The sequence below is a fragment of the Erinaceus europaeus genome, chromosome 14 (assembly GCF_950295315.1).
Source record: "Erinaceus europaeus chromosome 14, mEriEur2.1, whole genome shotgun sequence".
NCBI classification, from domain to species: Eukaryota; Metazoa; Chordata; class Mammalia; order Eulipotyphla; family Erinaceidae; genus Erinaceus; species Erinaceus europaeus.
The window spans coordinates 10003561-10147739 of NC_080175.1; the positions used below are offsets into that span (position 1 = coordinate 10003561).

Genomic DNA, 144179 nt, shown 5'->3' on the forward strand with positions numbered 1-144179 from the left:
ACAAGCATTGAAGCAGGTTTGCAAGCGTCTTTCTCTCCTATATACTTCTCTCCTCTTTCAATTCATCTCTGTTCCATCAAATAAAAGATAAAGGAAAATGGGGCGGGGGGGGGTGTCTCCAGAATTGATGGATTGGATTTGTAGTGCTGGCACAGAACGTTAGTGATAGCCCTGGTGGGAAAAAAGGAAAAAAAGGAAGGGAGGAAGAAGGGAAAGAAGAGAGGGAGGAAGGGAGGGAGGGAGGAAGGAAGGAAGGAAGGAAGGAAGGACAGAATGAAGGGAGGGAGGGGGGGAAATCCACAAATTTGTCAGAGAACATTTATCATATGGCACTTAGAAATTAGCCCTTACCCTCACTGTATAGCAGCAATGGTTGGGACTGTCCCACTCTCTGAAGGGCAACTGGGTCAACTTACTCTACCACTCAAAGAAGACTGGTCCTGAAATGAGTGCAGCCTAGAATATTCCCAGTTGTGGCCATAAACTGCGAGCTCAGACTGACAAAGACTCAGAGGTCACACAGGCTCCTGTGCTAAATATGAATATATATATGGGTTCTGGATCATATTGAAGGGGTAAAAAGTCAACGGAATTTATATACTTTCCTCCCCTTTAGAAGCCACAGTCTGCCCTAATCCCACTTTCTAGCCTTATTCTAAACTCATGACACCATCTTCTCAGACAGTATTTTTTGTCCACCTCGACGTTAGCTGTCAAGCTCAGGCAAAAATTACTTAAGTGTTGGACCCCTTGCAACTCAAGTAGAATAGACTTCCTGGCTTCTTTTCACATGAAGACTCCTAATGTTATCACTCTATTCCTACCTTTGGGTTCCTGCTTATTAAACGATTTGTCCTGGTTTCTATCTTTATTTTTTTTAAGGTGTGCGAATTATAAACTTTTATTTCAAAGAAGTGAGGTAGAAGGCGTGCAGAAACAGAATTAAGGTGCAGTGATGGCTCGTGTGACCATGTACAAGGGTGTGAAGAGAGCTGGCTGTCCGTGTGCTCTCTTCTCTTACATTCCCAACTCTAGTCTCACCTGGAGCCAACTTCCCACTGGTCTGTTGAGATTATCTGTCTTTTCTATTGGACTTTTTAAAAAAAATTTCTTTATTGGGGGATTAATGCTTTACAGTCGACAGTAAATAGTTTGTACATGCATAGTATTTCCCAGTTTTCAACATAACAATACAATCCCCACTAGGTCCTGCTCTGCCATCAAGTTCCAGGACCTGAACACTCCCCACCGCCCACCCACCCATCTTTTACTTTGGTGCAATACACCAACTCCAGTGCATGTTCTGCTGAGTGTTTTCTCTTCTTGTTTTTCAACTTCTGCCTATGAGTGAGATCATCCCATATTCATCCTTCTATTTCTGACATCTCACTTAACATGATTCCTTCAAGCTCCATCCAAGATGGGCTGAAAAAGATGAAATTACCAGTTTTAATAGCTGAGTAGTACTCCACTGTGTGTATAGATCACAATTTGTTCAGTCACTCACTCATCTGTTGTTTGTCCTTACCACCTTTCAGTCACTAAGTTGCAGACACTACTAGGATTCCATCCTTACTTCCCTGGGCAGATGACCTCACCAATGTTATCACCTCTCCAGAGTCCTACCCAACTAGAGAAAGACAGAAACAGGTTGGGGGTATGGATCGAACTGCCAGTGTCCATGTCCAGTGGAGAAGCAATTAAAGAAGCCAGACCTTCCACTTTATGCACCCAATACAGAATTTTGGTCCATACTCCCAGAGGGGTAAAGAATAGGGAAGCTTCCAAGATATGGAACTCTACTGGTGGGAATTGAACGGAATTGTACTGCTGTTATCTTACAGTCTTGTTAATCACTATTAAATCACTAATAAAAAAGTAGTCCTTAAGTGACTTTTCAGTCATTTTGATTTGCAAAATCAACACACTCTGACACTAACATTAACAGGGTACTGGAATTTACATCTGGTAACATCACACTATAATAATTATATATTAGTATTTTACATAAACCATATGTAGTATATATATTCATTGATACTAATATATACTTATATACATATAATATATATATACTGGCAAGAAAATTTGATTTCATGCTTCCCAGTATAACATTTGGTGACTTCCACAGTGAAGTGAGTTTTTAAGTCTTAGCTGCTGTATGTCAAATGAAAGGAATTCAAAGTATTTATTCAAAGACAAGTAAGACTCAAGTACAAATGCTCGTGTCACACTGTTTCCTTTGCAATAAGAAATTATGACAACCGAGTTAAGATTAAACACTTTAATCAACTGTAATAAATCAAGTCATCGAATATAGAAAAATTCTGACATGCATCAGATTACATAAACTATACAACTGTCACATTAGGCAATGCTTACACAGAGTTCTGAGTTTGTACCTGCAGAATGTATAGAAGTCACTAGAGCATTTTACTTAAGACACGTAATACTCTGCAGTTATAAAGAAAGCCTGTGCCATCCAAATACCTGCTGAATATACACACTTCTAGATCTGCAACATTTTTGTACCTCAAAATACAAGTCCCCAGGAGTTGAGATTAACAGGACCAATGTATCATTTGTTACAGACTGAAATTCCTCTGTAAGAATGAATGCTTTGACATAGAAAATAAGTGAAATAAGACGTCAACTTGAGTTTAACGCTTGAAGAGCTTCTACGCTTACTAAATACATCAGAAAACCCTTCATATGCAGATTAGTTAAGGTGTTACCTATTGCATATTAACTACTTGCAATGATTGCATCTGATTATTAAAGGTATACATCTGTGAGAATGGGGGCTCTCAGTGTCTGCTGACAGACCCTCCCACCTAGCGCCTCAACCCCACAGCATGGTGGTCTACACCTTCTTCTTCAATGAGGTCAAGTGAATGAGCATGCAGGAGACCCCACTTCACACACACACACACACACACACACACACACACACACACACACACACACACACACACACCTAGCATATCTGTGAGACATATGAATTCGCAGACATGAAAAAGTTTCCGATTCATCTTACAAATCCAAGGTAAACTTGTTTTTCCTAAAAACCTACAGAGGAAGAGAAAAGCTCTAGGATAAGGATCACTAGGTAGGCATATGCAGTTCTTTTTCTAAGATTCTCCTTGTTAAAGAATAAGCACTCTTATGGGGATAGGAGGTGGGGTCGGGGCTGGGGGTGAAGGTGGAGTGGTGAAGGAAGGATGTGAGGAAAGCAAGTCTGTCACTACTGAGCTGAGCTTCACTTCGGCTTTCAGTCACGAGCCCTTCCAACAGAAGGCAACATTATCACTGGAAAATGACAAGGGATCTTCACTTACTGCCAAAGCAAGGGGGTACAGTTATGCTTAATTTCTAAATGATTCCACTTTCGTGGGGGGATGACACAACTAGGCTCAATGGAGAAGAGAAAAACAGAAAGCAACGCTTTGTTAGGAATGATGGGTGACACATATTGTTTTATATACAATTCAAAGGTCTGACTGCAGCAGTCAAGGAACAAAACTTGAAATTTAAATGGCGGGGCGGTATGCTGAATACTTTCAAAGCTGAATTTTATTAGTGATTTGCTGTTGTTCACAAGAGACACCAAAACAGAGAGAAAGAGACCAGAGCACTGCACAGCCCAGGCTTATGCCAGGGCCCTCCACGCTGCAGTCTCAGGCAACTGCTACTGTGCTCTCTCCCTGGCGCCCTCAAAGCTCAGTTTTAGAACTGAGAATGGAACCTCGTCACAAAACAATACTGTTTCAAAACTAATAGAAATATTTCAGCCATGTGACAGAGATATGTTAGCTCAAGATAGGTATGATAAAAATACCGATTTAGTGACCGAAAAATAAAATCCATCTTGCTTTGGCAATGACGAAGTTCTGATGCAGGAGTCTCTCATTCTTTCTCTATCTGAATGAAAAACCAGCCTGCAGCATTGAAATTACACATGCGTGAGACACCAAGTCTACAAGTAAATAAATAAATAAGTACGATCTGTTTTCAAATTCTTACTTGTGGGAATATTATTGAGTATATTTTTTAAACATGAAAGAGAGTAAAATGTTTCTAAGCCTACGATACTGTGCACTGTTTAGTGAGGGTGTTTATTTCACTTCCATCTCTAAACTAACAGAATGCATCCCTACAATATGTAAAAGTTACATTCTGGAAAGTAAATAAAGGTGATCTTTCTGGGCTTTTTTTTTTTTTTTTTGACAAGGCTAGAAGATAAAACTACTCTGCGCATCTGCCACAAACACTGATATGCTTACTTGCAAATTAATCTTTACTTTTTATTTTTAGTTTATTAGACGTTTCTGAAAATAGGCGGTAAGTTTTTAGGCCATGAGTAAAAATTCATAAAGAGAACCTTTTGAGGCAGTGATAAGTGCAGATTCAATTCTCAATATAACTCTTATCTGAGATGCAAAGATAAAGACTATAATCTTTATGATGCAGATGAGTCTAATGCTTAAGTTTTTATCAAAGCAAACACTCTCCTAAAAAATGAATTTTGTCATGAAAAGAATAGCAGTATTTGGTCAGCAAAATAGCTCACTTGGTTAGTGTCCTGCTTTGCTATGCTTGCCACCCAGGTTTGAGTTTGTTCTCCCCTCCCTTGAAGCAAGTTTTACTAAAAGACTAGTAGTCTTTTACTTTATCTCTCTCTCTCTGCCTATCAAGAAGAGAACAGCCACACCTAAATCACATTTCTAAGTAATTTCTGTTCATAAAACACATCCCCATTATAAAACTGACACACTGGTTCATTCTATAAAGAGCCAAATTGGCTAAAGCATATTAAAATACCTGTAGATATCTGCTGTAATACTGAAAACAAATGTATTTTTGGTACGTTTTTAATATAAGAGTATAAATTATATTAACAACAGAAAAATTAGTATTTTATAACACTTAATAAGTGGCAATTTAAATGGCACCACATTAAAAAAATAGTATTTGCTGAGATCTCAAATGGGAAAATAAAATTCTACACTGGATTTTTTTGTAGGTTACTATAAAAATGCCTAAGAGGAGAGAAAACTTGGTAAAAGCTTTTTTTTTTTTTTTTTTCTCTCCAGATTAAAAATCTTTTCCATTGTTTTATTTGGGAAATTTCTTTTTCAAAATTTCAAAATGTGTATTTTCAGGCAAACTAAAGAGGATCTGAAAATACACGTAATGTAAGATTTTTGCATATAAGTTTACCCAAGTATTTTGGGATTCAAAATGTGACAGTGAGTAAAGCTTGCTTGCTTTATTTTAATGAAGTCTTAGTAGCACAGGTACTACACAAAAGAATGCAGTTCATTAAAAGATCTGAGGAGCCTATGGCTCCACATAGAGGCAAGTCTTACACTTAAATTCCGAAGATACACATTCAGTGTTTCACAGTATTTTTAAGGTTAAAAACAAGCAGCTAAGTTATTATTAACATTTTTATACCGCTGGTTTCCACTGTAAATTTCATATTCATTTTATACAAACACACAAAGATACTTCATGGAAATAATAAACACGCTGAGGGGAGAGGAGATTATTTCTTAAAGTAATTATCATCTTGTGATAAATGGATCCTCGATGAGTAGTGTATAATGTCATGCCAGGAGAGGTCTGTTCTGAAAACCGACTCCTTTAGTAAGTCGAATTTTGGTTCAAGATCAAAATGCAACCATCTGTTCTATTATTTATGTAACTTGAAACCAAGCCTAATTCTTCAGTCCTAGAATTTGTCCATTGCTTTGGGCTATCAGGCATCAGACAATCACCGACTCCTGTCCTGCCACCCCTCCTGCAAATTATCTTCAGATATCAACTCCTAATATTTCCCCTGCTAGTGAGTTAGAGGCATGCAGTGTCGCAACAAAACAAATTGCATTAGTTTATCTTCTGTGTGTAGCTTAAACAAAACTCCAGTGCTAAGAGCAAACAACAACAAAAAAAACAATTCAACAAATCATGCGGCTGAGAAGTTAGTGAAGTTTCCTAAAATGTGTGATTCTTTAAGAAGGGATTTTTGGAACATTATGTCCGGAGATATGTTCTGATGCTGGGATACATGTAGCAGCTCATTTTAAAACCAAGGTTCACACAGTCAAGAGCGATTTGAAGTGGCTTTTTTGTAATACATCGGTAGCAACAGCAGTGGTGATTTGCTTTGCATCTATAAAGCACGTACACCTTTCTTTTCAAATGAAGAAACCAGTACCCTCACTTTAAGAGGTAACCAGTAGTTCTTCAGTGTTCTAAAAACGCATGGATAGATGAGGGATATGCATGTCTTTCACATACAAAGAGACACGGGCATTTCTCCATGTACACATGGATATATGTAAAAGACGAACTGTTTAGTAGTGGTGTTGATGAGCATTATTCCTGCAGCGAAATATGTTTACAGACTGACTTCCAGAAACCAGCCACAGCAGGCAGCATTTCTGCTTCACGAGACATCTGTTCCTGAGAAGTAAGCCGTGAACTCCACAAGGTATTTCTAGGCTGGATGGCAGAGTAGCTAGCCAGCGCCAGCACCCACGTGAATCCAAAGGAACTGCTCATTTGCTAAGAACCTGGTCTATTTCCACTTGAAAAGTCCAAGTTACTTACTTGGTTCACTCCAAAGCTCACTCTTGAGAGTCCCTGCTAATGTTACCAGGTATCACACCTTCCACACTGAATGGGAATAGTAACGGAACCTGACGGTGTGGTCTCTTTCAGGAACACGTTTTTACTTCTCTCTCTCTCTCTCTTTCTCCTTTCTACCCCCCACCCCAAATGTAAGTGTGGAGCAAGCTGTTTATTAGCTGTTGGAGAATTTGCCGGCTTTCCTGGACGGTTCATATGGCACTCTGAGAATGCTGGGCGTCTCTTCCATGACCCTCACGAGAAGGTTGTCGATGTAGTCCTCGAGTTCCCGGATGTGGGTGTCTTTCCTCCTGAGAAGCTCTTTGTGCTTCACCAGCTCCTGCAGTACCTCCTCGTAGGTCAGGCTCCGGTACCCTGCAGTGGCATCAAAAGGGTTGCTGTCCTAGAATGGGAGAAAGACCACCATCACTCTTGTGGGCTGATTCAGGGACAAATGAAGAATTATTTTAAACTTTAACTCTTTGGTTTTGAAACCCTGTTGAAGTTTTTTGCTGACAAGAGGCTAGAGTCACGTGACAGTTGACAGAAGGAGGAAGGTTACAACTCTTAACAGATGCACTGTAGTAACAGAGTTCTAAGGCCTTCTTTTACATTGTGGACAGCATTGTAATACAAGAAATTAGGAAAACTAGGGCACCATACAATTTAAGATTTAATTAAGAGATAAAATGCTTTGTGACAAATATGAAAAAAAAAAAAAGATCTCTAAAAATTAGCTTGGAGGAACCTGAGGAAACTACCGGAAACGACACATTCGGACGCAAGCTTGTCCTCAGAGACCTGCCTCCATGGAACTGAGATTCAACATAAAATGCCTTTGGCTGGTTGCTGAAGATGGTTACAAGAAGCTGTAAAATCACATCCCTATGAAATACCGATGTGTCTAAAGAATTCGATGAATGATCGTCTTTGAAGAGAATCCATGGAGTAACTACTGTCTTCATTTGGAGACAAACAGATTTTTTTTCTCTCATGAGGAACTTGCCCACCTCCTCCTCCTCCTCCTCCTCCTCCTCCTCCTCTTCCTATATAATAACTACAGAATTTCTTTTCTCCCTTTGTGTCTTGGTTATCAAGAAGTTCAGTGTTCAATTACAATCACAATGACATCTATGTTAGTATACTGAACTTTCTCACATTTCACTTTTCTTATTTGAGTTATTTATCGCATTAGTAAAAATTCTTTTACACACAAAATAGAGCAGTAAACAAACAAACAAAGGCATTGATTTATTATATTACAAAGCAAAGCACCATGAAAGAAAAATACTTCCCCAGAATTTGATTTAGGGACTCCAACATCATATCCTATTTGTAGTGTCTAGTATTAAGTTTTTCACTATGTAGACTAGACTAATATAAAGTAACATACCTTTTGGTCCCTAGTTCTAACACCTAGCTCAAATATGAAGCAGCTTTCAATACTTTCTTTCAAAATATTGCCATTTGGCTTTCAGAAAAATAAACTTAAATGCTGAGGAAACTGGGTTTTCTCTTATGGACTCATGGTACCTCATCTATTCAGTGGAGGGTAAGACTGAAAACTAGAGAATGTAGAAAGAAAGGCCTTTATAAAAAGAACTTAAGAAACTAAATTTGTCTCTACTCATTTTCAGTGCCTACTATGACTTGCTAAGTGTCCGGGAAATCTCACGAGCAAAAGAAAAATTTAACTTTGCACCCTCCCCCTGCCTTGGCCACCTTGACTTTGCCAGCACAGGAGAAACATGCTAGAGTACAAGGCTGTTACTACACACGCCCTTCTCCAGAATAAAGGAGGAAATTCAGGACCCGGGCGCTTCTAGCCCCAACACCTCTCAGGTTTAGTGGAGGAGTCACAGCCTGCACCAGGACTCAAAAGGATTTTGCCAGGCTTCAGAAATGCGCAGTGGACATCTCCAGCACTGGGCTTAGCTTTTTACAGGAAAAACCAATTTCAAAGGAGCATGGCCAATAACAGGCAGCCAGAGGACGGTGGTTGCAAAATAAAGTTCAGCACAGGGAGCAGAGAGGGGCAGAGACATAAGGTTCCAAACAGATCATCAGGGGTGCTGAAAGCTAGTAAAGTATCTTGACTTATTGCTGTGGAAGGTTTCCAACCAAAGGAGAGATATGAGTAAAGTTAAGGTCTGGGAAAAATAAAATGGCAGCAATAGGTCAGCTCAGTTCGAGAAGCTGCTACCAGTCAGCAACTATTTAATAGTGCAGTAGTAGAGACAGGCCTGAGAGAACTTCCTCTCCAGTTAGTTAACGTCTGACTGGAAAGGACATTAACGACAGGCAGGGTGTTGGAAGTTGGGAAGATATAGTAAAGACTATTTTATTTTTAGTGCAGAAACTAGCAACAGTTACAGTTCTCAAGCTGTAAAATCTTGTTTCTAAATACATTTGAAAATACTGCTCAGGCAGGGGTAGAGAGCATAATAGCTATGCAAAGAGACTCTTGCCTGGGGCTCAAAGGTATCAGGTTCAACCACCACAAACCAGAGCTGAGCAGGGCTCTAGTAAAAAAAAAAAAAGAGAGAGAGAGAGAGAGAGGGAGAGAGGGAGGGAGGAAGGAAGGAAGGAAGGAGGAAGGAAGGAAGAAAGAAAGAAAGAAAGAAAGAAAGAAAGAAAGAAAGAAAGAAAGAAAGAAAGAATCGCTCTGTAACAATTAAAGGACAATTCTGTCCTCAGATTAACCCTTTATAAAAGTAAGTTCCCATATACTCACTAGTCTATTTAATTTGTAATGAGTTTAGAGATATAAAACTTATCATATCATAACTTCTTAACCACGTTCTTATTAAACTTTTATTATACTAAGCAGATTCCTATAGGAAAGATTAAGAAGACCATAAAAATATATTTAAAGAGTATTTAAAATAGGCTTAAGTTTCTTTGTCTACCCTAAGAAATTCTGCAGAAATCAACCTAGCCCTCACTTCCCCTTTCTAATAAATGACATGTTCTCCAAGGTCCCTTCAAATGCTAAAATTTCCTGATCTGCAAAGTGATTTTAAGAGAGTAATAACATCGAAGTAATGTGATTTAATTTTCCAGTGAAACATTTACTGCAAAATGAGTTCTTAAGAGAACTGCAGGGATTACTGAAATTAAACTAAAAGGGATTCATAACTGATTAGTTGACTTTTACATTTTTTCTTAATTTACCATAATAATAGCATCCGTTTTGAGTCTCTCTTACCTTAATCAAATTACACATATATGAACTGATTTCTTTAGGTTAGCTGAGGCTATAATTTATACTACTACAATTAACATTACATATACAGATCCACTATGTGGCCTGACTACGTCACAATCATGGATACATACACACATACACACACACACACACACACACACACACATACACACATATATATCTATAGAGAGAGAGAGAGACAGATGTCATGGGAGTATATTTCTGACCTTTTCAGTACATTTTCCATTTATCCTTTTATGTGAAAATTTTATCCCAAACTGTTTCATCAAGTTTCTAGGCAGGAAAACATCTTAGAAACATATGTATTATAAACTATATTCTAGAAAAGAATATAATTTAAAACAGTGTTTATGCTCAGCTCCAGATTTTATCTCGTATATGGAAATCCTGTAAACTCTGCAATTTCTTAATGAGACCCTTAAATTAATGATGTAAGCAACAAACAGATTTACCTTCTGCATCCTGCTATACTCTCAATAGAACAATGAGGGTTAATATTAACAAATTTTCTCTGGTTACAAAATTCACTCTGTTTACAGAGGACAACCCTTTTAATATATAAAAGTAATTGATTTTTTCAAAAAGAGACTTTTAATCTTATTCTTGAACAAATTCTAAAATTGAGAACTTTCCAAACTGGTGAAGATTCAAGTAACCTACAGAGGGAATAATCAGTGTTCAATATTCTTCCTTCCAGTGCTCCATATAGGGGGCACATATGTTTGTAAGATGTCTCCTTATATTGAAATTTAATGTAAATTTATTTTCTCTTCCCCTTTTACAACCAACTCATTTTCATTCCTACCCAACCACTTTTGAAAATTCCCATGTACAGACAGAAGGAAATAGGGAGTGGGTGAGAAAATAACAGACTTACTACATGGAACTCTTTAATCAGAATTTTAAATAACATAGCTATGAAAAAGATTTTGAGAACTACTAGTGACCTATTTTTACTTTACACAGAGCCCAGCCTTTTAAACTTGGAAATGTACACACACACACACACACACACACACACACGTTCTTACAATACTTAAATTTAAACAAAAGCAAATTATCAGTACTCAAAATAACTGAAGATTTAAAGAAAGGTTGTCCTGGTAACCAAATATTGGTAGGGTACTAGCTGACATCCAAGGCAGCCAGAGGAGAGAGGGAGAGAGATAAGATGAAGGCTTGGCATTCTCTGATCATCTCATTATTGTTCTAATGAGGAACTTTGCTCTGGGAATATCATCTCAGCTACTTTCACATCTTTTGTCCTACTCCCTTCATCTCCCTTTCAGTTCTTAATTAGGCCTTAAAGAGCTCACACTGCCCTTTCAACTGGCTACTGCTCCTGTTTAAACACTGTGCTTTCAGACAGGTGTTGGCACTAGCATATAAGATATATAAACTTAATTACAAAATACTGTGTCCAGAAAGAGAAAAAAAAAATAACTTGGGTGGATGGCTATTACTGAAGAACTTAATGTAAATTACTTCAAACATCTTATCATCTTCAACATAAAAATCGTTCAAATACTTTTCCTCAATAATGATCAGGATAAGGACAAGCCTTCTCTTAATTGTATCTTGCGGTAAATTAACAACACCTAGTAATCCTTTAACTGTCATTTAGAATAGTTAGTATTCTAAAGAAAAAAATAATTACACATCAAGGACTCCTTTATCACCTTTAAATCCTTTAACTAAAACAATTTTCACATTTTATTTCTGTAAAGAATTCTAAAGATGCTTTTACGACAATAAATTACAAGATTTGGAAAAGTCCATTTACAAGCACATCGGAATTGTAATTAAGGTGACTTAATAAACAATAGCTGTACATTAAATTGATTTTTTGATGTTGCATTTTGTTTGAGATTAAGTAACTGCTTGATAGAATTCATTTTACTATCTGATCAAAGGCTGACTTCATATATTCTGACATTTCTTGCCAGACTGCCGTATTATAAAGACTTGAGTATTTATGAAACATCAAAACTTACAAGTCATTTACATAAAGCAGCAAAAACCCAGTACAAAGTGCCCTATTCTACAATGCTTTCTCTGATTTTAAAGGCAAAGAGCCCCAGTTAGAGTGGGCAACATACCACCGTCCATGAGGCAGACATATCACATTATAGAAAACGTCGGTATGTGATTGCTTACATATTTTTATTATTATACATCTGGATCACACACACTAAGGACAGATGGTTCAGACAACAACCATCAGCCCCTTGGAATAAAGGCTCTATTTCTGCTGCCCAGTGAGAATTTACTTTTCTACCAAGAACATGGGCCCACGTTTTTAGAAAACAACTCATTCACTAGGTTTAATATATTTAGAATTGATTGAAGAGGCAATGAAACTCTGAACATCAGAAATCCCCAAATTGGACTTCAAGTAACCATTAAACAGCAGTAAGACTCCTGAGTAATTCCTGCAAAATATGTGAGGCATTTAGCTGCTTTCAGCCAATCCTGTCAACACAGTTTGTTTCATCCTGACTAGGAAATAAGTGTTCCGAAGGCTCTCTCAAATACTTGACTGGGAACTCGGGATGCTTTTCCTACTGAATGTTAACAAAAGTTTTCCTCTAACTTCAGTCTTTGTCATAAGACATGGTAGTTTTCCACATGCTCTAATTTCATAACTATAACGGTGACGTGAACTTTTAAACAGTTTGTGTAATCTATGAGCGCTTCAGTCACAAATACGACTACCTGGAGTTCAGCTGTCTGTATAGAAGTCCCACTGCAGGGCACAGAAAACACAAATTTGAGTTCCATTTTTCTCCTTTCCTCTCAAGTTATCACAATGAGCTGTAACTCATGGGTAACTGAGGAATTCAAGGAGCCGGAAGCCTTCTTAGATACACGTGCCAGGCCGAAGACAGGTCACTATCTTGCTCTAACCCACATAGGCAACTTACCGGAATTTTCCTGAGGTCTTCGTTGCTTGTCAGACTCATATGAAAACTAAAGAAAACACAAACAGCAACGTTAAAAGTGTACCATGGTCTACAAAGGAGAAAACACAAGGAAAAATATTTTCAACCAACACTGCAATAACAATGTCTAGAGTCCTAAATTAGTTCAATGGGTGAAATTTAATCCAGGATGTAGACGGAACAAATACACTCACTCAACATTCTAAAGCATCTACACACTTAAACTTCAAAGAAAATCCCCTGGTTATTACCTGAATGGATTAAGTATACATTTAAGTATGTAGTTTCTGAGCATATTTATATCAAACTCATTTTATATAAACCCACTCACTCACCTAGGTTGATATGAAACTGGATAGTTAACTCAAGGTTGAAAGATTGTAGGCTAAAAGAATCGAAGCAATCTTTTCAGGTTTTCTCATAGCTATCAGAAAAAAGAAGTAACTTCCAAACAGTATCCTATCAGTGAGAAGGAATTCAGAATTATATGAACCATGTTTTGTCATTAAAGTGATTTCTAAGTAGATAGTCCTCAAAATTTAAATACTCAAGTGAACCAAAACAAACCAGATTTCCTGGTGAGGGGTAAGAAAACACCACAGCTGAATGCTATAATCATTTTCCTCTTTGAAACATGTCCATTAGGAGGGGTTGCAACCAAAAAGGAGCTAAACTTCAAAGGCGTCTGATGAGTAAATATTTCATCGTGCTATTCAAGTTTAATTTTTGACCAGCACTTAAAAGTTTTACCCATTAGGATTTCTACAAAGCATTACTCCTTGGCAACCCTTTTTATAAAAAAACAAAATCCAATAAAATACATTTTTTAAAGATGATCTGTGCATTATCAGCTAAATAACTGACATCCTTTGAAGAAATTCACTTTTAAAGCTTCTGACGGTGTGCATCAAAAGTCTGGGCACTGGATACAGTGAGTGTGATTACTGTGAGTACATATCCTAGGCTGTAAATCTCCAGGACACATCGAAGTATCGCCACCATGGCAGCCTCCTACATACTCAAGGTTCTGCTTATTGTGACCGAACATTAATCGTACTTGCTTGGAAAACTAGTTGTCGCTCTCTTCTAGCGAGGACTCTTGTGAATAAATGTCGTGTTTCTGTGGAATTGGGTGACACTCTCCAATGTGCCATTTTCTCATTTCCTGTATCTCATCATCTCGGGGTGCTCTGCATGATCCCAGACTAAAGCCTCAAGAGCCCAACGAAGGAGTGACTTAAATGAAAACACAAAAAGAAAAATCCCAAAGATATTTTCAAATAGCACACCTCGGCGTAGAGGGCCATGGCAGTAGCTGCTAACACACATGGTTCCCATCCAGATTTTCAATCCAGGAGGTCAACTTGAGGGCCCAAAGGGACTAATCTCTCCATATCCCATCATCTCACAGCACGCTGTTCCCTGATAGGCCGAGAAAGGCTTTCTATTGCCTCTCTCGCTCCATCGGACTGCAATACTCTCTAGGCTAAAATGATGTGTTCAGGCTTGACAGTCTACCATCTACCTACCATAGGGGCTGCAAACAGAAAAGGGCGTTAAGAGTCAAGTTGTATGGGGAGTTGGGCGGTAGCGCAGCTGGTTAAGCGCACATGGCATGTAAGGATCCCGGTTTGAGCCCCCGGCTCCCAACTGCAGGGGAGTCGCTTCACAGGCGGTGAAGCAGGCCTCCAGGTGTCTTTCTCTCCCAGTCTTCCCCTCCTCTCTCCATTTCTCTCTGTCCTATCCAACAACGATGACATCAATAACAATAACAATAATAAAAAAAAAACAAACAAGAGTCAAGTGGTATAAATTCAGATCCAGGTTCTGCCTTATACTTGACCAAGTTACTCAACTTTGTGTTTCTACCCCCCTTCCTCTGTAAAATAGAGGTGGCAACAGCATCTGCTAAATCCAGGTACTCAGATGACATCCCCAGAGCAAAGGCCCTGCACCATTCTCTGCTGGTAGGTCTCAGTGAACACCAGGGGCACTGTGGAGCCCTGAAGGCAAAGGCCGGGTGAACTGATCACCGCAGTCTCCTGGAGGATTTCAGGCCACAGAGAAAAGAGATGCTTTGTCAGAGCAATGAGTCAAACAGATCTAATCCCAGGGACAGGTAGGATTTAAAATGGCATGAAGGATAGCTTTCCAAGGCCAGAGAGGGAGGACACTGAGGGGGGTATGGCACGGCCTGGGGCTGCCAGACAGCAGCGCTACTGCAGAACACGCATGACTTCCGGCCACCAGGCAGCAGGTGGAGGGCGACTTGGGAGGGTCTCGATGCCAACAATGAGGATCTCAGATCTGACCCACAGAGTAGTAGCCAGGGTCTGGTGTTTTTGTTCTGTGCTGTTTCTGCAATCTTAACCTTTTCTCATCAACATCACATCGTTATATATAAGGGTTTTTAACGACCCGACACTTAGGACACAGATTTTTAGTTACAATTGCAAAGCCAACAACAAATACATCCTGTCCAGTGGCCTTAGCCTAATGGAACTGCAGTGAAGCTCTGTCAGTGACAAGCTGAAAAGTGTCTCAGACTATTTAAGGATGATTAAATGGGAAAGGTCAGGTCTGCCAAGGGAAAAGAGTGGCAGACGGAGAGGAGAGGTGCTGCCACTTCCCATGATACCTGGGCGTGACGGGAGCTCTGACTCTCCAGCAGTCTGCAGGGCAGACCTGAGGGGTGGGCCTCTTGTGCAGGGCACTGTATGAAATCTAAAGGTAGAACCCTTCCCTTGTGGCTGCCTTGATATTCACACACAGATGTGTCAAACACACCACAAACTCGTTCATTCATAGCTGCTTTTTCCTGATCTGTCTTGGGTGTGTGTGTGTGGGGGGGGGGGGGGATGGAGGAAGAATTAACTGAACTGGATTGAATTAGCTTGGTGAAATATAAAATGTCTCTATTTACAGGAGTGTGGCACCAATTTGTGTTATCTTTCTCTTTAGATTGATGCCCTCATGTCGGACAAGATACCGAATAATACAATCTGTTGACAGGCTAAAGCAATGGTGTCTTTAATCATGTACAGAGTAAACTTAGACATGCTCACACTGAAAATGCCTCACACTGAGACTTCAGGATTAAACAGTTTTAATTTTAGAAAGCACAACTGAAGAAGTTCCAGGGCAGCATAGAATGTTCAAGTAACTTTTAAACATATGAAAAGTATTTCAAATTCTTATCTAAAAATTTGCTAGACTAATAAAATGCTTTACCCTAATAACATACTGTATAGCTTTTAGGCAAATGCCAAAGTGTTTTTATTTTGTTTCATTTCCAAATTAAGATGCAAGTAAATTCTAATTTAGAAATTGTTTCAAATTGATAATACTCAAAAAGTATATTTCTATGAAGCATTAGTATCATTTCTCTAGTACTATTCAGTCACTTTAGAATATTATAGAAGTTAGAATATAGAGAACTCAGTTCCTGAAAACTTGAAATTTGTTGTGCAATAGACTAGTCTTGCACAGACAGGCTAGAGAAGGACCGTTCTTCCTACTGTGGTAAAACTGACCACACCAGAAATCACTAAGGTATTTGGCAGTGATCATGGATTTTTTTTTTTTCTCTGTGCTTTCTTTTTAAACATACATGCTTTTGGAGCAAGAATGCCAAAGGAGAATATACTAGTGAGAGGGAAAAAGTATACAGTGTTAAGGCCAAAAATACCTACAAAGGAACAAAAATTTAGTGTAAGTGATTAACAGTCTTGGCAGCATAAGACAAAGCAAACTGTTTACATTTCTGGCTGTGGGATTTCATTCTTTTCTTTTCTTTTCTTTTTTTGAGCAGACCTGACATAACAATGCCAGAAGCTCTTTTAGAAGGTGATTTAAAAACAAGCATTATTACAATACCCATAATGTTTCTTCCTGCTAAAATTTTAAAGCTAACTCTGTTCTGGCTTACAACATAAGCCATTTTGCATTTGATATGTGAATTCAAGTTATTTGTAAAATCCAGTAAGTGTACCAATTACGGGGGGGAGAGAGTAACAATAGAGGAACTTTCTCAAACACCACTAAATTCCTTATTGTAAACAGAATAAACAAACTTCAAACTCTCACTGAAGAACTTCTGACACTAATTATTTTCAAAAAAGAGTATCCTATTGATCTTGTTTAACTAAGGGAGTGGGCTCTAGAGACTCCAGACCTCACTCTGGTAACAAATGTATTTCAGGAGGGGATAAAGGGAGAAGTGTAACCTAACATAGAATCTTTTAATGAGTCTGGGAAAAAGGAAAAGAAAGGTACAGAATAATGACACCATGCCTACCACCTAGTGACATTTACTGGACTTCAAACCATGGTCCCAAGTATCTGACCACCTTGCACAGTAACTCAGCCATGTAACAATTCTACCAGGTGAGTTCCCCTTTTATTTCCACTTACAGAAAAGGAAACAAGGACAGAGGAGTTTAAAAAGCTTACTCAAAATTGTCAGTCAGGATTCAAAGGGCTCCAACTTTTTATCCATGAATTGCACAGATCAAAACTTCTGCAGTCCTACTGGGAGCTCGGAGCTGGCTGGTTTCAAGGATTCCAAAAATCAATTTCTTTGGGGGGGGGGTGAGTGAGAGAGAGAGAGAGAGTGTGTGTGTGTGTTGGGGTGGTATGGGGGTAGGAACAAAGGTAAACACAGTGAGTTTTGAAGTGATTTCCTGTTTGCCACTCCTGCTGCCTCTGTCCTCCCCACACCCCAGGAGGCTGGCCTCTGGAGGGGGTATTATCTGGCCCCCTTGGTCACTGTTTTCAGTTATGATGAGTCTTTGGGAGACACTCCAAGGCAGAAAACTGAAGTGTACAGAAAGGACACAGAATTATTTCCCAGCCTGACTCAGCCCCATTCCACTGTACTGGCTTTAGCTTCTCTTCAAAAGCCACAGCTGCCACTTGAGCTGGTCCTTCACACCTGAGGGTGGCAGTCCCCTGGAGACACTGAAGTGCCCTGCTGTTTCTCTCTCTCTTGTTGGGGGTGGGGGCAGTTAATGGTTTACAATATAGTCTTTAGCACACAGGCACAACCTCTCGTCTCCCTTAATAGGTATCTGGGAGCCACTTGCTCCCCCAACCGAGGGTCCCCTCCCTTATCATATACCAGGACCCCAATGTCCCTTTACCCTGCCCCTCTCCCTTCTTCCCCAGAGCCCTTTGTAGAAGAGAAGTCAAACTATCACTATCTGCAGATGATATGATAGTATATATAGAAAAATCCAAAAGCATCCAGCAGGAATGTCCTGGAAACTATCTGGCAATACGGTAAGGTGGCAGACTACGAAAATCAACGTACAAAAAATCAGTGCCATTCCTCTATGCTTACAACTAGAAGAAGAATCTAGAAATTGATCCCATTCACCATAGCTGCAAAAACAAGCAAATATCTAGGGATAAACCTTACAAGGGAAGTGAAAAACCACTGTACTGAAAACTACTGTAACACTTTTCAAGGAAACAGAAAAAGATACAAAGAAATGGAAAGACATCCCATGCTCATGGATTGGAAGAATTAGCATCTTCAAAAGAACTATTCTACCCAGAGCCATATATAGATTTAACACAAGCCTTCCATGTTGTTAACTCAAACCAACTCCTGGGTGTAGGATCTCTTCACTAAACTTCAATTACCCACTCTATGTCATGGTTCCTGCTGGAAGTCTTAGATAAAAATACACAGTAAGGCTTGCTGGAAAATCGCAGAATGGTTATGCAAATGGCTTTCATGCCTGTGGCTCTGAACACTCAGGTTCCATCCCCAGCAACACCAACAGCCAGACCTGGGCAGTGCTCTGGTTTAAAAACAAACTATAACGATAGCAATAAAACAGTAACATTGAAATAAGTGATAAGGGCTGGAGAATCAGTTCCTTTGGATAGTGTGCTGCTTTGGCAGGTTGGAGCCCAGGACCCACCACCTTGAAGGAAGCTTTGGTGCTGTGTTCTCTTTCCATCTCTCTCTCTCTCTCTAAAACAACAACCAAAACATAATAAGGCCAGTGATGTGGCTCAGTGATATGCTGTATGTATAAGACTCTAAATTATGCCCCTGTCAACAATAAACAAACAAATAATAAATGTCATAAGCCATCCACTTAACTATTGGAAATGGTGAAGGGAAAAGCTTGTCCCATTTCTCTATTAGGAAGAAAGAATAAAGAGCCAGAGAAAAACAATATAGCATGAAGTTACCTACTCTGTTGTTTTTTTTTTTTAACATAGACATATGCTTTTTTAATTATTTTTTTTCAATTTTTTTTTAATTTTTGTACCTTAATTTATTTGTTGGATAGAGACAGAGAGAAACTGAGAGAGAAGAGGGTTACAGAGAGGGAGGGAGAGAGAGAGAGAGAGACAGAGAGACACCTGCAGTGCTGCTTCATCACTTGTGAAGTTTTCCTCTGCAGGTGGGGACTGGGGGCTCGAACCTGGGTCCTTGCTCACTGTAACATGCGCTCAACCAAGTGCGTCACCACCTGCCCCCTAAAATTTTATTTTAATTGTATTTATTTATTATTGGAAAGAGACAGAGAAATTGAGAGAGGAAAGGGAGACAGAAAGAGAGACCCCTGCAGCTCTACTTCATCACTTATGAAGCTTTCCCCCTGCAGGTGGGGACTAGGGGCTTGAACCCGAGTCTTTCACACTGTAGTACTGTGCCACCATCTACCTCCACATAAACATTTCTTATCAAAGACAGTCTCCTACTTTGCAAATGACAATTCAGTGCTACTCGTGTAGGCACGCACGCCAGCACTAACCTTTCTTTGGCAGCACTTTGCCCATTCAGAGCATGTTGGAAACTATGTTCAGTTTAGGATTACGTTATTAGAGACTGACTGCCCCCCTCAGTTCTGAAATGCTGTAATTGCTCAGAGTGACTTGGATTTGAATTACGCCACCTCACAGGGATAAACTGTTTCCCAGTGTGCGAGATACAGTCACAGCTTTTCTCTCAATGTGGTTGTGAAGGAGAAGCAGCCCAGAAGGCCGGGACCGTTAGACAATCTCAGGCAGTCAGTCCCAACTGCTCCACCTCACCTTCTGACTCTCTGAGCTGTCCTCCTCCTGCTTCTGCTCCTCCTCCACGTCAGGATCAGCTTTGTGGACCCCCCCAGTCACCCCAACCCCAACACGTCTCCCGAGTCATTTGTATGTTCTCACCTCTTCCTCCAGAGCCTATGTACAGAACCCAGATACCCCATCAATATTCTCTGAATGTCGCCAATCTCTTAACACTCCCAAATCACTTTTATTTTTGTTTGCTTATTTTGGAGGTTTGATTGGCTTGTTTCTGGTGCACTGGGGCCTCCCACATTCATAATTTCACTGTTCTTGGCGTGCCTTCTCAGACCGACAGACAGACATCACAGCAAAGAAGTTTCCCCCAGTGCTACCATTCTGGCCCTAACCCTTGGCAATTATTCTTCCTTTACTCCTTCCTCTTTAACAGGATCACATTCCCACCAACAGGAGTCATTCCTGCTTCTATGAAGGCCACCAGCAAACAATATTTACCTAGAAGCGAGAGTCTCCTTGTCTCTAACCTCTCAGCTCCAATGGCTGTTCTGGGAGATTCTCTTCCATAATAATCAGGCAACCCGGAATTTCTCCCCTGTTTTCAATCAATCCTTTTCCTTATCATCTTCTTATTTTCACTCCTAGGTAGGGTCACTGGATATTTCTTACAGTTCTTCTTTCATCTTTTCTACTCCACCTTGGTGATTTCATATTCCCAAACTACAGTATGAACTGCTAAATCCTAAATCTTTCTTCTTTAACCTTAATCCTTAACAAATGTCCACTGCAAGTCCAAGTCTCAGGCAGGAAATTCTAGCTGTGCTGCAAAGTTAACATGTCCTCAACCAGCCCTCGCTGTGCCCTTAATATCACCCTGCTCTAGAATCCTCCTCCTGGGTCATCCTATCTCCTAGCCGCAAAGGGGAATGAGGTCTCAGAGATGCCTTTGACTCCAACCTTCAGCCTGCAGGCTGCACAACTACCGGATTCCCCCTACCAGCTTCTGGTCGTGGGTCTGTCTCACTGCTCATTTTCATTGAGAAGTCTCTCCACGTTTATCCAAGGCTGCCCAAAAGTGAAGCAACCAAGAGGTCTTCAGCAGGTGAGTGGATAAACAAGCTGCAGTGAGTTAGTACAGACAATGCGATGGATGTCAGTGCTGAAAATGAAACGCCTTTACATACAGCCTAGTTGAGGCCCGACGTGGGAGCACTGGGGAAAGTTCCAGTGCTGTGACGTCTCACCTCATCTATCCGGCTGGAACAAAAGGATGAAAAAGTTGTCCTAGGAGTGGTGGATTCACACATGCATAAGACCCCTATGGCTACACACACGCGCGCGCACACACACACACACACACGCAAACGCACACACATGGACGAACACACACACACACGAACGAACACACACACGAACGAACACACACACACACACACACACACACACACACACACGCACGCGCGCACGCGCGCGCGCCTGAGGCTGGGGGAAGGGCCAGGGATATTACTCACATGTGAGGCTCCAGGCATTCTCTCTAGCAGCTCACACTAGCATATATCCATACACACACACACACAAGCATATGCACATACAATCTGCATGAAACCATAATAAATAAAAGGTATAGTTTGCCCTCTCTGTATCTATTTTAATCCCTGAAGTTCCCACCCCTTACTGCACTAAACCACTTGAAGAAAGGAAGTGTATCTCATTAATCTTTTCAGAGGACATTAGCAGATATCTAATAAAATGAATGTTGAAAAATTTAATAGCCAGTGTTTAGCACAAATCTGTAAAGAACTTACACTAATAGCTGACTGAATAAATCATTGGGAGGTCAATACAAGGTTCAATACAAGTAAGAAGATAGCAAGTCCCCAAAGAGCAGAAGAAATCATTTATTTTTTCCTAAATAACAGATTACTTATATCAAGAACTGACAGCAAGCAAGCAGAAAGGTTTTTTTGTTGTTGCTGCTGTTGTTTATTTGTTGTTGTTGTTTTTTTTTTTAGTTCTTCAGGTAGAGTTATTTTAAAAAGCTTAAAAGTGCCTATACGAACTAAAATAAGCATTAAACAAGTGACTTAACAATAAAAAGAAGGGAGTTGGGCGGTAGTGCAGTGGGTTAAGCATAGGTGGCGCAAAGCACAAGGACTGGTGTAAGAATTCCGGTTCGAGCCCCCAGTTCCCCACCAGCAGGGGAGTCGCTTCACAAGCGGTGAAGCAGGTCTGCAAGTGTCTGTCTTTTTCTCCCCCTCTCTGTCGTCCCCTCCTCTCTCTATTTCACTCTGTCCTATCTAATGACGACATCAACAACAACAATAACTACAACAACAATAAAAAACAAGGGCAACAAAAAGGGGAAAATAAATATAAATAAATATAAAAAATTTTTAAAAACAATCAAAGAAAACTAGTCAGTTAATCCAGTATGCCAAGTGGCTCTACCAGTACAGGTTTCTGATGACAATTCAAAGTGGTTTGAGACCTTCTGGTAAATCCTAATAAGTACTATGTATTTTTATAAAGGTTTGATATTAAATGAGTTTGTCTTGATAGTGGAGAGAAAACCTGAATACTTAAAGAGAGGAGTTCCGTTAGTAAACACAACCTTCAGTTCACTTCAGTCATGTTTACTGTACATTCAAATAAGAGGCAACAGACAACTCAACGGTTCTTTTTTCTCTCTCTCTCTTTTCTTTCCTGCTAGGAAAAGGAAATAACTCGGCAACAAGCCAAATTAATGCAAGTCAGATTAATGATACTGCAAATTAAAATTGCTGCATTCTCTCTCTCTCTCTCTCTCCCTCTCTCTCTCTCTCGGGGCTGGGCATACACAATAAATACCTGCATGGCAAAACGAACCTCATACATAAGTGTCTGGGGACTAACAGTAATGTACTTATTAATATCCTCACAGGAGTTCTTTTATGAGATCTCATAGGCAAGACAATTAAAAGCTGGTCAGTGACACCCAAAGTCACGGACAGCAGATTCAGACCCAGCTATTGTCCCAGCGTGCTGAGGAAAAGTCCTACAACTTGAAGGCTTAAAGTCTTCTCTGAGGAAATGAGTAATTGAATGTACTATTTTCTCCCAGTGAAGGTCATCATTATTTGAAAGAAGAGTCAAACGGTTCAGAAACTTCCAAGCACAGGCGTGATGGGTTACAAAACTTCTCCAACTCGGATGGCTATGGGACTTGAGCAGGTAGAAAACTTTAGTGGCAGATGTTGTATGGAACTCTACCCTCCTCTAATCTTACAGTCAGTCCATCATCCAATCACTTCAGGTTTAAAACAGAAACTGTATCTGAAAAACATCTACATTCTCTGCTTTTCTTCTCCTACCCTTTTAGGACCTGTTACTACATGCAAATAAATCTAGCAGCACAAATGGCTTTGACAACTTGAAACTAACAATTTTAGGGAAAGTTCTGCATTTTACTTCCTACCAGCAGCATGCTTCTCTTGATATACAAAGAACCTTCTCCCTCAATCTTTAGGACAAGTGTCATCAGGGAATGTGTTACGGTCATCCTTTTGTTCTGAGTAGACCAGGGCCCATGGCCTGCCATTTGGGTGACGTGGGTCTAGGGCAAGGAAGGAATCAGGCGCTGTTTATTCTGGAAGCAAAGCTAGAAAGAAGTGATGAAAGCAAGGCACTGGGCCCCTTAACAGCACACTCTTGTCTGTCTCTCTGTGCAAGGCCAAACCAGCCCTCTTCATCAGTCCGTGTGTGTGTGTGTGTGTGTGTGTGTGTGTGTGTGTCAGCGTGTGTGCATGTGTGTGTGTAAATAAGCCGAACAGAGGTGACTCTTCCATGAAGATAGGGGTGAGGCAGGCTGTCCTTATTTCCCACTAGGCCACAGGACCTACATTACCTGGAACAACAAAGTCTCGTTTCCCCAACTCCAGCCATCTCCACCGTGTCTTTGAAGAGGTTCTCTCAAGGCAGGCAGACCTCCCTGATCACTCTGTGGGGTGACACCCCCCCACCCAGACACATGAGTATTTTCCTAGGAAACAGAGCTGCCGGCTTACTGGGGGACTTGTAGACACTGCAGATCAAGCTAAGAAACTCAAGCTTGCAATATTCTTGGCAATCAAAAGCTTGTTTCACAAGCTATGAAATAATAAATTATTGTTGAAAAAGAATATATATCCCTTTACAGGACAAAAACACTCTAGCAAAAACGGATGAGCATAATGATTTTATTGGACACGATACAATATACTGTGTATCTTTTAGCCAACTGATGGGTCATTTTATAAGAAAAGAAAAACTATTAAAGAAGACTCATAACACAGCACTGGTTGACTGAATGTGTGCACCTTGGGCCCGCGAAATAGCTCACTTAGGTAGTGTGCTGCTTTGCCATGTGGACAATTCAGTTCGAGTCCAGTCTATCTCAAACTGAAGGGAAGCTCTGGTGCTGTAGTCTTCTCTCTCTCTCTCTCTCTCTCTCTCTCTCTCTGCTTCTCTGGCTCTAGAAATAAATAAGTAAATAAGCATGTACATACAGCATGTACCTTGTAATTTTTACAAAGTTATGAGGCCACAACAATTTCCCCATTGCTCTGTTCCTACAAGTTACATAGCTAAAGTTACTTTTTCACAGCAAAAAAAGCTTTTGTTTGGAATCTAGAACCATTCTTAGGTGCGTTCCCTCACTGGCAACTGTCTGTGACTTTGCATGTTTCTGTGCCTGGCCGGGTCCGTATCAGCTATGCCATAAAGATGCCACTACTTGCAATTTTCCTCAACTGTATTTCAATCACGTGGTTCATGGTGCTGGAAAAACCTTTACGCTTCCTAGAGAATTAGGTGCAAATCCCCCGCTTGGGCATGCCCAGCTCCTAGAGATAAGGTTTCCTCTCAACTACTCTCCGCAACTTAGTAGTTTCAGGGAGGCTGGGTCCCTCCCTGACAGGCATCTGAAATACTCATTTTCCACCTCCATTCAGGAGAGCCTTTTCTCTTTCTTTTAACAAACGCATACCCTGAGACACTGTTAATTCTACCTTTTCTATGCTACCCAGACTACCCAATTTCACCCATTTAATCTCTTATATCTCCACTAGAATTTACTAGCTGCACCAACTAGAACAAATACTTTCTTGCTTTTAAATCTACCTCCCATGATGCATGCACACTTTGCACCTCAATATTAGAAGGATCCTAAGTGAAAGAAAAGCAATGCAAGACCAAGGACATGGCCATTCCTTACTATCAGGTTCTGAAATAAATACATTTATTGTAAAATGTCATCCTATGTATGTGCCGGCCAGATAGAAAGACTGATAGAAGGACAAGGAAAAAAGACTCTAAGACTACCCATTCATAGGGGTAATAGCTATTATTCAATAAATTGATTATAATCCAAAAATGTATTACATTCACATTTTAGTTACATTTCTTTTCTATTAAACACAGAATATTTCTTTCAAAGCAAAACTAAAGAAGATTGACAATCAAATTCCTATTATTGTAGACATACTGAAGAACTTTCGAGACTATTCCAGCAGAATGTTATACTGGGGGGGGGGGGGGAGAGAAAAGATTACAAGGGATGCATACCTAGCAGGGATATATTCATTCACTAGCACTCGTGTGAGTTTCCTGACACAGGGGCCCTCTTTCCAAGAGGAAATTCTGAAATGTTCTGAGACAGCTTCCATACACAGCATCGATCCTACTGGCTAGAAGAGGCGGGACAGCCTCCCATAACAATTTCACCTCAGCTAAGCCAAGTGAGTTTAGAAAATGATCCCCATGCTTTAAGGTAAAGTCAAAGTTGAGATGTCTACCCTGAACTTCCCGTTTCAAGTGCTAAGCAAACATTTCTAAACATAGGATATTATAACAGTATTGATTAGTATGCCTTTACCTTGTAAAGAGTTGCTTATTAATGCAGGGAATTTTTTAACTTATTTTCTATTTGTTTTAGTCTAGTTCATAAAAGATTATAATTGAAAAAAAACTTCTTGAAACCAGAAAAATTTCAGGGTTGTTGTTTGATGTCTGTAAACGTAAGGGGGCTTGTAAGTTTTTCACAGATCGTGGGTGTTGGGAAATTGTGCAGATATGGTTGAACATTGGCAGGGCCTGTTACAAACCACTATATTTCCATGCAAGTATTATTTACAGACCCCCACCACGTTATCCCCTCAGGGTGTTGCTAATTCAGTTAAAACCATCGCAACAGTTGCTAAGGACGCTTCCACCTTCCCAGCATGCCTTTTGCCTCTCTCCACCCCCTTCCTAGCCAATCCCGTCCTGACTTGCCATTTCCGGTTTTTGCCCTATAAAACCCACTGCTGTTCTGGTGTTGCTCTCTTTTCTCTTGCATCCCAACCTGGAGAAGGGCTGGTGGGCATAGTGGGAGGTGGGAGGCGGTGGCCATTTTGCTAGTTCCATATGGCCTAAACCCGCTGTGCCTGCACCCCACTCTGGGACGTCTGCATGAATAAAGATTTGCATTTGCGTTCCTGCTCCGCCACGAGTTCCTGGTCTCTTCTCTCTCTCGTGCGCAGCCCAACACATGGGCCAACCTTTTACTCTGATAGAGACCCAGAAGGACGGAGACAGCCCCTGGGAGAGACACCAGAGCCATCCCCCGCCCCGGCACTTCTCCTGTGTGGTGCAGGGGCTCAAAATTGGGCTGCAAATGGCAAGGTATACACTCTCCTGCATGAGCTGCCTCTCCAGCTTTATCAGGTTTATGGCTACAGCCAAATACATCTACCTGCCAGTGAAACACATGGGCTTCTGTTTCAGGCTTCCCTCAGCTGCATTTCAATCACACCCTGCATAGGCTTTCAAACAATCCTTGCCCTTCCTACAGAATTGGATGTGAGACCTTTATCTGCTATGCTAAGTTCCTAGCAACAGTTCCCAGTCTCAACTACCATCTCTAGCTGGCCACAACTGTTTTAGGAAGGCTGGCTCTCACTGTAGCACAATTCAGGTTAAAAACATATTACCTGGGAACAGAGTAACAATGACAGCAACTCCTCTATACTCTGTGGAAGCTGTGTACTACGAGCAAGAACTCCCCTTCCAAGGCGTACTGTGTGGCACAACCTCAGCACACAGTGTAGCCGCTATTTTTCAGTCTTTAATAAATATCAACCGTCATTAAAGGTATCAATATAAAGAATTCAATATTGTCAGTTACATAATCTCTCTACACTATCAACTATCTTATCACAGTTAAAAAAAAAAAAAGGCTTTGAAAGGACATACCAGGCTAAACTCCACACTTGGATGCTCTTAATACCTAGCCCATGCCGAGTATGGACCGACCTGTCAAAGCTCATGTTCAGTGGGGAAGCGATTCCAGAAGCCAGACCTTCCAATGGTCCATGCTCCCAGAGGGATAAAGAATTAAGGAAGCTATTAGGGGAGGGGATTAGATATGGAGCTCTGGGGGTGGGCACTGTGTGGAAATGTACCCCTCTAATCCTATAGTCTTGTCAATATTTCCATTTTATAAATAAAAAAATAAAAAAACCCTATCCCATACCTTCTACTATTAGTATCGTATATATTTTCATATACTATGAAGTCTATAGTTGGGAGAAGTTAACTGAATCAGTTATTAAATGCTGCTCAATATGATATCCATTTTTATCTGGGGCATTTTTTAAGTGAAAAATATCTGCAAGAAATATAATCATGCTAGGCACCTCAACTAAAGATCATGTGTGATTCACCTAGACAGCCCCAGGCTCCACAACGCAGGCTCCACAACAAAGAGGTCATTATTCTTCTATTTCTTTATTTTATATTTATTTATTTTCCCTTTTGTTGCCCTTGTTTATTGTTGTTTTTGTAGTTATTATTATTGTTGTTACTGATGTCGCCATAGTTAGGACAGACAGAAATGGAGAGAAGAGAGGAAGACAGAGAGGGGGAGAGAAAGACCACTGCAGACCTGCTTCACTGCCTGTGAATCAACTCCCCCGCCAGGGGCTCGAACCGGGATCCTTCCCCGCTCCTTGTGTTTCACACCATGCACGCTTAACTCAATGCACTACCACCTGACTCCCCGAGACCATGATTCTTAATGCAGAGCTGCTGCAGGGTGCTTCCTCACTGGCTCTTGGGCAGCCCAAAGTAGTAAACACTTCCTGGGGAAGCCTGCAGGGAGGGCCTGCCAGACACACAGCAGAGCTCCATTACTCTTTAAATGAGAACTGGCAAAATGACTGACTAGATAGTCAAAAAGCTAGTGACAGAATTTATAAAGTCATTATTCATCAACTATTTATTTGGAACACTTGTCACTATTTTTAAATGTGTTTTCTGGTATGTACTAACATGTGCTTATTATTTTTATTTATTTAGATAGATAACAGAGGGGCAGAGAGAGAGAGACCCCACAGCACCAAAGCTTTCTTCAATGTGGTAGGGACTGGACTTGAACCTGGGTCCTGCATATGGCAAAACAACACACTAACCAGCTGAGCCATTCTGCCAGCCCCAGTGTGACTCATCTCCAATAAAGTCATGTTCCCTGGTCAAGAGCGAGCTCACGGGCTTCGTCCTAGTTTCAATCAAACTCTAGGTTCACTGAGATTAAGCTCCAGGTCCTTGCTTATATACTGATCTAACCTAGCTCATATGGCTGATAAGACTTTTAAAAATTGAGTTAACTTCAATAAGGCCAAGTTAATTCATTTAATTACTATTGAAGTGGCCCCAGTATGGTTCCGTAGCCCCCATGTCCACTTGGTCGACTCCAAATTATACTCCTCCATGAGGATAATTTCTGGAACCATCCATTCCACCCCGGTTCCATGGCTGCCAGTTCTTAGCAACATCGCCCCGCCAGATATTCGTCAGGATGTGGCATCATCTAAGTTCATTTCCCACGTCTACGCTCGACCGGACCTGCCAATATACGCGGATATCTTCGCCCACCCTGTCCAATGCTTGACGTCTCGTCACCCAATCTGGTCCCCTACGCCTACACTGAACTTCTCTGTTCCAGACTCTTGGAAACAGAGCTGGCAGTCAGCTGAGGTAAAGAACAAACACCTCATCACAGACCCCTGCAAGCGTCAACCCGGCTTTGACCTAGCACGTTATGACTGGGCCCTCCTCAATCGCTATCGAACAGGCCATGGCCGGTGGGCCGCTATGTTCCATCGCTGGGGAGCCAGAGTCGACCCGAACTGCCCCTGCGGCTCCAGACAGACTATGACCCACATAGTCAACGACTGCCACCTCTCCAGATTCAAAGGAGGTCTCGAAACTTTACATCAGGCTCAACCTGACGCTGTTGACTGGCTACGGAAGAAGGGCAAATGCTAGAAGAAGAAGCACTTTCAGTAGGACTATCTCTAAGCTAACAATAGACAAAATACAATGAAATATTTTTATTTTGTGTATAATAATAAATCAATGTATAGTATGTTGTGTTTTAATACAGAATTTATAAATCTAGTATATTTGTACATCATTATGGTTTATATATCTAATATACTGGATCAAAGAGCAATAATTTATTCAAAGTATAAGTTCAAGAAGACCAATGTCAAATGTCTGGAGCGTAACATTCTTTGAAACTAATCATAAGGACAATCACATCATAATTAAATTCAATGCTTTACTTTCTATTGCCTCCAACTATTCAAAACACATTTGCTTGGTGGCTGGGTGATGACACACTCTGTTGAACACACATGTTACCATAAGGACCCAGGTGCCTGCCCCTGGTCTCCCTCTGCAGGGGGAAAGAATCATGAGAGGTCAAACAGGGCTGCAGGTGTCTCTTTCTCTCTACCTCTCTATCTCACCCTTTCTTCTCAGATTCTCTCCAATAAATGCACAAAGAAAGAAAATATTACTAATAAATAAAAGATTTAAAAAAAACAGGTAACACAATCATCATATGCTAAATATGTAGAAACAGTGCCTTATTTTAAAAGTTAAAGCTGTACTGTTATGGAGGGGTAGAAGTAACCACAGTGATGTGATCAGAGAAGTCCAAAGAGGCTCAGAAAAAATGGTGCACTCAGGACAACTAAGAGTACGCGAATCAAAGTTACTCCAAGTAAGAAACTGAAACAATGGAGTCGGGCAGTAGAGCAGCAAGTTAAGGGCAGGTGGCGCAAAGCACAAGGACCAGTATAAGGATCCCCGTTGGAGTCTCCTGCAGGGGAGTCGTTTCACAAGTGGTGAAGCAGGTCTGCAGGTGTCTATTTTTCTCTCTCCCCCTCTGTTTTCCCCTCCTCTCTCCATTTCTCTCTGTCCTATCCAACAACAGCAACAACAATAGTAACTACAACAATAAAAAGGAACAACAAGGGTAACAAAAGGGAATAAATAAATAAATAATTTTAAAAAACTGAAAAGAAGGCTCCAAACGGAAAAAAGATTTGGCAAAGACACAACCACTGAAGACTAACACAGATGTTCACAGTGTTAAGATGAGCACACTTTCAATGCCTAAGAGCACAAGCATTTACAGAATTTTTTTTTTCCTTTTAAAGACAAGAGAGAATGCTGAAGCTTCCTTCACTGTCATGGGGGTCAGGCTGGAACAGGCTCATGTACATGGTAAGACGGTGCACTACCCAAGTGAGCTATTTCACTGACCTGAAACTTGCACTCTTATATTCAAAGACACAAAAGTATGTTTGGGGGGCTTCAAAACAAGAACTTTTACTGTTTTGACTCTAACTTACTTTGTTTTGCACAACCTCTTGTTTCCTTATATATAGCAAATATTCCAAAAATAATGAAGATGAAAATACTATTTTATGGGGAGGGAATATGAACAGAATATTCACTACAGAAGAGATCCAAAAGGCCAAGAGACATGAAAAAATGCTCCAAGTCATTGATTGTCAGAGAAATGCAAATAAAGACAATAATGAGTTACCACTTCACTCCTGTGAGAATGTCATACACCAGAAGATAGCAGTAACAAATGCTGGAGAGGGTGTGGGGACAAAAGAACCCTCCTGCACTGCTGGTGGGAATGTCAATTGGTCCAACCTCTGTGGAGAGCAGTCTGGAGAATTCTCAGAAGGCTAGAAATGGACCTACCCTACGACCCTGCAATTCCTCTCCTAGGGATAGGTCCTAAGGAACCCAACACACCCATCCAAAAATATTTGTGTATACCTATGTTCTTAGCACCACAATTTGTAATAGCCAAAACCTGAAAGCAACCCAAGTGTCCAACAGTAGATGAGTGGCTGAGTAATTTGTGGTCTATATACACAATAGAATACTACTCAGCTATTAAAAATGATGAATTCACCTTCTATATCCCATCTTGGATGGAGCTTGAAGGAATCATGTTAACTGAGATAAGTCAGAAACAAAAGGATGAATATGGGATGATCTCACTCATAGACAGAAGTTGAAAACAAGAGCAGAAGAGAAAACACTAAGCAGAACTTGGACTAAAGTTGGTGTATTGCACCAAAGTAAAAACTCTGGGATGGGTTAGGGGGAGGGTTCAGGTCCTGGAACAGGATGGCAGAGGAGGACCTAGTAGGGGGTGAACTGTTATGTGGAAAACTGGGAAATGTTATGCATGTACAAACTATTGTATTATACTGTCAACTGTAAACCATTAATCCCCCAATAAACACATTTTAAAGAGAGAGAAAAAATACCATTTGAGATCCAGCAAGATAGTTCAACTGGACAGTGTGAGTACTCTGGCATGTGCACAACCCAAGTTTGAATCTGACCCCTAGCACACTGGAGGAAGTTTCAGTGCTGTGAGAACTACTATCTCTATCTTTACAAAAAGGGAGGGAGGACAGGAGGGAGGGAGGGAGGGAGGGAGGGAGAGAGGGAGGAAGGAAGGAAGGAAGGAAGGAAGGAAAGAAGGAAGGAAGGAAAGAAGGAAGGGAGGGAGGAAGGAAGGAAGGAAGGAAGGAAAGAAGGGAGGGAAGAAGAGAGGGAGAAAGGGGGAAAGGGAGAGAGGGAGGAAGGGGTGGTAGGTAGATTGGTAGGTATGTAGGTAGGTAGGTGAGGGAGGAACAGGAACAAGGAAGAGAAAGGAAGGGAAGAAAAAAGTAAAAAGAAGAAGAAAATCTGAAATCCTGGAAAATGATCCTTCCGTGGACTGGAGTAGCCACACTGTGGTGACTTAGGCCTGTGAGGGCTGGCTTTATAATCTTAATCTTCAGGCTACCATAATTTATAATGTAATGAAGAATTCCTGAATGTGGGGAGTTCTGAATCCAAACTCAATTCACACCCCCAACAACTTCAAGTTTTCTCAGGAAACAATGGAACCAAATACTTGGGACTGGGACTGTCAAGCACAAGAGCCTGACTGGAGAGAGCTGTGTACTATATGTTAAACCGAGATCGTGAAAGACACCCTCCACTCTAGCTTAGGCCTGATAGCTTCAGAGTGGGTGAAGGGAGTAAAGTTAATTTGGAATAAGTATATTTTAAAAAATATTTACTTATTTGTTTATTTATTCTCTTTTGTTGCCCTTTTTATTGTTGTCGTCGTTGTTGGATAGGACAGAGAGAAATGGAGCAAGTATGGGAAGACAGAAGGGGGGAGAGAAAGATAGACACCTGCAGACCTACTTTACCGCCTGTGAAGCGACCCCCCTTGCAGGTGGGGAGCTGGGGACTTAAACCAGGATCCTTACACAGGTCCTTGCGCTCCTGCCACATGCGCTTAACCTGGTGTGCTACCGCCCGACTCCCAGAATAGCTATTTTTATGGCTCATAATTTAAAGGTAAATATAATAATAAATGTCTAAAACTATTCAGAACCAGGTAACTTATGTCTTTGCAATGCATTTCTCAAAATCTGTGAGTCCATTCATGATCAGTAATCAACATGTAACAAGTTGCCTTGCTTTTTGTTTTTATACAGAAATAATCCTTTCAAATCTATCTTGAAAGTTAAACAAAAAAAATGCATATTGATTTACAAAAATCAGTGAACTGGGGCACTGAAATGTAATTTAATACTTTCCTATCAGAAACCTCAGAAGGATTTACATACTATATCTTGTATTTGATCAGATCATAACGACTTGTTCTCTTTAACTATTGGACTATGTGTTATCCTGTGTCCAGTGCCGAAGAGCTCGTTAATTACCTAAACTATATCTCCATAGGTCTTGTTAATTACCCGTCTCCTGTCTCAGAGGACCTTGTTAATAACTTGTACAGTCTCTCTAAAGAGGTCCTAACAACACATTAAAATTAAAGATGCTTTTCTTTTAGCACCTGTCAAGTGCTGTAAATTGAGAAATTTTCACATCAGTTTATTAGCCGACAGTAGTTTTTGTGGATATCTCTTTTTTGGCTTGTTTTCTTCTCTCACAGAGTCTCTAGGTATCTCAATCTTACAGTTCAAAATAATATTAGTTCACTACTGATAATAATAACCACTCAGCATAGTCTCTTTTCTTTTTCTTTCAGAGCTTTTCTTGTTTTCAATTTTGAAGTCTATAAATATCAATTTGCATTAGTGAGTTATCAAAAGGGTGGCATGGTTGGTATCTGCAAATTAACCCATTGGGAGATGCACCAATTAATGAAAGCTATTATAATGAGTATTAGGATGACAAAGGGTAAAAAAGTTTCAGGTAGTGTCTAGGGAGTTAAGCATACAAGTTCTAGTTAGTGTTAAGGGAACTAATCGCATTGCATATTTCATGTTCCCAGTCACTGTTCCATAGGATACATTCTGTAAGTCCCTGGGCACTAATGGATTAATAGCACTTAAAAAAAAAGAAACCCACACCTGAGAAGTTTTGTTTTCTGACTCATAAATGAGACTACAAATTTTTAGCTGTTTAGAAGATTTAGAGCTTGCCAGAAATAATGGGCAAGTTCTATTAGGCAAATATGAAGAGCAAATACAGCACTCAAGATATTCCTATCTTTTATTATGCCAGAGACTGAGGTTTAAATTTACATAAGAAAAAGTGTGCACAAGGAGTGCTATGGAAGACTTTAAAACTTTAAAGCTACCAACAGGACACTTTCTGTAGGATCATCTGAAAACCCATTTGGTCTAATGCGTCAATTAAGCCAACAGGCGGGCTCTCTCTCCGGAAATGCAAATGTGAAAACATTTACGGGTACTCTAATAATGTCAGCAGAACTAGGAAATAATATTGTAGACATAGCTAAGTCATCAAGGAGCAGCTCTGAAAAGTTTGCTACTACAGGAAAGCAGGATGCAACAAAGGGAAAAGATGAGCCTTTCACAAGCTGCAAACAGAAGGATGTTCCCAGAACAAAAATCCCTGGCTAAAAATAGCTCCGCAAAGTTCTTGTTCTCCAAGAAGCAGCCCCTCTAGCAAAGGCTTATCAGCATACCCTTACATTGATTTCTGCCTGGTCTTCAGCGCCCACTACAATTTAGATGCTTCTTAGCTCTAACACTGAATCTCCCAGGTGGAATCATTCAATCCTGAGGTTTCTCAGGGATCTTTAGTGTACTAAGGGTTAAAAACCCAGCATGTCTGTTTTTTGTTTTGTTTTTTTAATCTCTTTTTTTTTCTTTTTCTTTATAGTCTCTTTTTTTTTTTTTTTTTTTTTTTGGCCTCCAGGGTTATCGCTGGAGCTTGGTGCCTGCACTACCAATCACTGTTCCTGGTGGCCATATTTTCTTTTCTTTTTCTTACCCATTGTTGTTATTGTTGTTGCTGCTGCTGTCGTTGGATAGGATAGAGAAAAACAGAGAGGAGGGGAAGACAGAGAGGGAGAGAGAAAGAGAGACACCTGCAGACCTGCTTCACTGCTTATGAAGCAAATCCCCTGCAGGTAGGGAACCTGGATCCTCGTGAGGGTTCTTGAGCTTTGCACTACATGCGATTAGCCCATTGCACTACAGCCAGGACCGCAGTTTATTTCTTAATGCATAGAAAAAGAAATTGAGAGAACAGAGGGGGAGATAGGGAAAGAGACAGATGCACCTGCAGCCCTGCTGCACCACTCAGGAAGCTTTCCCCCTTGTAGGTGGGGACCAGGGGCTTGAACCTGGGTCCTTGCACACTGCAAAGTATGCATCTAACCTGGTGTGCCACCACCTGGCCCCCTCCATCATGCTTTTTAAGTATAGTTCATCAGTGCTGATGCCTGTTTGAACCCAAATCCCGAGAAACAATCTATCCTCAGGTGACATGGAAAAATATTTAACAGCAGCTACTTCTGACTGGCTTTCAGTGCCCAGTGCCCCTGCTACAATTTAGATGACTCTTTCGCGGCTGTGTCTCCTCCTCTTCTCCACACCGCTGTTTTAGTCAAGCTCATTTCCTTACTAAGGCTTTTACCTTTGGGCCCTGTACACAAAACCTATGTGACCAAACTTCAGTTCCAAGTTTACCAGCCTACATCCTGATTCCTAGTCATCAATAAAAAACTTACTGAACTCTGAGGAGAAAGATGAGGTAATGTGGACCAATAATTTCTAGACCTGAGAATAGGTAGAAAGTTAAAAAAAAAAAAGAATGGTAATCTGATTTTTTAATTTAGGGTCCATTCATTGAAGATGTTCATTCCTTCTGAGGTGAGGCCCAAGAAACTCCCATTTAAAAAGCAGCACTCCGTAGGAGTTTTTGATGATCTGGGACACAGGCTGACCTATGTGTGGTGGGGCGTCCAGCAAAGAAGACTGAGCCTAATTGTTAAGCTGCTTAGTTAGGAAGACTAAGACCTAGACGCAAAAACATCACGCAGCAATTACTATCTTCTTGTTCTGCAGAAATCCAAAGAAAGGAAGCACTGGGTCACTCATTGAGAAGCAATTAAAGAGTTTCCTAGCATCAAAGATTTCTAGGCTTAAGATACTCTGAGATGACTTTAGAGCTCAGTCCACCAATCAAGCAAGGAATGGACTTGGCTTACAGAGGCCTGGGGCTGAGAGAAGCAGAAGGGAAATTAACTTATCTAAAAGAGAAAGGAATGATAAACGTTGGCTACCTAAGGAAAGTCTAACATACAAAAAAGTCTTGTGGGCGGGGGGGGGGGGGGGCTCATACATAGTATTATGCACAAGGATCCGAATTCAAGTGCCCACTCCCCACCTGCAGGGGGAAGCTTCATGAGCAGTGAAGGTCTGCAGGTGTCTTTCTCTTTCCTCTCTATCTCCCCCTCCTCTTTCAATTTCTTTCTAGTCTATTGAGTAAAATGAAAAAAAAAAAAAAAGCCTTGAAGGTTAGAAAGAGTTGGTATTCGGGGTTGTAAAACCAGTGGTTCTTGAATACTTTTGAACTAGGTAGGTTTTCTTATACAGAACAAAAGGTACTGTGTATGACCCATGTTTCCTAATTATTAACACTGCTAAGCACAGCAATAAATTGTTTAAATATATAGAATCTTGTTGTTTATGCTGAAATGTTTTTTAAATATTTTAATTATCTTTATTGAGTAGAGACAGCCAGAAATCAAAAGGGAAGGGTGTGGGAGAGGGAGACACATATCAAGAGAAACCTGCAACACTGCTTCACCACTCACAAAGCTTTTCCCCTGTAGGTGGGGGTCTGGGGTCCATGAGCATTGTGACACTTGACCAGGTGTGCCACTGCCCGGCCACTGCAATGAATAAATTTTAAAACCACTGTAGCTTAGTCTTTCTGAGAAGTCATCATTTAGATGTTATTCTTTTTTTTTTTCCATTTTCTTTTCTTTTTATTTTTTATATTTATTTTCCCTTTTATTGCCCTTGATATTTTTTGTTGTTGTAGTTATTATTGTTGTTGATGTTATCATTGTTAGATAAGACAGAGAGAGATGGAGAGAGGAGGGAAAGACAGAGGGGGGAGAGAAAGATACCTGCAGACCTGCTTCACCATTTGTGAAGTGACTCCCCTGCAGGTGGGGGTTGAGGGCTCTAACCAGGACCCTTATGCCGGTCCCTGTACTTAGCCCCACACGCTTAACTCACTGCGCTACCGCCGGACTCCCAGATGTCAGTTATTCTTAGTCAGCTCTAAGTCTCCTATCTTTGGGCTCTGTCCCAGCTCTCCACTCAGTGGGTCAGGCATCAGGAAGAGACTAGATACTTCCATTGTTGTTTGCCATGTTGGTTCAGCTCCACCACAGCACCGAAGTGAGTTGTGTTCCCATGAAACAAGTGTGAGCAAGTGTGAGTTGTGTTCCCATGAAACATTACTGAAAAAAACAGGCAGCAAGTCCAATCTGTTCACAAGCCTGGTTTGCTAAACTCCAGCCTTGGGTATGGAGGAAGAGGACTGTACAAGAATTTCACATGGGCTTCCAATAACTCTCCAAGAAGCTAGAACTTGGTCACATGTCCTCATCTTCGAAGGGATGTGACTGTGAAGGAAGGATGAGAGGGAGGAAGGAAGAAGAACAGAAACCAACCTGGTGTGGTAAATACACCTACTTCTACACTCCAATGGAAAAAAAAAAGTCCAGTATTACAAAAAACAACAACTGAGTGTGAACAAATTGTTGAATATGATCTAAAAGGGCCTGACAATAGCACACCGAGTTAAGAGCATATAGTGCGAAACGCCAAGATCCCGGTTTGAGAACAGGCTCCCCACCTGCAGGGGGCGTCGCTCCGAAAGCGCTAAAGCAGGTCCGCAGGTGTCTCTCTCCCCCTCTATCTTCCTCTCTTCTCTCACTTCCTCTCTGTCCTATCCAACAACAACAACAATGGGAAAAGAAAACAGACAGACAGCTACTGGGAGCAGTGGATTCATAGTGCAGGCACTAAGTCCCAGCAATAACCCTGGAGACAGAAAAAAAAAAAAAAAAAGAGAAAAGGAGAGGGAAAAATGATCTAATAAGCACCCAGGTATATTGGCTTTGGGAAATTATTCACTACTTATGCAAAGGAAAAAAAAAACGATCGTTACTTACAAAATGACAGGATTAATCATACCACTAACTGGTTGGTAACGAGGACACTAAACCACCCATGAGTTGTAATTTAAAAGTAAGAGCTGTGACAATTTGAAGACCATAGGTAACTCAGTATCAACAGCCTGATAACACATTTTCCTGCAAGTTAAAGAATTCCAGCAGGAGTCTTACACAGCACGTTCTAGACACACTCGGAAGTACCGTGGCCTCGTGATGCCCAACACCCTGCCCTCTAGGACCAGAGCTGAGCTCTGCTTCTTACCTGCTGCACACCAGTGCCAGGCCTGGCACCTCAGCACACACCACCTGTGATCCTTCCTCTTCTGCCTGCTGAGCCTGGAGACCGTGTGTCACGTGGTGGCAACACAGGAAAAGAAGTCATGACTCTTCCCACAACCCAACAGATTGCTCAGACACTAGGATCAAACGGTTTTGTTGGGCTGAGCTGACTGTTTTGTTTTGTCTGACCACACTACTCATCGCTGATTTTAGGTGGTGCTAGGAAGGGACCTGAGAGTTCTCACATGCTAGTCCAATATGTCATTTTGTACCATCTTCCTGGCCCTAACATTTTTTTTTCCCTCTTCCAGGGTTATTGCTGTGTGACTTGGTGCCTGATCCTGGTGGCCATTATTTTTATTTTATTTTGACTGGGTACAATAGAAATTGAGAGAGGAGGGAGAGAGGGACAGAGAAAGACAGACACCTGCAGATGTGGTTCACCACCTGTGAAGTGACCCCCCCCCAGGGAAGGTGGGGAGCCAGGGGTGGGGGGTTCAAGCCAGAATCCTTGCACAGGTCCTTGTGCTTCATAGTGTAACCCAGTGCACCACCGCCCGACCCCTGGCCCTAAGATTTATTATTACCGTTAACAGCCTACCCAAACGACTAGAGTTCTTTTATATCGTTGGGATTTGCACATACATGATTTCACCACTTCCAGGCCGACTCTCTTTCACTCATTATTACAGACAGAGGAAACAGATGGAAGATGCAAGACAGCATGGAAGCTTCCCCTGCTTCTGTGGCACTCTCATGCGGTGCCAGGGCTCAAACTTGGGCCACAAGCACTATAAGGCAGGAGTCATACTGGGTGAGCTGACTTCCAACCCAAGGATAAAGGTCTAAAACCCAAACAGAACACTCTAGAAATGAGCCCCTGCGGTATGCACACCAAATGTTCCTAGTTCTCTAAAGCTTTCCTCGTCTGTACTATCTGTACACAAAAATGTACATGTTTACCTTCAAGGACAGTTTTCAGTCTACCCTAAGGGTCTTCATAACCCCCAGGGGGCTAGAAGCAGAAATCTCAGAGCTGAAAGTAGTCTTTTTAGAGTGTCAGTCTGTTTTGTTGTGTTCATTTATTTAAAAAGAAAAAAAAACTGTTTTCCAAACACTTACTACTTGACAAGCTAGAGCTTAAGGGTACAAAGACAAATGCAATGTGAAAAATTACTCATTGTGATGACAAGGAAAACAGTAACTGGTTAATTAGTGGCCAGTGAAATCACCACAGAAGGTAAGGTCTGGGGTGCTGGATGGTGGCTAAACCAGCAGAGCACACATATTACAAGGACACCAGCTCAAGCCCCCGCCCCCATCTGCAGAGGGGGAAGCTTCACAAGCGGTGAAGCAGTGTTGCAGGTATCTAGCTCCCTCTTTAGCTCTCCCTTCTCTATCAACTTCTCTGTTTCTATTCAAAATAGTTAATACTGAAAAAAGGAACTCAGGCCTACATATTAATATGCGTCAGAGTAAGAAACAAACCCCTCTATCTCCCTGGAAGAAGGGGCATGTATGAGGAAAGAGACTGAAGCAGCAACTGTGAAGGAAAGCACTGCACGGAGCCCTGGCTGCTCTTTCTGGGAGTAGCCCAACAGAAGCCAACTCACTTCCTCTACTGGGTTTATATAATAGAACCCCTATGGAATCTATTCTAAAAACAGAAGCAAAATGCAGGGGTGTGTGTGGGGGGGGAAGGGTTGATTTACAAGTTGATTTCTCCAATTGGCTTTTACTTACACTAAAAATAAATAAATAAACTCTAGCTTCAAGAATGTTCCTTAGCACTTTACATTTGTGGTATAAAGGAAACTTGAGTTTAATCAGACACAGCACTCACTCAGGGGCTGTGGTTCCTCTGCCTCTCTCTGCACAGGTGAGCCAGTTCAGACGCATCTCACAGACGCCCAATACTCTCACAAATCTAAGACACAAGAGTCAGGGAGACTGTGCAAACAGACACATTTTACAGATGGGAAAAGAAAGTGATTCACAAGCTGGGTTTTAGGGACATGAGTATATAGTTTCAAAAGTGCATTTGGTTTGTATATTAATGTGAGAAATCCAAAATGTCCAAGCAAAACACGAAGAATGAGGATCCACTGCTACATAAAGTCAAAACCACTTCAACTGTATCCTCCCAAATTCCACTGAGGAGTTACTTTCTCCACGTCAGCTGTACCCTTTTTTAGAACTGTTCTAATCAACACTTGTCTTTTGAAATTATTAATCAGAGCCATGGCTTCATTGCAAGGGCCTTCAATTTACCACAAAGATGGTCTGAAACAGAGAGAGAGAGAGCGAGAGAGAGAGAGAGAGAGAAATGATGTAATGCTCCTATCTATAATCTCATTAATTTAAATAGAAAGTCTTAAAATTTAAAGCTCTATGTATCTGTAATCATATTGCACTTATCATGAAACCAACTCTGAATTTTGTAAAAACAGCATTAACACTGGAATAACCCCAGAGGCCTGAAGCTGGCAAAATCCACCCATCCAGGATAGTCTTTGCACCATCAGAGCAGTACACAGCAGTACAAGATGTGAGCACATTTCCTTTTTCCATAGGCTGTCCCAATTTAAAAACATTTTCCCACAGTTTTTCTTTCTTTGTCTCTGAGATTGGCCAGTCTTTAAGTTATCCAAATATGTTTACAACGATCTTCGAAAAAAGTTCACTCAAGGAAGGAAAAACTACATACATTCTATCGCTCTCGGCCTACTTCATTCACTGTGAAGTACTCTGTCAGGCTGAGCTTCACTGACGGAGACAGACGACCCGGGACTCATGGCTGGGTGGTACGCAGTATCTCTTTATTCATGCAGAACGCAGCACAATCTAAGCCAAGATAAACTAAACTAAACTAATATACTTGCCAAGTAGGGTGTAAACAGGATGTGACATAAAGAGGGTGCAGTGAAAAGTGACTGGTGCAAATCAGGGTGTACAGGAGAGGGGGCGGAGCAAAAAGACATCATGAACCAGTGGGGATTAAACCAATGCCAGGCAGGCATGCTGGTGCTTAGTTATGTAAATAGAATAGTGTTAAGCAGGGGGGATTAAACCAAATGAAACAGAAGGGGTTTTTAGAAGCAGAATTAGAAGCATACCAACAATTCCCCCTTTCTTTTTAACTAATGGCCATAGTATCAGGAGTGTGGGGTGAACAGAAACCTATATCGTACAGGCATTTTCAAAAGAACTGGCATACGACATGGAGGAACAAAATAGGAGAGCAGCAAGAACCAGTGTGATGCCAAGGGGAGGCCTGAGGGAGTCATTTCCTGCCTCAAAGGGCAAGGCCTAGCAGGTGAAAGGGCATTTTTTGCCTCTGGGGGCATCTATTGCTTCTGGGGGCGCTTCATGCCTCTGTGGGCATGACCTAGTAAGGAGGGGGGGTTTCCTGCCTCTGAGAACAGAGCCTGTAGGCGAGGGCACATGGCCTATAAAGTCCCAAGGCAGCTGGCTGCAGTCAGTCTTTGAGAAACCCAGCAGCGTAAAGGGAAGCTGCTGTAAAGTTGTGTAAAGTGTCCAAGAGGTGTACCAGTAAGTCCGATGGAAGTGTCAATCGAAAGTAGATGACCACGGAAGAAAATGCCAGGAGATGAAACGCTGCACGTCTGTCTCAATGGGGAATATTAGCCATCGGAATTCCACTTTTCTGTAGAGAGTGAGCTTTGGAGTCTGTGAATCTGTTTCTTCAGGTCGTGCCAGGTCACATCGTTGGTTTCCGGGGGTGAGTTGTTGTCATGCCATCTTGTGGATGATGTCAGAGAACAGGGGTCCAAATGGCTTATCGGGGATTTCATTTGAGCAGATGCTTTCTCATGTGAAGACTTGACAGCTGAAATTCACTTACTTGTCAAACAAAACTTGTAGCAGATTAGAAGTTTACTATAATTGACAACTCCATTATAATTGGAAGTCCTTTCTAGTATGATTTCAAGCTTGTTTAAACAGTTTAAACTCAATAAAATGTGGATAGGTAAACAGAAGAACCAAGGTTAGAAGCCTCAGGCATGAGAATCATTAACATAATCATTGCACTATCTGCCCCGCCCATAACTCATACAGTTTTTAGGATTAAACATTTCAAATTTATGCCAAGATGTAAAAAAAAAAAAAAATCAAAGGAGGAAAAAACAATTTTTTGGATTGTTTCTGGAAATCTCTAGAAATCATGGCTGCAACCAGCATTTTTTTTTAAGTCAATGTCATACAAAAATTCAGTCATTTAAATCACTCTCTTACGAAACGCAACTTGAACCAGATTATCCAGATCTCACCATATAGCATCATGAGTCCCCGGAGGGCGTCCTAGTCCAAAAATCTCCTCGAAATTCCATTTAGGGTGCTTCTGACTGTCCCTGCAGGATTGCAGGCACCCATTTTTAAAAGTGTCTTGCCATCAAAGAAAGAATCCAATCAGGAGAGTAGAACTAACCATGTGTCTCCATTCTTGGGGACTGCCAAGGTACTGGATAATGCTTTTTAAGTTAGAGTAGTCCTTCTCCGCGGGAAACATGAGAGAGGGAATCCAGAAAGTCCAAGGAGAAATCTCCGTGCATCTTCCAAGTTCTATGATCACGGTCATAAGAAACCAAAGTTCCCAGTCAGGGAACCAAAGCGTGACCCAGAGTAAAATGTTCCAGAGACAGAGAAACTGTCTCATGATGAAACAGTAGAGGCTTTGGAAAACCTCTTCATAAGTAGAAAGGCAACCCATGGCAGATGAGTAGCCAAGTTTACTTATCTGGGGGATGGGTGGGTTAGGTCCCACGTCGGTGCCGGTCCCTGTTTCAGGCGCCATTATGCCAGGCTGAGCTTCACTGATGGCAGACAGACAACCAGGGACTCATGGTTGAGCTGTACGTAGTATCTCTTTATTCATGCAGAATGCAGCACAATCTAAGCCAAGCTAAACTAAACTAATATACTTGCCAAGTAGGGTGTAAACAGGATGTGACATAGAGAGGGTGGAGCGAAAAGTGACTGGTGCAAATCAGGGTGTACTAAGAGAGGGGGCGGAGCAAAAAGACATGATGAACCAGTGGGGATTAAACCAATGCCATGCAGGCATGCTGGTGCTTAGTTATGTAAATAGAATAGTGTTAAGCAGGGGGGATTAAATCAAATGAAACAGAAGGGGTTTTTAGAAGCAGAAGTATACCAACAGTACACTATGTAAAATACAATAATAAAAAATGTGAAGAAAGCATATTAAGACTAGGACCTTGTCAACAGATTATTAGTATAGTATGATAAAAGTAAATTCTTTGGGGCTTGGGGTGGGCACACCCAGTTGAGCTAGGCTGAACTGGCTGAACGCCAGCTGGCTGAACGCCAGCTCCCACCTGCAGGTGAGGAAACTTGTAAGTAGTGAAGCAGCACTGCGGCTGTCTCTTTCTCTCGCCCTCTCTGTCTCCTTCTCACCTCTCAATTTCTGTCCTTTCAAATGAAAGAAAATAAAAAAGGTGGGGGGGGGGTGGCCACCAAGAGCAATGAATTTGTTGGGCAGGCACCAAGTCCCAGCGACAATCCTGGTGGCAATAAAAATATAGTAGAAGGAGGAGTAAAAATAAATTATTTGGAGTAGAATCACAAAGAATATTAAACAAGACATTCTAAAGCCACAGCAAATAGCCATTTAGTGATCAAAGAAGGCAGAAGAGACACACTGCTCTCCGAAATTGTTACATGCACGCTTTCAAAGGTGACTAGGAGATCACGGAGAAGTGGGCGAGCATAGCTGAGTGGTGTGTTTGTGCAATCAATCCATAATGGGAGAAAACACTGTTTTGAATGAAATAGGAGAGGATGCAAAAAAAAAAAAAAAAACCACTGGTGGCTGCCACTGGCTCTGGGCTCCCTGTTTGGGGCCTGGCATTGCAACATGTGTTGCTTCACTCATCACCCGGTTCTGTCTTTTCCTCTGTTCTGAAGATGCAGAGGGAAGGGCTCGCAGAGGTCACAGAATGCCTAAGTCAGGATTCCCACTCAGATCGGTATACTACGCATTACTGCCGGGAGGATACAAAAAGTGTTGCCTGGCAAATATTCTGCCATGATCATCTAAAGATAGCTGCTTACTATTCCAACAAGCTCGTGCTCTGAGGTTTTCTGGACCAGCTATTCCAACATTCACCTCTGCAAATGCCATAATCTTACTGAGATGCATAGTTCCAATGTGTACTATGGAATTAGTACCGTTATATGCATAACTGAGAACAGATTTTAAAAATCGATTTTTTTTTTCAGTACAATAAATTTTTAGATTGAATATTTTAGTACCCTTATTTTTTTTTCTTTGCCTCCAGGGTTATGCTGGGGCTTGGTGCCAGCACCATGAATCCACTGCTCCTAGAAGCTATTTTTTCCCTTTTATTGCCCTTGTTGTTTTATCATTGTTGTTGGGTATTATTATTGTTGTTATTGTTGTCGGCTAGGACAGAGAGAAACAGAGAGAGGAGGGGAAGACAAGAGGGGGGAGAAAGATAGACACCTGCAGACCTGCTTCACCACTTGTGAAGCAACCCCCTGTAGACGGGGAGCCGGGGGCTTGAACCAGATCCTTACACGGGTCCTTGCGCTTCATGCCATGTGCGCTGAACCCGCTGCGCTAGCACCCAACTCCCTGAAAATCAAATCTTTACCATAATAGCGATTATTTTATAAATCATAATATACTCTTTAAAAAAATGTATGTAGTCGATAAATTTGTCACTGAATTCCAGTAAATATCCCCTGAAAAGAAACAGTGTACTTCTAAATACCCAGTTAGTAAAGATAGCTACTGCCTGCTGCAAAAACTACAAATATTAAACTTCAGTCAGTACTTCTTGAAGAACAGCCCAGGGACGGCCGCTGGTCCACCAATCTCCTCCAGACATCCCATAAACTACTCTCTAGGGGGAAAAACACACACACACACACACACACACACACACACACACACACACACACACATCTAGAATACAACATATCAACTAGATTTTTGGCTTGAATCCAGTTCACTACTGTGTCTCATCAAAAGCTATGCTCTTTTCTCCATAAGTTGGTGAGTTTCCGGCTGACCTCAGTAGAAATAAACTAGGAGTTAAGACTCTCCCACCTTTCCTAGCTACTTTCAGAAGATTTATACACTGCTGCCAACATCCACAATTAAGTATAAAACAAGAACCTTTTTAATCATGTAAGATAACAGGAGTTTAAAATAGTCAAGTGTTTTAAAGGAATTGTGGATACATTCAAGTTCAAAGCAGCACAAGTGGCCCGATGTAAAACTTACCTTGAAGACGGAATTGTGTTTGAAGCCCTGAATTTTGTTGTAAACGGATTAGTTGACTCATAATCAAAATAGTCCTGGCGATTTTCACTAAATGCATTAGGTGATTTCAAGTCACAAGGGCTATTGGAGAGCCCATTGTTAAGTTTATCAGATCTTCTGCTATCTTTTTTTCCAGTCACTCTTTCAAAGAGGCTAACTTTCTCCCTTTTCTCTCTTTTATTTTCCTTTCTTACTTCAACTGATTTTGAGAATACATTTATGCTGCCGTCCCATGATTCACTGCTCTCTTCAAATGGATTTTTCTTCCTTGGCAGTGTTGCAAATTTTTGGGGTAATGAAGCAGTCACATTTGTAAATGGGTCATTTTGTCTTCCAAAAGACAGCTCACCTTCATCCACGCTGCTGTAAGGTTGGTTCATTTTAGAAGTATCAAAGCTTAATGTTCTTCTGTGTGGAGATTTGAGACTTCCTGCAAACGATTTTGTAGTTAGTACATAATCAGTGACACATTGCATCACGCTATTTGACACATTCTGTGTGTATTTGCTGCTTCTAGAATGAGAGCAATTAGCTATTTAAAGATACCAGCCTTTAAAATAATCAAGGAAAAGAATCTTAAAGTACTAAGTTAAGAACTAAATGGGCTAATAACAATTAGCATATTTACAATTAGGACAGACAATTAGGAATTCATTCAGCTCATAAGGAAACAATCAGATAAATTTATAATGTCAAAAAAGTTCTGCTTGGCCTGATAGTGCTACAAATTCTCAGACTTTTTTTCAACATTAGTATTAAATTTCCTTTTTTTCTGAATATAAAGAGCTTTCTGATGAAATGGAATATTTATGTTTCAGGCTTTTGAGACAGGAGGAAGAACAGTTTGGGGGGGTGGGGAGACATGAAGTCAGACCATAAAAGTGACTGGGCTCATTTTCATTCTCATCTAACAATAGAAATATTATATATATGCATATATATACATATATATAACAATTCATATACATAAGCACAACAATATCACAATATAAATACAACAGCAAATGTTTTCAGCAGTGGACTTTTTTTCACTTATCAACACAGCAGATAAACAATGTACATGTCATGGGTAAATTTAGAAGCTACTACCAAGAAAGAGCGATTTTTTATCTTCTAACTTTAGAAGGTCCACTTTAAACACCAAAAGGGTGGTTGATGAGGATATGATGGAAAGAGTGAGGCACTTACCACTTTCTGGAACTGCCCCAAAGGAATCTATCTGGTGTCCAATGAGATGGGTTTGACCAGTGGTGCCAGGCTTCGGTTTCTCAGAAGACATATGGGCCCCAGTTAAATCTGACATTGAATGTGCTGAGGAGAGTCGCTGAGGACCCAGAAGGAAAGGCTTTTTTGGTTTGGATTTCATCTGTAATTCGCCGCTTGAAAAGTCAGTACTGGCATCAGGCAAGTGAGAGCTCGGAATGATGGCGGAAGCTGTATCAGAAAATGTCCCGTCATTTTTCCTGCCTTTCATCTTATCTTTTAGTTTTGCAAAAGGGGATCTTGTTTTCTCCTTCACTGACAAGTCAAACATGCTTGCCGTCATATTGTTCCTCATAAATTGAATATTGACCTTTATCTCACCCCTGTTTTTGGCTCGTTTTCCTTGTTTGGATTCTAATCTAAACCACCTTAAAAAAGAAGGGGGGAAAAAATGGCACATGACTTAATGAACAGAGGATCTGTTACATGCAAAGTGCTAGTTAGGTAGGAGCTACTGTAACATTTTACATCAAAGCGACTGAAGACAGCATCAGAATTTGTCGACCAGAATATCTCAGGTTTCATTCACTAATCACTGTCTCTGTGATATATACTGAAGGCACAAATATTTTCTCTAATGATCTGAAAAAAACCACTCATCACCAAAAATTCTTACCAACATTAGCTGCTGTGTTTCCATCTGGGGTAGGCACTGCTAAAAACCCAAGAACATTTTTCTTTTTATAATTTTTTTTAAAAAAAAATTTAAATAATTATTTATTTATTATTCCCTTTTTGTTACCCTTGTTGTTTTATCATTGTTGTGGTTATTATTGTTATTGATGTCATTGTTGTTGGATAGGAGAGAGAGAAATGGAGAGAGGAGGAGAAGACAGAGAGGGGGAGAGAAAGACAGACATCTGCAGACCTGCTTCACCGCTTATGAAGTGACCTCCCTGCAGGTGGGGAGTTGGGGGTTCGAACCAGGATCCTTAGGCCCGTCCTTGAGCTTCGCGCTATGTGCGCTTAACCCGCTGCGCTACTGCACCACCCTGTTTGTTTGGTTTTTTTTATAACGTTAAAAGATGCTGATATAGAGACTCTGAATCCTCCCTAGAAAATTATAACCATAACCATTTTAATAAGCTAACCAGCACCATCTCAAAACACTTCAATTATTAAAAGAATTCTACTAATACTGTAGACCTCGCTAATCATATAAACTGCATATAATTTAAATTCATAGGAAACATTTTAATTAAATAAAATCTGCAAACTAAGTTAAATACTAGGAGTGACACACAGTTCTGCAAATTTGCTTTTTTGTGGTGACGAGGCTGAAGCCACCTTTTCCATTCTTATTTCAGGTGGCGAGAGGGAGAGACACCAAGGCATAGAGAAGCCAACCCCAGTGCCATGGCGCTCCCATGCAGCAGGCCCTACCAACTGAGCTCCTCCCCTTCACAGAGTACATGACTGAAAAGCTGAAATGGTCACTGCTAGGCTCTATCTGCTTCGTTCACTACTGCTACAGAGCTAATGCTGACTGACTACAGATATTCAGCTGGAGTCAATCTTCTGCTTTGAGGGTCATTTTAATATATTACGCTGTCTTTTTTTGTTTTTTCTTTTTTTAAAAAAGATGTATAAAGTGGCAACGTTTATTTGTGTTCTGTTTGTAGCTGTTTGGTCCATCAGAAATTCTCTCACTTCTGTCACAAGTGAGTGGTCATTCTAGGAGGCCAAAGGCCAACACCAGTGAAAAACTAAGCCTGGAAGAGAGAGTGTCTGCCATGTTTTCACATTACTTAACAAAGAAGCACAATACCCATCCCCGCAGACAGGTTATTATTTAAATAGAGCTCTAATCAAGCGTGACAAATTTTCCTAGCTACAAAGGAATTCTGGTCTAATTTCACATTAGTAATTTCTTTCATTGTTAACAAGGAGCTATGCCAGAAGAAGCTTACATTAACTATCTAGCCCGTAGACTGGTTCCCAGGTCTTTCCAGGCAGGAGAGAAAACTGGCATTTCAACACATCACCTATGTCTGAGCAAGCAGCACTCAGAGAAATGCTTTCCTGGTCAAATCAATCAAATTAAAACCCAGTTGTATCAAAACAAGTGATTAAAAAATAATAAGACCGGGTTTTTAATAACAGAAAACATAAACTTGAGACCCTAAACTGAGAAAATCCTAATGGAAGCAAATGATGAAATCCAAAAAATGTGGGGACCAGGAATAAGAAGTGAAACAACAAACTCTGAAGTGGAGTTTATTAAATCTGTAAGAAGGCAATACAGAGTACTGCTCATAGCCAGATTTATGTAATTGGGATGGTGTCAAAGACTGAGCATTTCAAAAGCCTGGAACTGATCAAAGCTGGCACCTAATTATTACCTCAGTTTCCCAAAACAGCTGTTTTCAAAGCAGGGTGGGGGGTTGGAGGTATGGAGGTGATATTTCTGAGGCATAGTACCTTAGAAAAACTCTTAACACCTCAAGTTATACAGATAAATAGGTGAATACACTTGGCAAAGAATGTACCAAAGGGGGGGGGGGGGAGCAAATAGAATATTCAAGTACACATCGAATCAAAGCAAATCTTTGGTAAAAATTAAGCCAATAGCCCAAGAAGCAGAAGGGGTGAGGGGAGTCAAAATTCACTTTGAGTTTTAAAAAATAAAACCAAGTAAATCATCTCTTTTAGCATTCTTATTTTATAGGTGAGGAAATTGAAAAACAGACAATAAGTAACTTCCCAATGTCCAATTAAAGTCAATAAGGAAAATATGCAAAGTTGATGAAGAGCATCTGCATGAAAATACAAGTTCTTTCATATTTGATGGACCACATATGTTCGTAACGCTAAACGCACTGCTGGCCCGACGACATTGCAGGGCGTTGTATCTAATCAGGTTAACAGGAGAGCCAAAGAGGAAGGCAATGCAGGCTTCCTGCTGCTAGAATACAAGCTCCTTGAGGACAGGGTGCCTAGAGCTAGGTCAATGTTCACAGAACGCACACGTGTTTCCCGAAATAGGTTCTAGAGACAACAGCACTGCCTGTCTGCTCTGCATTGTTCTCTTTGGGGGTGAGCGATGCGAACGACTTAAGAAAACTTGAGAGGGAGAATAAAACAAGTGGGTGTTTGAACACAAACTGTGAAAATACGGCATTTTCCTTCCACTTCCTCCTCCCCCTCAAAAGCAAGACTGCCAAAGTCTTGAACAAAATCTACTGATTGAAAATACAGGCATGGCAAATAGCTTGAGTCGCTCTCTTTGAAAGTCATAGCATAAGGAAGTTTTAATGAGACCTTCAGGAATCATTCCAGAGATAGCACTTTGCTTTCCCAGGTCTCAAAAAAAAAAAAAGATTAAAATGAAGTCACGGCTCTTAGGGCTTAGTGGATTAATGTTGGTTTATTTTATTATTTTACTATCATTGTTATTATTTTTACCTCTGGAGTGCTGGGTTGAAACTGTATATGGTCCCTGTTCAATTTTTAGTGGGCACAAGTCCATGTTCAAAAACCAACACACATGTGGGAACTATTCCTGAGAAGTTGGGGCTGTGTGGTCAGAACTGGGACCAGATTGGCAGTGAGGGTGCCAGAGGCCAGGACACAGGTGCAGAAGTCTTCAAATCTGCATGTGTTTGAGTCATACCTAACTCTCAGGACTCTGGCTGTTATCACTTTGCATGAGCGTTAAAAAGAAAGAAAAGGAAAAAAAAAAAAAAAACATCATCACCAACTTACATAGTAAAAAAAAAAAAATCAAGTTATAACATAACAGCATTAACGATTTTACATCCTATTATTAAATGCTGTATTATTTCCTTAAATCTCATGCCAGAAACAAACCAGACACCCATTAAAGTGAGAGACACAGGGAGTTCTCTTTCCAGATCCCATTCAGAGTGTTCTGGTTCAGGTCCCTCTGCCTTGCCTCCTCCCTCACAGGAAAAATAAAAAGGCATTTAATTTCCAGGTACTAGAGTAAGCAGAATATTAGTCTGACTTATCACACCTTTTTGCCTACCCTGACACCACAGGAAGACAAGCTGTCAATACTTGTCTTCACCATCCAGAGTGAAAAGTGTTCATGCGCTGTGGTTTCCTGGGACTTCTAAATCAGCTGGTCACCTTTATCGCTCAGAATGGTTTTTCTAAAAAGCACTTGGGAATCTGCTGACGAGACTCAGCACCGTGCACTATATTAAATATCTTCCTTGCAATACACTGGTGTGGCTCAAGTCTCCCTCTTACAGTACCACATGTACAGCTGCGCTGGAAAAGGAAGCTATTAAATATATTAAAAAAACTAAAAATATTACCCATAAAGATACCTCATCAAATATGTGGTCCTCACTTATCCACAAAGAGAGAAAATGCTGGGAATTTAATAACATCTGAAAAGGCACTTTGAATGCAATAACATCACAAGTCCTGTTGATAACATTTAAAAGCATTTCCCCACAAATAAAGGGTTTAATCAATTTTACATAGTGGTCCGTGGAGAATTTCTCAAGGCAAACTACAATATTAGAGTACTGCGTGAAGCCACACTTACTCTGGCTGTGATGTGCCCCCAAAGAAAAGTCATCCTCAGACTACTTAGGTGCAGTCGGGCCTAAGCCCTTGGAAAGCTTGTATTTCTCAAGTCTGTAATCATCATTCGGTAACGTGAAAAGGAGGGTTCTACGATACTGAAAGTTTTCATTTTAAAACTCTACAATAGAGGAAGTTGGCGACTTGGAACAAAATTATCTAGTAATTACCAGTTTTCAAATTTTCCAAGAAACTAAACACTGCCTTACAGGTATCTGCTTTATTCAAGTAATTGATATATAATCACTTTTAGATGTTTAATAGACTTTTTTTCTCAAGATATTCTCCTTTATTAGTTGAAGTATTTACTACTTTTCCTCTTGAAGCTCCAGTATTTTTTATATCTCTACTCTTCTCCCCCACATATACTAAACCTAAGGTAAAGATCTGATTAAAAAAAAAAGTTTTTAGTAAACTTAAAAACTCCAAGCTAGAGAGGCTTGCAGGAAAATACATACAAAAAAAAAAAGAGCAAGACAGCTGTTTCAAAATGTAAGAAATTAACATGAACCCCTCAAAAGTTCTCATTTTTTAAAAAGCTATTTGAAAAGGACAAATACACTTTAGTTTTAACTAAAATACATACCAATGCTATTTTTAAAAACTGAAGTCTTATATACTGAAGTCTTATAAATTCATCCTGCATTTTGTTCACTCGTTAATTCCATCAACCTTAATGTTCACTCAGACTAGAAATACTCCTGAGATGAGAGTATGCACATCTCTGAAGCAAGCTTTTTTTTTCAGTTTAACAAGTGCTACTCTACTGTTGATTTCTACTTTTTAATTAGAATGTATCGATCCTAAACTTGAAAGCTGTTATTACAAAAACCATGTTTTCACTGAAGATGGGATCATTTCACCCCAAGCATTTAATCTCTGGCTCCAATCTGACAGCATTTAACATGGTCTAAGCTTCAGAAGTGCAGAGCTACTTCTAAAGTAAAAACATCAGCTCTGAGAGACGAAGGAGGCCAAGGGCAAAGTCTGTGTGTTCAAGAGTGTGGATACTTGTACAACTTTGCAAACTTTTCTCTCTAGACAACTTCAAGATGTACCCATCCTGAAAAATAAGTAAGTTAGCCTCAAGGCCAACTCTGTTTATAAGGCCGAAATAAAAGTCGTTGCTAAATAGTTGTTTTATTTTTTCGGCAGCTTCAGTCCATCGCTAAGATATAATATAGGGAAATTTAATTTTTCTGATGCTCCACTTTCTGGAAAACTGGAATGCTTAAAACTCTTAACAATTTACTTGTGTATTATTTTTGTTGGTCAACACTGTGATTCGGCGCTCTTACATCAGTGAGACAAGTCGCTTAAAATCTAGTGTAAAACATTCCACTATTTCCCATGCTTATGTCTAATTGAAATGTGAGTAACGGTTCATTAATGACACCATTTAAAAGATTTTGTTTACAAGGGCTATTTTTACTTCGTATCCATGCAAATATGGTGCTTACAACTGGATCATATGTCTGCAAGGAAGAAAAAAAAAATTTGCAGTAGGTGCACAAATAATTCCCAAGAACAGAAAATCCACGGAAAATTAAGTCAAAGCTCCCCGCCCCATTCGAAAGAAATGGCATTAACTTACTCTGTTTTCCTTCTTTGTTTGTCCTCAAAGATGTCATTGAGATTGATTGCCACCTGCCCTAAAAACTTATCCAGCCCCACCAGGGACCGGTGCATGACTATGAGGAAGAGGATGTATTTCTCTGGATTCCCCTGCATTAGCAAGCCAGGGAGCTCAAAAGAGGCCTCCTCCTTCCAGACTGGCTCCAGGGTTTTCTCGGCTACTGAGGTGGAGTATTTTTCCTTGCCCAGCTGAATGATCGTGTAGGTGTCATTGGTGCCACTTTTGCCTTTGGGCTTCAGATCTTTGGCCTGGAGCACTGTGACCTGCACGTGGGTTGGAAACCACTTTGGGGCTTGTTCGGACAGCATCATTCTGCCACCTTTTCCTCTGCACCCAGCTCACCAGCGTGGGCAGCACTCCTCCAGGGTGTGTGTGTGTGTGTGTGTGTGTTTGGGGGTGCGGGAGGCTAATTTCTTAATCACTCCATCCTTGGGGCACTTAACGGGGACCGGTGATCTCTGAGCAGTTCAACAACTTCCTTGGGGCTGCTGTCAAATCGTCCGGGGCGGCTCCGGGGGTGGGAGGGTGGCGGTGCCCTTCCCTCTGGGGGCGCCCCGGGGCCCAGCATCACCTGGCTCCGTCGCGCTCCGGCCACCCCTGGGGACGGGCCCCGGGCGGCGGCGGGCGGCGGGCGGCTGCCGGGCCTGCGGGCGGGTGAGGCCTGGCGGCCCGGGCCCTGCGCAGAGGGCGGCCCCCGTCCCCGGGCCCCGCGGGCTGGAGCTCGCCGCCGCTCCTGCCGCCCGGGCCGCCCGCGTCCTCCGCCCCGCCTGCCCGCCGCCCGCCGGCCGGGCCCCGCCGCTCCTCGGACCTCGCTAATACGAACCGCCGGCGGCCGGCGCGGCCTCGCTCCCTCCGCTCGCCTCTCCCGCCTCCTCCTCCCCCGCGCTCGGCTCCTCCTCTCGGGCGGGGGCGGGGGCGGGGCGCCCGGGGCCGGTGGAGGGGACCCGGGGGGCTGGGGACGGGGCCGCCCGGGCGCCGGCGGGCCGCGGGACTGACCGCGGCTGCCGGGCAGAGGACGCGGGGCTCGGCCTGGCCCGGCGGGCGGCTCCCGGCACCGGGCGGCGGCGGCACTTCCGGGTTGGCCTGCACGTAGAGCTCGAGGACGCAGAGGGGCGGGGCCGGGCGGGGCCGCGGGGTCAGAGGTCAGCGCCTCCCCGGTTGCCGTGGCGACCGGAGGCGCTGCGGCGGGAGTTCCTGGCCGCGCGGCTGCGGCTGCTGCTGCGCCCTGACAACACCCGGGAGCGCGCGGGGAGCGCTGGGGGTCCCCTGGCCCCGCTTGAGAGGAGGACTCGGGCCTGTTCTGCAGGATCCAAAGAGGGACCGATGGACCCATCTTTGGAAACTGCCTTGGTTGTGTCGTAGATGCTCAGTGTCATCCATCAATGGTGGTAGGCTGAGTTCATTTCCCCCTTTCACCTTAAACACTCTTGCCCCCAAGTCACCTTTCCACTCTTTCCTTTTTTTTTTTTTTTTTTTGAATTTCTGTATTGGGGGATTCAGGGTTTACGGTCGACAGTAAAATACAACCGTTTGTATGTGCATAACATATCCCAGTTTTCCACATAACAGTTCAACGCCCACTAGGTCCTCCTCTGCCATCCTGTTCCAGCACCTGAGCCCTCCCCCCACCCCCCAGAGTCTTTTACTTTGGTGCAATACACCACCTTTAAAAATATGTATATCTGTTTGCTTATATTTATTTTATTGTTCTTATATTTGATAGGACAGAGAGAAAATGAGAGGAAAGGGGAAGGTAAAAAGGAAGAGGGACACATGCAGCCCTGTTCCAATGCTTATGAAGCTTCTGCCCACAGGTGGGAATCAGGGACTTGAACCAGGGCCCTGCACTATGAATCCACTACTCCAGGATGCGGTCATCTTTTCCTTTCTATTCGATAGGACAGAGAGAAGAAGGGGAGAAAAAGAGGGAGAGAGAAAGATAGACACCTGCAGACCTGCTTTGAGGGTGGTGGAAGGGGGGATTCTAACTGGATCTTTTTGCTTAACCGGGTGCACCACCGCCACCCCCCACCTCCTTTTTTTCTTCTTTTTAAGAGGGAAAGCTGCCAGTTGCTTAGAATGGAAGAGACAAGAAAGAGAAAAAGGAAAGCAGATAAAAGATTTCAAAATTAATAATTTCAATTAATAATTGACCATGGGCGACCCTGGGTTGAAGTCTCTAGTCTGTCATCTGTCTATATGACCTTGATCAGGTCATTTCTTCGGAGTATTTTTCCACCAGTGAAAAGTTCCAACTTATCTAAGACCCCAAGGACACTCTATAGACTCAAGATCTAAAGGGAACCCTCCCTTCACCCCCCAATACATACACTTGGTAGACTATTTGACTGCAGAAACTGACCACAGCCACACCACTAATCCTGTTCTTTCAAGGATAAAAAAGGTGACAACATGCTTCACCAAGGGTCCCCTCTTCCTTGTGAGCAAGTTCTGGTGGGCACTAGCACTGTTGGAACAGAAAGTGTTTCTTCAGAGGAGAAAACAAAGTTATGCTAATACTAGTATTTTTCCAGACTGGCCTGATCTGGTGGGAAAGTTTGAGTAATGACTGAAGAATGGGATTCCTGGCTTGATGTCCTGGCTCTTCCAGATAGTCCATGAAAAGTTGGTGATGGCAACACTTCCTGAGGCAAGGAACTTAAATGGGGGGCTGGAGGAGGCTAGATTTCTAGTCCATAAATTGTTGATAATGTAGCAATTAAAGAGTTGGGGTAGATATTATGAGATAAAACATGTACATTTTCAAGTTTGGTGGATTATTGAATTCAGAATCTGCCTTTGCCCCACCCCCACCTCCTACTTTCTCTCCGTTGCAAGATACTGGTGTCTCCTCCTTTTACTGTGTTTATCTGTGTCCATGCTCTTTCTTCCCAAGGAAACCCTAAGCTCTGTGGACCACCAGTATTCCAGGAATTATCCCTTCATAGTGTTTAGCTTGCAGTAGGGGCTTGACTATTAAATGACTGAATGCCTCTAGTCCCTTTACAAGACTCATTTTGAAAGTAGAACAATAGAATGGTGTGCACTTCATTTTTAAAATTAGCCGCATAAGTGCGAGACGGTGCTTGCTGTTTTCAGGCACAGCTTAAAACCTCCATTTGAGGAGGACATTACGTTCTCCATGTTGTCTGTCTGTCTTTATGGGTTCAGGATACGAGCTGCAACACTTAAAATTCTAACGAACAAAGATCTTCTCACTAAATGTTATTTGAAAGGAATGAAGTAAAGTCTGATGTGTATTTGTGTCAAAAGAGAAAGCAGAGAGTTGCAAAGCCTTAGTGGGGGAGAGGATAACGTTATATGTTATTTTAATCTTAAGAAAGAAGATACCTCTCTGACTCTACAGGAAACCAACACAAACCCGAAAGACCACCCAGATCCTAGCGCATTCTCAGGGGCTCAGTGATACTCGATATTGTCTATAGGTTTCCCCTCATTTATCAGAAACTTCAAAAATGCTGGTGCTGCTCATATACAGTGGCAGGTAAAGTTCTCCATGAAGTAGCCACTGCATGGAGAGATGGTGAACTAATTTGATACCAACATCTTCAGGGAGCCAAAGGACACATGGATATTAAATGATTGCCGAGCTAGATGGCATGTGAAATGGAAATAATCTGGTTTTTGGTCATTCTAGTAAAAGTTTACTATACACTGTTACCAGGGAAGGGGGTGGGTGCATGCTCTTTTTATCTGTGAGAAACAGCCGATGTGGACCAGAGACATAGTCCACTGGGTAGGGCGAGTGACATGTCATGTGTGCAGCTCAGACTAGAACCCTGACACCACATAGGAGTACTGTGAAACTGGCAGAGCCCCCCTCTTGAAAAAACATACCAGAAGCAGTGAAATTGTACATAATTGGGGCCCTGACTCTAGAAAACAAAACAGAAAAAGAGCAAGAAAGTTAAAAGAGAAATGGAAAGAGAAAAAGAAGAACCAATAAATGAACGGAAGAATATATGAAAAAGGCCCTATGTGGAAAACAATATAATTGTCTTCCTATGTGTACAGATAGCATCTGTGTACAGGTGTCAAGTTTAAAGAAAGATGTCCTTACAGACTTTTACAGAGCCTTGGAATCGTCTGTGTTGGAATGTCAACCAGGATCTCCAGGGAGAAATAATATGGCACCTGTACTTCACACACACACTCACACACACACACACACACACACACACACACGCACACTCACACACATGCTCACACATACACACACACGCACGCACACACTCGCACTCACACACACACACACACACACTCACACATACTCACACACGCACGCACACACACACAGGCACGCACACTCACACACATGCTCACACATACTCACACACACACGCACGCACACACTCACACACACACATACACACACACATACACTCACACATACTCACACACACACACACACACGCACGCACACACTCGCACTCACACACACACACACTCACACACACACACACTACCATGAAAGCAAATTTAATTAAGTTCAGAATTTGTAGAAACTCCATATCTCTATTAGATGTTGCAATAAACAATAGGCAATTAATTACAACAGTGGATGTGTATTTCTTAAGAGCTTAAATTGTTTGGTAAGCTTTATTAATGATTACAAACTTGTTTACAAGTATCATTTCATTCATCTCTGATATATAGCCAGGGTAGAAGTTGGCAGCAGTAGTTCACAGCAACATAACAACATACTCTGACACAATTTAGGGAATCCTCTAAAGACCAGAACTGAACAACTGGAATTACCAACATCTCTTCCTGTAGCACCTGTGTTACTTTTGAGTTTTCCCCAGACCTGGCTTGAGCCAAATTATTTACTTTTACTATCTGGCAAGATCAAAAGTTATGACTTAATGTTTGTAGGCTAGGCTAGGGAAATAGTGTGTTTTTGCCCCAGAGGGAGCATACCCACAGTCCTCAAAATGAGCTAAATACAATCCAGAACTTCAGTGTAAAAATGAAGTGATTTCTTTCAAGAATTTTATTATTATTATTATTTGTATTAAGAGTGAAAATATCAGTTGGGTCAAGTACACGACTAAGTCATAGCAAAAACTAAGGTAGTTACATAAAGTCTGGGATCAAAATGGTTCTATTAAAATACACACAGCCCCATCTATAGAGTATTAAAGTTCTAAAAGTTATTTTTACAATTTTTTAGATAAAAAAAATGAACAGTAATTTTTAAAGAGAATAAGAATTTCAAGCATGAGGGTAATGGACCAGAACTGAAGAGGGTTCTTGAAAAAACTTTTCCATGACTAGTGATAAGCCCAGAAACATTTGATATGATTCCAATATCAAGCTTCGAAGAAAACATATCTTCAAGAAGGAAAAGATTGAAATTTCCCTCAAATAGTTCCAATGTCTGCTGCAGTCAATACCAACAGTTTGATCAGAAAGTAAAATGATAAGTAATGATTTTTCAGAGATGGAGGGTTTCACAGATGACAATAATTACTACATTCTACACCCCTAAGTCAAGTCCCCCAAGGAGCTTTCAAGTATCATGAAAGGCTTTTTCTGCCCTTTGTATATCCTCATCTCTGAGAACACAACCTGCAAATATATTGTTACACAATTATATTCTCCTAGCATTCAGATAGCCTGCTGGATCAAAAGTGTTACTGCTCCCATGTATGTATGTATGTATGTATGTATGTATGTGTGTGTATGTATGTGTGTATGCTTATTTTTAATGCCACCAGGGTTATTGCTAAGGCTCGGTACTGGCACTATGAATCCACAGCTCCTAGTAGCCATATTTTTTTTCTTTCTTTCTCTTTCTTTTTTCATTCTTTTTTTTTTTATTTGAAGGGACAGAGAGAAAATGAGAGAGAAGGGAAGATAGGGAGAGAGAAAGATATACACCTGCAGATATGTTTCACCGCTTTTGAAGTATCCTCCCTGCAGGTGGGGAGTAGGGGCTCAAACCCGGATCCTTGGGCATGGTGCTATCTGTGCTTAACTGAGTGTGCCACTGCCTGGCCCCCTTCCTACATAATTTATATAATAGATATTAATTACTGTCCAGGTGAGGGTTCAGAGACATAAGGACAACATAAGAAAACTTTTCCAAAGTATCACAACCTTCAAACTTCAGATCACACACACACACACACACACACTTTGAATATATATATATATTGCATAGATATATGGCAAAGCTCCAGAATTGTGGTGTTGTATACGCATAACTAGATATAATTATGTCAAAATTAGATATACATAAAATAAGATACATCCTGTCCAAAAAAATTAAAACTGAATTTTACAAGTCAATTTAAAATTATAATATCAATAAACTGGTAGCATGTGGGTTACTGGGGTGATTGCTCTGTTACATCGGTGGGCTGATGATTCATTGCCTCCTGGGATTGGGCTGTGTGTGGACCAGTCTTGTGATGCAAAGAAGCAGCAATGTGGTTGCTCATAGAGTATAAAGAGCTCTAGTCAGCAGACGCAGTCTTAATCCCAGATCCATTTCTTATTGGCTACATAGCTTTTAAGGAAGTATTTTTTCTGCTTTGGGTCTCTGTTTCTTTGTCTGTGAAATAAGAGCTGATATTGGAAATCACTAAAGCATTCCCTAGCATTAAATATTTCTGAGTATTATATGCACAGCACAAAAAAAAAAAAAAGCAAACTGCATTCTAATTATCTAATTGAATTTGGTCAATACACCAAAAACAGATTCCCATTTAATGGAATTCATTAATTAAGAATACTTTAATTCAAAAAAAAATCTTCAAGATGTCCTGAGAGTTCTCTCTCCAATTAACAATGATCATCACAGGAAGAAAGTAAATAAAACTTTTATTAACAAGTGCTGAATGAGGAAATCGACACTAGGAGTCCAAGACAGGGAAGAAAATTACCTATAAATACAAGTAGTTTTGAAAAGCCCCAGATTTCTATGAAAGCAATAAATAATCGCTTCTTTTCTGATTCCTTTTTGCCTTTTTAAAGTATAAATACATCCTGAGGAGGACTCAACGTCGTGAAGCCAAATACGTATTTGCACACAAGGTTGTTTATTGTCTATGTGTCTTTTAATTTCCCTTTCCTGGTGTCATACTATTAAATGGTGCTATTTTTGTTCCCTCAACAAAATCAACATGTGTTAATGCATAAAATGTGAATTGATTTACTGTAACTGTTACATGGTTCGGGGTCAGATGAATAAGCCAATTCAATCTTTCCTTCCTAAGCACCTTTAAATTGTTTCCAGTTTTTCTCTGATGTAAACATCGTTGCACAGACATTACTATCTGTCTCCCAAACACATGTGTGAGGACTACTCAGAGGAGCAAAGTCGTGTCTCATGTGGTCAGAGGATGATGAAATTATCTGAGTTTGTGAATGAGAGAACTCAGTCTTGAGTCTGCAACAAAGTTTGAGAATTTGAAATCTTTCTGGTCTTTGAACCCAGAAGAGTGGAGCTTCCTCTTCTAGAATTCTCAGTCCTTTATAGATACTAATAAATAATGAATAGCATAGGACATATTGCACATATAGTAAATACAGTATACATTACTATATATACATTATTATGTATGTTAACATGTATCGCCTATCTCAAATGCTATATTGGATAGGGTATAACAGACAATAGGTTGTGATGTGGCATAATATTATAATGTGTGATTGGTTACTATATAAAATATATTGAAACTAAATAATAACATGTAGGGTTACTGAAAGCAGGTTATTGGTATTGGAAGGTTTTGTGAGCACTTACATCATATATTTTCAAGCATCAGTCCTCACATCAATATGAGTCTCTGCAACCTTCCAAAACATTGTGATTTGTATGGATTTGTGTGGAGGGTGACAAGGAAGGGCCAAAGGAATGTTTATCGGCGCTACATACACATCATCTTTATACTTTGTAGATATATGTTGATATGTTTTCATATTCAGATAAAATACAAGATTGAGTTGTTTTGGTTTTGTTTTGTCTTTACTATGATTTCACAGCTCTGGATTCCATGTGTTATTCCTTCCTTCCTTCATCCCTTCCTTCCTTCTTTCCTTCTTTCCTTCCTTCCTTCATCTCTTTCTTTTTTCCTTTCTTTCTCCTTCTTTCCTTTCTTTCTTTTGTGATAGAAACAGAGACAGAGAAATACACCACAGCACCAAAGTTTCCTCCAATTTGGTGTGGAGTAAGCTTGAATCTGGGTCATACACACACAGAGGATCTTTTTAAACAAATAATAAGGGCTTAGAATTACTGTATTTCTGGAACTGATACACACATTCATTTGGAGACCATTAAGCTTCTGAACAGCTGGCAGTAGCACACTTGATGAAGCTAGTTTTCTCTAAGTGAAGTCGAGTGCTCTCTCCCTTTCTCCTTATTCCATCTATATTAAACAAAAGGGAAGAGTTTTTCGTGTACTTGATATATTTCATGTGCTTGGTAAAACAAAAAACAACCTAAAAACCCAGAGGGCTGGTATTTTGAGCCATAAATCTAATTCTTTTTTCCAGGGTCAAATTTTAAGCCATTTTCCTTAAGCCTGAAGTAGTTTTCAACCAACCTGAATAATGTTTTTAGAACATTTGAAGATCAGATAATAAAGCTATTTTTGGCTTACAACTGAGCACATATCTTGCACATGTCTGGAGTAGGTCACTTCCAGAGCATTTATAGGTTATGAAGTGGGGAAAGTTTACCGCCTATCTGTATTACAACTAGTTTCTAGTTGCTGGAATAATTGGTGGTGATCCACAGAGTCAAAACCAAACATTGTAGATCTGAAAGCTTGGCCTTGTAGATCTGAAAGAAATACCTGTTTTCTGGAAGCTTTGTAGTATAGTGGCAGGAGTATACTGTTGCTACGATGAGACCTCCAACCAATCAAAGGTGCCTGTGACCTTGAGTTGTTCCAATTCTTCGTCAGCAGTAGAGCAGTTTGAAAACTTCTTCTGTCTTCAAGCTTGGGTCTCTGGTTATTCAGAACAACTCCCCAGTAGACTCACATCAACGACAACTGTGTGTTACTGGAGCTGTTTACACAGGAAGATAAGTTATATGAGCTACGTAATTTATGTTACAACTATGCTTTTAGAACCTGAGTTCTAAACATTAGTTTTTCAAAAAACAAAACGTCCTCTTCAAAATCTTGATGGGCATTATATAAATGTCTAAGATAAAGCTTTGCCTTAATCACCTTGATCATACCTAGGCTTTTTGTTTTCTTTCTCTAAGTACACATAGACTTTGGAAAGGAAAGGAGACAGTCTTGTAAAAGTCAAATCTGGTATGCCCGGGCCCCTCAGAATCAAGAACTTTCAACATTTTATACAGCATAATTTTCTCCTAGTCCTTTGGATAAAAGTGCTCATTTGGCTGTTACTGAAAGGCCAGGTTTTGCCCCTTATACACTACTTATGCGGCCTTAGACAGATTATGCAAACTCTCTAAACTTAGAGCTATTCCTGTGCAAAATGGGCCGCCAGAGAGGTCTGGTACCACACTACCACAGAAGGTACCTGTTATTATTGAGTTGGTAATGTGATTCCATTTCTCTTTTGAAAAGTGTCCTTTTCTCTGAAGGCAATGGGTAGGTGATACAGGTGTTCTGGATTGTTCTTCACCAAGTAAGGATTCAGGTCTTTAGCTGCCGCCCCTCAGCCCCAGCCAGTGAGGGCAGACGACTGAAGCACTGATAGTCAGGCCAAGCCCATCATTACTAGACATTGCTTCTGATCCAAAATTAAAATAACCTTCTAATCAAATTTCAAACCTTCCTTTAAAACGTGATAAGAATTTCTGGATGGGGAGATACCATAATGTTTAGGTATGAGTTTCATGCCTGAGGCGCCAATGTCTCAGGTTCAATCCCCAGTCAAAGCTGAGCAGTGTTTGGTAAAATGAATAAATAAAAATGTAGTAACAATTTTTAGGTAATTATTTGTAACAATTTTATAATAACCAATTGAATTCTTGAGTTGCAAAATAAATTACACATATTTATTAATTTATTTAAACCAGTGCCCTCTTCCACTCTGGCTTGTGGTGGTGTGGAGGATTGAACCTGGGACCTCCAGGGCCTAAGGCATGAAAACCTTTTACAGAACCATTATGTTATCTCCCCCAACCTTTCTAATACTTTCTGTCTATAAAAAATGGCTCATTTAGAATCTTAATACATAATATACCAGATCATAGTAATATACTTTATTGTCACTTAAGAGAGAATTATGATGAATTTAAAAATCAAAAGTGTGATATCTACTCTTATAGTCAATGACATAAACATTCTATGATTAATCAACATTTTTCTGACAGCTAGGTTCAACTCTCATTTTAAGCATGCTTATTTTTTTTTTATTTAAGAAAGGATTAATGAACAAAACCATAAGGTAGGAGGGGTACAACTCCACACAATTCCCACCACCCCATCTCCATAACCCACCCCCTCCCCTGATAGCTTTCCCATTCTCTATCCCTCTGGGAGCATGGACCCAGGGTCATTGTGGGTTGCAGAAGGTAGAAGGTCTGGCTTCTGTAATTGCTTCCCTGCTGAACATGGGCGTTGACTGGTTGGTCCATACTCCCAGTCTGCCTCTCTCTTTCCCTTTCAGTCTCTGGGGAAACTGAGCTCCAGGACACATTGGTGGGGTCTTCAATCCAGGGAAGCCTGACCAGCATCCTGGTGACATCTGGAACCCGAGTAATGAAGCTGAAGGGTTGTCATTCCACTCGTGAAGTCTCTGGACACAGTCTGAGGTGAAGCATGTTGAGGTGGCAATCGTTGCGTTGGTTAGGTTGTGATCGATGGATGCAATATTACTTGGTATGGATTGGGAGATGCATACGGGAAAGTAGGCCCTATCCAAGGGTTCCAGGACTGGGGGAAGTAGAGGCTCTATAGTGGAGATGTGAGGTTCCTGCTGTCTTAGGGTTCAAAAAGACAATCGATAGTTAATGTTATCATCACATTATTTGTTAATTGGGTTAACTTTGAAAAGTCCTTTTGTTATGGTTTGCTGTACAGTATCCAGTATCTTGTATATAGCTGTGCTATTGGATGCTTAAGCATGCTTATATCTATTTTTAATAATGCTAATATTATCTACCATTCGGTGAGTGTACACTTCTCACTAATTTTTTTCCCACCTTGGCATAGAGAACCCAACCAGGCCCATAGCACAAGTTTTTTTTTTTAATTTTTATTTATTTATCTATTTATTCCTTTTGGTGCCCTTGTTGTTTTGTTGTTGTAGTTATTATTGATGTCATTGTTGTTGGATAGGACAGAGAGAAATGGAGAGAGGAGGGGAAGACAGAGAGCGGGAGAGAAAGCCAGACACCTGCAGACCTGCTTCACAGCCTATGAAGTGACTCCCTTGCAGGTGGGGAGCCGGGGGCTCGAACCGGGATCCTTCCGCTAGTCCTTGTGCTTAGTGCCACCTGCGCTTAACCCGCTGCGCTACCGCCCGACTCCCAGCACAAGTTTTTATAAACTTCCACATCCTACCTTCACTTTCTAAGCCACACCTATACCTGCTACCATTCCCATTTTTCTGTGCAACATCTATTTCCTTCCCCAATAGTATGGGAATCATGTGCTTGGGGAACATGTGTTCTGGTATGGTGCAGCACTGTCTGTATTCTCCCAGGTACTTCCTGTTAATTTCCTGGCCTCAACAAGATCAAGTTACCATCCACACAGATATCACCACTGGTTTTCCTGTTCTATCATATAGAAGGAAAGAAGCTCATGCACTGGGGTCTTCCTTGCTGGAGTTGCCCACATCAGGACATAGCAGGCAGCTCAGAAACCAAATCCTTCACAGCCTTTGAACAACTCTTGTACTTCAATTGGCTTTAAAGCATTATCACAGCATCCTTGATGCAATCCCAGTGCCTAACATTGCTTTAGTGAAAGTGCAGAGACAAGCAGGAAACAATTGATCTGTTTGTAAGTGATGGTACACTCAGGGAAACCTGAGCTGTGTTCCACATCTATAAGCCACAGAGGATTGAAATATTATCCTGAAGTTCATGCGCTGAAAATCAGCCACTTTTTGGGCCGGGTGGTGGGGGTGGGGTGGGGTGTAGGGAAGATAGCATAATGGTTATACAAGAGACTCTCTTGGTTGAGGCTCAGAGTCCCCAGGTTCAACAGCACCACTACAATTCAGAGCTGAGCAGTGCTTCAATGTCTTCTCTCTCTCTTTCTGTGTCTATTTCTCAATAAAAATTTTAAAAAGTATTTTAAAAAGAAAGAAAAATAGCCACATTTGACATCACTAAACACTCCTCCCTGGCCCCCCATGCCACCCCCCACCCCCTTCCCTCACCACTTTAATCACCAAATGACAAAATGTTGGCAGTCTGTCTCTGTGAGGCAAAGTAGGCTTTTCCTTTCGGGGACCATGACTCCCACACTAACTCAGCCTGCCAGTTATGCTGATTAGACATTTTTGGGGGGAGAGTAAAGCACAACCATGTATCTAAAACCATTTTGGAAATTGTAAGGAATTTTACACAGTCAAGAATCTTGCCATCCCCCCCCCCCCCCGTTCTTCTCTGTTAAATGTACAGCATTCACACTTCTCCCTGTAGAATCAATGATGCTTAAAATGATGAGTTAATCTCCCTTTGTTTTTTTTTTCTTTGATCTTTGCCATTTTAATTATTATGTGCTGTGTTGAGCTGAGGCTTGAATTGACTGATTGACTGATTTTAGGACTCTTAGAGCTTCCTTACAGGCCCTTTATTACCGCTCTGTTGAAACTGGTGTTTTCTTCCAATTGCTGCTAGGGTCCAATACACAAATGCAATGCTAGTTAAGTCCCCTGTTTTCTCATTCCGTTTAATGCTCTGGGACATGTGGGTGCAGAGACCTGTGCTTGAATCTTGGCAGTGACCATAAGCCCAGGACTGTGGCGGCTCCAGTGGTCACTAGGTTGCTGTTGGCAGAGTTTCAGTCTTTATTGGGACAACTTTGTGCAGTGCCCTGTGACTAATGCCAGTACAACCCTTAGAAACTCAGTTCCATTTCATATCGCACCAAAGTAAAAGACTCTGGTGTGGGTGTGGGGGGGTGGGTGGGGGGAGAATACAGGTCCAAGAAGGATGACAGAGGACCTAGTGGGGATTGTATTGTTATATGCAAAACTGAGAAATGTTATGCATGTACAAACTATTGTATTTACTGTCGAATATAAAACAATAATCCCTCAATAAAGAAAAAAATTTTTTAAAGGAGTTCAGATCCATTTCTCTCTGTGTGTATGTCTCTTTCTGCATCTCTCTCAAAAAATTAAATAAAACTAAAAAAAAAAAAACAAAAAAAAAAACCTCAGTTCCAACCCAGGGAGAAGGATATGAAGCTGAGAGTCAGTATCTCCATACAAAAATATTATGTCAAATCTTTGTTCTTCAGTTAAGACCAAAGCCTTCTCTTCATAATGATGCTTTGGTCAGGGACTGTGGTGTGGCCACATGCTTGAAAGAGGTGTGATAATGTACTTCTAAAACATTTATAGTCTTTTAAACAAGGCTACCTCAAAAATAAAGAGTAGTATTTTATTAGTGATTTAATAAAGATCTGCAGGATTGTAGGATAAGAGTGGTACAATTTCATACAGTTTCCACCACCAAAGTTTCATATCCCCTTCCCTCTACTGGAAGGGTCCCTAATCTTTATCCCTCTGGGAGTCTGGACCAAAGATTTTTATGGGGTGAAGAAGGTAGAAGGTCTGGATTCTGTAGTTGCTTCTCCACTGGACATGGGCACTGGTAGGTCAATCCATACCCCCAGCCTGTTTCTATCTTTCCCAACTGGGGTAGGGCTCTGGAGAGGTGGGGTACCAGGACACATTGGTGAGGTCGTCTGCCCAGGGAAGTCAGGTTGGTGTCATGGTAGCATCTGCAGCTTGGTGGTTGAAAAGCATTAACATATAAAGCAGAACAAATTGTTTAATAATCAGGAACCGAAAGGTAAGAATATAGCAGATGAGATTTGGGGTCTTTATGTTAGAAGAAGCCAGGGAGTATATTTGACATATATACTAAGGAGCCCATGATGTTACTAATTTTTGCCTGAACCCCACAGGTAACATTCAAGTGGGTTAAAAGTATTGTCTGGAAAGGTAATGTCAGGGTTGGGACTAAGACTAGAAAACTGGATCAGGGCAGAGAGTGGTTCCCAAATATAGGAAGAGTAGATAAATACCATTAACTGTAAACCCCATCAATCTGAACTAGGGCCCATGTCTATTCATATCTAGCATAGGAGCCTGTGTAACCTCTGCATCCCTGTTGGTCTAAGGTCACTTTCCATGGTCATAGTTAGGAACATTTTAGCTTGTACTCATTTCAGGACCAGTCTTCCTCGAGTGGCAGACTATGCTGACCCAGCCTCCCTTTGGGATATGGGACAGTATCCACCATTGTTGATCTCCATTGAGGGAAAGGTCCTGTAGAGGCCCACAAGGGCATTTATGATGTTGTTCCTGATGGAAGTGACCAGTGATGGTGGAGAGAGGGATTTGATAGAGGTCTAGGCCCATCCTATCTAAGTGGGAATCCCAGGATTCCCTGACTAGGCCTCCAGATGATGGGATGGTCTGGTAGTGACCAAAAGGGCCATCATTAAATTGTGCTAGTCTCTTGCCCTTATCCAGCTTTTGTAGTCCTTACTTTTATCTGATAGAGTTAGAGTTTGAGTGATTGAGGAAAATGAAATAGGAAGTAGGTGAGGAGGTTATATAGGCCTAATTAGAAAATAGCCGATTAAGTGCTTTATGGTGTCTTTTTTTTTTTTTAGGTCTTTCTACTTGCTTATTGCACTTTTTTGAGTCACTGGAGACCATTGCAAACCATTACCAAAAAGTGTCATTTAAAAACAAAATGCCACGTCAGAAAACTCGCAAGGCTTGTTGTGTGACACCTACTGTACTGCCACATTTGGTGTGTTATAGTTTGGTGCCATTGCAAGTTGAGTAATGGAAACATAATTTGATATAATTTATTTATTTAGTGCATTTCAATATGTTTAAAATGTGTTTTCTATACAACCATTTCTCCCAACAGTACATTTGTTATGTAAGGTAAACTAATTGCATCTTTAAAATTTATGATCTCTAAGAGAATTCTAATTCAACAGCCCTAGCGAGGGACTTGGAACTTGGATTTCAGGCATAAATATCTGTGTCCTGGAATTTTTCTCCACCTTGGTGATATATATCACCATTCCAGTGACATATATGTGTGTGACATATACATAACACATATATTTAATGAGAAAAAATATATGCTCCCCAACTGCAAGGAGGTTGTTTCACAAGCGGTGAAGCAGGTATGCATGTATCTTTCTCTCCTCTCTGTTTTCCCCTCCTCTCTCCATTTCTCTCTATCCTATCCAAAAAAAAAATATATATGCTTATGATATATATGCAATATATAGCATAATATGTATCCTCACTAAGTGTTTAATATTGTGTAGTATATTTAATGTGTTATATGTGTTATGCTACAATATTCCACTACTACAGTATATATTTACTATTGTAGTAAGTACACACAACTATATGTAACATCACACATATAGAATATAGTTATTCTTATTTTATTGCATCATAATCTCATTTCTATATCACAAATATTACATGATTTAATTATTATAGTATACAGGCTTCATATAATTAATATATATATATATATATATATATATAAAATTTTACATGTATCCATATAATTTCTTGGTTTTTTTGACTGCAGAACCGCTTGACTCAAAGCAACCAATTTTTTTAGGATGGCTTTACTGTACTGATACATGTGCCACAAAATTGGAGACATGAGGGGAGTCGGGCTGTAGTGCAGCGGGTTAAGCGCAGGTGGCACAAAGCACAAGGACCGGCATAAGGATCCCGGTTCGAACCCCAGCTCCCCACCTCCAGGGGAGTTGCTTCACAGGCGGTGAAGCAGGTCTGCAGGTGTCTATCTTTCTCTCCTCCTCTCTGTCTTCCCCTCCTCTCTCCATTTCTCTCTGTCCTATCCAACAACGACAACAACAACAATAATAACTACAACAATAAAACAACAAGGGCAACAAAAGGGAATAAATAAATAAAATAAAATATTTAAAAAAATAATAATAAAAAAAATTGGAGACATGAAACTTCATGAATACTTAAGCATGCAGGCAGCATGGACTAGGTGTCCTGGAGACCACAGGTAGAGCATGTATGTATTCGGTGGGGAGGAAGGGGCTTGTTATTACTCCTGCAGGAATTCATGTGTTGCTCCAGCGAGCCACTAGTGAAGTGTCTTCCTGGTCATCCTCCTTCAACCCTTCCCTAGTAGTAGATGTGCAACTGTCTACTACTACTTACGGATCTTCTATCTTGTCTCTGGCCCATGGCTCTTAAGTGAACTCTCTCCTCCCCGTGATTTAAGTCCCATGATTGATGGGGACTCTCACTGATGCAGCTTGTAGTGGATTGACACAGGTTTCATCCAATAGTGCCAGCTCCCTTCCCTGTGGCTGTGGAAGGGTGGAGGGAGAAAGCTGGAACCCTACTGTCTGCAGGAGTTTCTCTCTTATTAGAGATGTAGGTGGAGCTAATGAACTTGGATGGTCTTCTGTAGGCAGATACGATGACTGACATAGAAAACATACTGAAACACAGACGTGGAAGACTTTTTGATGTGGTTCAAATTTCAGGGTCAAGCTTCATTTAGAAACAAAAATGCCTTCTACTTTTCAGTTTAAGTGAAATGAAGTGTTCAGAATCACTAAATGTGAGCTTTTGTAACAGATGTTGTACGGAGATGCACGTTATGAATATTCCAAGTATTTCCTTCCATGTTATATCAATGTTCATAAATTTTTTTCTTTAAATTGGTGGGGTAATAATGACTAAAAATTATAATTGCTAATATTCTTCAGAGTAGAAGTCTTTTCAAATCACCTTCCAGTATTAATACCTATTTTAAAAAAAGAAAAAAAAACAAACCTGAGTTGCATTTGGAATTTCCAGCATTCTTCTGTTTGTCATGCAAATATTCATTTCTGCTCTTTTTATGATAATATGAAATAGAGTAGTTTCTCATAGTAACATTGTAAATCATTTGCTTTCTATTACATGCAGCTGGATTTGTTACTGTAATGATTTTCTGAGTGTGGATTGCAGAATACAGAAGATGCAATGTGATATTCCTTTACTCAAATTTATATGCAATTATTGTTTGCTCAAAAATAATGAGACAATTTGAAAGTATACTAACTGATAGTAATAACATTTCTCTTAATATGTATCTACATTGGAGGGGAATTTAATTTCTAAAAGATGACACACCATCTCTTTTTGTTATATAGACTGGAGTTTTCATCTCACTGAAAATTCAGAGTCAAAATCAAAACCAGCTGAGGTTGTTACTCGGGTGCCTTCCTTCAGCTTACTCAAAAGAATAGAGGATGGACGGTAAGAATTAAGTAAACCACAAATTATTTCGGAGTGTCTGGTTTGTATTATAAATAAATTTTTCACTGCTGGTTGTTTTTCAAAAATATTGCCTGTATTTTTGATATTCATTCCTGTGATCTAATGTAAACTATGTCCTACCAGTTTAATGTATTGTTTGTTCAGGATTACATTTTTTTATTACACTCATCTGTTATAAATATTTCTCACTCTGATTTTTTTGGAAATCCCCCAAAACAGCAATTGTTTGTAAGACCAGTCATGGAAAATGTTATTAAGATAACTAACCCCCTTGGTATTGGCACATGCTAATTTCACACCTTGAATTGAACCAAACCACGTCAGCAATAAAATATTTACTTGTAGAAGCTGAATTAAGGATGATTTACTGAAGGTAACAACAAAGAAAGCAGAGTGTCATTCTAGCATTAAAATTTCCCTTTTTGTTGATTTGGATTAGAGTTTCAAATAGCAATGTGATGGCAAATTTGCATTGCTTTCTGATCCACAGAAATGGTTGATATTTAGTTTTGAAGTAAACTGTTATCTTTTTAATATATATTTGCTTAGGGGGATAAATTTATATGATATTGCCACAGTGATAAAGATATTATCATCAACATATGTACTGATAGAACAGTACAATAGCGAAGAATATTAGTGATCGTCTGCTGTACACCTGTGTTAGGAGAGTTTAGCTTTTACTGCAGACTTCTGTATTATTCTCATTTTCCCAGTGGTTCTTGTGAATCAATTCAATGGGGCAAAATTTTATAAGAGGGAGTATAACAGTGAACACTGCATAGGAATGGCCTTTAGAAGCAGAAATGGATGGAAAAGATAATCCTCTTTGAGCAGGACTTAGTGTTGGAAGGACAGGCATGATGCTGACTTTGCCCAGAAAACAAGTTATTTTACTCAATCTCAGTGTTGCTGAACACCAGACAGAAATCATTCTTGGTTTTAGTGCTACATGATACAAGGATAAGCAATTATAAGGATTTCAGTACTAAACTTGGAGTGGTATATTCATCCAACCAATACTGAATGAAGTGATTGCTTAAAAAAAGGCGGGGGTGGTCAGGCGGTAGTGCCACGGGTTAAGTGCATGTGGCACAAAGTGCAAGGACCAGCGTAAGGATCCCGGTTTGAGCCCCTGGGAGTAGCAGGGGAGTAGCTTCACAGGCGGTTAAGCAGGTCTGCAGGTGTCTCTCTTTCTCTCCCCCTCTCTGTCTTCCCTTCCTCTCTCCATTTCTCTCTGTCCTATCTAACAACAAATGACATCAACAACAATAATAACCACAACAAGGCTACAAGAAGGGCAACAATGGTGGGGGGGATGGCCTCCAGGAGCAGTGGATTCATGGTGCAGGCCCTGAGCCCCAGCAATAACTGTGGAGGCAAAAAGAAAAAAGCAAAGCCATTTCACGTATATTCTCCACTTCTCCACTTCAGTGTGACCTTGAAATAAAGAAATCATCTAGGCAGTAGATAGCATAATGGTTTTATGCAAGGACTCTCTCATGCCTAAGACTCCAAAGCCCCAGGTTCAATGCTCCCATACCACCATAAGCCAGAACTGAGCAGTGCTCTGGTCTCTCTCTCCCTTTCACTCACTCTCTCTCTCTCTGTATTACTACATCTGTATCTCATTCTCATTAAAATACAATAAATGATAGATTAATATACTTTTTGATGTACTAAGAGAGAGAAAGAAGAGAGGAGGGAGGGGAGAGAGACACACACACACACACAGATTGAGAGAGAGAACACCAGAGTATCACTCATCTCTGACATAAAGTGGTGTTGGGAATTGAACTTTTTAAAAAAATTTTATTTATAAAAAGGAAACAGTGACAAAAACCATAGGATTAGAGGGGTACAACTCCACACAATTCCCACCACCAGAACTCAATATCCCATCCCCTCCCCTGACAGCTTTCCTATTCTTTATCCCTCTGGGAGTATAGACCCAGGATCACTATGGGGGAATCGAACTTTTGACCTCGGGGGCCTCCAGACATTAGAAGTGCTCTGACAGACTGAGTTGTCTTCTTAGCTCTGGAAGCCATTGTTTTTTTTTTTTCTTAGCAGAACTTCATTGCCATCTTCCAGAACTTTGAATAAGACTATGTTCTTCAAATGACAAGTAGTGGCATTTAATGAGGTGTTATATTGCACATCTCTTGCTTTTTCTCTCCTCTCTTAAATAACATTGAGAAAAACTGGAGCTGCTTCTTACACTTTGAATCTTCCAGCACTTTGAGGGTGCTAAGCCCAAGAGTAGGAGCTTACTACTGCTTAAAATTGAATTGAAATAATAATATCCCTGAGTTGTACTGCCAAATATTTGTTGTAAAGAATAAGCAAATATTTCCCAAAATGTTCAGGCAAGCACATTACCATTGCAAACAGATTTTTCACTGGAAAGCTTTTCTCTTGTTTTCAAAATCTTTTCTTTAATGGTATTTAACTGCATCAGAAATAAAGATGAAACCACAGAAATATTTATAGAACAAACATCAGTTGGCATTTCAGCACCAAAATACAGGGTAGATTTTATTCTCCCTATGCTAGTCAAAGAAGGCTATCTGGCTTCTGTAATTGCTTCTGCACTGGACATGGGCATTGGCAGGTTGATCTATACTCCTAGCCTGTTTCTGTCTTTCCCTAGTGAAGTGGGGCTCTGGGGAGGTGGGGTTCCAGGACACATTGGTGAATCCACCTGCCCAGGGAAGTCACTTTGGTGTCATGGTAGCATCTGAAGCTTGGTGGTTGAAAAGCATTAAGATATAAAGCAGAACAAATTGTTTAATAAACAGAAAGCTGAAGCTAAGAGTATAGCAAATGAGATTTGGGTTCTCCATTTTAGGAAAAGTTAGGAAGTCTATTTTAGGTATATTCCAAGGGGGCTATGACTTTTTACTAATTCTTGCTTAAGCCCAACAGCTAACATGCAAGTGGGCTAGAGGTATTGTCTGCGTCCCATAATGATCCTGGGTTCATACTCCAGAGGGATAAAGAATAGGAATGGAGGGAATGGGATGCAGAACTCTGGTGATGGGAATTGTGAGCATCCCTCTTATCCAACGGACTTGTTGTTTATAATTAAATCAATAATCATAAAAAAGATGATTGTTTGAGTTCACTTGCCACTAATGAAAGAGAATTAATTCTTTGTATATGATAAGAGAGGGCGAGAGAAGAAGAGAGAGAGGAAGAGAGAGAGAGAACCATATGTCACAAGGTATAAATGGGAGTGGAGGGGTCAAGTGGTGGCACACCTGGTTAAGTGTACACATCACAGTGCGAAAGGACCAGGGTTTAAGCCCCTGGTCCCCACCTGTGGGGAAAAAGATGTTCAAGTGCTGAGGCTGGGCTGCAGGTGTCTCTCTGTCTCTCTCCCTCTCTATGTCTCCCTTCCCCTCTTGATTTATCTCTATCTCTATTCAATAAAACATTAAAAATAAGTAAATAAATGAATGGGAGTGGTATGATAATGGAGGACATTTGTTTTCCTTAGAATAGTATTTAAAACAATAGTCTTTCCATATGTTTTTATGTCACCTTCCTCACCCCCACTACCTTCAAACTGACCCTTTCCCTTTCTTTTTTTTTTTTTTATTTTATTTAAATTTTTAATTTAAGAAAGGATTAGTGAACAAAAGCATAAGGTAGGAGGGGTACAACTCCACACAATTCTCACCACCCAATCCCCATAACCCACCCTCTCCCATGATAGCCTTCCCATTCTCTAGCCCTCTGGGAGCATGGACCCAGGGTCGTTGAGGGTTGCAGAAGGTAGAGGGTCTGGCTTCTGTAATTGCTTCCCCGCTGAACATGGGCGTTGACTGGTCGGTCCATACTCCCAGTCTGCCTCTCTCTCCTTTCCCTTTCTTAATTAGGTTTCCCATAAAGACCCCTGTCATTTGGTCTTTCACTTGGATTATGTTAGTAATTGGGAACTTTATGCAGGGTTCATGTTCATTTTCATTGTGAGTTAGCCAGAAGGGCAACCATTTTAATTCAAATTTCTTGCCTTCCACAAGTTTTTGAATTGTGAAAATGCAGAGAAGACAAGTCCAAGGTGTTCAGTGGTGACTGACTGTATTCTCCCCCCCCCCTTTGCTGCCCTTGTTGTTTTATTGTTATTGTGTTTATTATTGTTGTTGTTACTGATGTCGTTGTTTTGGATAGGACAGAGAGAAACAGAGAGAGGAGGGGGAGACAGAGAGGGGGAGAGAAAGATAGACACCTGCAGACCTGCTTCACCCACCACTTGTGAAGTGACCCCTCTGTAGGTGGGGAGCCGGGGGCTCGAACCTGGATCCTTCAACTGGTCTTTGCGCGCCATGTGCGCTTAACCCACTGTGCTACTGCTCGACCTCCAACTGAGTGTTTTTTTGAAAACTCAGAGAAATAGACAGATCCTACTGCCAGCATTTTGATGGCGAGCATAGATTGTTTTTTTTTTATCTGAGAAGGTAGACAGCTAGTCAGAGGTGCTTGCTCACCATTAATAATGGATAAATATATCTGCTCAGTTAAAAAAAAAAAAACTTCAATATATCTCAGGGGGGAGGTGTCCCAGCAAGTAAAACACAATGGAAAGGCCCCAGGGGTTTCATCTCTTGCTCTGCATATGAGGGAGTGATGCCCTAGTCTCCCTCTCTCTCTCTGATAAATAACATTCTATAACAAAGATGTTCACTACAAATGTGTGTTAAATGTGGATGGAAATTTCATACTCCAGTGAAAAAACAAAAAGCACAGTGGAATGGGAAACCGGGTCATTGTCTTAGTTACAAATGCTTTCATTTGTAATTACCTAGTGATGTATATATGTTGCATTTGTTGAAGCTAAAACAATCCTCTGAGTTATCTGTTAAAGAACTGTAACTGTCCTTGCTACTAAGTAAATATACTCAATGTCAGACATCCAGAGAATTTGGAAAATATTCTGTTTTGCCTGAAGATAATTTCCAGATCTTTGAGGCTGCAACAGGGCTGGGGATTTTTGTTTGTTTCTTTCCTTACTATGGTGTATTTCTTTATTTAGAAGTGTTAGGGAGAGGGGGAAAAGGAGAAAGAGAGCACCACACCCGCATATGCAGGGTCCAGGATCACACAGACATAGAAGTTTACCCTCTATACACGAAACCACCTTTGAGCCACTGGGAAGAACTTTTGCTTGTTTGTTTTTGGTTTTATTTATTTATTTATTTATTTATTTATTTATTTATTTATCTTATAGCTGTCTCCTTCTCTTCTGTTTTCTTCCCCTGCATCCGGCTACCTCTTATTTTGTCTCATTTCTTTGACTTTGCTTTTATCCAGCTGCCCTCTCCAAACTCATTGATGCACTTTTCTGAGTTTAGAATGCTTTTAGTTGAACAGACAAAGCCTTCCTGTGTGTGATAGAGAAAGTTCCATTTTTCTAGAAGGTCACATTCAAGTTACTGCTATTGGTGATACTAAGCTTCTTCTTTCTGACATATTTAGCTCCTTTGGAGCCACTTTGCCTAACGATACCCTTAAAGAAGTAATCCAGCATCACCTATTCTGGGTGGGCTTTGAATAGGGGATTCTTATTGCCAGCCCCTCCCTCCATGGGGCCACAGGAAGGTCAGAACTTCTTTTCTGGCACACTGTCTGAGAATGTCTAAATCCTAAGCTTTGCAGAGGAGACTTTCTCTAAGCGCTTGCTGGCTGAGAAGGAATGGGTATCTCCATTCTGAAGAATGTTACCTATGCTTCCAACTTTTATCTCTGGCTTTGTGGGAGCTGTCTTGTGACCTTATCTCCTAGGACCAGGGCCTTGGGTTTCGCCTTCACAGTGTCCACCCTCTCCCTTTGTCTTCTTATTTTGACCTTGGCTTATTAACCTCATTAACTCAGACTACACAGTCGGGTGGACCAGCTGTACCCCTCAGGCACATGGCTGCCTTCTCTTGATGCAGCCAGCCTAGACCCAGCTAACCCAGAACAGACACTTTGCCTCGCTTAGCACCTTCCCTCAGGGAGTCCAAGTTGAGTTCAAGTAGGTTAAGGAATTACATTTGTAAATTTGTAAAGGATCAAGTTGTGAAAAGAAGGGTAATCTTGTTCTTTGAGACTTTATTAGCCAGTAAATGCAATATGATACATTTATAGGAGCGAAGACCCAGATTTTCTGAACTTCGCCAAGCCTGAAAGATGTGTTTTATTTCAGAGAGGTCATGGATGACTGTAGCGTAGGTGTATTTTTACAAGACCCTACAATGACTTGAGGTAATCATAAAGCAAAAAAAAAAAAAAGACCTATGAGTATATTCGGGACTAAGTATAATAAATATATGCATATGTATTTATCCAATAAATACAAAGCTCCAAAGTCATATGTTTTCAATTTTTCCTTTAATTTTTAAGCTGTTTCGTTGCATTTTGATGTAACAGAAGTGGGAGTGATATATTTTTAACATTGCTTGTAAGCTGGTATCATAATAGAATGCACTGACTGTGACAACGAACATTCATAACAACACAAATGACATGAGGTCACACTAAGTAGTTCTTCACTATGACAGGTCCTCTATTAATTATATTATTTTTATTATGTATGTTCATCATCTTCCATTCTGTTTTTCCTATCTCATTTATTTTGACAAATAAAACTTCTGGAGGTGAGGGAAGGTGTAAATTTTAGGAATGCCATTAAAGAAAGTACATATTGGGAAAGCAAAGACTATTAAATAGCAGGGATAAGGTATTCTATGCATAGGCAGGTGGTTGATAGGTAGATAACCTTGTTTAAAACTTTCTGTTTCCCTTTATCATACACCAGTTTTTTTTTTCATCATTTTGTTTGGTGGTATACAGTACAGTTTGTTTAGTGGTATACAGTACAATTGTTGGCACCTGGGTTCAATTTCTCATCTTTCCATGGTAGGTATCTGCAAAACACTCTCATTCCCAACTTAGGTCCTTTTTCATCATCATGTGCTAGGTAGCACCCCAACACTGTCTACTTCTTCCCTCCCCCTTTGCTCAGAATCTTTTTCTTTGCTAAGTACAACACACCCAGTCCAGGTTTCACTTTGTGTTTTCCCTTTCTGTCCCTGTTCTCTGTTCACATTATCACTGTCTCAAGTTATCTGTAGGGTTTGGTGAATGTGTGGCGTGTGGTGAGAGACAATTTTTCTGGACAACAATTAGGAAAAGTTATTAGGACACCTCCCAGGAAAGAAAGGATGAACAGTTTCTGAACAGGCAAAATACTAAGTTACGTGTATTATTGCCATGTAAGAAGATACCCCAAATATGAGACATTTGTTCTGGCATCTGTGCAGATAGACCCTAAGGTGGTCCTCAGTGCACCCTTAGACTTGTCTCCTCTAGAGTATAGGACCTGCCACTGTCTTTTAACCATTAGAATAGACAAAAGTGACAGGATATTACTCCATGGTTACATCACATTATATAAGACTCTGTCTTCCTAGTTCTCATTCTCCTGTGCTCTGGATAGAAGCCATGTTGTGAATTGTCTCTGGAGGAATCCACATAGCAAGAAACTATAAGCAGCCTCAACAACTGAAGGCCTTTGTCAAACAGCACAAGGACTCAATTCTGTCAATAATCTGAAAGAGCCCGGGAGCAGATTCTTCTACAACTGACTCTCCAGATGAGAATGGAATGGTTTGATTGAACCTTGTTAGGCTCTTTAGAGGAGACCTGTGTAAGTGATGTTCAAGTTCCTGAGTTACAGAGAAGCACATATAGCTTTAACAACATTTGTAATAGCTTGTTATGAAGCAATAGATGACTATGCAGTACCTCCCACTTGAACTATAGCTAGAGATAATTAGAGAAACAAAATGTAATAACGATTAAGGGGTTGAAGTGTCAGTACACTGGCACTATACACAATCACGTGAGAAAGATATGCTGTAGTGTATGATGTTTGGTGATACAGATTATATTATTATTTTAATAAAATAAGGCTAAGAAGATGGTAGAAACTGATAGACTAAGTTTTAAAATCTGATAGTATACTGGATAAAATGTTTGGCATAACTATGAGTCCAATTATTAGTCTTTCATCTCTGTGAACCTTAAATCACATATAGTCCAGATACTGGAGCTTTGAAACTCACAACTTTTATATATTTCATGAGCAAAGCAATCTGTGACAACAAGAAGTGCACAAACCAGCCCATCCTTTTGTTAAGTGAAAGAATGTTTGACCATCTTCCGTCTCTAATCCTTGCAGTGGAAACTTATGTGGTTTATGTTTTTTTAAAATAGTCTCCTCCTTTTTCTTGCATTTATTTTCTCAGTTGCTTTGCCATTTGTATGCGTCTAGATGCTGAAAAGCTTCTTTTAAAACTTACTAAGTTGAATTACTAACCAAATAATTCTGTGATCAGACTCAATATATTTTTTTCAGATTCACATGTAAAATGTCATTGTTAAACTGCTTAAGGACACAGAGAGATAAATGACTTCATTTCCTTTGTGCTATCGGGATTCCTCTGAGACATGTGTTCTGGTTCTTGTCTGAGTCCCTTTAATGTTTCTGGAGTATAGTGCACATTTATTTCAAGCTTAACTGTTTTTATCTTTCTCTTGTCTTGTCAGTCTTGGTATGAGTCTTCTCTTCTAGCAAAAGATACAGCCAGTGAATTTCATGCCACTTGACATCGCAGTTCTCACCTTTTCCAGTTTTGCCCATTTTTAGGTATCAAAATAAATTTCTATCTCTTTTCCAAACTTGCATCATGTTTTCTATTCTCTCTCTTGCATTCTTACTACTTCTGCATCTGTCAATTTCATTTTTGAAAGACAGAGGCCCAAAATACCTAAGAATGTGCTTTTTCAAATAATAATCCCTGAACAAATCAATAACTTAATTTACATAAAGCTGTTAGAATTTAAAGATGATAAAGATATTTAATCCAGCAGTTACTGAATGTTGGACTTTCCAGAGTGATGAAATGAGAAGGAAATAAATGGAAAATGTGATTCAGACTTGCCATCTTTCTATTTTTCCAAGACATTTGAAGAAAAAAAATGATCTACTATCACCATTATTTCATAAACCAGGAGAAAAATAAAAAGGAGTTATAAATCAACTTCAGCATACACAAAATCCAAAAGGTGTAATGTTAATGCAGAAAGACTGGTTCTTTCCCCAAATGGACAGACACATCATGTTTTAAAAGAACCATGTACTTGATCAGGTTTTGCTTTTCATGTTTAGCAAGAGACAGCTGAATTCAACATATACAAGCAAAGTTCATTCTTCTGGAGCTCATGGAGCTACTTGAACTTCCCACTCAGCGAAAGCAAAGCGTCCTTCTTAAAGCACCTGACACAACACTGGCTTGCTGTACACCTTGCCTCCACAATAGTTCTTCATTCTTCCGTGAGATCAGCAACAGGTGGGTGAAATTGTGTAATAGGAGGTCCCCTTCCCCTAATATTCAGTCTGCTTTTCCGACACTTAGGAAAAACAGCAGATATAGCAAAGCAAACAGGGGCTTTCATTATTCATTTGGTGTGTACACCAAAGCAAAGTGCCACTGAAAATTTGGCCTTCATTGCCTTCTTTGTTGTGTGATTCTTCTGTAGAGCGAGCCAGTGTCTCAAAGGTAGTTGCTTCCAGTATTGCTCCCTCAAGTTGAACCAATGAGTCTGGTGAGTTTAGAAATCCTCCACTGTACCTTTCTAATTTTTAAATAAACTTAGAAGAAGTTGCGCATATAGAATGTATTCACGTATCCTTGCTGTGCCTGTTCTCAATGACAGCTCTTCAGAGTACCTTATGAAATTGGCGTTGACACAATGCTTCAACTAAATTCTAGGTCCTATTCAAAATTTGTCAGTTTTTACATACACTCCTTATCTCTTAATTTGCATGAATCTAGTATCATGAAGCTTTATAGCCTGTGTGGATTCATGCAATCGTCATCGTTATCCAACACAAGCTTGTTCTTCAGCACAAGGACAGTTTCTGAACTACCACCATCTTACATTCATCTTCAGAATATATTGTTTCATTGACTCTAAACATAGAAATTGTGGACCTGTGTGTAATTAGCATATAGCTGATGTCATCAGGGTACAACAGATATATGACATAGGACGTAAACTCGTGAGGAATTGTGGGAACTTTTGTTTAACATTACATACATGACAGTCAGGCAGAAGTGAAGTCCTTTTTTCACCTTTTGGCCTTTTCTTCCCCTTGACCTTTTGTTCCTGTCCCTGCTGTTTTGTCCTGGGACCCATGTATCATGAAGCTGCATGACTATGGCCCTTACTACACCACTAAAGTTTTTAAGTACCTAATAAACCTGCTGCTTTTATAAACCACACACAAACACCCCTTAGTTTTTACTTTCACAATATATTCAGATTTGAAGGTGAAGGATATGATTTTCCAAGAACAGGCTCACTTTGAACCATAGAAAGCTGCTGTGGGGTGGGGTGCTAGCACAGCGGGTTAAGGGCAACTGGTGCAAGGTGCAAGGACCAGCGTAAGGTTCCAGGTTCCAGCCCCCCAGCTACCCACCTGTAGGGGGGTCGCTTCACAAGCAGTGAAGCAGGTCTGCAGGTGTCTGTCTTTCTCTCCCCCTCTGTCTCTCCTCCTCTCTCAATTTCTCTCCGTCCTATCCAACAATAACCACAATAATAACGAGAAGGGTGGGGGGGAATAGCTGCCAGAAGCAGTGGATTCCTAGAGTAAGCACCTAGCCGCAGCAATAGCCCTGGAGAGGAAAAGGAAGGAAGGAAGGAAGGAAGGAAGGAAGGAAGGAAGGAAGGAAGGAAGGAAGGAAGGAAGGTGTTCCATTTGGAGTTTCTGGTGACATCTCCTAGCCACTTGAAGATAATTAAGGCATGCCCAGTACATCAGAGAGCATGAGATGGCTAGGAAGGTAGTCAAATCAATTCCACAGGCAAAGTCCTAAACTTAGAAGACGTATGTTGTAACATTTTAGATAGAACCTGTTTAGGATTTATTCCAAGTTTTGTTAGAGCTTAAAACATGAATGACTTGGATAAATATTCATTTAGAAGGAGATCAAGCTAACAAAGTCTCCTAAAGTTTCTTTGACTTAATTCACTGTAAATCTGCTTCTGGATTAGTCTTCCATTAAGAATTCCTGACTAAATACTAGGTTGTTGAAAAGGTCACGATGTATTCTTTTCTAGGCAAAAATTTGCCCTGATTTATAGCCTTCGTCATTCATTTATAGCCTTTAACAGTATAAATATCTATACTGAGAGACTTAACAAATTAGGAAGAAAGTTAGTTTGCCATAGGTATCAGTATTAACAGATTCTTTGGTTCATTGACCAAGTTTGGGAGGAGGGGTGAAGAGATCCTAAATGAGCACTAAGTTCTGTCTTTGTGTGGGGCACAGGGAATCCTGAGGCAAAAACACTAAGGTTGTTTCATAAAGAAGGGGGGGCGGGTTAAGTGCACGTGGCGTAAAGCTCAAGGACCAGGGTAAAGATCCCGGTTGGAGCCCCCGGTTCCCCTCCTTCAGGGGAGTTGCCTCACAGGTGGTGAAGCAGGTCTACAGGTGTCTTTTTCTCCCTCTCTCTGTCTTCCCCTCCTCTCTCGATTTCTCTCTGTCCTATCCAGCAATGAATGACATCAACAACAACAATAATAACCACAGCACGGCTACAACAACAAGGGCAACAAAAGGGAAAGAAAAAAAAAAGGCCTCCAGTAATCCTGGAGGAAAAAAAAAAAAAGAACAGGAGAGAGACAGCCAAAGATGAAAATGACAGCCATATTTGTCTCTCTTACGATTTTTTAAAAACTGTAGCTGGCATTGTTTTTGAAGGAAGAATATGGTCTAAATGCAACAATTTACACTTATACACATTACAAACATCTGGGCATTGAGTTTAGATAAGGTAAATCATTTCTCTTAATTAAGTTTGATATTACAAAACCTATGAATATGTCTAATTATTCATAACCGTTAGAATAAGATCCACAATGTCTATGTAACAGAGTGGTTACAAGCACTTTGAACACTTTTTGAAAAGAAAAGATAGTGTGTGTAAAGCACAAATCCTATTAAATATAGTAGGTCTGCAGTACACGATAGGTATCATCACTGATATTTAATTTATATTCTTTTCTGCAGTTCACATGAAAATAATGGCAGTATGCATCCCTGTATTTACAGAGGTGGAAATAAGGTAAAAAAAAACATAAATAAACACTTTCCATTAGATCACAGGGTGCAGGAAGATATTACATCCATCATCTGATTCTAGTTTTCAGTCTTTCCCCCTGAGACAGTCTTCCAGATTTAGAACTATGGTTTCCTTATTATAATAGTTATAACTGCCTTATTAATTTCCCCCATGCATAAACATCTTTCAACTTCAGGTAATATGAATTCTTTTCTACACTGTTATTTGGTAGGATCTTAAGCACATGGTGAAATCTATGAAAAGGATAACTTGATTTCTATCCAAATTTTCCCTTCACTCTACACCAGAGAGGAAGAAAGGCTTACTGAGCTGTGTTGCAGACTCATAATCCATCGCCCATCACCTCCCCCCCCCTTCAACTCCCTTTCCCCAGCCTTTTATTTGATAGAACTGTACTGAACATTATTGTATCCCTATACAATACTGAGTGAGAGTGAACCCATACAGAACTCTGCCTTCCAATACTATCAATTTAGTAACAAGACATTCATCTACACTATTAGCCACGATGCAAGGAAAGGGCTACAAAGACATGGGAGCTTAGAGAAAGCAATGGGTCCCAATCGGACATTTGACATTTTGTGGCATGATACCGGAAGTGGCATGTGAACTGGTTCTTGAATGAAGGGGGGAAAAAGTTCCCAAAACAAACACAAAAGCTGAGAGGAGAACATTGCAGAGACATGGCCCTGGTCCAGTGCATCAGAGAAGGTTCCAGAAGGGAATGGAGAGCTAGGTAGGGACTAGCTTACAAATGCCATCTGACTTGCTCTGGAGTTGAACTAAGTGGAGTCCGTCAAAGGAGTCAAGTAGAGATGTGATAGAGTCCTGTTCTCCCTCCTAAAAGTAAAACCATTCTGGTGTGAGTGTGGAGAATGGATTAAAAAGGGTGAGAGATTGGAAACTGGAAGATCACTTTAGAGGCTGACGTTTACAATGGCCTCTTCCCTCTAGGAAATAAACTCATCTACCTCCTGGTGAGGTTCGAATTAGGAATAAAAGGGTGAGTTCTTTCTTTCTTTCTTTTTTTTTTTTCTTATGAAAAACTAAAGATGAAAGTGGAGATGCCTCCCTACAATGAGAGCTTTAATTTAAATTTCTTATGGAAAAGACAGTTCTAAAACCTTCAAGTAGCTTAAATTTAATGTTTTAGCCTACTAACTTTTCTTGGGATCTCTAGTTTTCAAACATCCTGATGTTTACTTAGGGAAGGGTCTAAGCAATAAATGTTATCAAACAATTTGGTAAATTAGGATTTTTTTCAGTATAAATAACACTTCCCTAACATGCTGAAAGTTATTATTATTATTATTTTTGCTGAAAGGTATTTTTAAGAATCAGGAAGAAAAGCAAAATAAAAAGCAATTCTTTACCTTCAGCAAGAAAGTCTGACTATAGCTTTTCTTGGATTTGAAGACATTTCTTGTATTTATATGTATTTGCCTGTCTGGGTAAGCTAAATAAAAAAGCGCCTTCCTCAAATACCACTCTCTAAGTGCTTAATTTGACAATTTGTAGATGGTATTCTTTTATTACCCTTTAGGACCTTAATAATTAGTTTTTCTTTAGAGCTGTATTAAAGCATTAAAGGTCATAAATTCCACAGTCACCTGTATCCATTTATTGCTAATTTATTATGGAACATATCATAAAACTTTCCTTGACATATAGGCCTCTTCATAACTATAAATCTTTTTTCAACTGTTTAGATAACTTATGCTTAAGTTCAAGAAGAGACCTCTCGGAGCAAATATTTAAAACATCTATTTATTACACATTAATGGTGCAGGGTGGAAAGCCATGTAAAATCCCTCTGAAGTATCCATTCCCGTTCAGTATATTTATCACTTCAAACTCTTATAAAGATAAATTTGGTTTCAAGAGGGAAAAATGTTAAATGTCAAGTAGCTGTTTTACTAAGTGCTTTAAAATGTCCCATCGAATAAAGCTATCTTCCTAGTTAGTGTATAGCAAGCAAAAAAAAAAAAAAAAAATGTTTCCACTGAGATTGAATTTGTCACTAGTAACCTCAGTTATGTTTTAAAACTCCAAGACTGTCTCTTCAGATGCCAAATGTCACATAAGTTGAGAGTTTATTTCCTCCGGTTTTAACTATAAAACAGAGCTAAAAACTCAAGTTACTGAATATGTTTACTCTGTTGTTGTTTAAAGTTTAATATAGATGCAGATTTGTGACACACATTCAGAAGGGAGCTGAAAAAAAATCAGCTTGCTGGAAAACCAATCTGTCAAATGACCAATTTTCTGAAAATCAAGTTGCTTCCATTAAGTTTGTTTTATTACTACCAGTAACCGTTATGCATGAGGCAAGTGCTGCTCTCTTCCAGATTTTCTTTGCAAATAGTTCCTTTACCTTTAGCTCCTCTGCTGTTTCAATGTTTAATCAGTCAAGAATACTTTAGGTTTCCCCATTCACAGCACTTCGGGGAGAGGAAATATCTCCCATATTTAAAATTACAGATGTAATTGTATTGACTGCTTTATGATATTTTTTTATTTATTTATTAATGAGAACTATAGGAGGAAAGAGAGAAAGAATCAGGCATCATTCTGGTACATGTGCAGCCGGGGATTGAACTCAGGACCACATGCTTGAGAGTCCGATGCTTTATCCACTGTACCACCTCCCGGACCACGCCTTATGATATTTAAACAATGGGATGGGTTTTTATTTTAGCATATTTTAGTTCAGCCTTCTGAATTTTCTTTAGTTTGGTGTTTACTCAACCAGCCCAAGATAATATGAAAATTTTGCATGTGTGTTAAACATTGGACACATGATCTCAAATATTAAACACCCGTGAACTTGACAGGTCACTGGTCAGGTTAACAGCAAAAAGTCACGGCAAAGGGACTACAAGAAAACTAAAGCTGGCTAAGCACGAACGAAGACTTGGATAGACTTGAACATTTCACCCCCTGATTTGCTAAATTTTACTTCTGAGCTGATTATGTCTTCCTAGACAGTATGAGTCTTTGTGCAGAAAGTAGGTGACAATACTGAAATGGTATTATTGGATTGCCTAGCAGCAAAACCTCAAATTTGAAATAGATTCACCATAATTATGCTGATGGTGGGGGGAGTCATGGGCGGTAGTGCACCAGGTTAAGTGTACACAGTAAGAAGCACAAAGGACCCACACAGGACCCATGCAAGGACCCTCACAAGGATCCTGGTTTGAGCCCCTAGCTCCCCACTTGTTAGGGGGACTCTTCATGAGTGGTGAAGCAGTTCTGCAGGTCTCTCTTTCTCTCTCTTGAACTTGCTCTTTAACATTTTGTTTATTTATTTGGGTAAAGAGAGAGATATCGAGAGGGGAGTGGGAAGAGAGAGAGAGAGACACCTGCAGCTCTGCTTCACCACTCACAAAGCTTTCCCCCTGCAAGTGGGAGCCAGAGGCTTGAACTCAGGTCCTTGCGCATTGTAATATGTGCATTCAAGCAGGTGGCCGCCACCTGGCCCCCTTCTCTCCTTCTTTACTTTTCCTTCTCAATTTCTCTCAGTCCTATCCAATAAAAAATGGGGGAAAAATGGCCTCCAGGAGTAGTGGACTTGTAGTGCTGACACCAGCGATAACCCTGGAGGCAAAAAACAAACAAATTGCTAGTAAGAATAAACTGGTAACTAGTAAGCACAACATTAAAGATGACTGAGAGATTAGAAGTATACGGCAAAGACAAACATAAAAACAACTATAAGTTTCCCATATTTTGGAGCTACTCTCTTCCCTGATTCAGCTTTCTGGTCCTTTTTTCAACCATGACATTATCTCCCCAGAAATTAAGTTAGATAGAAGAAAATGCATGAAGATAGGACCCAAAGGGCTTTAGAATTTTGGGACATATGCATAAATCCTAAGTTGGAGAAATGCGAAATTTAGTCAAGGACTCGTTTGGGCAAAGGTTTCAGATTTCTGTGAGTAGACAAAAAATTGGGTAATGGGAGCTATAAGGCCAATGACATTTTCATTCAGAAACATTTTTTATCAGCCTTACTGATGTATACCTCTCTTATACAACATTCACTTAAGGCATGCAATTCAGTGGTCTGGACTGCATTTGCAAATATAAGAAGGCATCACCACAATCAGTTTGAGAATACTTTCAAGACCTCCCACAGATGCCTTGTACCTTTTAGCTATCAGCTCCATCTCCTCCCCACCACTCACCCCGAAGCTTAAGCCACTGCTGACCTACTTTCTCTTTACATAAGTTTTTCCTGTTCTGGACTTTGATTTGAATAGAATTATGTGACATGTAATCTGTTATTACTGACTCCTCTCGTGATGTTGACATACTGTTCTTAAGATTCAGTCGCACTGTTGAGTGTATCAGCACTTTGATTTTCTTATGGGTCTTTCAGTGTCCTTTTGTCTTTGTCTTTGATTATGTTAGTTTGAAGATGATGCAGCTAGGTATGCTGCTGACATGTATTCTTGCTGTTCTCCCAGATTCCCTGAAATGTGGTTTGGTAGCTGAGATTAGTGCAGTCACGATTGGTCAAAGCTTTCTTGTGCTGCTTTCCCGCCCCCCACCCCTTTTGGTATTTTTGTTCCTTCTAAATAACATTTTATGTATTTGTCTTGGAGTCCTTAAATAGACTTTTTCCTTTTTTGTCTTTTTTTTATTTCGCTACAATTTTAGAAGTTGCTATTGGGGTAGCCCCAAGTTCAGAGATAATTTTTTTCTCAGCCATATTCAGTCTACTGGTGAGCCATCAAAGACATTCTTCCTGTCTTACAGTGTTTTTTTTTTTTTGATCACTAGCATTTCTTGTCAAGTCTTTCTTAGCATCCCCATCTCTCTGCTCTTGTAGGTCAACTCGTTTTTCCACTGAAGCCTTTAGCACATTCATGACAATAATTTTAATTTTCTGTCTCATAATTCTAACACATTTTGCCTTGTCGGAGTCAAGTCCTCATGCCTGTTCTATGCTGCCATGTTGTGACTTCTTTGCTTTATAGTATGCTTTTGTTTTGCTTGTTTGTTTGTTGTTGATCAACCTCTAGACATGACATACTGGGTGAAAGGAACTTCAGTTAAGATGTCTTTAGAAATATAGTGCTCAAGTACGAGAGGAGGGGAGGAAATCTGAACAGATCCTCTCAACAGATCTCAATATTTCAGTGAGTCTGTGCTCCTAGACTGGCATGTTCACTAGTGTGCCTCAGTCCCCTCCCCCAGCCCTCACTTAGGTGGGGCGGGATGGTTAAAGGGAGCTGGAGTTGGCTATTTATCTTTGCCCAGGCCTATTAGGCTGTGATAAAATCCCAATAAAATAGGCGCTGGTCACAATTATGGACAGCCCTTTATTAAGATGAAAAGATTGTTCTGGCATATTACCAAATGATGACTTTTCTTCTTTTTCTGCTGGAAGAAACTATGCCATGAGGGGCTAGTTCCCTGATCTTGACTGTGAGATAGAGTTCCTGGAAGTAAAACTCAGAGAAGTATCCACTCATACCTTTTGCTCAAGACATGACCCCTTGAAGTTTAATTTGGCTTAATTTAGAAGTTGTAAAGTCCCCAACTTGTCTACACTGAGCCCAGCAACTTGTTAACTACCTTTAGAGCTCCATACTGGCTCCACAGATTTCTGCTCTAGTAAATAATGACCTTCTGTTGACACCTGTCTGCTTCTCCAGCTTGGAGGGTAGTAGTCTCCTCATCACTGCGTCTTTAAATGTAATGTTCTTGATATGTAAAATGCATGTTAAATAGATACTGTGGTTTATATAACTAGATATAATCATAGTACCTAAAACAGAAATATATATATATATTATTTATAAGCCAAGCTTAAAATGTTCATTTAGAGATATTTAACTAATGACACCAAACAGTATTAAACTCCTTTAAAATTATTGACATTTGCTATACTTGTACATAGACTCAAGCGATCAGTCAGCTGGATTTAAACTGCATTGCTACAGAAGAAAAGCTTAATTTTATAATCTAGGAGACAAATAACAACAACACAAGACATTAATTTGGTATTGTCACACAAAACCTTAGGTCTAAGATTTTCCCAAGGTTAATTGAGTATCAATTGTTCAAGCCATAAATAATTTGAAATGTAGTCCTTCCTGTTTTCTAAAGTTATCTGGAGGACCCTCCAAACTAGGATCCAAGATATCAGGAAAAAAAAAAACTCCACTTCAGGGGTTACAAATGAAGTCAAATTATCCTGTGAGTAGTGGATCCACTAGTAGCTGTCAAGCAAATCAATATAGAACCTGTCAATTATTATGCACGCTTATGGAGGAAAGATACATCCTTTCTGAGAATGAGGGACCAAGTCAAGCTATTTGTAGTTTCCAGAAGACAGTTCCCCTTAGCCATTAGGAAGGTAGTGAGTACTAACATTTTCTGCTAGAAGATAGACTTAGTGTCCTTCTTCTCTTAGGAGAGTGCTATCTGAGTAACATGGCTAATGCCAATTGTTGTATGCTTTACATTGGGTTGTTCTAGCTCTCCCCCTGCCAAGAAAATTGGTTCAGTCCTGCTAGTTTCACAGGCCCGCTTGTCCCCGCCCCAAGGAACCCCGAGAGAGTTCCAGAGTTGCAGAGTTAGAGAGTGCTTGGCGCCGCTGCGGGGGAAAGAGGCAACAGAGTTCTGTTTGGTGATTAGTTTGGGTTAGTTTATGAATCGTTGTTCCTGAATAAAGAAATACAGCTTCCCTGCCCAGCTGTGTGTCCTTGAGTCTCTGTTACCCGCCCAGCTATCCCGGCCAGCTGGAGCCTCCGAATTTTAACAACAAATGGCACCCAACGTGGGGCTGACCTGCGCATCTCTCAGATAAGTGAAGACAATTTGGCTACCTATGTACTATGGCCTTCTCTTCTGCTTGTGAAGAGATCTCCAAAGGCCTCTGCTCTTTCTTCATGAGACTGTTTTGCTGTTTCTGGAACATTTATCTCTGGACCACTCTGTGGTTTCCACGTGCTCGGGTGCACTCAAAACAGCCAGATGAGTCGGGAAGAGCCAGCGGGCAAGAGGCGAGGCGCGGAGCTGCCTTTTCCACCTGGTGGAACAGCCAGCCAGCCGGCTGCACCCAGACAACCCCGCGCACCACGCCCGCAGCCCCGCAGCCCCGCAGTCCGCAGGAGGCCGATGCCAGCACACAGGAGGCCGACGCCAGCACACAGGAGCCCGACGCCAGCACACAAGAGCCCAACGCCAGCACACAGGAGCCTGATGCCAACACACTGGAGCCCGATGCCAACACGCTGGAGCCCGATGCCAACGCACAAGAGCCCGAGGCCAGCCCACAAGAGCTGGCTCTCCACCACGTGGTACAGGGCACTGGACACGTGATCCCTCCACGCTGCTCGGCCAGTGTGAGCAGAACAGCAGACATGGCAGGGCCATGGGGCAGGGCCGTGGAAGCCTATCATGGCCGCCACCCCAGGGCACCTCGGCCCGCGCCTTCTACAAGGCTGGCTCGCCCGCCCTCGTGCTATGAATTCTGGAATGATCCAGGACCTCCCAGACCCCCGGGCTCCCTGCCGAAACTGGGCACACTGGCCAAGATCCTCAGCTCCGGTCTGAAGACAGACAAGCTGGAGTATGCAGAGACTCATGCAGAGATCACAACCTGCAATTCCTTGAAGTGGAGCTGCTCGGGAAGCCACCTCCAGATGGTGACCTCCCCCAACAACTAAGACAGTACATATCTAAATTCGTGTTTAAAATGACATGTCTTCGTAACAAAGGTTTCTCTCCTTGTGTATTAATGACCATGTTTATGTGTATGTTTAAAGTTTGGTAAACAGTAACTTTAAGGCTAAATTCTTACTAGTCAAAGTTAAATGAAAAAGGTTTTCAACGTAATTCTCATAAAGATAAAATTAACTTACATTTAAAGTCTGAGGTAAAAATTAGTTAACAATCAATATATTTTAACTAAGTTGGTCTAAAGACCTGCGCACACCTAGGGTGTGTCTCCATCTTGAATGGGTATAACAAAAGGTTAAATAGACTTGTTGATATGTAAAACTTTCGATTACCTTCTCTATTAGAAATGGTAGATTACACAATGGCTATGCTAATTATTCTCATGCCTGAGGTTTCCTTTCCTGCGCACACCTAGGGTGTGTCTCCATCTTGAATGGGTGTAACAAAAGGTTAAAAAGACGTTGTTGATATGTAAAAGTCTCAAATTCCTTCTCTATTAGAAACTAGATTGTGCTATGGTTATGCTAATAACAAGTTTTGTTTCATAGTAAGTAAATTGCAGCCAGCTGCCTTTGGGACTCTAGGCCGTTCCCCACCCCCATGCAAATGCCCGTCAAGACATATACGCCCCCCAGAGGCAAGAAATGTTTTTTTTAAGCTGATAAAGTTTTGTCCACAGAGGCAAAAAATGGCCTCCTCAGGCCTTCCGTTGGCAGCACACTGGTTCTTGTTACTTGCTTACATGTTTCTCCATGTTTGTGCCAGTTTCTTTTTTAAAAATGCCTGTATGATAGAGGTTTCTATTCACCCCACACCCCTGATACAGTGGTCATTTAGTTAAAAAGAAAAGGGGGAATTGTTGTATGCTTTACATTGGGTTGTTCTAGCTCTCCCCCTGCCAAGAAAATTGGTTCAGTCCTGCTAGTTTCGCGGGCCCGCTTGTCCCCGCCCCAAGGAACCCCGAGAGAGTTCCAGAGTTGCAGAGTTAGAGAGTGTTTGGCGCCGCTGCAGGGGAAAGAGGCAACAGAGTTCTGTTTGGTGATTAGTTTGGGTTAGTTTATGAATCGTTGTTCCTGAATAAAGAAATACAGCTTCCCTGCCCAGCCGTGTGTCCTTGAGTCTCTGTTACCCGCCCGTGAAGCTATCCCGGCCAGCTGGAGCCTCCGAATTTTAACAACAGCCAATCAAACTTTTGATAAATCAAAAACGTACTACTCTTTAGTATTTTGGAATTGCATAGACTTGATAAAGTATTATCTAAGCTTGAAAAGATAATATCCTCTTAACACTCACAATTATTGTATTTTTATTTGTTGTCATTGTTGTTTTTTTTCACCACTGACAACCATTATCTTCAGCAATGAGACTCAACTGGCAAGCTTTTGCAACTTCAGCAGGAAATCTAAGTAAATATGATGTTGATGGGGAGATGGGCCGTAGTGCAGCGGGTTGAGTGCACGTGGTGCAAAGCACAAGGACTGGCATAAGGATCCCTGTTCGAGCCCGCGGCTCCCCACCTGCAGGGGGGTTACTTTATAAGTGGTGAAGCGGGTCTGCAGGTGTCTACCTTTCTTTCCCCCTCTCTGTCTCCATTTCTCTCTGTCCTATCTAACAACGACGTCAATAACAACAATAATAAGTACTACAACAATGAAAAACAACAAGGGCAACAAAAGGAAAAATAAATACATTAAAAAAGAAAATATGATGTTGAAAGAACCACTGAGTTGTGGTCAACAATATATACACACACCTGGGTTTGTGTGAGCTCTTGGAGATTATGGTAGGCTTCATGCCAAGACATCAGCCTGTTATCCTATTTGGGAAAGCTTGTATTAAACACTAGCTTTCAATATCATGGTCAGAAGGCCAGTAACAATTACATCTTGATTTACTTTGCTATATACCTGTCTCTGGATTACATTCCATCCCAGGCATGTGTAATGATTTCTGTCCTATCTGGTTTAAAAAAAAAAAAAAAACACAGAAAGTTCACATAGTATCTTCCTGTGCAGTCTCTGACATAACAAGCAGCTTTCCTGACTCAATGTTACAGAGTAATCTTGGAAAACTTCTATGTTGCAACGAACTATATTGCATCAAAGGAGGCTAAGTGACAGCCTAGAAAGCAAAAGTCTCTTTTTATTTGACTTGTCCGTATCTAATCTTAGGTATTAACTATACTAAATACATCAAGGAAAATTGAAACATCTTAATTGATGACTTTATTTTATTATAATGAATGTATTATCGCATTAAAAGATATTTGCAACCTTCTTCATTCTTAGTTTAAATACACCATAGTTGAAGAAAAATGTATGGGACATAATATGAAGGCATGTTTATCAACATAAATCTGAAATTCTTTTGAAAACTCTGTTATATAGTTTGCTTTTAAGGACTGATTTTTCTGAAGGGTAGTGTTTATTTTTATAGAGTGATTTCTTAAATTATGATTTTAAAAATATTAATAATTGCCAGTGCCTTCAAGCAAACTTCCTTTTATCAAGAGGCTGGAATCTTTTGTTACTCTCTAGACTTCCTTGATCTTAGTCTGTATGAATTGTTTAGTTTTATTTGGTGCCACAGGGACTCCTTCAAACTTATCAGAAGCTTCAGTTTAATACAGAGAAATAGAGGTTCAGAACATGTCAATATAATACTGCTAATGTTTTCCACGTTTATGATTCCAAGGTCAAAGTCAAACCTCTTATTGTATTAATAATAGCAAAGCAAAAATAGGCTTTGTAGTTGTGAATTCATGGTTTTAAAGAATAATTTCCCTATGTTTTTATTAATTCAAGCCATTCATTGAGGCACTCAAGAATTCCATTATGTAGTCCAATGATACATCTCATATTGTACCTTTAACTTTGGAAGATTATGAGAGTGGATATGCATGTGATTCTTTACAGTCATCAACATAAAGTATTTCCTTTGTTCAACAGTTACATCAACTTTTAACATTAAAAGTGATATTTAGTAAAACTTAGGAGCTGAACAGTGAAATAATGAAAAACCAGTCTTCCTCTACTTGTTATTTGAAATAGCATGGTTTGCAACATAAGTCACATGCTGTGCATTACAAAGCATGGCCAAAAAGCCTGGATTCTGATACTATCTGACTTTGAGACCAGCAATGATCAGAATTTTAATAAAAATGAACTCCAAGGAAAAGTCAGTCATCCTAGGCTCACCGAGTCCTTTTCTTTCCTGCACATGTTAAATGCATGTCCTCTTCAGCAGTGAGTAATGTTGAAACTTAACCAAAGCTTGTTGGTGTTGTAAGAGGCAGTTGCTTGACCAAAGCTTTTGTTGAGGACAAAGCGGACATTGATGTCTATTCAGGAGACAAGCAGTGAGAATGAAGTGACTTGGCAACTTCTTTTTCTAACTATGACCTTGCTCTTTCACTATTTTCACCTGTCTTTTCTACCTTAAACTTGATCTTGGTAGATGGGAGTGTAGTCATTCAATAGCACGGCTAAAGATGCTCAAATCTCCCTGCTCTGTGTGTTAGATCCATACTGTGTGGCTCTCAGAAGGGCAAGGTTATCTTTCTTGCTCTCCTAACAACTACTTCCAAACCTTCTTCCTCTGTTTAAGGTCACACACAAGTGCATACAGCAAGAGAAGATTTGGGACTAGACTGCACTGGACTGCACTGGAGTGAATGGCAACTGTGGAAAAGACTCCAATAGTTGAAATACCTCATGGGTACATGATAAAGCCTAGGTTTCAATTACACTCTACATTTCTTCCCATAATTCCCTAATGAGTGTCAGGCTGTAACTAGAATTTTTTTTATATTTATTTATTCCCTTTTGTTGCCCTTGTTGTTTTATTGTTGTAGTTATTATTGTTGTTGTCGTTGTTGGATAGGACAGAGAGAAATGGAGAGAGGATGGGAAGACAGAGAGGAGGAGAGAAAGATAGACACCTGCAGACCTGCTTCACCGCCTGTGAAGCGACTCCCCTGCAGGTGGGGAGCCGGGGTTCGAACCGGGATCCTTATGCCGGTCCTTGTGCTTTGCGCCACCTGCGCTTAACCCGCTGCGCTACAGCCCGACTCCCACTAGAATATTTCTGAATCTAGCTCAGATTCCTATTACAGCATTTCAACTTGCAAGTAGCAAAGACATATTTTACTTCAATGTTTGCAAAACTATTGCACAGACATATTGATTTGGGACACTGTGTGTTGTCAAATACAGTCGGAAACACTGGGTAGAAGAGAATTGGGAACGCTTTTTGCTGAGACTTAGGAGCTGAAGGACAAGCAGAAATGTGGTCTCCAGAATTTTCACTTGCTTTCGTTCCATTAATGAGTAACTGACAAGTCACCTAATCTCTCTGTAACTGTTTCCTCATCTGCAAAATAGAGCTAAAATTGGATTACCCCTCAGGGCAGTGGTGTTACTTTAAGTTGATATACATATGAAGTCCTTAGAAAAAGCAGGTAAAAATAAATGCTGTATATGTGTTCTTTATTATTACTATCATTATTAAGTTGACATAGGGTCCACCTTTGAAGTCACCCTTCCCCACTCCCCTTCATCCATTTTCTTCACTTTGCTGTAGCCAGCATGTTGGAGGAGAAAATTAGGGAGTTCACTGATGGGGAGATATCTGTGGTGTCTATTTCTGCTGCCTAGTTTTCCTGGGTATTTGCTAATTCACTTCTTTCTGGTCATAAAGATAAGTTAGGGGGATAATTAAGAGAAATACTCTATATAAAAGCTAAAAGATTACATCACTTTAGATAGACAGTTATAGAAATAATAGTCAACCCATGTCTGTGATTTGGGGAGAACCACTGCAGTTTCCAATGGAGGGAATGGGGACACAGAACTGGTGTTGTGAACAGTGTGGAACTGTATCCCTGTTATCTTGTAATTTTATTTATTTATTTATTTATTTATTTGCCACCAAATTTTTCACTGGGGCTCAGTGCCAGCACTATATATCCATAGCTCCCAGTGGCCACCACTTTTCCTTTTTTTCTTTGTAATACACACACACACACACACACACACACAGAGAGAGAGAGAGAGAGAGAGAGAGAGAGAAGACACAGAGAAATGAGAGAGGATGGACAGTTAAAGAGAGGGAGAGAAAGATAGACCTGCAGATTTGCTTCACCACTGGTGAAGTGGAACCCCTGCTCAAGCCTGGGTCCTTTCGCCTGGTGATATGTGCACTTAACGGGGTATGCCACAGCCTGGGCCATTTATCTTGTAATTTTGTAAACCAATATTAAGTCACTAATTATTATTCAAAAAAGATTATATCACTTACCACTTAAGCACTGTACTTTCCCCCAAAACTTGTCTCTCAAACATTCTGAAAACAGAAATTTGGGGAATGGGTGGTGGTGCACCTGGTTAAGCACACATGTTACAATGTGCCAGGAACTAGGTTCGAGCCCTTGGTCCCCACCTGCAGGGGGAAACCTTTGTGAGTAGTGAAGCAGGGGTGCAGATGTCTCTCTCTCTCCCTCTCTATCGCTTCCTACCCTCTCAACTTCTGATTGCCTCTACCCAATAAAGATACTTTAAAAATTAAAAAAAGAAAATAGAAATTTTCAGTCATGCTCATTCCCTTTATCTGCCCACTTAATCTCAAATTTTGATTGATTTCCGTGAGTCACAGGGCTTCCAGACTCTGGATAAGCAGCAATGAGTGAGATGGCTACAATTCAGTTCCCTAAATTTCTTCACAGAATGCAACTTTGGTACATGAGAACTCTGAATACTAGATTTATTTTTAAATTTATATTTGTTTTAGTTTTTGGCAATTTAGATAAATCACAGATAAATTTGATTTGACTCTTGACAAGACTCAGGACTAAATATACAAGGTACTTTATCTTAAAAACACATCACATCCAAGCAAAAACTCCTGGTTTTACTATGCAGCTATTTTCTAGATGAATTGAACAAACTAGACACAATAAAAAAATAAGCATGTTTTGAAGTGGCAAATTTTTAAAATCCAATCATAGCACTCTGTGTTCTGAAATGAAGTGAAATAGGAACTAAATAATTGCTCAAGGATTAAAAATAGAGCCCTGGATATTTTTTTTTGTCTTCACAAGATAATCTTCCCAGATTCATTTGACAAATAGTTTTCCTTGCTCCGTATTCCAATTACATTTTAAAATATCAATTATGATTTTAAAGTATGATTTCATATCACCAATATTTTGATTAATCACATAAATTGTATAGAGTATAGCAGACTAGGAAGTGGAGTAGGCTATAGGAACACTTTTCTTAACAGTGACACAAGGCTTGTGTACTTTGTGGGTATGGAGTTGCTTGAAAGCTTGAGTGCTCAGCTTGAATGCATGAAGTTCTGGGTTTTATCCTCTGTATTACATATACCTGACTCATGCACTGATCTCTCTAATGAAATAAATGAATAAATAACACATTTTTCTACTACACTAACATTTTTATTTTATATTATCTGTGTATATATATTTTACATTTTTATTAGTGATTTCATATTGATTTACAAACACCTTTCCTGCCACCAGAGTTCTGTGTCCCCATTCCCTCCTTTGGAACCTGCATTACTTTTCCCAAAACTCACAGATATGGGCTGACTATTACTTCTGTAACTATCTGTCCATATATATATGTATATGCCTTTTTTCCCCCCTATGGATCTGCCTTCTCTTCCTTTCAAAGTCACACCTAGTACTTCTCTCTACGGGTCCTGATGGAATCTTCTCCTAATATTTACCCCCTCTTTATGGGGTGCAGAAGGTGGGAAGTCTGGCTTCTGGTATTGCTTCTCTGCTGGACGCGGGCAATGGCAGACTGATCCATAACCCCAACCTGTTTCTGTCTTTCTCTAGTGGGGGAGGGCTCTGGGGAGGTGAGGTTCTGGAACACACTGGTGAGGCCATTTGCCCAGGGAGTTCACGATGAAATCTAGTAGCATCCACAACTTGGTGGCCGAAATGCAGCAAAACATAAAGCAGGACAAAATGTTTAATAAGCAGTAGTCATAAAGTAGGAATAGAGCAAGTGAGAATAAGGATTTTAGGGTGGAAAAAAGCTAGTAAGTCTATTTTAGGTATGTTCGTAGGGGCCCATGACTGTGGTAATTCATAGCAATTTTTTTCTCTTTATGCTTTTATTTTTATTTTTTAATTATTATTTATTGGTAGAACAATGGTTTGTCAACAATAAAATACAATAGTTTGTACATGCGTAACATTTCTCAGTTTTCCACATAACAAAATCAACCCCCACCAGGTCCTCCTCTGACATCGTGTTCCAGGACCTGAACCCTCCCTTCCAGCCCAGTCTTTTACTCTGGTGCAATACACCAACTCCAGTTCAAGTTCTGCTCTGTGTTTTTCACTTTGTTCTTGTTTTTCAACTTCTGTCTATGAGTGAGATCATCCCATAGTCATCCTTCTCTTTCTGATAATAACATATTTTTAACAAAGATAATCATAAAGTTGAATTTGTTATCACTGATCAACCAACAAGATACCTGTTAGAATTTCTGAAAAGCATATGTGAATGACAAGCTTAGGAAATATATTTTTGCAAAGGCCATCTTTCTACATGATTAACTTTGTTTTGCTACTGGGGTTATCTCTGGGGCTCGGTACTTGCATGATGATTCCACTATTCCAGTAGGCTGATTGTTTGCTTGTTTTTGATACAGAGGGGAGAGAGAGAGAGAAAAAGGGAGAAACAAGGAAGGAGAGACGCCTGCAGCTGTGTTCCAGCATTCCTGTAACACCCTCTTACAGATGGGAGCAGGGGCTTGAATCCAGGCCCCTAGGCATAATATGTGCTCAACCAGGTACAGTAAACCCTCACTTGCTTACATGTTTATCTTTCAGACTTTGGAAGCTTGATTTTTAAGAGTTTGGAGTGACTGTTTTCAGTCCATCCCTCCATCTCAATTATTTGGACAGGTCTGCAATTCCTCTTTCACTAAGGTCTAGAGAAGGGGAAAATACTAAATTATAAGAAAGAACCTTCTCCTCTTCCTCCAGTACATACACACACACACACACACACACACACACACACACACACACACACACACACACACACACACACCTTTCCATTTGTTCATCATAGTTCATTCAGTAAAAAGTAGGTAACAATATCCCCTTGGAAACTCATTTTTCATCAATCAATTAATCACGCTGTTTGACATGTTTTGAACAAGGGAGTGAGGATATAGTTCATAATATATTTTGTCTAGCAGCATTTCAAGAAAGTAACAATTTTTTAAGAAGTATCTCACAGCAAGGCAGGTTCATTTTTCAGAGGAGCTGAACCCCTCCTGGGCATTTCTCAATGTTCTATTCAAGACAGCCATGAATCTAAAAGGGGCCTGACAGATGTGATTGTCATGGGACCAAATTCCTCTGAGTACTGAGAACCGAATGTTAAAATAAAAATTTGAAAGTTCTTTCTTTCCGTGCTGTACCCTTCTCCAAATCTACAAAGCATTTGTTTTGTAAAATCCTAAGTGGAAACACATTTCGGTGCCATAATTTCAAACAAACCATCTCTTTTTGAACTCTGCAGCCTTGATGCATTAACACAATAGCATATCAACTTCACAAAATTTCAGATAAACCACGTTCAAGCTATAAAAACGGCTGAAAAGAAGTCTTAATTTTTCCCACATCTCATTTCCTTTTCCCACAGTAGTTTAAGAAATCCCAGCTTTGGTATTCCTTTCGTGAGGGGAGTTGTTGAAGAACTGTACACACACACACACACACACACACACACACACACACACATACACACAGGCGGAGGGGAGTGGGAGAGATAATTGTGTACCGGCTGAATATCTTTACAACTAAGTGTGAGTTACCTTTCCCAAGTTTCCGAGGAAAGGTCATGAGACGAGATCTTCTGAGCTCATTTTCCATTTAAGGTAGCAGGAGCAGACAGTAGTGAGTAAATATGAGATGAAAGATTGTTCTAAACTCTGATATGCTAACTACCTATTATTCATGTAAGAACTCTTGTCAGATCAACCTGCCTTTTTATAGCTTTGTTCTCAGAAAAAAAAAATCTGTAAAAAAGTACCATTATTCTGAACCATGCATTTTTGCCTAAACTGGTTTCTTAAAAAATAAAGCTACACTTTTTCTGTATTTATTTATTTATTTATTTATTTCCTCCAGGGTTATCACTGGGGCTCCGTGCCTACACTATGAACCCACAGCTTCTGGTGTCCACTTTTCCCCCATTTTTTAAAATAGGATAGGACAGAGAGAAATTGAGAGGACAGAGGAGCACAGACGGAGAGAAAGATCATCTCCCCTATTACAATAGACACTCCATGAGGGTTTGCTGAAGACCCCTTAGGGGCTAAACCAATGCTTGTCACTCAGTAGATCTTTTTTTTTAATTTCTTTATTGGGGAATTAATGTTTCATATTCGACTGCTTGCGAAGCGCCCTCCCCTGCAGGTGGGGAGCTGGGAGCTGGGGGCTTGGACCAGGATCTTTTCTTGGGTCCTTGTGCTTTGTACCATGTGCACTTAATTTGGTTCAACACCCTGCCCCCACAAAACTACATTTCTTAAAAAAGACAACTTAAAAATAATTCCAGCTCAAAATTCAAACTGATGATGTTGATTTGGGTGAAATATGACTTTGTGTTGATTAGTTTACTTCTTGGACTGTGTCATAGTTAAATAAACTGAGTAAATTATTTGAATCAGCAAAATTATAACAAAGAAATTACAAAGAAGATGAGATAATGTCTTCTCAACCCAATGCCAACATGTTTTGTGATTATACAGATGTTTTCTAAATATATGCTAGGAGCTCACAATGTTGAAAATGAGCCTTCTTCAGGGTAAAAACGTGCATATCTCTAAGAGGAGGAGAAGAAAAATGATTCATTCTGTTTTCCTTGTAGTGTCAGTTTCCAGGTGTTCACCTTCTGATCTGGCCAAGGGCAATGATTTTCTGAAGTGGTTTCTGATGGTGTCTGACATCATTTATAGTACTCTTGAGCAATCTTGTAATGTGCAAAAACTACAACAAATTAAGCCAGTTAGTGACCAAAAAAAAAGTCCAATAAAGCCACAGGTATTGTGAATATTTAACTACTTGCTGCTTCTTGTGGTTGCAGCTTATGGGGGAAGACAAGGAGTTTTATGATTTGTTAATATCCCAATTGTTGGAGTTGGTGAAGAATTACAACAGATCTAGGACAGCTATGAGAGGAATCAAGTCTTAAGTGGGTGAAGATTTATAAGTTGTCAGGTTGTTGGTGGTTTTGGTCATTTGTTTACTTATTTATTCAGTCAGTCATCTACTGGCACAGCATTGTCTGAATGAATGGTCAAATAAGTGATACAAAGAGGAGAAAGATCCTGCTTGTGTGCTCAAGGAGTGTCTACTCCGTGAGAGACATGGTGTCTAGAAAGGTGTTACCTCAGAGAGAAACTAATGTGTTGCCTTGGCACATCAAGTGATGTCATGTATGAATTCAGAAGAGGGAGAGATTTCTTCCAGCTGAGGCAAGCAAAATGTATTCCTTCATCTATCCATGCATGGACTCGATTCAGACACTTAGTCACTGTTGTGAACAATACACAGATAAGCAGAAAGTTAAATGCTCACTTACTTGATCACTCTGCAAACAGCTACAGAATATCTACTGAGAACCTGAACTGGAATTGGCTTATTGCACCAAAGTAAAAGACTTTGGAGTGGGGTGGGGGTGGAGCATACAGGTCCAAAAAGGATGACAGAAGACCTAGTGAGGGTTGGATTGTTATATGGGAAATGTTATGCATGTAGAAACTATTGTATTTACTGTTAAAGGTAAAACATTAATTCCCCAATAAAGAAATTTAAAAAAGAAAGATGTACTGAGTGACAAGCATTCGTTTAGCCCCTAAGGGGTCTTCAACAAACCCTCATGGAGTGTCTATTGTAATAGGGGAGATGGTAACTAAGTTAAACAAAGTAATTTTAGATGATTAGTGCAAAGTAAATATGTGTGTCAGAGTACATGGCACCCTATATGGACATTCATTTTGAGACAGGATATCTGAGGAAGGCTCTGGATGAGAGGAGTGTGATTGGTGGGAGAAGCAGTCCACGGCAGAAGCTGGGAGGAGAACATTTCAAGCAGAGGAAGTAGCAAGGCTCCATCAGAGAGGGGAGTTTGGTGACTGTGGGGGACAGAGAGGTGACCGGAATGGCTGAAGCAGGGTGGCCAAGAGTAAGAGTCAGAGAGGGAATAAAGTTGGGCAACAGTCAGGGCAGGTGGTTCAGAGCCGGCAAGTTCATTAGTGGTGAGGGGAAGTGTTGTAACTTAACTTAAAAGGGGGTTCAAAAGTCTACCGGCTAGCAGAGTCACACGTGTTCAGTTCCCAGGAGAAGTGGCCATGGTGGATACCTGGCACACCTCCCTCGAGATGCTTCTGACCAGGAGAAGCAGCAGCAGCAACCGAAGAGCACGTGACTTCTGGATGGCTGTACTTTTAAGTCTGTTCAGTCCACCCACAATGCTTTGTACACCAGCACAGACTGGAGCCACCCACAGTCCACCATGCGCCTGTGCAGATCATTGCACACTCTGTCGCCAAGGCTGACATCAGCACTGTGCTGGGACTTCCATCCATGGTCACTGGTATACTGTGTAACCACGGGGAAGGACTGGGGAAGTCACTGGAATGGTTCATACTGGGATGGAGTGGGGTCTGAGACTGAGTAGATCTCAAAATGCTCTAGAATGGAAAGCACAGAAACAGGATGAGAGAGGCGGGAGCAAGTGGCTAGAGCAAAGGGCTGGATCGTGTGCTGACACACATGATAACACATGACTTGATGAGAAGTGATTAAGGTCCAAGCTATTATTTTTATATGGCTCCAAGGGATGAACTCAAGGTCTCACATATGTGTTATATCACTGAGCCATCTCTGAGGCCTGAATATATATATATCACTTAGTATTTCCATCATTCAAGTGCTCCCATGTGATTTAGGATCCTGGCCTCCTTCTTGGTAAAGTGTGCACTCTACTGGGTGAGTTGTTTCCCCTCCCATTGAGTTAATTTTTTACATAGACTGTGAATGGGAATGGGCATAGTTGGAGTTCAGTTTGCATCAAGCAAATTTAAAATGCATTTATGATAAATGTGTCCACTAACCCCTGCAGAAAATGGGGCCTTATGGTAAGGGTTTGAAACAGGGACAGAAGTGGGAACAGAAGCCAGGAGAGAGAATGATAGCACTAAAGGAAAACCAAAGAATGAGCAGTGATGAAGACCAGGGATGGAAACACCTTGCTCTGTAGGCAGAGGTAGAAGACATCAGTGGGAGAACTGCAGCCAAGGAGGGGGCTGGAAAGCACAGATTCAGGATTGAATATAATGTCAAAGAAGCAAATGGAAGAATACATTAGGAAGAGGAGAACAATCAAAGAAAGCCTGTGCTGTAGGGGCCGGATGGTAGTGCAGTGGGTTGAGTGCACATGGTTTGAAGCACAAGGACCAGCATAGGAATCCAGCCCCCAGCTCCCCACCTGTGTGTGTGTGTGGGGGGGGGGGGGTCGCTTCACAAGCGGTGAAGCAGACCTGCAGGTGTCTAGCTTTCTCTCCCCCTCTTCATCTTCCCCATCTTTCTCCATTTCTTTCTGTCCTATCCAAAAACAGTAACAACAAGAGCAACAAAATGGAGAAAATGGCCGCCAGGAGCAGCGGATTCATAGTGCAGGCACCGAACCCCAGGCGATAACCCTGGAGGCAAAAGAAGAGGAGGAAGAAGGAGAAGGAGAAGGAGGAGAAGGAGGAGGAGGAGGAGGAGGAGGAGGAGGAGGAGGAGGAGGAGGAGGAGGAGGAGGAGGAGGAGAAGAAGAAGAAGAAGAATCCTGTCTACAGAGAGGTTCAGATGTACTATTTGTGTTGAGCAACAATGAGATCATTGGCTGGGGAGATGACATGATGGTTACGAAAAAAAAAAAAGTCTTTCCTGCTTGAGATATCAAAAGTCCCAGTTCCAATCCTCAGAACTACCATAAGCCAGAGCTGAGTAGTGCTCTGGTATATTAAATAAAAATAAATAAGTATTTCAATATGTTGATACTCAGCTATTGAAAATAGTGATTTTTAACTTCTTCACTCCATCTTGGATGGAGCTTGAAGGAATCGTGTTAAGTGAGATAAGTCACTTAAGATGAATATGGGATGATCTCACTCACAGACAGAAGTTGAAAAACAAGATCAGAAGGGAAAACACTGGGGCCAGGCGGTGGCTCACCTATTTAAGTGCACACAGTATAGTGCGCAAGGTCACAGGTTCAAGCCCCCGGTCCCCACCTGCAGGGGGAAAGCTTCCCAAGTGGTAAAGCAGGGCTACAGGTGTCTCTCTGTCTCTCTCCCTCACTATCTCTTCCTCCTCTCTCAATTTCTCTCTGTCCCTACCCAATAAATAAATACAAATTAAAAAGTTCAAAAAGAAAAGATTAAAAAATAAAAATATATAAAATAATAAGGGCAATCACTAAGGAGAAATTGATGTATTGCGCCAAAGTAAAAGACTCTGGAGTCGGGGGGTGGGGGGGAGGAGGGGGCTCAGGTCCTGGAACATGATGGCAGAGGAGCTAATGGGGTTGTATTGTTATGTGGAAGACGAGGAAATGTTATGCATGTACAAACTATTGTATTCTTCTGCTGACTGTAAACCATTAATCCTCTAATAAAATTTCTTTTAAAAAATCGAACAAGTAAAACAATGAGAACATTTATAAGCTTGGCAGAAGCTGTTTCAGAACAGTAGGTGGGGTGAGATCAAACTGCAATGGTGTCACAAGGTGAGAGCATGGTGAGGCGTTACCACGGACGGGGCTCTGTGCCTGCAGAATGAACCCACCACCTCCAGTGGGCATGGCTTTTTCTTTACTTATTTTTTCTTTAAGATTGAGAGGGATAAGGAGACACATACACACACACACACACACACGCACACACACACACACACACACAGAGAAACAGAGAGAGAAAGAGAGAGAAGACATATGCACCACCATTTTACTACTCCTGAAACTTCCCTCCTGTGGGTGGGTACCAGGAATTTCAACCTGGGTCCTTGTGTGGACTCTGGTGGTGTGTGCACTCTGCCAGGTGTGCCACTGCCCAGCCCCCACCAATGTAAATAGGATGCTTCATCGTTTGACTTGTATGAGTGCAGGACTGGTCTGAGTTATATAGGTATATACAAATTTCTAGGCACAAATGGTTTTTCATAAGTCTAGAATGAAGAACTATAAGATCGGAGACCAGGTGGTCTAGAAAGAAAATATGGATGGATCTCTGGTGATGGGCACAAAGCATCTTTGCATCTCATGATGATATTCACCGGAGAATTCATTGTAGAGGACAGCTTAGCAAAGTGCTGTCCTTGCCTGCCTGGAAGTTTCTATCCTTGGTCACCTAGTACTAGTGTAAGGGGCCAGTGAAGCTATTGTGGGTGGGTGGGGGGGAGGTACAGATGCAGAGATGGGCAGGAACAACCTAATCATGGGATAAATAGTAAGGGCTTCCTCTCACAGTCTTACTTAGTTACTGACTTAAAAAGAAGTTTTATTTGAATGAGAGAGAGAGAGAGATACAAAGAAAGATAGGGAGGGGGGAAAGAGAATGAGAAGAAACTGCTCAGCTTTTCTTTTTTAAATTTATTAATGAGAAAGACAGGAGGAGAAAGAGAAAGAACCAGACACCACTCTGGTACATGTGTTTCCGGGGATGGAACAGAGGGCCTAATGCTTAGGAGTCAATGTTTTATCTACTGCACCACCTCCTGGACCACTCAGCTCTGGTTTATTGTGGTATTTGAACATGGAACTTTGGAGCCTCAGGCATGGAAGTCTTTTTGCATAAGCATTATGCAAAAATTAGCTTAAATTAGCTAATAATTATGTGAAAAATCAGCTAATAATAAATTAGTTAATAATATGAGTTACGTAGCCACAGATGTTCAAAGAGGGAAGTCTGGGTCTGAAGGCAGGAATTTTCAGGTTTTGTTTAAGAAACAGTGATCAGTTATTTCACTTTCAATTAATGAACTACAGAATTGCTTTTTGTTTAGAAAACTTGATAAGCTCCACTGTATAATCACTTGTAACCTGAATGTTTTCAGAGAAAAGAAAAAAGAGTAAAAACCTGTGGAAATTACAGCTTGGCACACAAACAGAATTGTTGTCCAACAGCAAATAGCAAAGATAGAAGGCTTCCAGAAAGCCTGACCACTTTTCTGACGGATAACACATAGCAATTAAAGGAATAATCTGGTTAAGTTCCCTGTTATTAAGGAAAGCATGGCCTTTATTGATAACCAGATTACTTTCATTTCTCCAAATCAGGTATCTGTCCCTATTTCCTATGCTAAAATTCCTTGGGATGCTGATAATCAACTTTATTTTTTTTATTATTTATTTAGTAATGATCAACAAGACCTTAGTATAAGAGGGGTACAATTCCACACAACTCACACCACCAGACTTCTGTATCCTATCCCCTCCACTGGAATCTTTCCTATTCTTTAGCACTCTGGGAGCATGGATCTAGGAACATTATGGGGTGCAGAAGGTAGAAGGTCTGACATCTGTAATTGCTTCTCTGTTGGACATGGGCATTGGCAGGTTGATCCATACTCCCAGCCTGTCTCTCTCTCTTTCCCTAGTGGGGCATGGATCTGGGGAGGTGGGGTTCTAGGGCACATTGGTGAGGTCGCCTGCCCAGGGAAGTCAGGTTAGCATCATGGTAGTATTGGCAACTTGGTGTCTGAAAAAGCAGTAAGATATAAAGCAGAGCAAATTTTTTTAGTAATCAGGAACCTAAAGGTAAGAATATAACAGATGAGATTTGGGGGTCTCCATTTTGGAAAAAGCTAGTAGGTCTATTTTAGGTATATTCCAACTTTTTATATAATCGACTTTTTAATAAAAATTTTGTGTGTCAAAAATAGAAGAGAAAGTCTACACTTCACCTCTAAACTATTTTCCAGAAGCCATTAGCAGATGATAGATGTGGTAAGCCACAGTGAATGCTTTCATGATAGTGTCAAATGTATCTACTGCCTTGGAACCAATGCGTCTTGTATTTATTTTCTGTTGGGGACTATCTCATTTTCGACATGGTTCAGAAGTACAAAGTCAACTTGCGTGCTTTTTTGCAGAGCTGCATTTCTGTCAAGAATTAAACACAGTGGCTCAAGCTCTATCATCTGGTAAGAGGCAAAATCTACACACGTCTGGGACTGGGTGATGTTACTGGAGTTTGAATATTTCTTGGTCTTTCTAGAGAAGTTGATAGTGTCTCACAGGGAGACTATGTTTCCAAACTGTCTTATTGCTTGCTCTTTCCTTCTCCCTGCCTGATTAATTAACTTCCCTATTTAATTAGTTAAATTAATCATTCTCCTTCTAAGGCAGGAAATACAAGTGAATAGTGACTAAAGTCTTTTTTTAAAAGATTTTTATTTATGTATTCATGAGAAAGATAGGAGAGAGAGAGAGAAAGAACCAGACATCACTCTGGTACATGTGCTGCCGGGGATTGAACTCAAGACCTCATGATTGAGAGCCAAGTGCCTTAGCCACTGCGTCACCTCCCAGACCACAGCTAGAGACTTTTAATTCTAGAGGTACTACTTCATTTACTTTTTCTCTCCGAGGTGTAATTTACATAACACAACATGATGCGGATTTAAAATGTACAACCTATTGACTGGATAAAATTTTATACTGCAATATGATTACCGCTGTCGCTTTAGTTAACTGCGGTGACTCCTATTTTATTAGTAATGTAATAATGCTTGTTTATTATAAAATCATACACATGTCTCACATCACACACACCACCACCAAAGTTCTCTACTCCCCCCAATATTCGTCACTATAATTTTTAGTTAACTATAATTAATTTTTGATATGCCTCTGATACCTTCAATAACAAAATCTAACCAGAAACTTCATAGGCCTTTATTCACCTGGTTCATTGGGAAGTAATGGAGAAAGAAGAAAAACAAGGATAATAGGTGAACTTTGATCATTTTTTTCCAGAAGTATGAAGCACATACCATCATTCTGAGGTCCTCAAATATTGTGGCAGTACCATATCTATGCATACCATACAACTTCTGCACATCAGTTCCAAAGGAAAATATTTTGCCCTTCCATGTGCTTCTTGGCAGAGATTCTTTCAACTTTTGCCAACAAGCACAAAGGTCTTCCTTTTGCACTTCTTCTTCTTCTTCTAGCATTTGCCCTTCTTCCATAGCCAGTCAACAGCAAAGCTGTCAGGAGCTGCTTGTTGCTGGCTTTGAAAGTGACTGGGATCCATGTGGATTCAGTCGGCTAGGAAGGATCGTCAGCTTCCCCAATGAATGGGTACTCACGGGATGCACCACGAGAAGGTCGATCCAGTGCAACCCCTTTCACACTTAGGAACTGAGTCAGAGCCTCCTTCAATATGGAGGGCCAATTTGACAAGCTGGGAATCTTCCTTTTCTGTATGTATCTGGAAAGGAACTCCATTACCCATGGTAATCCCTCTCTGTAGCTAGAGCAATTCTGTATAGTTTCACTTGCTTATATAAACTACTTTGGAAATATAAAAGCAATTTTTAAGGGAAAACTGTCTACTGTTGTTGCAAAGGAACCCTGAGGGAGAATACAGAGCCCTCTCCTTCCTGGCTGAGCTTTCTGAATAGACAGCTTTGAGAAGATTGCTATCATTTTTGTCCGTCTACGTTTGTTTATGAATTTGGATGACTGAGATAGGCATCTAAATTTTTGTTCTGTGCCTATTCTATACTTAATAATCTCAAGGATCTCAAAGCTTTTCTTTGAAGCAGTAAAAACCTGCATGGGGTTTTGTTTATTGCTCATTTAGACTGACTGAGAAACGTTATCAGCTGTTCACTGGACATGGACTGATTTTACTCAGAGTCATGGAGGAAAGATCTTTGTCTGTCATTTTTGTAAAGAAGGAGCTGAGAAAGAGTCTTACTCATCTATGAATACAACAGAAACTCCCATGTCCATTTTAAAGTATTAATACCACAGGTGACTCAAGAGATTATTTATCCAATCTATCTTACAAATGGAATCAAACAGAATTTATATTATTTGCCCGGTGCTATAGAACTAATTAATTATAAAGCCAGACTTAGGAAGAACTCAGGCCTCCAGATTTTATTTAAGTAGTGTGTGTGTGTGTGTGTGTGTGTGTGTGTATGTTTATGTATATAGAAATACCAGTATATATATTGCTATGAAACCCCTTAATTTATGGGCAGTGGAAATAGAGAACATGGGCTCAGATGATTTGAATCTTGAATAGTTTTCTTAGATCGATATATTATTGGAACAGAAATATTAGATAGGAGCTAATGCCCATTGTAGTCCTTGTCTGTCATTGCAACTTAAAAAAATAAAAAAGCCCTGCTCAGTTCTGCCTACTGGTAGTGCTGGAGATCAAACCTGGAACCTCTTGCATGCAAGTCATGTACACTACTTCATACTATCTCCTCAACTCCATCTCTGACTGTGGAAAAAGCCACAAATGCTCAAGATGAGTTCAGGTGCACAGAAATTATCATCCTTGGGAAATCAACAACTTGGAATTACTTACCAAACATAGACGAGAAAGGGTATTTCTTTTTTTTCTCTCTCTCTCTCTCTCTTTATTGGGGGATTAACAGTTTACAGTCGACAGTAAAATACAATAATTTGTATATGTATAACATTTCAGTTTTCCATATAACTATACAACCCCCACTAGGTCCTCCTCTGCCATCATGATCCAGGATCTGAACCCTCCCCCTAACCCATCCCAGAGCCTTTTACTTTGGTGCAGTACACCAACTCCAGTCTAGGTTCTGCTTAGCGTTTTCCCTTCTGATCTTGTTTTTCAGCTTCTGCCTATGAGTAAGATCATCCCGTATTCATCGAGAAGGGATTTTTCTAATTCAAGGCATATCCCATTCTGCAGAAATTTCAGGTAGTTGAATACATAGTGATTGTGAGTTTTAAGATCCTGGTAGCTACATTCTTCCATGGTGTTAGTTTTGCTCATACTAAGTTATCACTGTGGTTATTGGGAACTTTCCAGACAATATAGTATTTAAGAAATTCAGTAGGTCTTATCTGCATCCTCATGAAAGAACAGATTATGGTTATTTCTCTAGGCATCAATGTTACATCCTTTAAAAAATAAACTAGATGATTTTCTGGTGTACAAAACACAGATGATACTAAAAAAAGAGAGGAAAATCCAGCCAACATTTTTCCCCTCACCTTTTCTTTTTTTTTTTTTAATTTCTTCCAATCTCTTATCCCTTTACTTAAATAGCAAGTCATTTCAAAAAAGCAATATGCTTTAAAACTCTGGCCTTTTTAGATACAAGACTATATTTAATAATATAGCATATATAATAAAAATATGTAACAGACAGATATACTCATATGGAGTTTAGATTTTGGAGTGAATGGAATGTATTTGTAGCAGAAAATCTAGAAAACATTTTAGCTTAGCTCTCCTTGTATAAGTTTTTGTTCTAATTTTTATTTGTTTGAATAAAGAAACACTCCACACACTAATTATTCTGAAAGACACTTGTTTTACTCCTATGCTTTTATATCTTTACAGTTCTCTCAAGGTCAGAGATGCAAACTCATTTATAGTGTGGGACCCCTAGACCTACATTTCTTTTTAAGGAGAAAGAGATTTTAATTTTTAATCATTTATGTGTTTTAATGAGAAGAATAAGCACTGCCCAACTTTGGTGTATGATAGGGCTGGGGGAGTGAGTGAACCTGGAGTCTTGTGCATGCCAGTCTTGAGTTCTTATGCTAGGCTATCTCTCCTAAATCTGCATTTTGAGACAATAGGATGAAAAGGCACTATCCAAGCAAAATAATTTCCTTTTTCTACAAAAGAAAGAAGGAAAGGAAGGAAGAAAGAAAGAAAGGGCAAGAGAAAGAAAGAAAGAAAGAAAGAGAGAGAGAAAGGTTCCCTCTGCCAGTGGGGAGAGGGGTATGCACCACTGTATGCACCACTACTGTATGCACCACTGTATGCACCACTACTGTATGCACCACTACTGTATGCACCAGTACTGTATGCACCACTACTGTATGCACCACTACTGTATGCACCACTGTATGCACCACTACTGTATGCACCACTACTGTATGCACCACTACTGTATGCACCACTGTATACACCACTACTGTATGCACCACTACTGTATGCACCACTACTGTATGCACCACTACTGAGTCCCAAGGGAAAAAAATCTTAATGTTGCTGCCTTTTACATGATATTTCTTCTGCAGGAAGCCATAGATAGACCTTATGTATGTCTAGATAGTCACATTGGTTTACCAAGCATGGTGGAAAGAGTAAGGTGCTTTCCATTTTTCAGATGATACTATATCACCACAAAATGCCCTAATCATTTATTGTATGCCAGCCTTCAGTGAATAACTGCATCGATATTTATTTAATTGCTTACCCTGATATCATTTCCACACTTGAGAAAAATTTTATTTTGAGCACTGAGATATTACTAGAGGCAAAGTTTTCTCAACTTGTCACCTTCATATTTTCATTGTTTAAAAATCCTCTAAGGTAAACCAGTTAAGAAAAAAAAAAAGCAGGTCTATTTGCTCAGGAAAACTGAATGCCATTCAGTTCCTTCAAAGAAATTTGTCACAGATGTATTTTTTTCTTCTCCAACGAATCCAGAAGACGAAAAATGTATTTTATTTCTTGTGAAATGCATTTTCCTGTTCATCTCAGTATGTGGGACTGTCAAAGTTTATAAGTCTGACAGTATTCTAATGTGGCCATTCTGTTCTCCTTTAGAAACTTATTAAATCTATATTTTTATGAAAAACAGAACATGGAGGGAGAGGGTTTTTTTTTTTTTTTCATCTTTTGACATTTACTTCTTGGTTAGTGTTTTAAAGTCATGCTACATATCAAACCAGAATGACAAACTACCCAAGACTTAAATGTTTCCAAAAGATTATCTGAAGGAGGCAAGGCTCTGCAAACATGATGCCCCCATACCTAGACACAAAGCTTGATCTGAGATTTAGCAATGATTTTTAGAGACTTGGCCAACTCCTTCGGGCTGATATAGGTATTCAATAGGAAAAATTGAACAGATTAGCTTTCCCTCACCCAAAGTTTCAACATTGCCACTAAATTGTGATGTGTGATCTCCAAGGAAGTTTTAAAATTATTGTGTGGTCCAAGTTGGACACCGGTCAGCAGGCTGGATGACATTTTTCGGTTTCCTCTTGGATCTGGGATCTTAAGAAGTTTCCCTCCATAATTTCTTAGAGGTCATGAAACCAGAAGACTCCATACCAGTGTTTGACCATCTCCTTTGATTGATCACACCTGTTCAGGCTCTGGTGTTACTATCCCAGCCTTTTCTGATTCACAAGGTCATCTATGAATAATGAATTTAGAGTAGTTTTGTCCAGTGTATTGATCCAAACTGTTTAGCCGGGTGATCTGAGTTTAACTACCTGTCGAATAGAGTTTGTTGCGGTTTTTTCAGCGAATTCTACTGTGGTCATTGATGGTATTTTTTCATTTACTAAGAAGCTTTCTACATGAGAAGAAATGGCTCACCATGAAATTTCTATCTTTGGTTCCTTTTAACTCCCTTCTTGATATGTAGTCACTTTTAAATATTGTTACTTAGGAATCATTATCTTTACTAGATGTGTTGACCAAATCAGGTGTGATTAAAAATAAACATCACATCATTACATGAAATCCAACACTAGCTAAGACTCCCACCTTGGGTGGGGTTGACCTCTTAAACTTGTTATATTAACAGCACAACCTTGGAGGAAGCATAGACAAAAAAAAAAAAAAAAAAGGAGGAGAGAATTCTCCATAGATGAGCATGAACATTCACCTGATGGGAAAAACAGGAGTCCAATAAGCACATTTCTATATGCCCTCCACTTTAATAGACTGAATTTCCCTGTGCCCCCATTATATTCCTGTTGGGCACAGGAGAAAAAGAACTATTCTACAGATAGTTCACAAAAGAGTGGTCCACAACCACAGTTCCATAGAATGTTTTTACACACATTTTTTCCAGAGCCCATAACTTGAATGAAAAGCTCTTTTTTTTGCCCCCTTTGCTCCACTGTGATGAGAACAGTTTATTTGACTCAGACCAAACCAAATCAAGCATTTCTGTGGCCACAAAGAGGAATGTGGAATGAAGATTTTCTTCCTAAGAAATAATATGTGCATGGAAAACAAAATTGCTTCAAATCTCACAACATCCTTACCATTAAACACTGAAGGCAGATTCGGGTCAGTCCAATTTCCTTTGCAGATATTTGACTTTAAAAATCACATATTCAACTTTTTTAAATGGATTTGTGTGAAATGATATATATAAAAAAAATCCCATGGTATATAAGTCATGATGAATTTCAGCTTATGTTTAACCTCTGCCTCTTCATCTTTAAGAGATGCAAATTGCCTTCAGGCAATAGTGGAAATGTCTTGTCCTACTTCCACCAAATCAGCCCCTAAAGACGTTTACATTAGAAACTTGCAGAGACGCTGGAATAAATGAGTTTCTTCAAAAGGCTACCTGCCCCCTATCTAGGAAATTAAAAGTCATTGAAGAGAACTTTTTTAAAAGCAATAACAACTAAATATATAGATCTTGGTCCCTCAGTCAATCCTACTAGTATATTTTAAACGGAATGTCTCTTAACTATGTAGCTACATTTAAGAGGGAAAACTAGCTTTTTTTGTTTTGTTTTGTTTTGCTTTTTTGAAAGACCCAAGTCTCTCCTATCCTTTCAGTTGTTCCAAGATCTCGGATTTGTGACTTTACTTATCCAAAGAATGTCATCTATTTGTTTTTCTCTTCAAGGATGTGACAGTACAAATGTATTTTAGATGTGATTTGACTTGAAGCTGTGCTAATTCTCTGCATGTAGTTGAGAACTAGAAATTCTGGCATTAGAGTAAAAAGAACGTTTTTGTTCCTTTATCTTTAAAACAAGGGATCATCATCTTGTGCTCCTTCTTACGAGGCTTCTGTGAGCACTGCCATTGTGAAACATCAGATACCAAGATGGAGATGGAGCCTTTGACGGTTGTCTGGGGTCTAACGCTCTGCTCAGTCCTTGTGTTATAAGAAGAGGCAGTGTCGGATGGTAGCACATCGGGTTAAGCGCAGATGGTGCAAAGTGCAAGGACCAGCATAAGGACCCCGGTTCGAGCCCCCCAGCTCCTCACCTGCAGGGGAGGCACTTCACAGGCGATGAAGCAGGTCTGCAGGTGTCTGTCTTCCCCTCCTCTCTCCATTTCTGTCTGTCCTATCCAACAATGATGACATCAATAATAACAACAACAATAAAACAGCAAGGGCAACAAAAGGAAATAAATAAATTTTTTTTAAAAAGAGGCGATGTCATCATTATTCCTTTTTGTACTTAAGGAAAGTAACACTCAGCAAGGAGGAATAACTTATTCAACATCATAGAACTGAGGTGGTAGTCTGTGTTTTTTGTCTCTTCACTCCCATGCTCTGTAGCAAGGTACCATGAAATCTCTTTGAAGTGTAATGTGTGTTACACATGGCAGGGGTTCTATGACCATAAACCTAGTGCCTTACTCCTGACTTTTTGTGGCCAAAGCTAGGGAAAGTAGAGGAAACACTGTAAGGCTAGACCATTGGAATTTCCACAAAATAGTTCAGGAGTGAAGCCCAGCAGAAAGAGTATAACAAACATTTGGGCAGAGAACTTAGGGGTGGGGTAAAGCCTGTTCAGTAATTGCACAAGAAAAAAAAAAAAAAGGAGGAGGAGGAGGAGGAGGAGGAGGAGGAGAAGGAGAAGAGCCAAAGAAAGTTGCATGAAAGAAAGTTGGTGAAGAAGTGGAGGGCTGGGATGGAGGAAAGAGGCACACAGGCAGCAGTCTGGTACTGAAGAATCTGAATGACAAATTCAATGACTGTGTGCTGTGGGAGTCTTCACACATCCCTTTCAAACTCCCCTTTGGGAGCATGCACTTTATCTCCACTGCCAAGGCTGGTCCCTCTCTACCGGAGAGTCTTCTTTGTGGAGTAGAACCCACTCAGTTAGGCATGAGAGGGCCAGAAGTGTCTGAGAATAAAACCTTGCCTTCAACTGGATATGTGATGTTTGGGATATAACTCCCCTAACTCTGAGATTGTGTTCCACACTGGTTCCCAGAGTTCACTGAAGGGATTAAGCTCCAGTTATTCCCCTGGTAGCCTGCTTGACCATAATCCCATCTTGGTTGAATCCTCTCTCTCTCTCTCTCTCTGTCTGTCTCTCTCTCTCTCTCTCTCTTCACTTCTCTGTCCATGTTTTCTTCATTTCCTAAGCTAACTGCTTACATCTGAATTGTCATTTCAAGTCAGCTTGGCAAACTCAAGCAAAATGCATCTTGCTTACCATGTGTGAGGACCTGGGTTTTGAGTCCCTGATCCCCACCTGCAGGTGGAAACTTTATGAGCAGTGAAACAGGTCTGCAGAGGTCTCTCTCTATCCCTATCTTCCTCTCCCATCTCAACTTCTATTGAATAAAAAAGAGAAAGAAAGAAAAAAGAGAGAAAGAACAAAAAAGAAGGAAGGAAGGAAGGAAAGAAGGAAGAAAGGAAAGAAAAATGGCTGCTAGGAGCTGTGGAGTCACTGAGCAGGCACCAAGCCCCAGTGACAACCCTGGTGGCAATAAAGAAGAAAAAATGCTGAAGGGGGTATCCTTGCCATACTAAGTAAGTAACAATGTTTATTAATAATTCATACTAATTGGTAATGAATTGCCAACATGGATATTAACAGTGATAGTTTTAATGCTGTGTATGTGCATATTGTATATGAATACCATAGTACATATTAATTAATTAGCATAATAATATAGACCAGTGACCAAGAAAGCTAAGGAAAGTATTAATAACTCCGCTGGAGGTGGAGGACAGGACTTGCATAACTGAAGCTCTGAGCTCAGTCCTTGGTGCTGTATGTGTCAGACTGGGGTTCTAGCTTCTCTGTCTCTTCTCGTTTTTTGCCGGGCCGGCTTCGCGGGTGGGAGACAGAGATGACCAGAGACTCATGGCTGAGCTGAAAACGCAGTTCAATCTTTATTCACGAGCGGGGATGCAGTTCAACAAACTAATCTAATCTAATCACAACCCAATTCTGTCCTGCATCTCTCTATCTCTCTCCTCCAGCGGAAGAGTCAGGATACCTAGAATGGGGGTGAGGCGGGGGGGGGGGGCAGAGAAAGAAGCTCAAACCAGCGATGACTAAACCAAATGTCCCAGAGGTGGAGGGGGGGAGACCAAACCAATATCCCAGAGGCAGGGGGTGCCCAGCCAACAGTGGACGTGCAAACAGAACACATAGCAAGCAACACAAGCGAACCCAATGTGATGATAAAATCAGAAGGCTTCACAAGCAGAATCCAGAAGCATACCAAAAGTCTCTCTCATATGAAGACATTTAAAAGCAGAGTTTAAATCCATAAGTTCACCACAGCCAAGAAATTCACTGAAAGCAGTAGATCAGAGCCTGTTGATTGCCAGCAAACTGGATATAGAAGAGAAAAGCAGTAGAGAATGTATCACTCAGGCAAGATAAGGGAGGAGAGAGAGATGTAATCCCATAAAGAGAAGGAGTTCAGACTTTAAAATGGAGGCTGTGGTCCTCAGGAATAGCTTACACCTTTCTTAACAGAAAGAGTCTAGTTTCCACGGACAGATGGTTTAGGGCCTACAGAAATGTTGCTGGCTACCCTGGGAGATACCAGGAGTACAGGGGTAGAGAGGTCACATTTCGTCAAGTCAAACATAATGTTGGTAGGCTTTAATCTAACCTTTCGTTCTGCAAGTAAGGAGCTAAGCATTGGAGAGCACGGATATCATCCCTGAGGTCAATCACACAACTTCAAGTTAAAGCATCAGGAGGAGAATCACTGCTGGTATTTTCCACGCTTTCAGGCTATGATTAAGTCGGTACTTTGATGCTCAGAGTTAACAGCCCTTTTGAAATAGAGTACTTAGTTCTTTACAGATGGAAAAATTACAATTAGGTCTCAATTTCCTCCTGAGTGCTGACACCCACATAGAAGGCAGACTATGAGGTCTAAAGCCTATCTATTTTAGAAGGTGTGTATTAAAACCTTCTCTCACCTAATGGGAAGGCTGCTGTGAGTTTTAATTACTATTCATTAAGGGCACAGATGTGGCATGGTCAATGAAATGCTCTAAATAAATTTCATGATGGTTTTTACCAGGTTATAAAGAACTGACAAACTCTGAAGAATGAACCTATTGTGATAAATACTGATGCATTATTACTCTTGTTTTAACATTATAGCATATTATGTCCCATATTATTAGGTTGTTAGGAAAGTCATGATGCATATTTTTGCATAGAAAAATACTTCATGACTTTTCTAACAACCATATATGTATACATATGTGTATGTATATATACATACATGTACCAACCACATATATAGTAAATTATAAAACATGATATAAAATAATGCATGTCATATATTACATGAATTAACAAAACACATGACACATAGAATTATGTAATATTATTACAAAATGTAAAAATTATAGTTATTGCAAAAAATAATAAGTGCTGTGCCTTATTTCCTTGTCCCTCTTTAAATTCAAGTCAAAAATACTGTTGAAGAAAAAATATATATCTTTCTGATGAGTTCTAAACTTAATTTCAAACATAAAAGTTGCACAGGACTTACCTTCATGAAGAAAATCAGATGTAAAGATACAATACAGTTATCATCTTTCTTATAAATTTCATCAAATAAGATCCACTGAGTAGAATCTCAGTGTCATGTGGCATCTTAGAAGAGTGGCATTGTCTCCATGCCCAGGAAATAGTTTATTCTCATCTCCTTAGTCTCAAAGGAATTTCCTTTTTTTAAAAGTAATTTAAATTTTTTATTTAACAATACAGAGAGAAATTGAGAGAGGAAGAGACAGTTACATCTCTACTTCACCACTCATGAAGCCTGCCCACCCCCCCCACATATTACCCCCCCCCCCCAGTCCTTGTGCTGAGTAGCATGTGTTCTCAACCAGGTGTGCCACCACCCAGTCCCATTCAAAGGAATTTCTAAGTGCAGAGAGACATACCAGAAAGCATTAAGACAAGAAAGAAATATTGCAGGCTGCAAGGGAAAGGAAGAAGGTGAAATATAGAAGTAGAACAAGCAGGCTCTCACCAGATCTCTCAGCACAAATCCAGAAGCAAGGGGGAAATGGAATGACATTTTTTCAGAATTAAGAGGTAAGAATTATCAGCCATGTATACACTACCCTGATAAATGATCCTTCAAGTATGAGAGAGAAACCAAAAGCTTCCCAAACATACAAATCTGAAGGAATTCACCAGCACCAGTCCTGTCTCGCAAGAACTACTGACAGGGGTCTTACAGGAGAAGAAGTAAAGGAACTCTTAACTCCAAAGGCAGTCATCTGTGGTAGAATATAAATGGGAACTCAACAGCAACAAAACAAACATATATAGAAAAAGAGAAGGCAGAAAGGACAGTGACATGAGCAGTGTTGGTGAACCAGGGCAAACTATCAAAGACCTGGATAGCAGAAGAAAAACTCTTAAATCTTAATCTTGGCCCCACCTCCTCCGTTGGGAGCAGAAAGAAACGTGTTGGGTAGGATAGGACCAGAAGACAGGGATGAATCCAGCATGACTCCACATGTAGGTGGAATCTGGGATACAGAGTTAGAAAGGAAGAATACAGGATGAAACCTGGACTGGGGGTGGCGTACCGCACCAAAGCTAGGGACTCTAGGGAGGGAGTGGAAAAGGAGGTGTGCGAGGAGAGGGGGTTTGGAGTCCATGATGGGAGAATATGTGGCAGACACATGCTGGGCAAAGCAGAGAAACTATTCACATGTATAAATAAATGCGCTTTAATTCACTGCCCCCAAACAATAATAATAACATAATAAAAATAGAAAGCATGTGAGAAAGAACATATTAGTGCTCCTAACTGATGGAAGTTTTAAGGATAACCTAGTTTCAACTAACTTCAAGAGATAGGGGTTTACCATTCCATTACTCATTTGTATGGTTAAGACTGGGTAACAGCAATATGAAAAGAATAAACCAAATTTCAATGTATAGCTACTTAAATTTATCTGAAATAAAAGAGTATAACCTGTAATGATCGAATACTTCGTTTCCATAAAGCATATAATCCTATTACCAACAAAGTCAAAAAGAAAATTCCTAGGATAACTTGCACAGTCGGAGCAATATTTTCTAGTATCCCCAAATTTGTTTGCTGAGGTTCACTAGTCTCTCCCAGTAAAGATGATTGTAGCCAGTTCCATACTGTGCCCAGAGAAAGATAATCTACGATGTAGTCCAAGAAAGAAGGTGAAGATGAAGATGTTGGCATTTTAGTAAGACAGCAGCTCCAGGAACTACATGTGCAGAGGCTTCAGGAACTTGGATATGAGTGGTCTAGGATCCCAGGTGTTCCAGAATCATTGTGAGCTGTATTCTATGATGTCACTTTCCAGAGGTTGGCTTCCAACTTATTCAATGGATATATATATTTATTTATTCAAAATCAACCAGATGAGTTGTCCGGGAGGTGGTGCAGTGGACAGAGTATTGGATTCTCAACCATGGGGTCCCAAATTCAATCCATGGTAGCACATGCACCAGAGTGATGTCTAGTTCTTTCTTCCTGTCTTTCTCATGAATAAATAAATAAATAAATTCTTTTTAAAAATCAAAAAAAAAAAGAAAGCATATGAACAAGTCATGACTGTTCAGCAAAATAATATGACAAATGAACCTCTTCCTCCTTTCAAAAAAGTATGTAAAGTAAGGCCACAGTTAGTATGACCTTTGGCAAAAAGAAGAGACGACCTTTATACTAGCATAGTTCCAGGGTCCTAGGAAAACACCTCTTATACCCCTTTATCTATACAGCTCCTGTCTTTAACCTAAGAGGAAGGACAACCCATCTCTCCCATGCTAAATTATAATGCAAGAGTATGCCTGGCAAGGTGTTATTGGTATAGTCTGCCTTAAGTAAGGTCTTAGAGCAAGAGTTTTGACAGGGAAAGAAAGAGAGAGGAAAGAGAATCCTAGAAACCTGCCTTCAAAAGATAAAAGAATGTCATTCAGAAAGATGAGATGTTTGATTAAATGCAGTGCTGAAGTTGCCTAATGACAGCTACTGTGCTTTCAGAGTTTTCAAATCATACCATGCTCTGTTATTAGTGTACTCTAAGCTTAATTCATGTAATCCTCCAATTTATAAGGTAGATTATTGTAATAATCCCCACTGGAGAGGATGCCATAGAGACAAAGAAATTAAGCAAGTCGCCCAAGGCTACACAGCTAAGTAGCAGATTGCAAATAAACAGACCAGAGTCTAAGCTTTAAACCATTAGCTGACCATTCACCTACACTACCATTTTGTCATTATAAGGACCTGGTTGACTCATCTTGTTTATCTGACCACCAAAAAGGACCCTAATAAAATTCTTCCCTACCTGCTTTCGTTTCTCCTCCCCTAGCCCTTCGTCTGACTGAGATGGTGAGTTTGGCATTTAAAACCCTCAAGCTGTTCTGTCTTCACAACCCCCACAATGCACGGCTTGTCCCAGAGAGCTCTTTTGGGTGTGTACAAGACAAACACCATAGCTTTGGCAGCAGCTTTGCAAATGCATTTCTCCAGAGAGAGCTGATAAGGAGAAAAGTTAGGGATAGAAGGTCACCTGTTTATCAAAGGTGACAGGGAAATAGGACGGACCATCATCGCAGTTATGTGCTCAGTTCCAGAATCAAAACAAGATTTTTTTTTGTCTCTGGAGAAAGAAACATCCTGAGGCTGGACATGGGGAATGAGGTAGTGGCCTTTAAGTCTGAAGCACATTAATAATACAGTCTCTGGAATAGACAGTGCCACCAGCCTAGCGTCCCTCGCCACATGCAGACAGAAGGCTGGGGTTTCTGGGCCATCCAAGGTAGAACTTTTCACAAATACCAAATGTGAATAATTGAAGAGGCAATGTTTGAAAACAGGCAAGACCAAATCCCAGGTGGTTTTGCTGCATCTCTCTTTCTCTCTGTGTGTCTCTGGCCCATCTTACATCTCAGCTGATACCTCTTTGGCAGCTGCAGGTCCTAGAACACGGTCACTCTGTCCCTTCATCTTAATTCTTTCAGTACCTATATTTTTTATCACTGGCTTGAAAAAGGTCAGGTAACAGCATCTTGAATTTCATATGTTAAATTGGAAAAAAAAAATTGTCCCTGAACTGAGGCAGAAAATTACCCACTCTATCTTGAGTGGGCTATCCTTAGAAACCTAACACGACCATCACCACAAAATCAGGGACAGACATAGAGCAACATTAATTAATTGTCAGAGGAATCATTTATTTTTATGGCGGTGATATATTCATTAAGCCTCTGGAATACAGCCTCATACACAGAACTCTTTATTTCACATGCCGCTAGAATGCATTGAGTCAAGAGACCTTTCACTGTCTCTAACAATCTCGAGTTTGAAATTAGTGATAACCTCTGAGCCCCAGTCAGAGCTGAGATACACAGCTAGTTAATAAAATTAGAAGTTGGAGCTTCTGCCTTTATATTTGTCAGTTCATTAAAGTTACACGTGCTGGGGAGCTGTGATGTCCAGGCCGTGGCAGGCTTACACAGTGAAGCATTTAAAAGCAACACATTTCTACAAGTGTTTAGACAATTAATTGGTTATTCGATGTTTAAAATTAGAAGGCTTCAGATGTATAAATTATGCCACACCTGTTAAATTACCTTGTGTAATAGATGTTCCCCCAGAAGAAAGATGGCCTACAAAATGATGTTTCCTAAATAAAAACGTAGCAAAGAAATATCCACTAGTGAGGTCAAAGGTTTGAATCCCAGTACCACATGGGAGCAGCATGGCCCCAGAGAGGGAGGTCCTGTGCTGTGTTTTCTCTCTCTCCCTCTCTGTCTCTCTCATTCTTCCCTATCTGGAATTACACAGGAGCAGTGGAATTATGCCCGACTCTGGTGCCATAAGTAAGTAAAGTAAAATAAAATATTATAAGCATGTCTAGTGAGATTCGAACTTTGTGTCAGGTTAGATGGATCAAAACTGACAGATTTGGGATGTCAGAGGCTCAGATTACATCTGACAGGACTGAGCAAGTGTCCACATTATGAGATGATGATTATGTGAAGCGAATCTCTGACATTGATCAGAAGTGTCCCTTTGCAGGGAAAATACAAACATGAAAAGGGCAACAAAGTGGTAGAGAATCTTTTTTTTTTCTATTTGTGAAATATTTTTATTGATAGTAAAACATTTTCTACTGAGATAAAATATTGAAATATTCTTTCTCTTCCCCCAGCTCTGCAAACCAAGCCGTAGCCTGTGCCTGGCAGGCCATCAGCTGACTGGTGGCTGTTTTGTTTGGGCCTGGCCAGGCTCAGACTTGGAGAAGCCCCTTGTGGGTGGGTCACAGCGCGGTCAGCTGCTCATCTCCACTGTTATTCAAGTGACCTCGCCTGGCTACTCTGGGAAGAAAGGGAATGATTTCTTGAAGGAGTTGGGCTATTTATAAAATAAATATAAAGTCTCCTATCCATTATGCACAAGCGAGAGGGCAGGAGTGCTCCAGCGGTTGTCTGTTTGCTCCAACATCAGCCTCCCGGTGGACAAATTGCCCCCGGACCAAGGAGAAACACAATACAGTCCGCCAGAGGCTTGGCTGGAAGGTAGAGCCGCTTGTCTGCGGGCAAGTAATGACTTGCGTTTTCAGCTGCTTCTTGGTAAGAGCTTTCGTAATTGGAATCAGTTATTCAAAACAACGCTAAATGTGATTTAAATGGCAAGGATTTAATAACAGAGAAAGAAGCTATTAAAGGGGTTCAAGCAGGGGAGAAGGGAATTCCGTTTTTGAGAGCAGAGGGAGAAAAATAAAGCAATTACTTGATGTAAAGGCCAGGAACAGGACTCCTGCTGTCAGGGAGAAATCAAATCTGTCAGCAATTAGTGGGATCTTAGGAGGTAAAGCACTCTCAGTGTTGAGCAGTGAATAAGGGGTTAGCAATTATATGAACTGATAAAAGTGTTCTGGTTTCCAAACAGCAGGTTAACAAGCCTTACTTTTTTCATAACTTGATGCAGATGTGATGCGTCACCCTTTATGATATTTTTCAGTGGTCCACCAGGAAAGTTCCTTAATCAGAGCTTTGTGCGGTTGGCTTCTATCTCAAACTGTGCTCCTGCTACCTCCACCACCCCCCCTCCCCTACACACACACACACCCCATGACCTGCAGGGGAACAATTGGAGAGCAAGGTTCTTCTTTAATTGGAAAATAGAACCATCATTTTTTTTCTACCAAATACACATTAAAAAAAAAAATCAAAAGGGAAATCTATGTCTCTGTGTTCACTCCTCCAAGGGACTTGGATTAACTGGAAAAAATATTTATTATATATATTTATATATGGCATAGATACGACATTACAATGTATAAAGCAGGATTACTTTTCATCTGGTCAACAAGCCCAGTTTACACTCTTATCATTCTGGAGTCTTAGGAATAAAAAAATTGATTCCATGTATTTGTAGGTCTATGAGGCCCACAAATGACTTCCATCCGAGCATTTGATAAAGCATTGTGTTATGGGTGTGAGTGGGTTGTGAAAATCAGTGTGATCTGTGAAGTCATATCAGAAAGAAAAATCAATCGTTCTGTCACAAAAACAGTTACCACATTTCAATTCAAGGAGCCACTGGCCCTGCTGGAAGGAAGCTCGGATGTCAATAAAAGATGACTATTTGAAGTAAGGCCATTGGAAAAAGATTTCCCTAGAATCCTCCCTGATGAGCTATGAGGGTGACCTATTTTCGTTTTTACTAACATGGATTCTGTTCTAGAGAGAGATGCAATTATATTGAGTAAGAGTTCTGCAAAGGGAAGTCTATCATTCAGCATAGGCTACTGATTTATTCAGTTGCCAAGACACAATTAAAAGCAAGGAATTTTCTCTCGCTCCTCCTCCTCCTCTTCCATCTTCCCCACAAAAATTCAGTTTTGATATATTTGGACAAGGAGAACCAGTCTGCTTCCTTTGTAAGCACTGCTGAAGTAATCGTAAATAATTTGTAAATTCCCAATCAGTGTCTCCCAGGGGATTTTTTTTTTCCCCACTCTGAGCAAAACTCCTCTGACCAGAAGACCCTTATCCCTCCTTTCTGATGAGTCATTGTTCTGGTCTTCAGGATGCTTATTGCTGAGATGTCTAAGTACTCTTCAAGTCCAACGATCATGAAACATCTGTGAAAGTCAAAAGCCGTCCAGAATACAGTCTGAAGAGCAGCTTGGAATCTGGCTCCAAAGTCAGTGTATGTTTTTCAGTATTTTTGCTTTTGCTACATGACTTTCAGCTTTGAATGAGTATGACATTAGCTACATAATATATGTTAGCCTACATACTATTGCTCAGTTTTCTAAAGTATTGTACTGACGTTACTCAAAGTTTCAAACAACATCTAGTGGCTCTGTGGGGTAGGGTTGAGAGGAGAGTGTGCTATGACATTGGGAGTCTGGGGACACCGGCCACAGATCTTCTGAAAAAATACAGAGAATAGAATAGGACACAGGATGGTGGAGAAGAATATAGGTGGGGCTTAGAGAGTTATACAGAAAACGGAGAAATGTTGCACATGGACCAACTACTGTATTTTACTGTCGACTGTAAACCATTAATTTCTTCAATAAAGAAAAAAAAATACAACCGGACTCTTGATGTCCCCACCACACACAGCATTCAGGCTGAACAAGCTCCCCATCCCAACTCTACTGAGCACCTACCAGAGGATGGACATGTACCTGTGCTAAATATATTCATGTGTGTTCAGGGTTCAATGACTAATAAAGTCTGAAGATTTTTTGCTGACTCGGTGACTGATTCATGTACCTGAGAACATTCATATAAAGTATATACATGCATATCTTTTCAAATTTACAAGACTACATACAGCCTTTGGATTTCTTTTGTTGTCCCTGATTTTTGAAAGGTTAATTTTATTTATTATTTATTAATAAAAAAGAGAAAGAGGGAGGGGTGTAAAGGGAGAGAACAAACAAAACAAAGACAAACTAACAACCAACCAAAGGATGATTACTCTGGCACATGTGACACCAAGGATTGATCTCACCAACTCATGATTGAGAGTCCAGTGCTTTATCCATGAGGTCACCGTCTAAGCCTATTCTTGATTTTTGTTTAAACTGTGATTTAGTTGACATTTAACACTGCTTTCATTTTAGATGCACAGTGAGGATGTAATATATATGTATATATCATAAAGTGATCACCATGATGTGCTTAAGGAACGTCCATCCCAATACATAAGTACATGTTTTTCTTGTTGTGACAACTTTATCATCAGCTATTATATCTATATCTATATATCTATATCTATATATCTATATCTATATCTATATCTATATCTATATCTATATCTATATCTATATCTATATCTATATCTATATCTATATCTATATCTATATCTATATCTATATATATATCAGTGTTTAAAGACAAAAGTCACTGAGCTCCAGAAGACATTGGAAGCTACTGAGTAAAGAAGATGGAAATGGAGAAGAGTCAGAATAAAATAAGGGCTTCTGTTGAGTGACCCTGGCTTTCTGTGATGAGATACTGAACTCCCTACCAGCTAACCGAATAGGCTGGTGGCATGCTGGGCTTGGCAGCACTGTGAGGATGGACTCACGTGACCCTCCCTCAACTCTGCTTCTGCCACCCCATGCTTCTATTAACTACCAGGCCCTTGGCCAGGAAGCCAGTTCTTCTTCTTCTAGCGTTTGCCCTTCTTCCGTAGCCAGTTAATGGCTTTGAAAGTGACTGGGATCCATGTGGTTCAGTCGGCTAGGAAGGATCGTCAGTTTCCCCAATGAATGGGGACTCACGGGATGCACCACGGGAAGGTCGATCCAATGCATAAGGACCTACATGCTGAGGTTGCAGGTTTGATTCCCCAGTACGACATGCCAGAGCTGAGCTGTGCTCTGGTTAAAAATAAAAGTCCCAGGAGTCGGGGTGGTAGCACAGCAGGTTAAGCGCAGGTGGTACAAAGCTCAAGGACCCGCTTAAGGATTCCAGTTCGAGCCCCTGGCTCCCCAATTGCAGGGGAGTCCCTTCACAAGCGGCGAAGCAGGTCTGCAGGTGTCTATCTTTCTCTCTCCCTTTCTGTCTTCCTCTCCTCTCTCCATTTCTCCCTTTCCTATCCAACAATGATGACATCAATAACAATAACAATAATTAACTACAACAATAAAACAACCAGGGCAATAAAAGGGAATAAATAAATATTAAGAAAAATAAAAGTCTCCAGTTTTGTGTGGAATTATACCCCTCTCATCCTATGTTCTTGTATTTCCATTTTATAAGTAAATTAAAAAATGTTAATAAAAAATAAAAGTCCTCAGTTTCCTCATCTGGAAACAGTCATGATGACAAATTTGTCAAAATGTCCTTAGAGCTTTCTATACTCCCTGGAAGTAATAAAATGATATAACTTTGCCTATGAGATCAGGTCAGGCAAACACATATGATGCTCTTTGCCTGGGGTAGCATTCTTGGAAATACGTCATAGATTTTTCTTAGCTAAGGCTAAGAAAATAAATAATTAATAAAAGCTTTTATTTTGCCTCCAGGGTTACTGTTGGGGATTGGTGCCAGCATTACAAATCCACTGCTCCTGGCACCTACTCTTTTTTTCTACTTTATTTGACAACACAGAAAGAAATTGAGAGAAGGCGGGAAATAGGAAGAAAGAAAGACACCAGCAGACCTGCTTCACCGCTAATGAAGCATCCTCCTTCGGGTGGGGAGTTGGAGTCTCAAACCCAGATTCTTGCATGAGTCCTTGAGGTTAGGGTCCCTGAGCTTAGTGTTTACTACATGTGCTTAACTGGGTGTGGCCTGGTCCTCAAAAGAAATAATAATAATAGTAATAATACTATGTGGAGAAATAATAATAATAATAAATAAATAAAAAAAATAATAATAAATAAAAATAATACTAGTGGAGAAATAATAATAATAGTAATAAAGGCACTACCAGAATGCCTCAACTAATGGTTATGGAAGAATCTTCATTAGCCAGAAATGAACACATGACTCAGAAGGTTTCACATTCAGCAGCTGTCCTTTGAGAGCTGCCTCAGATTGACCTGAAAATGCATCTTCTAGTGCAGAGGCCATTGTGTGGTACAAACTCAAGCCTCAGCTGGTGGCCATGGACAGGATAGGGTACTCGCTAGACTCCCAAGTCAGGTGTGGGCATGACCTCAGGGAGGCTGGGGGTAGCTGTCATAAACCCCAGACACCCACACTTCCACCGATCAGCCATCCCAATGGTGAGGGTCTAGTAGGAGCCAAGTGCACAGCTGTTTCTCCATCCCAGTGCAAATGCTGGGTGCCAGGCGTGCATTCTTAGGTCTGTCTGACAGTTCCAGGAAAGTAAATGCCAGCCAGGAGAAAACTCAATGCACTGCAACTTTTTGACAATTGGGCTAGCTAGGGATCCTTTGGGGTTTCTGTATTAAAGGACTTATACTGTTAAGTGAAATAAGTCAGAAACAGAAGGATGAATATGGGATGATCTCACTCGCAGGCAGAAGTTGAAAAACAAGATCAGAAGAGAAAACACAAGTAGAACCTGAACTGGAATTGGCATATTGCATCAAAGTAAAAGACTCCGGGGTGGGTGGGTGGGTGGGAGAATACAGGTCCATAAAAGATGACAGAGGACCTAGTGGGGGTTGTATTGTTATATGGAAAACTGGGAAATGTTATGCATGTACAAACTATTGTATTTACCGTCGAATGTAAAACATTAATCCCCCAATAAAGAAATTAAAAAAAAAAAATAGAAAGGACTTATACAATCACTTCCACCAGGCTAAGGAAGAGGGATGCTCTCTGCTTTTTCCTGTTGTTAGACTCTATTGGAACCGGTAGCAGTTAAGACAGTCCTCCGTCAAGGAATACGACTGAATCCTTTTAATGTGTGTTCCTGATCTACTTGAGTAACTGATTAATCACCTGCCAAGTAGAAACTCACTTGGGGGCTGGTGAACATGTCAGAAAGAACACCAGTCAGTGTTACGAGACTGGGTTTTACTGTTCCTGTTCTTCCTGTTTGGGGCTATGGACAAATATCCTAGAAAAAAGCAGCAATGGGGGGTGATTTCCTGGGCAGAGGAATGGTTTCTGACTTCTTTAGAGGCAGGTTGGATCAAGGACTTTGTTGCTTTAATCTGATCCTGGCCTTCCCTGGTGTGGCTGGACTGCTAAAGGTGTCTGTACTCCGCGAAATTCAATGGCAAGCCACAGATAAATACTAGAAAGTCATCTTGATCATGAACTTGTCCCCATTGTCTGAAAGAGCACCCACATTCAGTACAGGAGTTGCATTCTCTCCCTCCCCTCCCCCTCTCCCTTCCCTCCCTCTCCCCCCCACACCCCTCCCTCTCTCCTCGTTTTTCTAGTCCTTCCTCTTCCTCCTCCTCTTTTCGCTCCCCTCTTCCTCCTTCCTCCTTCTTCTCCTCCTTCCTCTTTCTCCTCCTCTTCTCCCTTCCCTTTACTCTTTTCCTCTCCTCCTTCGCATTCTTCTCCTCCTTCTCCCTTTTAGCAGACTATTTGTAGTCTGGGAGTTGAGCTTGCGACTTCTCCTATGCAAGTCCTAGGCACTGCAGCTGTGCTGTGCTGTGCTATTTCCCCACATAAGGACGCTAGGGATTTATTTTCTAATATTATTCACTGATCTTATTTAAAGACAACTTTCAGTGAAGCAAATTCTATTCACATTATACAGTCATGTGTGGATTTTGATGGTCTTTTTGTTTATTTTCACCTAAAACCAATGCTGTTACATAGAGATGGAAGTGGCATGATCTCAGATCTCACAAAGGGAACTACATGTCACGGTTTCAACTTTCCTTTCAACAGGAAACTCAGATTCTTCTTTCTTCTTTTCTTGTCTTATTTCCTTTGCATGGAATTTCACTCCATATGTTAATTCATTGCCATGTGCTTTGAACAGTAACATACTCCAGTATAGCCTAATATTGTCCGTTCTCCTCCCATGTCTGAAACAACTTGTCGCGTCCACCCTTGCCTGCAAGGATCACGCAACGCCGAGTTCTTCTTCAAGCAGTTTATTCGGGAACCTTGAACAGCAAAAAGCCCCGCTATAACCTAACCTCCAACTTATATACTCATGGGTCAGCCAATCCCAAGGGCACACGTGGCAGCTGCTCATAGGCACAGGATCGGAAGCAAGCGCGCTCTCAGTCTCAGACCATTTATGGAGTTGTTTACTTCTCCCTGTGGTCTGGAGGGTAGAGGAGGCTGGCGCCATCTTGGGGCGCAGCACATGGCTCTCCACAACAACTAGCAGGATATGAATCATCAGAGCTACTTGTATTTTTCTGTGATTAATAGTGGCATCTTTGGAAAAGAAATGCAAAAACTTTCATACAAAGCACTATTCATTTCGTATTATTATAAAATCTTATTGATTCAATATCAAGTGGCAATGTCCCTAATTTAACACTGAAACCTTGCTCACAATTTCTTTTTTATTAAATCTTTATTTATTGGACATAGACAGCAATAAATTGAGAGGGTGGGGGTGAGATAGGGAGGGAAAGAGACAGAGAGACACTTGCAGCCCTGCTTTACCACTCACAAAGCTTTCTCCCCTACAGGGGATCAGGGGCTTAAACTTGGGTCCTCTCACATTGTAACATGTGGGCTCAACCAGGTGTGCCAGTTCACAATTTCTAGTTAGTTCTCTGATGCTGGAAGGAATAATTAATTTTTAAAATGGTTTTTAGGAAACACAGGGTGAAGCTAGGACCAAGTGTGACCTTTTGTACAAAGTCAAGCACTGGGGGAGTGTGTTGGAGGGTAAAAAGAGAGATTGGAGAGGAATGGAGACAGATGGAATCAAGTTTGTGTGGAGGGAAGATAGGGTGGATACCAGTCACAGGGATATGGGGAACTAAGTCCATGTGACAACTATCCTGTAAACCACCATTTCCATGAAGAGGAGCTGACAAAGTGAATGCCCACAGACAGCTCACATGGTGAGAGTCAGCTATGGTTTGTCAGTGTTGAGAAGCTGAATGTCATGTACTGACAGAATTCAAAATGCCTCCCTCAACTAGTTTCTGGAATATCCGTTTAGTAAGCAAACGTTTTCAAGACCATTTTCTCAAAGATAAAAATACAAATTAGAGGCACTCGTCATCCCACAGAAAAGAAGGAAACTGGGGGGGTTGGGCGGTGGTGCACTGGGTTAAGAGCACATAGTACAAAGCACAAGGACCCATGCAAGGATCTTGCTGGGAGCAACTGCAAGGGAGGGGTGGATCACTTCACAAGTGGTGAAGCAGGTCTGCAGGTGTCTGTCTTTCTCTCCCCCTTTCTATCTTCCCCTTCTCTCTCAATTTCTCTCTGTCCTATCCAACAACAAGTGAAAAAAAAAAAAGGCCACCAGGAGTAGTGGATTTGTAGTGCTGGCACCAAGGACTATCCAAGAAAAGTGCAATGGGATAGCAATGGCTTTGTGGAGGAGACGTTAATGAATCCCATGAGATACCCATCTGTGGAACTGGATTATGGGTCTTGGTAACTGGTCAAGTTCCTTTCCCTCCCAGAGTACCACTCATCTCTGGTTACTGAAAGGGCTGAAGATCAAACCTGGGATCTGTCATGGGCAAGTCTTGTTCACGACTGTGTCACTATCTCCCTGACCTGCTGAAATTCTTATAAGGGGAAATTTCTAAAAGTACTTAAGTAGATATAGAGGCAACTCCACTTCGCTTGACTTATATCCTTTAAGCTGTGTCAGTACAGTTACAAGGGCAGCTGTAGTTTGGAGAAGTGTTAGGTATAAAAGTCTGAGTGGTTGTAGAAAATGTCTGTGGTATTTTGTTGTCTTGTATCAGTGGGAAAAAAACAAAATTAGTTAAACTCTTATTATGTTGTGCTAACACAGTGTCTTCTGTTAGAAGAAAATTATAATTGACTTAGAAGTAACTCAAAATTATCCCAGTATTTTTTCTTTCCCTCATCTGTAATTAGAATTATTTGCTGGTCTATCCATCCTCTTGATTTATTTCAAACACTTAAAAAAATTTTTTTTGTTATCTTTATTTATTTGTTGGATAGAGACAGAAATCTAGAGGGAAGGGAGAGGTAAAGAGGGTGAGAGACAGAGAGACACCTGCAACACTGCTTCACCACTTGTGAAGCTTTCCCCTGCAGGTGGGGACTGGGGGCTCAAACCTGGGTCCTTGCGCATTATAACATGTGTGCTCAACCAGGTGCACCACCACCCGGCTCCTATTTCGAATACTTTTGATGCTAAGTATATATTTGTGAAGCAGCTGAGTGAAGTCAGGCATGTGGTTCGTGGTCTTCAGACTAATTCTTTTTTTTCCCCCCTTAATTCAGCCTCCCATTCTTACTGTCTTTGATTTATTAGTACTGTGTTTCAGCCAGTTGATCTAATGACTATGTAGAAACACTTAGAGTTAGATTTTTGTGTTCCATATTAAATTTCCTGTGGCATAATGATGAGTAACACAAAAATCAGGAGACCCCTAGCTTATAACAAGGGTTGTATTACCACCCTATACATGCTCTTAGCTTTAGTTTTTCTGTATTTGCAAAATGAAGATAAGAATAGCTGTCATGCTTGCTTTAAATATTTTTTCATCATGACCAATAATTGAGGTAATAAACATTATTAGCACAAATAAATTAGGAGGTGATGTTTCCCATGTAACTAATAATTAAGCCACTATATGAAGGCAATCTCAGATCTAATAAGAAACTTTTTTTTTTTACATCCCAAAGTCCTGTAATGAGCCATTCTTCTCCACATTTAGGCTAGCTCAAGTTTTCACAACTGTAACACACAGTGTTTGGGGGATCTGCTGCCCTTGCTTTTTGGCCCATCTCCATGCTCAAACACCACGCAGAAGTGGTGGTCTTATTCCCTTTCTCATTGTCATTCCCAGCTGCCATACTCACTTGAATACTTGAGCATCAAGTCAGTTTCAACTCTTGAGATCTGAAAGGCAGCCACTTGGAGTTCATTACACATTTCTACTCTCAACACTCCTGCCTTAACATTGTATTGCACATGAATTCTAAGTTCAATTTGGCTGTGTGACAAGACCTGTTTTCTGCCTGGACGCTCAGGTCTCTCTTTCTTTCCATTGTTTCTGGTTGGTGTCCAAGAATAAAGGATACTTAAGATTTAAAAAGGCAGAATTGTTTGCAGTGAAAGCACTTCCCCACTAACTGGCCCTCTCAGAGAAGTTGAAAGCCTCAAATGTGGACAGTCACTTCCTTTGGAAGTATATTTATTTAATGCATCCTTTCCAGAATAAAGAGAAAAAAAAACTTATCTCTGTGTATCTTGTGCGTCATTATTTCTGTTTGCAGTCAGGGGAACTTCACAAAAAGGCAAGGATGCCTTCCTGTAAAAGACCGTTTAGTGAATATAAGCTTTAAAACCGTTATACCTGGGCTGCTAATCTCTTTTATGTTCAAAAATAGTACATTTTCCCCCATACCTCAAGCTTCTCATGGCTTGGCAAGACTTCCTGCTGGAATTAAACAATTGCTGAAGTCCAAGTGTTTTTTTTTTTTCAATATGTCTTGGCATTCTTGTTGATTAAGAAATTAATTCACTCCAGTTCTGTTTAGCGGCGTGGTGAGCAGTGGCACGTGGACATTTAATAGGCTTTAAACACCCTCGCTTCTTTGTTTTAAGCACAGACTACCTAGAATATTCTTTATAGCTTTGTGCTATTTGGAGACACAGGTCTGTCAGTCTGAGGGAAAAAAAATTAATTTCACTGCTTCTTTTCTTAAGGTTGGATGGACAGCAGTGGTGGAGGGGGATCAGTCTATAGGATGCCTGCATTTATCAGTGTACATGTGTGTGTGTGTTCACAAGTGTATGTGCACATGCACACAGAAGAGAGAGAAAGAGAGAGAGAGAGAGAGAGAGAACCCATTGTTTTCCACAGGGAGAAACTAATCCCTTGGCTTAGATCCACCTCAGTATTAGCCTCTCTGCGTTCTCTCCCTCCGTTCCTCTAAATCATTAGTAAGTTTATTACTTCTCTTTTCTTTAGCTGGGGGAAGATTAATGGCTTTCCCTGGGCAGAGGGGACTCTGCAGAGCTCAGTGGCTCTATAAATAGCACCTGCTGCTAATTCTCCAGTGCCCGGTATCTCCCCAACACATCTTGCTCTTTAAACAATTTGTTCAGAAGAAGAAAGCTAAGGGTCACTGTGCACTTTGGTGTTGCTCAAAGTGTTTCATGGAGAGTAGGGTTTTGTCCAGGAAGTTTGGCCTGGTGGGTCCTAAGGAAACCTGGATGTCCAGCTCCTTCCCAGGGAGGCATACCTCACTGACCAAGCTTTGTGATCTAAGGATATCACAAAACCTGTTGAACCAGTGGGGATGGCACCATGCTGATAGTTTTTGCCACTAACCCCTCCCCCCCACCCACCACCCCCCGCATACACAACACTTTTGAAATTTCTTCTTTCTCACTGGTTTTAAGCTGAACTGTGCCAATAGCCTGAGGGAGCTGTGACTTCATGGAGGCTTAAAACACAAAAATGGAAAATACTAGGGAAATTGCAAAGCTAAGGTTCTGTGACTTGTGGTTTCAGAAAATGGGATACTCCAGGACAGCACTGCTTGCTGGAAAGGTCAGTGACCATCATCTTCAGATCATCTCCACCTTTAGAAAGTGTCTGGGATGCTCAACAAATTGTTTGGCTTCATATGTTAACTCTCTTTTCAATCACCAGGTTCCAGATGCCACCAGGATGCTGGCTAGGCTTCCCTGGATTAAAGACCCCACCAATGTGTCCTGGAGCTCAGTTTCCCCAGAGACACACCCTACTAGGGAAAGAGAGAGGCAGACTGGGAGTATGGACCGACCAGTCAACGCCCATGTTCAGCGGGGAAGCGATTACAGAAGCCAGACCTTCTACCTTCTGCAACCCTCAACAACCCTGGGTCCATGCTCCCAGAGGGATAGAGAATGGGAAAGCTACCATGGGAGGGGGTGGGTTATGGGGATTGGGTGGTGGGAATTGTGTGGAGTTGTACCCCTCCTACCTTATGCTTTTGTTCACTAATCCTTTCTTAAATAAAAAATTTAAAAAGAAAAAAAAAAGAAAGTGTCTGGGAAAAGAGAGCATGGTGATTTCAGGGCACATAGCAAGTGCTCAAAAAACCTTTGTAGATTGAGTGAATGAAGTGTATTTCTTACTTTTAAAAGTATCTACTCATTGATTTATGAGAGAAACAGAGAAAGAGAGAGAGAAAGAGACAGAGACAGAGAGAGAGAGAGAGAGAGAGAGAGAGAGAGAGAGGAAGAACCAGAGCAGCACTCTGGCCTATGCTATGAAGAGAATTGAACTTTGGACCTTATGCTTGTAAGTCCATCACTCTACTTGCTGCGCCACCTCCTGGGCCGCTAGAGTGGTATTTCCTGTTGTCAGGAACAGTGTCATCTGATGAACTGAAGTCAGTGCCAATTGATGGCAAGCAGACTCATGTAATAGAGGAGCCCATGCAGCCTACTGGGGTAAAAGACAAAGAGGACAAAGTCTGCCCTCATTCCTGTTCGGGTGTTGCCTTTTACAACATCCACTGGGCTAGTAAGCCGGGTCACAGCGGAGAAAGGTCAAAGCTATGATGTACATCTGGCATTTTGCTCGATACCTTGATCAAACGACTGTACTGACAGAGCTGTGCACTGTGTATGTTCAATGCACAGGTCTCTTACAACTATCTCCTGTTGCTGTTCAAGTTGTATATGTACTCTTGAGAGAGCAGTAAAAAAAAAAAAAAAAATTATTGCCCTCAGGGTTATTGCTGGGGCTTCACTCTTCCTGGTGGCTTTTTGTTTTGTTTTGTTTTGTTTTCTTTGTCTTCTGATGGAAATGGTGAGGGGAGAGAGGTAGAAAAATAGAGACAACTGCAGCACTGTTCTACTACTCATGAAGCTTCCACCCTGAAGATGGGGTGGGGGATAGAGGGCTTGAACCTGGGTCCTCATGCATAGTAACATATACACTCTACCAGACATGCCACTACCTGGCCCCCAAGAGTAATGAGTTCTTTCTCATTTATACATTCATTGAAACCAATGACAGGTCCAAGGATGCTTCTCATATCTTGGACTTGGAACACTAGCAAGCCTGAAGTCTTTGTAAGCCAACTTACTACATGGATTCAAGTTGTAGGTTTCCATTCTCCTCTAAGATGCCTGTGATATGCCCAACTAGACCTTAGGTTACACATTCATTCATTCATTTTAGTTACACATCCATTCACTCATTCATTTACCAGAGTGTAATTTACCAGACTGCTCAGTCCTAGCCTGTGATGATAAGGATTGAACCTGGGACATAAAACTCTGGTGCATAAACCACTGTTCAATTTTCCCCTTGTCCAGTGTAAACACTTTCTAAGCCTGCTCTTATCAGTACCATCATCCAGTTACACAATAATATCTTACAACTGAATGTTACCTCAGAGATAATTTAGACTAAGTACTGCCTGTCACTGATGAAGAAACCAAGGTCTAGGGAGATAAAGTTCCATGCCAAAAATCAATTATTAACTTGTGAAGAGCAGAGTTGAACTAGAAAATGTGCTTCTTGTCTGCACATATAATATTCCTTCCACCAAACCATGTTGTCCTTAAAAACTCATGTTAAGCAAGTGTTACTCAATTTCTACCATAGCCATATAAATTCCCAAAACCCAATCCTTTTAAACTCTTAATTTTAAGTGTGTGATCATCTAGCTGGAAGCAGACAAGATGATCCAGTTGGAATCAGAGAGCCTGGTTCAGCAGGAAGTTGAGAGGCTCCACCAGGAAGCAGAGTGGCTGGCCCAACAGAACTGGAGAAACTGACCTAACTAGAAGGCTTTTTCATGAAGTCAGCTGAAGTCAACTTCATCTCTACAAGAACAGGGCAAGTCCTAAAGTTAGTGAAAGAATTTTTGTCTCCTGAAAGAAAATCTAAGATCATCAGATCATCAGGACTACAAAAGTTGGATAAGGGCAAGAGACTGGCCCACTTAATAATGGCCTGTTTGGTCAATATTATACCACCTGATCGTCTGGGCCCCTAGTTAGAGAATCCTTGGATTCCCATACACATATTATGGACCTAGACCTCCAAAGGGTCCTTTTCTCCACTACCACTGATTGTTTCCATAAGGAACAGCACCTTGTGGGCCCTCCCAGGACCTTGGCTTTACCATAAAGCAATGACAGTAGGGATAGCCCCAGTCTCCGAAGGGAAAAAGACTGGTCCTGAAATGAGTGCAGCCTGCAATGTTTCTCAGATGTGACCATGAGCTATAAACTCAGACCAATAGGGACTTGGAGGTTACACAGGCTCAGGTGCTAAATATAAATATGTATTTACATATGGGCCCTGGAACAGGTGGATAGATGTAAATAGTTAATTTTAGCCAGAGAATTTTTTTTATATAAGAATGGGAGGTACTCCTGCCCTAATTCAACTTTCTAGCCCTTTTCTCTACTCTGACACCATTCTCTCAGACAATATGCTTATCCAACCTCAGGCTCGCTACCAAATTAAGCAAAACTACCATAGCTGTATGCCCCCAGGACCATGCCTAAAATGGTTCTCCTAGCTTTCTTCTATCCTAAAACCTCTAATTTCATCTGCTCTAATCCTACCTTTTGGTTCCTGTTCATTAACTATTTTGTCTCAATTTAGGCCATGCCTCCTTCCAGATACCAAGTTACAGATGCTACCATGACTCCATCCCAACTTCTCTGGACAGATGACCTCACCAATGAGTCCTGAACCCTCTGATCTCCAGAGGTCTGGTCCACTAGGGAAAGATAGAAATAGGCTGGGGGTATGGATCAACCTGTCAATGCCCATGCTCAGTGGAGAGGCAGCTATAGAAGCCAGAACTCCTACCTTCTGCTCCCAATAAACAACCTTTATCCCAGCAGGGGAGAAGTGACAGGATGAAGGTAAGAGGACTCTGCACTCCAGCTCCATCAGCCAAGAGAGAGAGAAGGAAAAGGAGAGGGACATATAGAGGTAGCTATGATGTCATGAGTGGCTTAGAGGGGAAGAGAGGATTGAATCAAAAAAAAGAAGGGGTAACTATGTATAAATGTGGACAGATAGTTGTAGAGAATGTGGTTGGCCCATATCTACAACCTTAGAGGAACTGTGGTGAATTGCAGTGGGGAGAGTGAAGATTCAGAACCCTAGTGGTGGGAATGGTGTGGATTCAAACCCCTGTCGACATGTAATTCTGTAATATAAAAATAAACAAATAATAAATAAATAATTGAATGTTGGTCTTTTCTGTTTAATCACTCTTTTTATCTACTGTCAAAATCATCAGTGTTGTGCCAATGAATAAACTTATTTTGCACTGAAAAAAAAAAAGAAGTGTGATGATGAAAAGGGAGTTTTAAATGGACTTCATTGATTGTTCATGGTCAAGAAACAAAGTTGGCTTACTGAATGGAGCAGAGGTCAGGACAGGAGAATAAGACCCTATCCCATTAATATCTTGTGCCCACCCTGGGGAGTCTGTGAAGCAAATCTATGGAACATAGGAGATCAAGAAATTACTTTGAAACATCACTACTTGAGCACAAGGAAAACCATCTAACATTTGCTTATACACACAGTGCTCTCAGTCAACTGAGTTTTCAAAGGCTTAACTTCATCCACATAGTCACCATCAATCACCACTCACAGAACAATGTTATCTCTAGACAGAACAAAGTTTGGCGTGTCTTGCCTATTTAATACATTTTGATGGTTCGCTAATATAGTGAATGGCAAATGATTCAAGTCCTCAAAAAGACTTGACTTCCTCTTATTGTCCATTTCTGGTTGTCAGTTACTTCTTCCTTCCCTTAAATTGTCAAAAATGTGTCACATGTCCCTTTGTCCACTCTTTACTTGCTGCATTTGCCTTCATACTTATCTAGTTTTTGATTAGATTGTGAAATCCCTGTGAACAGAACTGTGAGCTCAGGACATACTGGGCATGCTGGAAACTTCATTAAGTGCCTCTTGTCACATGAAGAGTAATGGAAGTATCTTTTGTGCTGTGACAGAGTGTCGTGACCTTAGCACTGAATCCCATTCATTTCTGCATCTATTTATTCAAGGAATGTTTATTGATCATATCATAGGGCTACCATGAACTAGATTTATTTTCTAGATTCCGGCCCCTCAAGACTGCTGCAGAACACATCAGTTCACAGGAGTTTGAGAATATTAGGGAAGATAACAATCTTGTATAAGTACCACTTAATACTAAATAATCACTTTTTCTTAGGAGACTACCATCACTGTCACAACACAGCATCTTTCTTGAGATCTCTTTCGCAGGATCTGCCTCTTCCCAGATGATAGGATCATCTCTCGCAAGCTTCCTCCCCAACTTCAGTCAGGGAATACCTCCTAGTAGTGGTAGCTATTTTTAACTACTCTCTATTGTGGCATGGAACTTTTGTATCAACCAATACAATTTGGTGTATTATACCAAAGAAATGGACTCTAGGGGAATTGGAAAGTGCAGGGATAGAGGGGTGCTGAGGTCTTGGCGTATAAAGGAGGGAAAAGAACATGTTTGGGGGAGCAACTGTCTTGCAGACACCTTTGTGAAGAGATGAGAAGTTGTACCTATGTGTCAACAGCTATAATGTAAACCCTGGCACACTGGGTTAATCCCACATAGTACAAAGCGCAAGGATCCACACAAGGATCCTGGTTCGAGCCCCCAGCTTCCCACCTGCAGGGGAGTTGCTTCACAAGTGGTAAAGTAGGTCTGCTGGTGTCTGTCTACCCCACCCCACCACCTCTCAATTTCTCTTTGTCCTATCCGATAAAATAAAAACAAAATGGCTGCCAGAGCAATGAATTTGTAATGCTGGCACCAAGCCCCAGCAATAACTCTGGAGGATAATAATAATAATAATAATATACAGTAGAAAAAAAGGAAGCGTTAGCATACAACCATGTTCATATAAGTGAAGTTTTTAAAAATGATCATTGCTTTTTACTATATTCCAGAATGAAACTGTCTAAAACCCAACAAATACCATTATCAAAGTGTTCTTCCTATGGAAAATGGTCTAAATTATTATCAAGGCAAAATATTAATAGTGACTTGCACTTTTGTCTCCCGTCCCCCTTAATTTGTTCCAGTTTACTCATAAGCATTGAGTTCTTGGCTGGTCCATCAACTTTTGAGATAAAATCAGGGCATTCAGCAATCTATTCTTTCTTATTCAGAACAAAGACCCTGGGGTAACTTTCAACACAATTTCCACTGGATTATTACTCTGCACCTTCATTTCTCCCTTTAGTTCTACTCTCAAATACAAAGAAACTACTAATTTTTATTGGTACTAATTATGAAAAGGAAATGGATGGAGTTGCACCTCAGGCCCTCTGGGTTTTTTCCTTTTGAGTAACTTGAAGTTTTCATGAAAAGGGTTCTTATAGTGAGTGGGTAAAAATGAGATTTGTTCACTTACTCATTCTATTTCTGTCCAAGGAGCATGGGAAAGTATGGCTTAGCGCACACATGGGAATGGAGTTCTACCAGAAAAAATAGTCATTGTATTGAACATCTGGTCTTTCCCTCATAAAATTCAAACCACAAAAAGAAACTCTTTTCCTCTAAGATAATCTGAACTCCTTGCCAGAGTTTATAGTAAGCACTCCAGGCTGTTGCCTTTTTTGGGTGTGAAATCAAAGAATGTTAGAGGAAGAGAGCTATGTAGCTGGCTGTTTTAGACTGAACATTCAGGTGGGTTTGGTGTCCAGTGAAAAATGAAAATGACTAGAGAACTCCATTGTGGGATTTGCCCAGGTGATATTTGCTTGTAATTGCCCATGAAATGAATATGAGAAACATATGAGCAATACAAAACTTTTTACTTACCAACCAGACACATTTACTGAGATGAATAAAATAGGTCCATGAATGATGGTAACTTATTTTCTTTTATTTAGATGAAAATATTGGTCTGATGCTTCTTAGAAAATGTGTTGATGATTCAATGAGGGAAAGAGCTGGGGGTGGGGACATCACTCTGGCAGAAGTGATGCCAAAGATTGAGCTCAGGATCTCATGTAAAGTCTTGTGCTTTGCTGTTGAGACAGCTCCTTGACTGTGGTCTGACATTTCTTAATGAAGTCAAGTCTTCTACCAGTTCTTTGCATATATGAGCAGGAGATATCCAGCATTTCTTGTGTACCAATTAGTCACTAAACTTAATCCTTGGCACTCGTTTAATTGTCGCAGCAATCCTAGGAAGCAGTCATTCATGCCCCCATTTCACTGATGAGGGAATTGAAGCTTGGGAAAGAGAAATGACTTACATTCAGTCTTATCAGTAGAAGGCAGACACATAATTCAAATCCAGCTGTGTCTGACTTCCAAGATGTGCCCTCTGAGACTTCAAAATGCTTCTTTGGAAGTGAATTCAATTATTTTCTATTTAATTCTGTTTTGATTTTCATATCTCATTTTGAAGACTACACTATATTTATTTTTTACAGTGGTAAGTTACACAATGATGTTTAGCTTAAGATTCTTGTCTAATTTTGTAGTTCTCTTATTAAATAGTTAGTCTTTCTTTTTCCATTGAGGGCCAAAGTTCTGTTCCACAATTTTGTTAAAGTTGTCTCATCCTTAAATTTCTTAGTACATTTAGAACTTTCACTTATTTTAGTCAAATAGCTCTTTGACCTAAATATAATTTTTAACTTGGCACTTAAAAGTCCCAGTATAATGCTTTGTACATGCTAAGTGTTCAATGAAGTTTTGTTGACATAAATAGTCATATTTTTAAGAATAAAAGATGACCCAACTGTATTTAAAACTTATGAAGTTTGAAAATAACATTATTTCACAAATAGCTAGCCAAGTGTTTTACAATTTAGTGGGGAGAAAAAGTATATTACAATGAGTTTCCAAGTATTTTTCCAAATCTGGCCTCATGTTTTTTTCTTGTCTTCTTCAAATAAACAGATGTAATTTGTTTAGAAAGTACTTAGCTCCACTCTCTGTGTATCAATAATAGGCATAAAACAGAGACAAATAGGTAATCAAAAACAAATAAATATTCACTATTTCTGATTAAGAGCCTGTCCCATGGCAGTCATGGTGAGTGATGATTTATCTTTATATATATATTTGAGTTATGCAGCAAGTCTCAGCAATGACTGTTGTCTCTACCTGCAGATGGTGCCGACCATTTGACAGGGGACCCACCACTGAAGTGAAAAAGCCATGATTCAAGCCTCCGCTGGTCTGGTCCCAGAGCCCTCCATGATCTTTTCTTTGGAAAGAGTAAGTTTTGCTCTTTGTGTAAATGTATCTTATAGAACTGTCTCACATTACTCTTAAACACCAAAGACGTATCTGTACCTTTGTATTTTATTCCTGATGATGCAGGATGGTAACAGGTAGACTGGTTCTACCTCTGTTGTGTCTCAAATGGTTTCCCTGGCAAAAAAAAAAAAACATGCTACCAATTGCACAAATGTGATGCAGAAATGAGCTTTGTTCAATTAAAAAAAAAATGCCCTGGGACATGCTATTTCTACAGGGATTTTTGTAAGATGTGGGATTCAATGTCCCTGAACTAGATGACTACATTCATCACTTTGGTTCTATTCTACCACTGGTGGCCTTTTTCAAACCACTTAACCTTCCTGGGTTCAGGCTCTTTCACCTGTCTACTCAACGGCTTATGAACTCAAACATATAGTGACCTTTTGATGAAGTTAAAATCTTCCCAAACTGTCAGGGAAAGTTAAATTTTATAGTGGACTGAATGGTAACCCTATCCCCAAGAGATATTATGGCATGAAGTGTTTTTTAACTAGTTTAGAAAAGATCCGGGCACTCTTCCAGTTTGACTATGTTGAAACTTACCTTCTTGAGCAGAGAACCAGTCCTTGGCTGTAGATTGTAAGCAGGAGTAAAAACACTGTCTCCAGAACCTCTTGCAAAAACTAAAAAGTTCTGAAATTTCCATAGACATGGCCATGGAGAAACAACAGCTGTTTAGTAGCTCTCCAAGACAACTAGAAATTCAACAAAAGAACACATCAGTCTCATCAAATCACTACTCTGAAGAAATTACATAGGTGGAAGTGGAAGCTTATGTATGGACACTGGGCAGAAAGAAGGAAGGAGGAAAGAGTACCAGTTTAGAAGAATGTTTTCTTATAAGCCACTCTTATCAAATTGGCAGCTATGCAATGGAGCACAGTGAGTTAACAGCTGAGACTCTCCAGACTCTATACTGCTGAACCCAGGGGAATTAGATGGTGATATAGGAATTAAAGGGAAATATATTGAAAGAAAATAAGTTAAATTGTCACTATATTCAAAAGATAAGATTATATATATATATATATATATATATATATATATATATCCTAAAGGATCCAGCACGAAGCTCCTAGAAATTATCAAGCAATATAGTAAGGGGTCAGGATACAAAATTAATAAACAAAGTTCAGGGATACTCTTTTATCCAAATACTAAGTCAGAAGGAGAAATCCAGAAATCAGACCCATTCACTATCACAGAAAAAAAAAAAACACAATCAAATATCTGGGGAGAATATTCATTTTGATGATATTTATTCTTCCAATCCATGAGCATGGGATATCTTTCCATTTCTTGGTATCAGTTTCTATTTCCTTGAGTAGCGACTCATAGTTTTCAGCATACAAGTCTTTCACTTCTTTGGTCAACTTTATTCCTAGGTATTTGATTGAGTTTGCTGAAACAGTAAATGGGAGTGATTTCTGGATGTCTTCTTCTTCAGATTTAGTGTTTGCATAAAGAAATGCCACTGATTTTTGTACATTGATTTTGTAGCCTGATACCTTGCTATATTGCCTAATAACATCCAGTAGTTTTCTGCTGGATTCTTTAGTTTTTTCTATGTATACTATCATATCATCTGCAAATAGTGAGAGCTTGACTTCTCTTCCAATCTGTATTCCTTTGATTCCTTTCTCTTGCCTGATTGCTATGGCAAGAACTTCCAATACTATGTTGAAGAGTAACAGTGACAGTGGACAGCCCTGTCTAGTCCCCGATGTGAGGGGGAATGCTTTCAGCTTCTGTCCATTGAGTATGATGTTGGCTGTAGATTTGCTATATATAGACACCACTATCTTGAGGAATTTCCCATTTATTCCCATTTTTTGTAGAGTTTTGAGCATGAATGGGTGTTGGATCTTGTCAAAGGCTTTCTCTGCATCTATTGAGATAATCATGTGGTTTTTGTCTTTGCTTTTATTGATGTGGTGAATGACATTGATTGACTTACAGATGTTGAAGCAACCTTGCATTCCTGGGATGAATCCCACTTGGTCGTGATGAATAATATTTTTAATATGTTGCTGTATCCAGTTGGCCAAGATCTTGTTTAATACTTTGGCATCTATATTCATCAAAGATATTGGTCTGTAGTTTTCCTTTTTTGTTCTGTCCCTATCAGCTTTTGGTATCAGGGTGATGTTGGCTTCATAGAAGGTGGAAGGGAGTATTCCTGTTTCTTCAGTCTTACGGAAAAGCTTAAGAAGTATGGGTGCTAACTGTTTCCTGAAAGTTTTGCAGAATTCGTTTGTGAAGCCATCTGGTCCAGGACTTTTGTTGTTGAGGAGATTCTTAATAACGGTTTCAATTTCTTTGTCTGTGATTGGTGCATTTAGATTTTGTAGTTCTTCTTGGTTCAGTTTTGGAAAGGCATATGCTTCTAGGAATTGTTCCATTTCTTCCAGATTCTCTAGCTTGGTGGTGTATAGTTCTTTATAGAAATTTCGCAGGATTCTCTGGATTTCTGTGGTGTCAGTTGTGATATCTCCTGCATCGTTTACAATTCTATTAATTTGAGCGTTCTCTCTTTTTTGTTTGGTGAGTCTGGCTAGGGGTTTGTCAATTTTGTTTAATCTTTCAAAGAACCAACATTTGGCTTCATTGATCTTTTGTATGGTTCTTTTATTTTCGATGTTGTTTATTTCTGCTCTAACTTTAGTGATTTCTGTTCTTCTGGTTGCTTTAGGGTTCCTTTGTTCCTCTTCCTCTAAGTCCTTGAGGTGTGCAGTAAGGTCGTTCATTTGAGCTTCTTCTTGGTGTTTAATATGTGATTGTATGGCTATAAGTTTCCCTCTCAGTACTGCTTTAGCTGTGTCCCAAATATTTTGATAGGTTGTATCTTCATTTTCATTTGTTTCCAGGAACATTTGAATTTCCTGCTTGAGTGAATCTCTGACCCAGTGGTTCTTAAGGAGTATGTTGTTTAGTTTCCAAATTCTGTGACTTTTAATAATTTTCTGTTTGTTGTTAAATATTAGTTTTACTCCACTGTGGTCTGAGAAGATACTTGGGATGATTTCAATGTTCTTGAATTTATTAATGCTGTCTTTGTGGCCTAACATGTGGTCTATCCTTGAGTATGTGTTATGTGGATTTGAAAAGAAAGTGTATTCCAGTTTTTTGGGGTGAAGCACTCTGAAAATGTCCAAGAGGTCTAGTCTGTCAATCTCTTCATTCAATTCTCTTGTATCTTTTTTGGTTCTCTGCTTTGTTGATCTGTCTAAGTGTGAAAGTGGGGTATTGAAGTCTCCCACTATTATTGTATTAGTGTTGATGTATTTTTGAAATTCTTTCAGTAAGTGCTTGACGTATTTAGATGGTCCCTCATTGGGTGCATAGATGTTAATAATTGTTAAG

The 144179-nt window shown here is 40.4% G+C and overlaps 2 protein-coding genes and 1 long non-coding RNA gene across 4 annotated transcripts; 1 reads left to right on the plus strand and 2 right to left on the minus strand.

Annotated features, from left to right (window-relative positions):
• Nucleotides 1-2269: 2269 nt before the first annotated feature.
• RAB11FIP2 (RAB11 family interacting protein 2) lies at nucleotides 2270-53074 on the minus strand. Of its 2 annotated transcripts, XM_007518463.3 has the most exons (5): nucleotides 52714-53074; nucleotides 46488-46930; nucleotides 45261-45729; nucleotides 12787-12832; nucleotides 2270-7036 (listed from the first exon to the last, which is right to left on the minus strand). In XM_007518463.3, the coding sequence occupies exons 1-5, from the start codon at nucleotides 53064-53066 to the stop codon at nucleotides 6809-6811; spliced, it is 1539 nt and encodes a 512-aa protein (XP_007518525.1). In that variant the 5' UTR covers nucleotides 53067-53074; the 3' UTR covers nucleotides 2270-6808. The 2 variants fall into 2 exon arrangements, with proteins under 2 accessions (XP_007518525.1, XP_060027196.1); XM_060171213.1 differs by lacking the exon at nucleotides 12787-12832 and having other exon boundaries at nucleotides 6842-7036.
• Nucleotides 53075-53173: 99 nt separating this feature from the next.
• On the minus strand, nucleotides 53174-54088 carry LOC132532870 (basic salivary proline-rich protein 3-like). Its single transcript, XM_060172257.1, has one exon. It carries the CDS (start codon nucleotides 54086-54088, stop codon nucleotides 53174-53176), a length of 915 nt encoding a protein of 304 aa, XP_060028240.1.
• A 14523-nt stretch (nucleotides 54089-68611) lies between these two features.
• LOC132532627 (uncharacterized) lies at nucleotides 68612-79399 on the plus strand. Its single transcript, XR_009544549.1, has 3 exons — nucleotides 68612-68995; nucleotides 70131-70236; nucleotides 79268-79399. It is a non-coding gene; the product is annotated as an uncharacterized LOC132532627 (long non-coding RNA).
• Nucleotides 79400-144179: the final 64780 nt, after the last annotated feature.

Excerpts from the sequence above, each read along its gene's own strand:
- RAB11FIP2 (XM_007518463.3), bottom strand. The coding sequence starts at position 53,066 with ATGATGCTGTCCGAACAAGCCCCAAAGTGGTTTCCAACCCACGTGCAG. Across the intron at positions 45,730-46,487 it reads TGGGGCAGTTCCAGAAAGTG|GAAGTCTCAAATCTCCACAC; the intron begins GTAAGTGCCTCA and ends AATCGTTTGCAG. Across the intron at positions 12,833-45,260 it reads AACACAATTCCGTCTTCAAG|TTTTCATATGAGTCTGACAA; the intron begins GTAAGTTTTACA and ends TGTTTTCTTTAG.
- LOC132532870 (XM_060172257.1), bottom strand. The coding sequence starts at position 54,088 with ATGGGTCCATCGGTCCCTCTTTGGATCCTGCAGAACAGGCCCGAGTCC.